The 141649-nt window shown below is 36.9% G+C and overlaps 15 protein-coding genes and 1 long non-coding RNA gene across 16 annotated transcripts; 5 read left to right on the top strand and 11 right to left on the bottom strand.

Moving 5' to 3' along the window:
- Window positions 1-9233: 9233 nt before the first annotated feature.
- LOC145225367 (uncharacterized) lies at window positions 9234-11674 on the bottom strand. The gene is made up of 3 exons (XR_013859874.1): window positions 11552-11674; window positions 11379-11453; window positions 9234-11202 (listed from the first exon to the last, which is right to left on the bottom strand). It is a non-coding gene; the product is annotated as an uncharacterized LOC145225367 (long non-coding RNA).
- Window positions 11675-16575: 4901 nt separating this feature from the next.
- LOC145224739 (excitatory amino acid transporter 3-like) lies at window positions 16576-27768 on the bottom strand. The gene is made up of 12 exons (XM_080091322.1): window positions 27511-27768; window positions 25397-25519; window positions 24941-25016; window positions 24199-24241; window positions 22847-23002; window positions 21975-22135; window positions 21308-21374; window positions 20848-20982; window positions 20028-20128; window positions 19677-19802; window positions 18738-18872; window positions 16576-17190 (listed from the first exon to the last, which is right to left on the bottom strand). The coding sequence occupies exons 1-12, from the start codon at window positions 27740-27742 to the stop codon at window positions 16992-16994; spliced, it is 1554 nt and encodes a 517-aa protein (XP_079947448.1). The 5' UTR covers window positions 27743-27768; the 3' UTR covers window positions 16576-16991.
- Window positions 27769-29917: 2149 nt separating this feature from the next.
- Window positions 29918-41857, bottom strand: LOC145223165 (choline transporter-like protein 1). Its single transcript, XM_080089522.1, has 14 exons — window positions 41720-41857; window positions 40972-41114; window positions 40781-40871; window positions 40291-40418; window positions 39032-39186; window positions 38882-38971; window positions 37041-37177; window positions 36642-36828; window positions 35817-35988; window positions 34576-34729; window positions 34128-34211; window positions 33354-33486; window positions 32424-32668; window positions 29918-31695 (listed from the first exon to the last, which is right to left on the bottom strand). Exons 1-14 carry the CDS (start codon window positions 41855-41857, stop codon window positions 31582-31584), a joined length of 1971 nt encoding a protein of 656 aa, XP_079945648.1. The 3' UTR covers window positions 29918-31581.
- Window positions 41858-41901: 44 nt separating this feature from the next.
- LOC145223166 (coiled-coil domain-containing protein 130 homolog) lies at window positions 41902-46410 on the bottom strand. Its single transcript, XM_080089523.1, has 7 exons — window positions 46322-46410; window positions 46003-46122; window positions 44880-44981; window positions 44323-44497; window positions 43796-43980; window positions 43082-43208; window positions 41902-42734 (listed from the first exon to the last, which is right to left on the bottom strand). The coding sequence occupies exons 1-7, from the start codon at window positions 46322-46324 to the stop codon at window positions 42268-42270; spliced, it is 1179 nt and encodes a 392-aa protein (XP_079945649.1). The 5' UTR covers window positions 46325-46410; the 3' UTR covers window positions 41902-42267.
- A 371-nt stretch (window positions 46411-46781) lies between these two features.
- Window positions 46782-57718, top strand: LOC145223164 (kelch-like protein 26). The gene is made up of 13 exons (XM_080089519.1): window positions 46782-47075; window positions 47817-47962; window positions 48361-48502; window positions 49148-49350; window positions 50642-50858; window positions 51423-51561; window positions 52127-52200; window positions 52263-52371; window positions 53266-53449; window positions 54470-54626; window positions 54965-55098; window positions 55473-56134; window positions 57274-57718. Exons 1-13 carry the CDS (start codon window positions 46788-46790, stop codon window positions 57402-57404), a joined length of 2586 nt encoding a protein of 861 aa, XP_079945645.1. The 5' UTR covers window positions 46782-46787; the 3' UTR covers window positions 57405-57718.
- LOC145223168 (vimentin-type intermediate filament-associated coiled-coil protein-like) lies at window positions 57364-59297 on the bottom strand. Its single transcript, XM_080089525.1, has 3 exons — window positions 58991-59297; window positions 58481-58650; window positions 57364-58265 (listed from the first exon to the last, which is right to left on the bottom strand). The coding sequence occupies exons 1-3, from the start codon at window positions 59120-59122 to the stop codon at window positions 57977-57979; spliced, it is 591 nt and encodes a 196-aa protein (XP_079945651.1). The 5' UTR covers window positions 59123-59297; the 3' UTR covers window positions 57364-57976.
- Window positions 59298-59505: 208 nt separating this feature from the next.
- LOC145223167 (E3 ubiquitin-protein ligase RNF170-like) lies at window positions 59506-61408 on the top strand. The gene is made up of 5 exons (XM_080089524.1): window positions 59506-59760; window positions 60075-60219; window positions 60285-60384; window positions 60737-60918; window positions 61008-61408. Exons 1-5 carry the CDS (start codon window positions 59627-59629, stop codon window positions 61269-61271), a joined length of 825 nt encoding a protein of 274 aa, XP_079945650.1. The 5' UTR covers window positions 59506-59626; the 3' UTR covers window positions 61272-61408.
- Window positions 61409-61585: 177 nt separating this feature from the next.
- On the bottom strand, window positions 61586-62754 carry LOC145223174 (guanine nucleotide-binding protein G(I)/G(S)/G(O) subunit gamma-7-like). Its single transcript, XM_080089530.1, has 2 exons — window positions 62557-62754; window positions 61586-62173 (listed from the first exon to the last, which is right to left on the bottom strand). Exons 1-2 carry the CDS (start codon window positions 62629-62631, stop codon window positions 62054-62056), a joined length of 195 nt encoding a protein of 64 aa, XP_079945656.1. The 5' UTR covers window positions 62632-62754; the 3' UTR covers window positions 61586-62053.
- Window positions 62755-63279: 525 nt separating this feature from the next.
- LOC145223171 (uncharacterized) lies at window positions 63280-66170 on the top strand. Its single transcript, XM_080089528.1, has 4 exons — window positions 63280-63415; window positions 63489-63554; window positions 63623-63797; window positions 64427-66170. Exons 1-4 carry the CDS (start codon window positions 63397-63399, stop codon window positions 64620-64622), a joined length of 456 nt encoding a protein of 151 aa, XP_079945654.1. The 5' UTR covers window positions 63280-63396; the 3' UTR covers window positions 64623-66170.
- LOC145223170 (SOSS complex subunit B1-A-like) lies at window positions 66161-67546 on the bottom strand. Its single transcript, XM_080089527.1, has 2 exons — window positions 67353-67546; window positions 66161-66941 (listed from the first exon to the last, which is right to left on the bottom strand). The coding sequence occupies exon 2, from the start codon at window positions 66817-66819 to the stop codon at window positions 66319-66321; it is 501 nt and encodes a 166-aa protein (XP_079945653.1). The 5' UTR covers window positions 66820-66941; window positions 67353-67546; the 3' UTR covers window positions 66161-66318.
- Window positions 67547-67939: 393 nt separating this feature from the next.
- Window positions 67940-96192, bottom strand: LOC145223163 (rho GTPase-activating protein 45-like). Its single transcript, XM_080089518.1, has 27 exons — window positions 96077-96192; window positions 92628-92763; window positions 91985-92101; window positions 90936-91091; window positions 90286-90432; window positions 89640-89724; window positions 89512-89563; window positions 88579-88687; window positions 86729-86872; window positions 85847-85956; window positions 85073-85222; window positions 83120-83353; window positions 82197-82274; window positions 82007-82123; window positions 80799-80952; window positions 78955-78999; window positions 78255-78434; window positions 78009-78106; window positions 77427-77561; window positions 75958-76152; window positions 74595-74779; window positions 74279-74365; window positions 73717-73850; window positions 72984-73231; window positions 71398-71437; window positions 70728-70805; window positions 67940-69998 (listed from the first exon to the last, which is right to left on the bottom strand). Exons 3-27 carry the CDS (start codon window positions 92097-92099, stop codon window positions 69292-69294), a joined length of 3783 nt encoding a protein of 1260 aa, XP_079945644.1. The 5' UTR covers window positions 92100-92101; window positions 92628-92763; window positions 96077-96192; the 3' UTR covers window positions 67940-69291.
- Window positions 96193-98071: 1879 nt separating this feature from the next.
- Window positions 98072-98891, bottom strand: LOC145223169 ((R)-specific enoyl-CoA hydratase-like). The gene has a single exon (XM_080089526.1). It carries the CDS (start codon window positions 98881-98883, stop codon window positions 98296-98298), a length of 588 nt encoding a protein of 195 aa, XP_079945652.1. The 5' UTR covers window positions 98884-98891; the 3' UTR covers window positions 98072-98295.
- On the bottom strand, window positions 98799-100044 carry LOC145223173 (SOSS complex subunit C-like). The gene is made up of 3 exons (XM_080089529.1): window positions 99713-100044; window positions 99533-99635; window positions 98799-99465 (listed from the first exon to the last, which is right to left on the bottom strand). Exons 1-3 carry the CDS (start codon window positions 99847-99849, stop codon window positions 99367-99369), a joined length of 339 nt encoding a protein of 112 aa, XP_079945655.1. The 5' UTR covers window positions 99850-100044; the 3' UTR covers window positions 98799-99366.
- Window positions 100045-100706: 662 nt separating this feature from the next.
- Window positions 100707-113691, bottom strand: LOC145224606 (dynein axonemal intermediate chain 3-like). Its single transcript, XM_080091141.1, has 20 exons — window positions 113494-113691; window positions 113298-113357; window positions 112603-112790; window positions 111527-111668; window positions 110535-110668; window positions 109982-110199; window positions 109419-109535; window positions 109023-109134; window positions 108564-108635; window positions 107897-108028; window positions 107206-107379; window positions 106133-106255; window positions 105589-105714; window positions 104852-105008; window positions 103998-104177; window positions 103279-103409; window positions 102522-102632; window positions 101381-101566; window positions 101117-101227; window positions 100707-100932 (listed from the first exon to the last, which is right to left on the bottom strand). Exons 1-20 carry the CDS (start codon window positions 113567-113569, stop codon window positions 100798-100800), a joined length of 2685 nt encoding a protein of 894 aa, XP_079947267.1. The 5' UTR covers window positions 113570-113691; the 3' UTR covers window positions 100707-100797.
- A 263-nt stretch (window positions 113692-113954) lies between these two features.
- Window positions 113955-118818, top strand: LOC145224800 (succinyl-CoA:3-ketoacid coenzyme A transferase 1, mitochondrial-like). The gene is made up of 10 exons (XM_080091379.1): window positions 113955-114210; window positions 114292-114485; window positions 114820-114937; window positions 115092-115259; window positions 115681-115824; window positions 115881-116012; window positions 116585-116794; window positions 117168-117365; window positions 117832-118002; window positions 118294-118818. Exons 1-10 carry the CDS (start codon window positions 114148-114150, stop codon window positions 118429-118431), a joined length of 1536 nt encoding a protein of 511 aa, XP_079947505.1. The 5' UTR covers window positions 113955-114147; the 3' UTR covers window positions 118432-118818.
- An 11263-nt stretch (window positions 118819-130081) lies between these two features.
- Window positions 130082-130828, top strand: LOC145223674 (lectin-like). Its single transcript, XM_080090072.1, has 2 exons — window positions 130082-130319; window positions 130566-130828. The coding sequence occupies exons 1-2, from the start codon at window positions 130082-130084 to the stop codon at window positions 130826-130828; spliced, it is 501 nt and encodes a 166-aa protein (XP_079946198.1).
- The last annotated feature ends 10821 nt before the right edge of the window (window positions 130829-141649 follow it).

Below are 141649 nucleotides of genomic sequence, written 5' to 3' on the forward strand. Positions count from 1 at the left end.
GGCAGGAGGCAGAAACCGGTCTAAACCAGTTTGAAACTGGAATATTCCGGTGAAAACCCACCTAAAACCGGATTTTTCTTGAATTTTTTGACCCCCGAAAGTCGAAAAAACGGAAAGGCTATAGCCTTAGGCTTTTCCAAAAATCGGGTCACAATTTTGTCTCTCCGATTCCGGTTTAAACCGGTTTGGAGGTTCGGCAGGAGGCAGAAACCGGTCTAAACCAGTTTGAAACTGGAATATTCCGGTGAAAACCCACCTAAAACCTGATTTTTCTTGAATTTTTTGACACAACGAAAGTCGAAAAAACGGAAAGGCTATAGCCTTAGGGTTTTTTCAAAATCGGGTCACAATTTTGTCTCTCCGATTCCGGTTTAAACCGGTTTGGAGGTTCGGTAGGAGGCAGAAACCGGTCTAAACCAGTTTGAAACTGGAATATTCCGGTGAAAACCCACCTAAAACCGGATTTTTCTTGAATTTTTTGACCCCCGAAAGTCGAAAAAACGGAAAGGCTATAGCCTTAGGTATTTCCAAAAATCGGGTCACAATTTTGTCTCTCCGATTCCAGTTTAAACCGGTTTGGAGGTTCGGTAGGAGGCAGAAACCGGTCTAAACCAGTTTGAAACTGGAATATTTCGGTGAAAACCCACCTAAAACCGGATTTTTCTTACATTTTTTGACCCCCGAAAGTCGAAAAAACGGAAAGGCTACAGCCTTAGGTATTTCCGAAAATCGGGTCACATTATTGTCTCTCCGATTCCAGTTTAAACCGGTTTGGAGGTTCGGCAGGAGGCAGAAACCGGTCTAAACCAGTTTGAAACTGGAATATTCCGGTGAAAACCCACCTAAAACCGGATTTTTCTTGAATTTTTTGACCCCCGAAAGTCGAAAAAACGGAAAGGCTATAGCCTTAGGCTTTTCCAAAAATCGGGTCACAATTTTGTCTCTCCGATTCCGGTTTAAGCCGGTTTGGAGGTTCGGTAGGAGGCAGAAACCGGTCTAAACCAGTTTGAAACTGGAATATTTCGGTGAAAACCCACCTTAAACCGGATTTTTCTTGAATTTTTTGACCCCCGAGAGTCGAAAAAACGGAAAGGCTATAGCCTTAGGTTTTTTTCAAAAATCGGGTCACAATTTTGTCTCTCCGATTCCTGTTTAAACCGGTTTGGAGGTTCGGTAGGAGGCAGAAACCGGTCTAAACCAGTTTGAAACTGGAATATTCCGGTGAAAACCCACCTAAAACCGGATTTTTCTTAAATTTTTTGACCCCCGAAAGTCGAAATAACGGAAAGGCTATAGCCTTAGGGGTTTTCCAAAAATCGCGTCACAATTTTGTCTCTCCGATTCCGGTTTAAACCGGTTTGGAGGTTCTGTAGGAGGCAGAAACCGGTCTAAACCAGTTTGAAACTGGAATATTCCGGTGAAAACCCACCTAAAACCGGATTTTTCCTAAATTTTTTGACCCCCGAAAGTCGAAAAAACGGCAAGGCTATAGCCTTAAGGTTTTTCCAAAAATCGGGTCACAATTTTGTCTCTCCGATTCCGGTTTAAACCGATTTGGAGGTTCGGTAGGAGGCAGAAACCGGTCTAAACCAGTTTGAAACTGGAATATTCCGGTGAAAACCCACCTTAAACCGGATTTTTCTTGAATTTTTTGACCCCCGAGAGTCGAAAAAACGGAAAGGCTATAGCCTTAGGGGTTTTCCAAAAATCGGGTCACAATTTTGTCTCTCCGATTCCGGTTTAAACCGGTTTGGAGGTTCGGTAGGAGGCAGAAACCGGTTTAAACCAGTTTGAAACTGGAATATTCCGGTGAAAACCCACCTAAAACCGGATTTTTCTTGAATTTTTTGACCCCCGAGAGTCGAAAAAACGGAAAGGCTGTAGCCTTAGGGGTTTTCCAAAAATCGCGTCACAATTTTGTCTCTCCGATTCCGGTTTAAACCGGTTTGGAGGTTCTGTAGGAGGCAGAAACCGGTCTAAACCAGTTTGAAACTGGAATATTCCGGTGAAAACCCACCTAAAACCGGATTTTTCCTAAATTTTTTGACCCCCGAAAGTCGAAAAAACGGCAAGGCTATAGCCTTAAGGTTTTTCTAAAAATCGGGTCACAATTTTGTCTCTCCGATTCCGGTTTAAACCGATTTGGAGGTTCGGTAGGAGGCAGAAACCGGTCTAAACCAGTTTGAAACTGGAATATTCCGGTGAAAACCCACCTTAAACCGGATTTTTCTTGAATTTTTTGACCCCCGAGAGTCGAAAAAACGGAAAGGCTATAGCCTTAGGGGTTTTCCAAAAATCGGGTCACAATTTTGTCTCTCCGATTCCGGTTTAAACCGGTTTGGAGGTTCGGTAGGAGGCAGAAACCGGTTTAAACCAGTTTGAAACTGGAATATTCCGGTGAAAACCCACCTAAAACCGGATTTTTCTTGAATTTTTTGACCCCCGAGAGTCGAAAAAACGGAAAGGCTGTAGCCTTAGGGGTTTTCCAAAAATCGGGTCAAAATTTTGTCTCTCCGATTCTGGTTTAAACCGGTTTGGAGGTTCTGTAGGCGGCAGAAACCGGTCTAAACTAGTTTGAAACTGGAATATTCCGGTGAAAACCCACCTAAAACCGGATTTTTCTTAAATTTTTTGACCCCCGAAAGTCGAAAAAACGGAAAGGCTATAGCCTTAGGGTTTTTCCAAAAATCGGGTGAAAATTTTGTCTCTCCGATTCCGGTTTAAACCGGTTTGGAGGTTCGGTAGGAGGCAGAAACCGGTCTAAACCAGTTTGAAACTGGAATATTCCGGTGAAAACCCACCTTAAACCGGATTTTTCTTGAATTTTTTGACCCCCGAAAGTCGAAAAAACGGAAAGGCTATAGCCTTATGGTTTTTCCAAAAATCGGGTCACAATTTTGTCTCTCCGATTCCGGTTTAAACCGGTTTGGAGGTTCGGTAGGAGTCAGAAACCGGTCTAAACCAGTTTGAAACTGGAATATTTCGGTGAAAACCCACCTAAAACCGGATTTTTCTTACATTTTTTGACCCCCGAAAGTCGAAAAAACGGAAAGGCTACAGCCTTAGGTATTTCCGAAAATCGGGTCACATTTTTGTCTCTCCGATTCCGGTTTAAACCGGTTTGGAGGTTCGGCAGGAGGCAGAAACCGGTCTAAACCAGTTTGAAACTGGAATATTCCGGTGAAAACCCACCTAAAACCGGATTTTTCTTGAATTTTTTGACCCCCGAAAGTCGAAAAAACGGAAAGGCTATAGCCTTAGGTTTTTTCCAAAAATCGGGTCACAATTTTGTCTCTCCGATTCCGGTTTAAACCGGTTTGGAGGTTCGGTAGGAGGCAGAAACCGGTCTAAACCAGTTTGAAACTGGAATATTCCGGTGAAAACCCACCTTAAACCGGATTTTTCTTGAATTTTTTGACCCCCGAAAGTCGAAAAAACGGAAAGGCTATAGCCTTATGGTTTTTCCAAAAATCGGGTGACAATTTTGTCTCTCCGATTCCGGTTTAAACCGGTTTGGAGGTTCGGTAGGAGGCAGAAACCGGTCTAAACCAGTTTGAAACTGGAATATTTCGGTGAAAACCCACCTAAAACCGGATTTTTCTTACATTTTTTGACCCCCGAAAGTCGAAAAAACGGAAAGGCTACAGCCTTAGGTATTTCCGAAAATCGGGTCACATTTTTGTCTCTCCGATTCCGGTTTAAACCGGTTTGGAGGTTCGGCAGGAGGCAGAAACCGGTCTAAACCAGTTTGAAACTGGAATATTCCGGTGAAAACCCACCTAAAACCGGATTTTTCTTGAATTTTTTGACCCCCGAAAGTCGAAAAAACGGAAAGGCTATAGCCTTAGGTATTTCCAAAAATCGGGTCACAATTTTGTCTCTCCGATTCCGGTTTAAGCCGGTTTGGAGGTTCGGTAGGAGGCACAAACCGGTCTAAACCAGTTTGAAACTGGAATATTTCGGTGAAAACCCACCTTAAACCGGATTTTTCTTGAATTTTTTGACCCCCGAGAGTCGAAAAAACGGAAAGGCTATAGCCTTAGGTTTTTTTCAAAAATCGGGTCACAATTTTGTCTCTCCGATTCCTGTTTAAACCGGTTTGGAGGTTCGGTAGGAGGCAGAAACCGGTCTAAACCAGTTTGAAACTGGAATATTCCGGTGAAAATCCACCTAAAACCGGATTTTTCTTAAATTTTTTGACCCCCGAAAGTCGAAAAAACGGAAAGGCTATAGCCTTAGGTATTTCCAAAAATCGGGTCACAATTTTGTCTCTCCGATTCCGGTTTAAGCCGGTTTGGAGGTTCGGTAGGAGGCACAAACCGGTCTAAACCAGTTTGAAACTGGAATATTTCGGTGAAAACCCACCTTAAACCGGATTTTTCTTGAATTTTTTGACCCCCGAGAGTCGAAAAAACGGAAAGGCTATAGCCTTAGGTTTTTTTCAAAAATCGGGTCACAATTTTGTCTCTCCGATTCCGGTTTAAACCGGTTTGGAGGTTCGGCAGGAGGCAGAAACCGGTCTAAACCAATTTGAAACTGGAATATTCCGGTGAAAACCCACCTAAAACCGGATTTTTCTTAAATTTTTTGACCCCCGAGAGTCGAAAAAACGGAAAGGCTATAGCCTTAGGTTTTTTTCAAAAATCGGGTCACAATTTTGTCTCTCCGATTCCTGTTTAAACCGGTTTGGAGGTTCGGTAGGAGGCAGAAACCGGTCTAAACCAGTTTGAAACTGGAATATTCCGGTGAAAATCCACCTAAAACCGGATTTTTCTTAAATTTTTTGACCCCCGAAAGTCGAAATAACGGAAAGGCTATAGCCTTAGGGTTTTTTCAAAATCGGGTCACAATTTTGTCTCTCCGATTCCGGTTTAAACCGGTTTGGAGGTTCGGCAGGAGGCAGAAACCGGTCTAAACCAGTTTGAAACTGGAATATTCCGGTGAAAACCCACCTAAAACCGGATTTTTCTTGAATTTTTTGACCCCCGAGAGTCGAAAAAACGGAAAGGCTATAGCCTTAGGGGTTTTCCAAAAATCGGGTCACAATTTTGTCTCTCCGATTCCGGTTTAAACCGGTTTGGAGGTTCTGTAGGAGGCAGAAACCGGTCTAAACCAGTTTGAAACTGGAATATTCCGGTGAAAACCCACCTAAAACCGGATTTTTCTTGAATTTTTTGACCCCCGAGAGTCGAAAAAACGGCAAGGCTATAGCCTTAAGGTTTTTCCAAAAATCGGGTCACAATTTTGTCTCTCCGATTCCGGTTTAAACCGATTTGGAGGTTCGGTAGGAGGCAGAAACCGGTCTAAACCAGTTTGAAACTGGAATATTCCGGTGAAAACCCACCTTAAACCGGATTTTTCTTGAATTTTTTGACCCCCGAGAGTCGAAAAAACGGAAAGGCTACAGCCTTAGGTTTTTTTCAAAAATCGGGTCACAATTTTGTCTCTCCGATTCTGGTTTAAACCGGTTTGGAGGTTCGGTAGGAGGCAGAAACCGGTCTAAACCAGTTTGAAACTGGAATATTCCGGTGAAAACCCACCTAAAACCTGATTTTTCTTGAATTTTTTGACCCCCGAGAGTCGAAAAAACGGAAAGGCTGTAGCCTTAGGGGTTTTCCAAAAATCGGGTCACAATTTTGTCTCTTCGATTCTGGTTTAAACCGGTTTGGAGGTTCTGTAGGCGGCAGAAACCGGTCTAAACCAGTTTGAAACTGGAATATTCCGGTGAAAACCCACCTAAAACCTGATTTTTCTTAAATTTTTTGACCCCCGAAAGTCGAAAAAACGGAAAGGCTATAGCCTTAGGGTTTTTCCAAAAATCGGGTGAAAATTTTGTCTCTCCGATTCCGGTTCAAACCGGTTTGGAGGTTCGGTAGGAGGCAGAAACCGGTCTAAACCAGTTTGAAACTGGAATATTCCGGTGAAAACCCACCTTAAACCGGATTTTTCTTGAATTTTTTGACCCCCGAAAGTCGAAAAAACGGAAAGGCCATAGCCTTAGGTTTTTTTCAATAATCGGGTCACAATTTTGTCTCTCCGATTCCGGTTTAAACCGGTTTGGAGGTTCGGTAGGAGGCAGAAACCGCTCTAAACCAGTTTGAAACTGGAATATTGCGGTGAAAACCCACCTAAAACCGGATTTTTCTTACATTTTTTGACCCCCGAAAGTCGAAAAAACGGAAAGGCTATAGCCTTAGGTATTTCCGAAAATCGGGTCACAATTTTGTCTCTCCGATTCCGGTTTAAACCGGTTTGGAGGTTCGGCAGGAGGCACAAACCGGTCTAAACCAGTTTGAAACTGGAATATTCCGGTGAAAACCCACCTAAAACCTGATTTTTCTTGAATTTTTTGACCCCCGAGAGTCGAAAAAACGGAAAGGCTGCAGCCTTAGGGTTTTTCCAAAAATCGGGTCACAATTTTGTCTCTCCGATTCCGGTTTAAACCGGTTTGGAGGTTCGGTAGGAGGCAGAAACCGGTCTAAACCAGTTTGAAACTGGAATATTCCGGTGAAAACCCACCTTAAACCGGATTTTTCTTGAATTTTTTGACCCCCGAAAGTCGAAAAAAAACGGAAAGGCTATAGCTTTAAGTTTTTCCAAAAATCGGGTCACAATTTTGTCTCTCCGATTCCGGTTTAAACCGGTTTGGAGGTTCTGTAGGAGGCAGAAACCGGTCTAAACCAGTTTGAAACTGGAATATTCCGGTGAAAACCCACCTAAAACCGGATTTTTCTTGAATTTTTTGACCCCCGAGAGTCGAAAAAACGGCAAGGCTATAGCCTTAAGGTTTTTCCAAAAATCGGGTCACAATTTTGTCTCTCCGATTCCGGTTTAAACCGATTTGGAGGTTCGGTAGGAGGCAGAAACCGGTCTAAACCAGTTTGAAACTGGAATATTCCGGTGAAAACCCACCTTAAACCGGATTTTTCTTGAATTTTTTGACCCCCGAGAGTCGAAAAAACGGAAAGGCTACAGCCTTATGGTTTTTCCAAAAATCGGGTCACAATTTTGTCTCTCCGATTCCGGTTTAAACCGGTTTGGAGGTTCGGTAGGAGGCAGAAACCGGTCTAAACCAGTTTGAAACTGGAATATTCCGGTGAAAACCCACCTAAAACCTGATTTTTCTTAAATTTTTTGACCCCCGAAAGTCGAAAAAACGGAAAGGCTATAGCCTTAGGGTTTTTCCAAAAATCGGGTGAAAATTTTGTCTCTCCGATTCCGGTTCAAACCGGTTTGGAGGTTCGGCAGGAGGCAGAAACCGGTCTAAACCAGTTTGAAACTGGAATATTCCGGTGAAAACCCACCTTAAACCGGATTTTTCTTGAATTTTTTGACCCCCGAAAGTCGAAAAAACGGAAAGGCCATAGCCTTAGGTTTTTTTCAAAAATCGGGTCACATTTTTGTCTCTCCGATTCCGGTTTAAACCGGTTTGGAGGTTCGGCAGGAGGCAGAAACCGGTCTAAACCAGTTTGAAACTGGAATATTCCGGTGAAAACCCACCTAAAACCGGATTTTTCTTGAATTTTTTGACCCCCGAAAGTCGAAAAAACGGAAAGGCTATAGCCTTAGGCTTTTCCAAAAATCGGGTCAAAATTTTGTCTCTCCGATTCCGGTTTAAACCGGTTTGGAGGTTCGGCAGGAGGCACAAACCGGTCTAAACCAGTTTGAAACTGGAATATTCCGGTGAAAACCCACCTAAAACCTGATTTTTCTTGAATTTTTTGACCCCCGAGAGTCGAAAAAACGGAAAGGCTGCAGCCTTAGGGTTTTTCCAAAAATCGGGTCACAATTTTGTCTCTCCGATTCCGGTTTAAACCGGTTTGGAGGTTCGGTAGGAGGCAGAAACCGGTCTAAACCAGTTTGAAACTGGAATATTCCGGTGAAAACCCACCTTAAACCGGATTTTTCTTGAATTTTTTGACCCCCGAAAGTCGAAAAAAAACGGAAAGGCTATAGCTTTAAGTTTTTCCAAAAATCGGGTCACAATTTTGTCTCTCCGATTCCGGTTTAAACCGGTTTGGAGGTTCGGTAGGAGGCAGAAACCGGTCTAAACCAGTTTGAAACTGGAATATTCCGGTGAAAACCCACCTAAAACCGGATTTTTCTTAATTTTTTTGACCCCCGAAAGTCGAAAAAAACGGAAAGGCTATAGCCTTAGGGTTTTTTCAAAATCGGGTCACAATTTTGTCTCTCCGATTCCGGTTTAAACCGGTTTGGAGGTTCGGTAGGAGGCAGAAACCGGTCTAAACCAGTTTGAAACTGGAATATTCCGGTGAAAACCCACCTAAAACCGGATTTTTCTTATATTTTTTGACCCCCGAAAGTCGAAAAAACGGAAAGGCTATAGCCTTAGGTATTTCCGAAAATCGGGTCACAATTTTGTCTCTCCGATTCCGGTTTAAACCGGTTTGGAGGTTCGGTAGGAGGCAGAAACCGGTCTAAACCAGTTTGAAACTGGAATATTCCTGTGAAAACCCACCTAAAACCGGATTTTTCTTGAATTTTTTGACCCCTCCTTAGGGTTTTCTGGTAAAATCCGGTGAAACATGTGAATTTTGCTTCAATCTTTTAAACTCCTTGCTACATTTCGCGGCTCGTGTATATACTCTCCATATCGATCTTATATATTGTCGTATCCAGATTTCATTATCTCACATTATTGTCTTGTATCTTTAATTGGTTTCCTTTTACTTAAACCAATCCTAAATTACAACCAAGGTTTTAAAATTTGTACTAATAAACCCAAAATAGTTAAAAAAAATAGAAAAAAGTGAATTTTTTGTATGCGTTTTTGTACGAAGGCGGGCCACACCTTCACAAAACCCAACGTAATTTTATTCTGTTGGTTATCAAATATACTTGTATTGAGTTAACAACTCCAAGTGAAATTCGCATTTGATTCTAGCCGCTATTGCCAGGATACTTATTTGAACAGTGAGTAAATACGATGCAATTATACGCCGTACAATAAATTATTTTAAAAACGCAATAAGGCATTAAGGCCGGCGACCCTATTTCAGATATGGTGCTTTGGAAAGTACAAACTTCAAAAATCCTTTCCTTGAATATTCGCAACACCTCAGTTAAGCATCAAAAGTATTTAGCCGGATTGTTGTTTGAATTAACCACACAATGAATTATTACAAATACGTGTTTTATTTAGTGGATGTAGAGTGGTAAAGTGGAAAATCACAGTTGGATACAACTACTCATAACATTGTACCATAAATTGCTTAAAAATGCGACAGGACGTCAAATTTTATTTGAATCAACCACACAATGAAATATAGCAAACAGATTTTGAGAAGTAGATTTTGATTATTGAGTGGTAGAGTGAAATAGTATAATGGTATAGAACGGAAAAACGACAACTTGTAAATAAGGCATATTGAAAATGTTTTCATACAAATCCGAAAAGCTGAATTTAAAGGCAGCTTCTGACAACAAGTTATTAATATTAGATGCTCTGAAGTAAAGCAAAACAAAGCAACCGTATGCTGAGTATTTTTTTAAAAAACTATCAAATTGACAGATTTTGCACAAGTAGAAGTTGCAAATGTAGTGGGACTGAAATAGTTTTTACATGAATGTAAAAAAAACGAAAGAAAATACATTTACGTTGACAAACGTTGTCATTAGATTCAGTTTAATATTGTTAATGAATTACGTTTTTAAAAATATGTCTTCGAATCTCTGCAGTCCTGTAGCACGACATTAAAACAAAAGCTAAACAAAGCAATCGCAGGCTATGCCGATTTTTTTTTTAAATTGCAAATTGGGAAATTTTTAAAAAGTTGCAAATGTAGTGAGACTGAAATTGTTTTCAGATGAATGTAAAAAACGGAAAATAAACCAAATTAAGTTGACAAACGTTGTCATTAGTTAGATATTGTCAATGCATCACTTTTTTAAAAATATGGTTAAGCAAAATAAAAAAGTTACATCATTTTTCGGATCAAAGTAACGCACAACTAAACGAAAAATAAGACTCAAGGTATACAGTGTCGTTTAAAGTTACAACTACTTTCTCATGTTTGTAATATTGATACTTTTTCTCCATTGTTACTGTAGCAACAAAATAGGATGCTAGCTTTCAGATTCATTAAGTTATGCTTAAGAGGGCTTCACACTGCCACAAGCGGAACTTAGTAACAATGCAAGCAGCGAGTGTAGTGTTTAAACGAAAAACACGCATGGCGTATAAAATGCTCACATAAGTACAAAACAAATCATTTTACACAAAAATTAGAAGGGCAATGTATAAACATGTCATAAAAGCAACATTGAACTCACAGCAAAGAAAAGTTTTGTCGGTACAATTATCCAGATCTACAATGTTATTAAAATTGTATCAACAATGTATAAGTTGATACTTTAAGCTTTGCTTCACTTAACCTGTGCATATCAAATAGAAGCTGTTTGTGAATATGTGAGCTCGTGCCAAATAAATATGTCCACGGCACCGATAAAAACACACATTTTGCATTTAGGTAAACAGGAACACATACACAACACCTTTACACGTTTTGCTGATTTTCAAATAAATTGTGTACGAAAGGCAACAACTGCCGCCGAATTATTACCTGTGCGTGCAAGCAGGCAAGAATTACTCGCTATAGTCTCGCAATCCAGTACAGTCCAATAGTTTTTGTAACAGTTGGTGTCCTTCAGAAATGTGACATCGCAATAGTCTCGGAACAGACGCACAGCCACATTTTATACCACATCATGCTATCACGTCATTGACATCAATGTGACGTGGAAGTTGTGATGGCGAGATTAAATGTTTTGTTGCATTAGCTTTGACGTCACGTTTTTAAGTCATTGTGGCGTAGAAAGCTGCGATGACGTAAAGAAAGCTCAGTTGGATTGTGAGTGCCGTCACATCATTAACTTCACTATGACGTAGGAAGTGGCGATGACCTCAAGAAAGCTCATTTGGACAGTCGGTGACGTCAAGAAAGCTCAGTTGGAATGTCCGTGCCGACGGCAGTAATTTCACTGTGACGTAGAAGTTGCGATGACGTAAAGAATGCATTGGTTGGATTTTTGATGACGTCACATCATTAACTTTACTATGACGCAGGAAGTTGCTATGGCGGCTTGAAATGCAAGTTTGGTGACGTCATTCGATGAAACGTTGCATTGTCGACGCTGATGACGTCAGGGGGGATTCCAGCGATGAGGGCAGATGTGTGGTGTCTAAAGAGGTGATAAATCAGTTGAAACACTAAATCATCAAACCAAAGCACAACACAGTTTAACGCAAAAATGTAAGCCCGAGCAATTACAAAAGAGGTTTTACATTTTAATTACCAGAAACGACGAATGTTAACACTACATTGTATTTTGAACAAACTTGATTGGTTATAATTTACCTTTTTCGTTTCTACAGAAATTCGCGGTTGTTTGTTGGCCTGGTCGGCGTATGACGTCATTGTCAACTTCAGCATCTGAAAAAATAAAATCAAGAACGAAATTAATCACAAAGAAAAATATTTTAGTGTATTAAAACAAAGAATGCTGACTATAAATTTCAACTGGGACGTACTTGCGTTTGATTGTAAGACTCTTGTTATTTCTTTTTATTCCAGCAGTAAACACTTTTGAGAAACCTTTGGAAACAGAAAACTTTCTTGAAACCTAATACTGTGAAAAGCTGAAACATTTTGTAAAACCTGCAAAAGAATAAAAAAAACGTTAATCTTTCAAAAACCGAAATTATTACTAAAGTTAAAAGATTAAAAAAGCGCTACTCTTTGAAAACACGTATTTTTCTAAACCAGAAAAACAACTGAAATTTTTTTTTAAACTATTTTTCCTAAATCCTGTTAAAAAAACGATAAAGTGCGAAGTTTTTATGTGAACAGTTAAATTGACAATCCTTATAAACCTGAAAACAAAAACACAAAGTGTTATCTGAAATAGGAAATTAATAACGAAATAAATATGTTTCCTAACAGCTAAAAAAGATAAGTTACATCATTCAAATTCCCTAAACCTGAAAAACAAAACAAGTTTTTAAAAATTCGTTTGTTAAAAAGATTTTATAACCTGAAAAACAAAAATACATGTAAAAATCGCCCTAAAACCTGAAAAACAAAAATACATGTAAAAATCGACCTAAAACCTGAAAAACAAAAATACATGTAAAAATCGCCCTAAAACCTGAAAAACATAATAAGAGTTAACCTGAAAAACAGAAAATTTGTTTAGTGCTGTGGAATAAAAAATAATATCTGAAAAACAAAAACATAAAGTTTAAACCTGCGAAAAAGGTTATTTGGTTTAAACGCACATGTCAAATTACCTGACAATCTTGTATTGTATTGTGTAGTTTGTGTGTTTTTTCCAATTTTTTACATTACATTTCAAATCAAACGCACAAACGGCTTTCAATTTTTCGACAAATGCCCTGAAAAACAAGAACAAGTGAAGTATTCTACAATTTAGGAGATAAACAATGGGTAACTTACAATTTAACAGAGGTTGACTTGAAAATGGACAACAGCAAAACTCGTACTCTGTCACAACTAAAATTCTGATTCTAACACTTGACGATGGCGGTTCGCATGGTTAGAGCGAGCGACGGGCGGTAAAAAATACACAATAATCAAAAGAACCTGTCGGCTGATGTAAAAGGCACAACACCCCCCAAGAACTGGTCTACATAAATATGAAACTATAGGATAGAAAAAGTGGACTCCGCACACAGTTTTGTTGATGAAAGAGGGAAAACGACAAAGAAATAAACGATAATTGGTTGGAAAAGATTATAAATTTAATGTCGTTCATCTCCGCACATAATCGGCAGTGCGTATGTTTCGTTACTTGTAGGTTAGTTTCTGAAAAAAATGTTGGAACCGCCATCGTCCCTGCGCGCCCGACGAAAAAATACACAATAGAAGCTTGCCTCAACTAACTGCCCTGCATACAACCGCCGCAAATTAGCCTAGTAAAGTAGAAGGTGAGTCTGTCGTGTTTTACAACCACCCAAATAGCCACTGCCCCCTAATGACTGGGTGACCGGGTCAAACAGGAATACGGAACTGAAGTAAGTATATCTACAAGTAAACCTCAAGTCCACAAATAAAAAATGGGCTTGACCAGCAAAGGGTATGAGGCATAGGAATAATCAAAATCGTAAATAATCATAAAAACTATGTTTCAAATATCAAAATGTGTTGCGAATAGTAGTTTTACATTACATGCTTCGAGTTTTTACATTACATGCTTGATATCCAGTTCGCGGCTTCTTCTTAGTGAAGAAAACTTTGAAACGAATGTACAAGCATGTAGTATACAAGCCGGTCAAAACCCGAAAAAACATCACGATTTCCTAATAATTACAGTTAGTATAGGCGCAGCACTTTTGTTTGAGAGACAGTGACGTTTAGGGCGTATAACTCAACAACAGCGTGTCACTGCCCCTTGCCCTTCGAGACCCACACAAGGACCCACTTTTTTACGCAAGCGCAGGGCTGGAAATTTTAACAACAGTTTGCGCCCTATCAGGGTGGCTCACAGGACTTTTCGGGCTATATGCAAAGCCGGTCCCCTCATGCCCACGGGCCTGGGCTTTCATTGAGAATAGCGGTGTCCGTACTGGGTCCTGCCTACACCGCGGCCAGTGCAATGCGGTGGAAGCCGTGCCCAAGCCGTGTTTCTATGCGCACCTTATTTTAGCTAAAGCCATTTAGCAACGCGCCACACCTAGCTAAAAATCGATCTAAGCTAAATCCCTACGTGGCGCGCGAATCCCAAACGTACCCCACCTATGTTACCTAACCTAACCTTAGTTAACGAGTGCAACTCTATTCTAGCCCTAGCGCCAACTTGCTGACAATAGTAGCACTCCTACAGACTTGGACCATTCTTTGAACGTGAAAGACTTCCTCTACGGGTCTTCCTCGGACAAAGAATAGGTCACTCAATCCTAGCGCCAGTTAACCTAAGTTAGGCCTAACAGTTTCGCAACCCGGTTGACCCACGACAGACTCCTACGTTTACATACAAATAAATATTTGAAGTTGAAGGTTGCGAATGAACGTAGGTTGATGAGATCGTGGAGTAGAAGAGTTCTGTAAATAAAATAAGGTTTTAATTGTTGTGTTAAAGTTAAAGGTTCTAACAATTGCGATAAGTAAGGCACTAAATCCTAAAAGAGAAGGCAAAAACGCGGGCGGCGCCGATTTCAAAGCGCACCCGCGTGTATGACGTCACAATGCCTTCCGCGCATTACATTGCAACTGCATCGTTTAGTGAAATGCTTTCCAGGTTTTTAAGTTGCTGGTTAAGTTAGGTTTGAATGCTAGCTTAAGTATAATATTGTAAGTATAATTGATGTCAGTTGTATGCGGTATCTTTAGTCCATAAACGTTATTTGAATTAGACGTTCAGCGCATACAGCGCGTAACTGTTTTTTTGTAATTTCGTAATGTACAAGCAAAATATTTACATCTTGGTTTAAACCCCATTCAAAGTTAGAGCGTCGACAGCACTTTATACTATGCCACATAGTTTATAACAACCAGTAAAAGCAAGTATCTACCTTGTTTATTTGCCATTCTGTCACCTCTGCACGCCGCAAACACCACGAACCAAATGAATTTGACACTAGGAATGACTTGGCACGCCAAGAACTTGAAGAGCTCTGATTGGTCGAGCCGATGCTAAATTTACTCAAGCGTGACGTGGCGCGGGAAATTAAAGTTTAACGGGCAAAATTAAATTCTTTTTTAGCTTCTTATTTTTCCCGCTTTATTTGCCTTAAAGGTAGTATAGATATAGATATTTTATGACAGAAAATTTTAATGTGTAAAATAAGCCAGTTGGTAATGATTATTAAGTTGCCTTTTTTGGTCGTGTTTTCTCCAGAAAAGCAACAATTTATTGTGATGTAACAGGTGATTAAACAATGAACATTCTACTGGACGTCAATTGCCCGCATACTACATGTGGCTAAATCAGATTGTACTGTAGGTTCTTGTTACGATTGTAGATTGTAAGGTCATGCTTAATACACTGTAATGTAAAGTCCAGTCGATGAATTTGAGTGGAATAAAGTATGTTCACTTGCTAAATGGCAGGCAATAAGCTAGCAAACCTTATGGAACTCTGTTGCCTTTTAAATTGCTGGTAAGCTTGATCGCAAGCCCAAATGTGTTGTGTTACTTTCTAAATCTAATATGGTAATAACTGTAACGAAATACAATAGCATATCATAAAAACTAAAATGTATCGTGCAACAAGGTTTTGTCACGAAAACACAAATGTACTAGTTTTAAGGTGGGTTATCATTTGCACCCCGTCAAACTCTCCGTAGGCTACTCCGTTTAAGTTTATCAATACGTATACCCTAGTTAAGATAAACTTATAGCAGGGGTGTCCAACACGTGGCACGCGTGCCAAAAGTGGCGCGCAGAGCATTTGGAAATGGCACACGAGCTTTTGTACATTCATATGGTAAACATTACGATTTGTCACGCAATTACATTTGTTTCTATTGATTCATCTTGGCCTTTATTCTAACTTCAGCAAAGATTATCAGCAGTAAAATTACACAACCCACTAATCAAATTGTTCGTTGTTTTTTTGACAAAACCCAAGCCCCGTTGCAAACCATTTATATCTAGCGTCGCATAAACAGAATAAAAGGTTTCTGGAGTAGCATAAACAAGTTTACTCGCATTGCACGACATATTTTTTTTTCAATAGAGTTCTCCATATTTAAAACAGTTTAATAGGGTTCTCCATATTGGCCAAATAATCGGATCGTTTAGACCAGGGGTCACCAAACTACGGCCCGCGGGCCGGATCCGGCCCGCGAGGTCATTTCATTCGGCCCGCGAACACATTTTTGGTTTGCCAAATCGTATTGATAACTTTGTAACATTCAAAAATTAATCTACTCCTTACGAAAGTTTTCCTGTCACGATATGTAGAATTGATATTACCTATAGTTTCATAGAATTACAACGCCCAAGATTGATCGAAACCGGTTTGTTACGTCACAAACAAGACTATAAGTGTTAATTGTGCGCAAATAATTGCCTTATTTTGTCGCATTACCAGATTTTCAGTCGCATTACCAGATTTTAAATAGGATTGTAGAAAGACCATCTCTTGGCCCCCTATAAAAATCCCCTCGGGGGATAAGTTTGGAAAGACGGCGCTGGGGCGTGCAAACTTTGCGGCCCGCGTGAATCATTATTAAACTTATCCGGCCCGCAGTGAAAAAAGTTTGGTGACCCCTGGTTTAGACGATTAGGACATGATTTGGAAAAATGTACCAAACCTTGGCACGCGAGTATATTTTGAAACCAATATTGGCACGGTGGTGTGTTCGTGTTGGACACCCCTGACTTATAGTAAATGTCGCTAGGACTAGGTGGTGCTTTAATCGACCACGTGGGCTCGAACCCAGTGAATCCTTTCCAGGCGAAAAACGTACAACTGTAAAGGAAGCATGGTGAAGTAATATTTGATGTCAGACAGGGATGGTCGTGTCCAGCTCCGGTAGGTTTTTCGCATACGGTGCTGGCTACAGCGGTTGGATAACAATGGTGATTCTTTATGAAACTTTTCCAGTGTATTGATTTGTGTTGCGTTTCATTTTGTACAATATAAAACATTAACAATAAACAGGCAATGTTTTATGTCTACAATGGGTGCTATGGCGATTAAATAGGCACTGTGAAAGTAAATGCTATCTGATGTTTCACTCAAAATTAAAATCTGACGATGATTATAGTTTGACGCCAGAACGTTTAAAAACATAATAATATCGATTGCTATTGTCATAAGGTAACCTCTTCAATAAAATTTGTTTAATTAGTCTTTTTTATAGTTTTCCCGTCTTATAGTTGCATATAATGTATAATTTCACATTTAATAATGACATATACTTGGTGTGTACGCATTATATAGGCGAGTCATAAGCTCAGTCATTGAGATGGAGATGTTAAGTATGTACAATGTGGATTTTTGGTTTAAACACTTGAAATCTCTTCAGGATCAGCATTGTCGGGTTGGAAGATGTGATTTGAGAGTCCTCCATCCTCTTCTTTATCCTCTCTCACACTGTTCTTCTCTTCATCCATCCTAACGAAGTCTTCTCGAAGAAGATGAGCTACCACTGCTGCACCCACTGAATCTCCCCAAACGTTAACTGATGTCCGAAAACGATCCCTTCAAAATTATTCTTTTTTTGTTAAAAGTTGAGTTGAGTTTATTTTGCCTGGTAACATATAGCGTCACAATGACACTGAACAAGCACTAAACCTGGAAAAGCTGCGCAACGTTGAAACGTTGTGGAGCGCAATATAGTGGCACAATTGGTGGATCGTGACTACCGTATTGCAAACGCGCTATAGCTACACCGTAAACGCGCTGCAGCTCAGAATTGCAAGTCAGGCCGGGTTTGGACTTGATTCGGGCCTGAGTTTACACTCTGTGTCTGTATTTTTTTGAGTAAACTTAACAGTTGCTGGACCTGGCCTAAGGTCAAACAGTCCTAAAACGCCTTGTTCAAGAACAATTGTCTTTTCAAAAAAGGTTCGGGCTATTTCGCACTTGAACTTTCGGGTTTGGGCTCCAATTTCGGTCCCGTTTACAACTCTACTGCAGCTACACCGTATTATGAAGTGTTATAAAGTTCGTTCATTTGGGTTTGAGCCGAAAATAAAAATAAAAACTAAACAAATCATTTTTGTATTGGTGATGATTATAATTTTACTCGGCTTTAGCAAGCTACCTTTCTATGTTTTTGAAAGGATTGCAAATTGTTTAGTTTTTAGTTTTAAATATTTTTGCTGTGGTTTAATAAAAAAAATCTGAAGTTGAATAACTGGGAGCCTCAAACACTATCGTGTTTTTTTCTGCTCAGGGGACGTTTGAAATCAACAGGTTGTCAGGGGCGGGTCATAAAAAAGTTTGAGAAACATTGCTTTAAATCAGCCGTTCTCAGCCTGTGGTACGAAAAAATAGGTTAACTTTGGTCTACCCATTCAAACAAGGTTAAGGTGATACGCAGCGATAGAAAAAGTAGTCAGGTGGTACACGAACCACTGCTTTAAATGATAATAATTTGTCACAAACCAGGGCTTTTCACAACGCGAAATATTCTACAACAGGGGCGGGCAACTTCTCCAGTCGGCGGGCCTAATATGGGAAAATGAAGTACTTGGCGGGCCGGATTCCTGAATCGATACACATTAATCGCGTATTTAACCAGTGATTTAAAACGGATTTTTGACCACCTAAATTAAAACAAATACATTCAAGAACATCACAAATACAATACAGTCCAAACAATCTAACTGATACAACATAAAATTATTCACCACAACAAATTTAATGCATACACCACAAACTTAGATACTGCTGAAACACTAACTAGGCTACACGTGTGGAAACAAAAGAAACCGTGAAAGCAGGCCACACACTTGGTTGGCAGTTATGTCGTAACAATGGACGTATGGTGCAATGGTAACAACGGCGGGAAAGTTTTTTGCTATTGGGGAGCGTTACTGTCCGTTACATTTATAACTATAATTTGACTCAGTAAGCAAGTAGTGGGGGATGGCGGCAGACTGTGGTCGCGGGCCACATTATCATGTAAGACCTGAAACTGTCTGCGGGCCGCTCAAAATCCCGTCGCGGGCCGGATCCGGCCAACGGGCCGTATGTTGCCCGCCCCTGTTCTACAAACTAATACCAAACTAGTTTTTACTTACAGAAGCCAGTCAATGGCCAGAATAAGTTGTATATCGTCAGCTGGGAGACCAATCGCCGATAAAACGATAATAAGAGTAACAAGTCCAGCTTGTGGGACCCCTGCTGCACCAATGCTCGCCGCTGTTGCTGTAATGCTGAAAATGTAACCACGATATACTTTAATGGCAATTTATTTGCTGTGTTTTGGACGATCACCGAGCACTTACAATCCTAACTTTTTCATAGAAATATTTAATGTCACGAATTAATATGAAGTGTGCGTGATAGTGTTCGTGAAATGTTCGATTTTTTTAACACCGTCACAATCGACACGGCTAGACTGTATGATGTCATGTTCCACCAAACGTTTGAAGGAAAATGATGGGCCAACGTATAACATTTTGGCTTTACAGAGAAGAATTAGTTTAACATCATTCATATGGGTTGATGCAAAACGAACGTTCATATAATATTTTGACACTTTTTTATTTAAGTTATTTGTTAAAGTTGGCATTAATTTTTTGTTGACTTGTTTTGAGACTCTGTGGTTTGGTAAGTGTGTTCTACATAGAAAGAACTTGTGTCAAATACAAACTCTGTTTTGACTAGCAGGAAAAGAAACATTTTTTGACCAATTAGTTCTGAAACAGCAGTGTTAAAAATGCCTAGAAAAAAGAAAAATGACTTTTAATCGCATTAAGATATGTTGCAGAACCACAACTATACATTCCTTGCCGAACTGCTAGATAGAATTATAACCCATTAGATAAATGTGGTAAATTTGGGAACTTGTGTTTTCACTAATGCAGCAAACAAATTTGCCACTGGTTGATATTTTGAGGATTTCAAGTCAAATCGTTTCAACCTTTTCCGGTTTTAAATGCAGACATTTTGTATGTAACCTATCACATTTTGTATGGAACCTATCACATATGTAACCTATAATGGACAAAATGTACCTCACGGCCAGAATCTGTCCGAAATTGAGAGAAATATTAACACTTTGTGCAATGAATATCGCAGCTACTGCTTCATATAATGCTGTGCCATCCATGTTGATAGTGGCTCCAATTGGTAAGACGAATCTTCAAGCAAACATAATTTCATTATTAATTTTTCTTACTGTATTGTTAATAATTTTTCTTACTAATACTGTATTAATGTTTTATTACTGTTTGTCCTAGGGTTACAACTTGCCACACCAGAGTGGAAACATTTTAAAAACATGGTTTAAATCGCTTGGAAAATTCGTCAAAACAAAGTTAAGTTTTATAGTTGTAATACTTTTCCAAACATTCCATGCTACTCACCTTGCTGCTCTTGAGTCAACTTTGTTGTTCTTTTCGGCACATGTTATGGTGATGGGAAGCGTTGCTGAACTCGACGAAGTAGCGAGGGCGGTTAACATCGCCTAAACCGAAATCCATAGTTGTTAGTTTGAAAGCTTTACTCTTTTCTAACATAGTATGTTTATCCCCGCTAATCCTTTTTTGGTTTGAACTTTTAGTAACAAGAAAACACAAAGTATATCTGATAGTTTTATAGAAAAAATAGTTTTAGGGCAGGCAAAGGTTTTAGCTATAATTCATAATTCATGATCTATGAGTTGCTGTGGTATAATTGTGCTTCCCTAACATGTGGATACGGATAAACCGAACACGAGTTATTCCATATCATAACCAAAACACAGAAAAATCTACAAACACAAAAACTCACACCAGACATTTTTCTAAATACCCTTAGGTGACGCAAAGAGTTTCTGCGTATATTTCAAATGCAATTTGAGTAAAAATGCTGACAGTTTGGGCTATTAGGGTTAGGGTGAGGTTTCATAATAATAACACAAGCTAAAAAAACAGTTCCTAACCCTAACCCAGTTTCATCGTTAACTTAAATAACTGCCCATCTATCGGTATTTAGCAAGTTTTGTCTGTTGTGAGTTCTTGTGTTAGTAGCTCTACCCCAAACATCACCATTTTCAAGACATGTTTTGTACTCAATCTTTAATGTATAGGCTGAGGCCATTTTTATGTAAAGTATATGTAATGGCTGAGGCCGACAGTCTATCCAAACTAATTAATTCAGAAATAAGTCAGGAATTCGAATGACCCTCCAGTTATTTGCACGTACCTGTAGTGCACCAAGCATGTAGCTGAACGGGTTAGATCGGATCACCACAAAGTATATGACCGGCAAAACTATAAAGGCGTGAATGATCAACCCCGCAATGACGGTCACCATGTAAAGACCGAACCTTGCCAATTCCTGTAACAAATGATTTTCGTGATTAAGTAAATGAATCCACTTGCCACCTGTAAGTTTTATTTTAAATCTACGACAGTCTGATGGCTAAAAGTTGATCTTTGTAGTGGCATTAAGCAGGAACGAAACGTATTTTTAGGAAAATGTAATAGATAAACGAAAGAGGTATGGCAAAAAATTCACATCTTTTAGCAGTCAAACCTATTAATTGAACAAAGTTTTTAATAACTTTCAAAGTCTTTAATAAATAAAAATTACGAATGAGTTAGTTTAACACAAAATAACTATGCACATATTATTGTCATTAAAGGAGGCATAAAACGTTTACCTCTTGCGGGTTATTCATGTCCATAATTTTCGACGCAATAAGAAACATGATTCCAATGGGACCATACCTGTGTACAAATACATGATGAAATTTATACACAGGCCCGTAATCCGGTTTGTAAGCAAAAAAAGTGTAGAAAAATTTTTGGGAGTTTATAAAATGGTTGATTGATTGATCTTAGCCATCTGTGGAGGTAAAAAATCCGGTTTGTAAGTAGGAAAAAATGCAATGATATTGGTTTGTTAGTTTGTAAAAAGTGTGATTTGTTGGTCTTGGTCATCATTTTCCTCTCTTAATGTCTGCATCAACAGAACTTACTTAAAGAGGCAATGTGAAAAAGGCATGCACTTATGAAACCTCGCACAGAAATACATATGTTAATAAAAGTGAGTTTTGTCCATATGTGCCCGCTGTGTTTTATTTGTGCAACAATAAACGTAACCAAATGAATCATAAATCCGTTCAAAAGGTATACCTAAATCAGTGGTTCTTATCCTGTTGGTAATGACTTTCTGGTCAATTAACATCATCAATTTTTAATTCAGTGACGTCTTGGTTGGTAATTTATTGTTGTTGATAAGGGTTGGATAAAATTCATGCGGTTGTTCTCGGGGGTAGCAATAATGAAAGTTAAGGAACCACTATTTCTCTACTTGCTACTACTTACCATATAATAATCCACACCATGCGCAAAATAGCCTCGTTGGCAGCTGCAAAGAACTTTACCAGCACTCTGCCGGGTTTTCCCATTTGGCCGATTATCAAACCGAAAGTCAAACAGAACACGATCAGGCCCAAAGCGTTGATGCCGGATTTAGACTGGAGAGCCTGAATTAAGGATTCAGAATCAATGCGAATTGCAATGTTGCATCAGTTTAAACGTTTTTCTCTTTCAAAAGCAATTAAGTAGGCTATATTTACTAAAAATTAATTTGTCGAGCATGAAATGGCAAAGCCTAAAAACCCAATCGTTATTGAGAATAGGACAGAAATTATACTAACATAAAAACTCACTTCGTATAAAGTTTGCTAAATACCGATGGATGGCGCTAAGGGCATTTGCTAATTTTTTAAAGCAAACTGTGTCAAAATTTTGACGGTTAATGCTATTAGGGCTGGGATAAGGTTTTGTAATAATAATAGCAACAACAAATAATCATAATCTTGGTTCCTAATGTAAAATGTAGTTCCTAACCCTAACCGGCCTCACGGTTTATTTAAATAACTATGCTCTTTACGCCATTCAGCGGTATTTACCAAACTTTGTCTGTTGTGAGTTCTTATGTTAGTAGCTCTACCGAATAGGACATGAGACAATAATATAAAGCGCGTTTCGGTGGATCATATCTTTAAAATAAACAAAGAGGTTATACCTACGATGTGACTTTAAAATTTTCAATGCCAACAGTTTGATTTTCATTGCAGTGGTCTACTTAAGGGCGAATTTAGATTTAAATAACAATCAATAACAATAAATTTTGAAGATGTACACAGTCAAGCCACTTTAAAACGCGATAAAAGCGGGAATGTATTGTTTACCACTTTGTAATCGACGGCCACATCTTCCTCAGTCCATTTTGTCACCTCTTCTGGAACTGCGGTTGAGTTGACACGGAAATTGCCTGCGGTGTCGGGATTTTCAACAACAGTGCTGACATTCATTTTACTTGTGATGGGAACCCGTGAAGAAAATTCCTGTCAAAATGTGAAAACAACTGTCATTACAACTTAATTTCCGACCAAAGGCTAACCAAACAAGGCCGGTTTGAAGTTGACGAGTTGACTAAAATGAATTGAGTTACGTTTGTTTCGCTTGGTGAAAGAACACTTAGCGGCACAATTGCAGGAATACAATCTCCGAGCTGGAAATAGCTGCGCAACGTTGCAACGTTATGTAGCTCAAAAGTATAGGGCACAATTGATGGATGATGGCTGAATCATGGGCGCCGGCAGAAAATTTTGCAAGAGGGGGCAAATTTTGGCTGATACTTTACCGCATCAAGAATTTGTTACATATGAAGCCATAAATCGTGTACTTCACTATTGAGTTGCCTAAGAGTTAAAGCATTTAACGATGTAACAAATCCCCACGCTGCCACTTTAATTAGGTTTGCTGCAAAATATGTGTGGGGGGGGGGCAAGTGCATGAAAAAAGCGCGCCAAGGAAAAGGAAACAGTTTTTCCACACTTTTTTAGGGTGATATTGACAAAATCTCGATTGAAAAGGATAATGAATTTGAAGATTAAATTTAAAATGGCTACCGTCATACAGTTTGGCACAACAGATGATGATTTAACAACCTAAGTACCAAACTGCTGGTTACATTCACAAACCATCTCGTTATATTCTAGTTAACACACCGCATAGGAAACATATGTTGTAAAATGTAGGCAAAAGGCAACTTGTCCTTTAGTTTTGACAAAATTTAGTTTCGTTGTGACCAACGCTTTACGCAAACCACTCTAAAAATCGTCATACACATAACGTATGGTAAAAAGAGTCGTGCAAATTTTTTTATTGTTTCGCCTATAGACGTGTCAAACACCTTACTCCGCCCCAATATCAATCATCTATTGAAATAATAAACCTATATTTGTTTAGCGATTCAGCCATTCAGCACGGACAACCACAAGTTAATACGTCAAGTAAACGTGCTTGCCCGAGGAAAAGCGTGTCATGTTTGGTTTATTTTTACCACCCGGTGGCAATTCACACTTTGCAGCATTGCAATACAACGTGATTTTGCAAAAAAAAAACACTGACGTGTTGAGAGATATATAGGGGTTATGCTATATTTCTTTTCAGGTTTAAAATTATTGTAGTTGGAAACTTTTTAAAGTAGAAATCTGGCGTTTTTTGGATTACAAGAAAAATCTGTGTATTTTCTTACCTGGCTAAAGGTTGCTGCCACAATGTTGGTTGGAAACAGGTTTCTAGTAAAACAACAAGATTGTGTCAAACAATTGTACACAAAGCAGGTTCACACAGACACTGATCACTAAATTTGCTTAGTGGTTTAAAGTTGTAAACGGTCGTGAACCCAAAAATGGTGAAAGATAAACACAAATATGACCTCAAGTGAAGTCAGGCCAGAATCAAACCCATTTTCAAACCTAAAACATTGTCAGTTAGATATATTCATTTTTTAGAAACAATGTTAATTCTAGATGTACAAGCATCAAGCCAATATTGGCTATATAGATGATAAGCTGCAGACAGTGCACACTGTTTCGACCCCCATCTCAGTTGCTTGGCCATTGTAAGCCAATTTATTCTTGTGATTTATGTCCAGTTTACAGAATAGGTGAGGCATGGCTTTTTAGCCTGTTACTCCCAACAAACTGGAGTGCCATTGAATGGCTACACTAGCCAATACAGTCTATCTCTGCACTGATAAGACCTTACAGGTCTGGCGCGCCTGACCCACATACAGACATAAAAAAAACCTTCCCCGGGAATGTCCTGGGTTCGAACCCCGTGGAAAAAAAGGTCGAAACAGTGTGTACTGTGTATACAATTCGTAAATAACATATGGACCCATTGCAACCATGTTTTGTAACATGTATGAATGCTTAAACATGTCAGCATATTAGGTTGTGAAGACTAAAAATTGATGGTAGTTTCGACTTTACCTAATAAGATCAAGCAGAGTGTCAACTGGTTCCGCTTTTCTCAAACTTCCACTTCGGTTTTGAGCGAATCGTCCGCCTAAAAGGAACAGAAACAAATTAATTGAAGTGGTTAGTTTCACTTCGTGACAAAAACAAAGCGATGTATGCAAAACGAATTAACATTTGCCAACACCAATGTAAAGCGTGGATACATAAAGAAAGATAATTGCTTGGCACCCGCGTATCAAACACAAAGATTCGAATCCAACCGCATTCTCGATTTTTCTAATCCTCTTGTCTTAATGTATACATATTTGTTTAAAAAACGACTTGATATTGATACCGTATGACGGTTTGGCATACTGTAACTATAATAATAGCGCACTGTAATAATAACAGTAACTTTGTAACCTGAGAATAGCCACAGTGTAAATTTTTTTTCTAACAACGTGAATATAAGCAACCAGTGTATCTTACCAGGGTTAATGGATACGACAAGAACGATCCCAATAATGACCGATATCAACGTAGTTGCGAAGTAATACACCACAGCTCTGCCACCCAACTTGGAAGCCGCGGTCTTAGGAATAGTGGAAACCGCTGCGAAAAGTAAAAAAAATCAAACGTTGTTAGGTACACAAGACACGAACTTAAATAGTAGCTTTACTAAAAAACAAATTGCCAGCGAAGTGGAATAAAGCGTATTCATTTTATTAATCAGACGTTTCGACAAAAAACATTGTCATCATCAGTGAATGTAAAATACAAGCCGACACAAGCGCGTTTATATACACAGAAAAGTAACGAGAAAAGGTACAATCAACTACGTCACACCGATAAAAGGTTGCAGACAAACGAGGAGATTGTATTGTTGATTATACTTTAGCAATAACGGACTTGGCTATTTGGTGCGTGTTTAAAAAGCATTGTAAAAATTTGAGTACCACATATTGAAATACACCCCAGATAGCTCAATAAATTAGTCTAGGGGTGTGCAATCTGTGGCCCGTTGATTACAGGTTGTGCGGCCCGCAGAGACGCTTCGATTTCTAATATACTGGCAAACGAGTCCAATTATTCTATATTTTTGAGCAGATTAATGCGCCTGGTGCTATTTCTCTGCGACCTGGCAATATGTGGCTAGAATCAAGTGTGAATTTTACTTGTAGTTAAGCATATTTGGTATGTAACAAAGTAAAACCACATGTGTTATAAAAGGTGCGGCCCGCGATCTAATCTTGGCAATCGTATTTAGCCCCACAGCGAAAAAGGTTGCACAACCCTAAATTAGTCTATAGTACGGTCATCGTTTACTTTGTCTTCTTTTCGGGCACACAAAGTTTTCAAATTAGTAGTTTTAAAATGTTTTTGACGTTACCGGGACATCTGTCAGTAACGTCATATGCTTTAACGAGAGATTGGGTAAAAAGAAGAATATGCGCAAACTGATATGTGTGTCAAAATTAAAGCCAAGTTTTCAGTTTATTATCGGTTTATTGTATGTACACTACAACTATTAAAGGCCCTGTGTTTACAATATCAAATGTATGATATTAAAAAGCCAAACTGCTTCATGGTTCTTGAACCGTCTTATATCGTTTTGTTTGTGTTAACGAAGATATCAGTTCCGTATTTCGCGTGAATGAGACAGATTTCCCAATAGCTTGTGTAATGTTTGTTGCTTAAACACGGGATATATCCATCACTTGGAAGGCATCATCAATCGCTGTTACGTCAATTTTTTTTGATTAAGTGATAGCAAATGCCACAATTCTCCCTACGAGTAAAACATGTCAATCATATTTCTTTGTTTTCAGCCCCGCCCTACTTTAACGCGTGGGCCACATCTTCATTAACCATCTGCCGTGCAATAGTTTTGACAGTCATGTTTCAGATCATAAACAGATTATTTTTATTCGCTTCAGAACAACCTGTGTGGTTATAACTGCTTACCCACGGCCGTAAAGGCAATGCGACATAGCCCTTAGCGCAAATTGACCGTAAACTTAACGCAATTATTGTTTTGTTTTATATGCGTGATAGTTTGACCCTAAATCGGTTTTGAAACAGAGATTAAAGAGATTTTGTACGTTTACGGTTATTTTGCGCTAGGGGCTATGTGATGTTGCCTATGCAGCCCTGGGAGTGCAAGTTAATAATTTGATTTTTAAAATGCCTAAAATTGATCACTATACTTAATTGAATACCCAGAATCTTTTGTAGTGAATGCAAATAAACAATAGCATTTCTGACTTGAATTTTCACACAGGTTGCTCTGAAGTTTATAATTTGAATTTTTAAATGTCTAAAATTGTTCCCTACACTTAAATGAATACCCAGAATCTTTTGTAGTGAATGCAAAGCACCTTATGGGCATAGAAACGATTGTGAAACGATTGTAACCGATTTAAACAGCTGTAACCGATGTTGCCCTTTATATCACTGATGATCGCAAGTGCATTTGCAAAAACGTTTGGACAATAAAGCATGTCGCTTTTTACGTCTATTTCGGCCGTTATTTTCATCATTAAACATGCACATAAACATACGAGTATATAAACGGATTAAAATACACTAGTATTACAACTAACCTGTAATCAGACTGCATATGATAATAGGAACTATTACCATCTTCAACATACGTACAAATAGAGTTCCAGGAAATGAAAAGTAGGTAATATCGAGTTTGGAAAGGTTTGCAAAACGCATCGCAACTCCAAGAACAATTCCCAGTACCACACTGGCTATCGTAGCAAGAAGCAAAGCCTGTTTCTTCAGAAATTTGAGAATTCCGGCCCTACTGCAGTTACAATTTAAAGCCATGATGGTCGGTTGTTGTGTGGTGTTGCAACTAGAGACAAAAAACATAAATAGGTTTGTATCGAAATTCATGAAAAATATTTAGCAATGTTGTTTATGAACTTGAATCAATAAGCGTAAGGTTTATTATAGTCTTCATTTAGTGAATAAGTTTAGTGTATACACCAGTGGTTCTCAAACTTTTTAAGCATGAGGGGCGCATTAAAGAACTAAAATTTCTTTCCGCGGTACACTTCGCAGGTAAACACAACAAAAGTTGTTCAAAGAATGTTGATTTACAAGTTTACTGTGGTGGGTGAGGATTCTTTTCATTACCAGTAACAAAAAATATGAACATTAAAACGTTGTCATGCACACAAATATTTCGTCATAAAGTCCTAAACACCAGGGAATGTTTGCCTATTAAAATATGGAATACTTAACTACACTTGAGGCACACTTGGAAATCTCTTACGGTACACTTGTGTGCCGCGCAGACAGTTGAAAATCACTGGTATAGACCCCCTTTTCCTTGTCCTGTCTATGTCTAGATTCCTAAATAAGTATTTTGCGGTGTCTTTACACATAATCCTTTCTAACTGCATACCTAACAAAATTAACTGATTTCAATTACCCTCAAAGCATTTCATTTAGCCTTTGGGGTAAAAATAGACCCGGTAGATAACCTTTGGGTTGGTTGATATACCTGGCGGTAATCGCCACACCGTTTTTTTTTCAAATCTATTCACATGGGCCAAGCCTAACTCAAACTAAGCCAGATTGCCTTTTACACAATTCGTTCTGAAGCTACTCTCGTCAAACTCTGTTGGGTAATTGATCACCTTTATACCATTATGACGGGTTTTATGGTCCTATCCTTACACACTGTTTTTTTTTATTTGTTTTATGTGCTGTAGTATTGCAGTAGGCCATGTTAATTAAATACGTTTCGTTCAAAACCGAATCAAACTGAAACAAAAACTGTCTTTTAAACGGGAGGTTTCTTTTTACAAATTAAATATTCAACCCCTAGAAAAGGTACCTATAGGCATTAAAGTCCACCTAAAACAGGGGTTCCCAAACTTTTTTGGTCTGTGGCCCAAATGTTTATTTAATAGCGATTCGTGGCCCACCATGTGCTGTAAATTTGGGCACAAACAAAAAAATAACTCAAAAACAGGCGAAAAGGTTTCTAGCAATTTATTTTTAATAAGATACATGCTCCTTGGCTACAAGATTCGGAATTCTTTGCAAAAATTACGTTTTTCAAAACAAAGCGCATAATATCTACAGTATAACAAAACAGTAGAATCTGTTCAAATGGCTCTGTGGCCCATTGAAAATGTCTTGGTGGCCTAGTACTGGGCCATGGCCCACAGTTTGGGAACAACTGACCTAAAACTTATTCTCTACAACTCAACAAGTATTATAGAAAGAGTCTGATAGTGTATGTAACTATTGCCATTAAATGAGTTCAGTTCAACTGGCGACACGCGTATACTCTTTCAGTTCCTACTATTACAGGTAAAGCTGTCACCAACCTCGGACTCTTGCGCACAAATGAGTTGAGCGAAATATGAACGCGGAACGTTTTCGGTGTGAAATGTCACTAAACTTTTTTTTTCCAGTCTAGCATTCAAACCAGCTCCAACGTGCCGCATTATTCGTGTGTTTTTCAGACACGATTTTTTTGTCTTCTCATGCAAATTGTTTGATTCGTGGAACACAGTAAGCTTTGAAATCTACTTTGCATGCCTTACACGCAAATTGTAGTAATCATATACAAGCTAAGAAACCAGGCCTTAACCCAGTGGTTCCCAATCGGGGAGGAATTTTATGAGTTCAGGGAAGGAATTTCATAAAAACTGCAAAAACAATTACATTGGAAATGTTACAGAATATTTTGGTCTATAGTATAGACTGTATACATTATTATGTCCATTATAACTTGGACCTGGTTCACATTTGGTAAAGGCTTCTGAATGGACATCCCTAATTAAAACGTCTATTTCAAATTGCTATAATTTGTTATGTTATATTTGTTTTTCCTCTTATGGGGAGGCATGAATAGAGCGAAAATGGGCGAAGGGAGGAATGTAGCAAAAAAGGTTGGGAACCACTGCCTTAACCTATTGAATGTACCTTGTATACCTTACACGCAAACCTCAGTAATCATATACAAGCTAATAAAACCAAATGTTTTTAAAAGTGGTGCTTTTATTTACACGGTTGGTGACGAAAAAGAAACACAAGAAAGTTCAACCTTTGAAAACAGGATTAGTGTGATTATTGGTAACTGATGTAATCTATTTGGAAAATGTTTTACTAGTAAATTTTATTCCGACTACATAGCTAATATTTTTTATTATTGTTAGCATAATTCTGGTCTGTGACCCCAGAAAAAGTTCCATATACAACTACTTGCGTTTAAATTGTACTCGAAATGCAAGAAAATAATAAAACAAATTTGCAGTTAGTGTGAGAAATCCCTTGGATAAATCATATGAATAAAATTAGGATTTATTTTCATGATCCAAATCATGGGATTTTTCATATGATTGTGGATCGGAATACCGTGATGAAGTTAGAATCACAATAAAACTAAGCGAAAAATGTTAAATTCAGCATTAAAATGAAACTAAAAACGTAGTACATCAACAGAAATACCACAACCCTACCACATACGGACAAAACACTGCATTTCAGAAACAATCAGCTTTCACAATGCAAAGAGTAAATAGGCCAAAAACGCAGGATTTAAACAAAAAATACAATCAGACCGACGTTGTAGAAAAACAAGCATGAAAGGGGAAGGTAAACTGAGGGGCCTTAGTTGCAAAAAAATACACAAACAATTTTTACGAGTTAAGGAATTGTTTAGAAAACTGACAAAAAATGTTGCAGTTGGGAATTATTTTATCTTTATAGAACACTTTTTTTCATCACAATTGAAGTTCAGTGTTTTCCGTAATTCCGTTTGATAAAAGATTTGCGAAACATTAGTGTCAAAATAAGGAATTTACAATAAGTATACTCTACAATTTACTTTTACCCAATATTTAAAAGAATAGAAGTTTACTTTGGCTACAAACGTAATCTAATTTATCATAAAACTAAGTTTGTACCATAGTTTTACAAACTTCCAGAGGTTGGTGCCCAGGTTATCATTATAGAAAATTGTTTCATCACAAGCGAAGTTTAATAAATTTCCGTTTGACAAAGAGCTTTGTGAAAATCAAGGGATTTTTACGGTTATGCTTTTACTTTTACCCAATATTAACAAATAATATAATTTATTATGCCTACAAACACAATCTGAAATATCACATAACTAAGCTCGAAACTAATTTTACAAACTTTCAAAGTTGGTGTTGAAAAAGCCAGGTTAAAAATCCCCAGTCTAAAATGTAGTTTGTTTTAGTCCATTTTTTCGAAAAAGCACAACAAAATGGCTTCTACACTCTACATCACAAGAAAACGAAAACAAAATTTCAAAATCAGATTGCTACAAAGAAAACAGTTTTGCTACAAAAACGTTAAGCAATTACAACAACAAGAAAAAGTTCATATCGACCGCAGGAAAAGCAAATAATTAATATTTTTTGAACAGTATACGAACGTGAACATTATATGATGTACCATGTTATTGATGTTAATGCTTGGCAAAATGTAAAAACATGGTTTGTACAGATGAAAGTTATAAAGCACCATAGAATTTTTTCTCTACCTGTTATACAGCAATGTTCATTTGTTCAAACAAAAAATTATCAACCATTTAACATATTTGTACCATATTAGCTTTAGTGTTGTCTATAAACTGAATATAAAAATCTTAAAAACACGCAATATTTTTGTGTATTTTTTTATACGACTGAAGTTTCGTTTTTCAGTCTCTCTTCTTCGGCTGTGCCTTTTTTCTTTTTCTCTTTTTTGCCTTCCAGTGTGTTTAACTGCTTGCTGCTGTTTTTCACGTAAACCTGTGAAACAGTGGTTTGTAAAAATCTAAACCGGTGCAGATCACAGCACACAATATACTTTTTTACATTGCATATTAAATAACAAAGAGACAATTTATTAAGGAGACTGTGGTGTCATTACCATTAAGTAAGGGGCACGTTATTAGGGCTAAACTATACAAAGCCAAATTAGACCCAAACGTGGGTGAAATTACAATATAAATGAGGCCGAGTGTTTAGTCGAGCCTGTTTGGTTCAAACTTAATCCCGAACCCGAATCAAAAAGTCCGGCCCGACTTACAACTCTGCTACTTAATGTATTACATAAACCCGATCAAATAAGAAATACACAGACTGATTTGGTGAACTCAAATTATTATGTCTATCTATTTAACTGGAATCTTGAAAGCAACCTACTCGGGATATACCGGGGCGAGCAACAACCCGAGTACTCGGTATAGGTACCGAGCATCGCTGTTTTTGATGCTCGGTGTTACAAAAGGTTACCCGAGTATTAAATTTGCATCATGCCTGCTGACATACGAAACTAGTGTCCGAAAGGGTATCCAAGAACAAAAATGTTTTTGTTTTAAATGCGTTATATAGTGGAAAACGTGTACTTCTGGAGCTTGTGCAGCTTAATACACCGCTGGTGACGTGATGGACCTTGAAAAGCTACCAAACTAGCACCGAGCATTAACGTGAGATGCTCGGTGTTCGACTAAACTTGGTTCATCCCTGCCACTTACCATAAGAGATTTGGGCATGAAGTACTCCTTTCCTGGTGAACCGTCATTTACTCGACTATCTTCACAAAAGCATAGCAGCAATGTATCCACAGCCATCTCGTAGATAGAGAGAAAGCAGTGAGCAGTCAAATATGAGAAAACCGCCACCACACCAACAGGAACGGCAACATAATGAACATTAGGGTGATATTTTAAAACCAACACCCCGCCTATCCCGGCCACTATGGCCACCACAACCAGTTTACCTGCGAAAATTGAAGTAAAATTTGACCTATGTAGCTAATACGAATACATTCATACTGGGATCAGTACTGAACCGTCGGTGTAGACCAGCGATCACGGTATACTCGTTCATTAATCATAGTACGCCAGACCCACTGAAGGCGCCATACCGAATCAGCCGGCCACCATGCATCCACCAGATGGCAAGGCGCATAGGTTAGAAAAATCTAGCTTGCGGTGGGATTCGAACCCACGACAGAAGGAGTTCCGGAACTCGCGCTGTACCAAGTGAGATACGCAGGCTCAGTGGTGAATTCGGTATTTCGCCTTCAATAGACCTGGCGTACTATGATTTGACCTGCATGTAGTGTATGGAAGAGTTCTGACTTTACGTATGCGACAAATGGAATAGTTTAAATCGTAGCAAATAACCGTTTGATGCAAATCCCGTTGACACAGTCCAAATCGTTCTTTTTTCGGCCGATGTTCATTTTTCAGTCGCACAGACACATACATAACATGTCATCTGATTTCACAAAACATCTCTTTAGAATTGCTTGCTATTTAACCACACGTTGTTATTTTACCATTGCTCGCCACATGGTTTGAATTGTGTAAAATTAATCGCTCGTAACGCGTCATTATAAATTCTTTGACCGAACACCAAACCAATCGATAGGTGGCGCAAAGAGCAACAAAATTCCTTACCTAGGAAAAGCACGAATGTTCCCACAGAATTGATGGCAATAACACGCAGTGCATTTGACAGGAGAGTGGCCACCGCATCACAAGCTGATTTACAGAAGTGCGTTCCATTGATTGCAACCAGTGAATAGGCGTTCTAATGTATTTGTACAGTTAGTACAATTGAGTAGTAGAGTGGAAAGTGGGCTCACACCAAGCACAAAACCGATTTTTTTGTAAAGTAAAGCCCTAATTAGGTCGCAAATTTAGATTTTCCAAGGTGAACAAGTGTGACCAGGTAAAAAGTTTGGTTTAAATTAAGGCTATTTCGTTTAAGCACAAGTCCGAAAACCCCAAACCGACTTACAATACTGATACAATAAAAGTTACAATGATTTATAGTAGTGGTGCACAACCTGCGGCCGCAGAGACGAGTTTATGTGGCCATGAACTTGTATGCTACAATATATGTTCTGGTGGCCGGACACAAGTTAAACTTTAGACATCATATGTTCGGATTTCAAAGCTGCTCTGAACAGGGTTGCCAGGTTAAAACTTTGAAAACAGGCCAAGTTGTGCACCCCTGATCTACAGGTTTAACAAACTCACAGTAGTTTGCTAACAAAAGTCTATGTTAACATTTTTGCAGCAGATTATTAAGTCAATGAGGCTGTGTAACGCTACAAAAGGCAATCCAAGTTGTTTCCCTGTCTATAGTTCATTTTAGGTGATGAATGCAACTAGTAACTTTTCCATTATTTATATTCTTAAACACAATCGTAATAAGATATGACTTACATAGTTTAAGTATCGCAGACATTTTTCCAAGATACACAGACAACAGATGCAGCATTTCACCAAAATTTTCGCCACAATGTTTTTCTGAAAATAACATAAAAAACTTTATGTTTATTTTAATTCATTTGCTAATGCTAAAAAGTTTTTAGTAGTTTTCTTACAGTAAATGGCAAAATGTATACTCTTAAAAACAATGTATTGATATTAATGAACTAATATTGTGAGATATAATAAACATAGTTAGTAAAGTATTTTTATTTGAACAATTTAGTAAAAAATGACAGGAGACTATAATCCATGTGCCTTTTTGCAAGCTTTAAAATCGGCAACTGTCTCAAAATATAAAACAATAGAAAGTATGATAGATAAAACTGCAAAGTAATTGATTACATATCAAAATATTTGTATGTGTATGGACTATAAAGAAATTCAAAATTGTAAAACTTACAGAATCTTTGATTTGTCTCTCAATGTACATGAGAATACATCTTGGTATCTTTACAAGAACAATAATAAAAGAACCAAGAGCACATGAACCGATGTGATTGGCTATTAGTCGTCCAATCGAAGACAAGATTGGATTTCCAAGTTTCTTTTTGTCCCTGACAAGCAAAAGTTTCACAATTAGAAAAATCTAAATAATACTTTAGTTTATCATAGAATGCCAGACCTAATGAAGGAGCCATACCAAATCAGCCAGTCACCTAGCATTCACAATATGGTAAGGCATAAGATAGAAAAATCTAGCCTGCGGTGTGAGTCGAACCCATGACAGGAGTCTTTCCAGAACTCATGCTCTACCAACTGAGCTACACAGGCTCTGTGGAGAATCCGTCGAAAGTTGAATCACAAGCACAGTTGCCTGCATCGTATGCTGCAAATGTCAGCTTCGTGGAAGGGGATCGTCAGATCAACCAGTAATCAGTTAAGATATGAATCCATAACTGGGATCAGAATTACCCCTAAAGTGTCGATGCAGACCAACGATCAATGCACACTCATATAGACTCATATTTTTAAAATTAAAAATGAAACCAAACTTTCACATTGGGGTCTAAAGGACTACCCAATGGGCCACAAGATCAATAGTTACAATGCACAATTACAGATATATCTGCCACATGTGCAAATTTGAATTGGTTAAACCAGTGGTTTCCAAACTTTTTTAATGCGACCCAAATATTTCCACAATTTAATTTTGTAATTTCCCGCAAAACATGGGTATGCATTTTTATCTGAAAAAACAACAAGTTTTAAAAATTTAGTTCAATGAAAACTACTGCGCTACTTCCAGCAGAAATTCTTCATCATTTTGACCTAAAATTCTGACTGCGGCAAATTTTGGGCTGCGAAGTTGAAAAGTATACATGACTTCGTTTTAAAACAGGTGACCCAAAAACATTTCAGACGATCCACACTTTGGGAAATGCTGATTCAAACCACTCTTTCCCAATAAATCGTTGAAACGTTGAAAAATTACAGTAAGTATGGAGGCATCTTTAGGCATTTTTGTAGATTCACTTTATACTAATGGAGTTTAATTTTGTAGTAATTATTTATCTCAAATCATATTAGTAAACATACCAAACAGCATATCTGGACACCAAGGACATGATTTGCTCAGTTCAATATAGCCTTAAGTCATAAGATTTATGCATTTATAAAGCAGTTAGCAGTAAGCCCACATACCTTGTAAAGTAGAATTTAGCCACAGCTCCTGCTATAGTCATCTGTTGACAGGCGAGAACAAATTCACTGATCCAAATCACACCGATGAGATGATACCACCACATGTAACGGACGACCATCGTCTCATTAAACCTCACCCACCCCTCATGTTCATTCACCATATATGGTTCTCCTGCAAATATTATTTAGTAATTTACCACACATGAAACAATGGTTTAATCATAAACATAACTGCCAAAGAACTGGTGTACATACTGACAATATATAAAGATTCTTGAAACGTCTGCATGATGTATTCTTTATACACCAGATCTTTGGCAGTTATGTTTATGATTAAATTACTCTTTTAAGTCGTGTATAGTGTTCCTAAAAAAACAATGGGAAAATAAAATTGATAATTTAAACACAAGCTTGTTTTTAAGTGTTATTAAACAGATTTAATGTGTTTGGGAAATTAATTAAAATCCGTTTTTCCGTTGTATTTAACAAGAATTTTTAACAAACAAAAAATATTTTAAAAATTTTTTAGTAATACTGCCAATTTCAAAAAATTATTTTATCTGTTGCAACAAAAATGGTAAATATGAAAATCATTGAACCTTTTTAAATTCATTTTGTTAATCTATTTTTCGAGCAATTTTGCAAATGCAACTGTATGGTAAAGGTAAGTCTGCTTTACACATACAAAATACAACAGATGCATGTAGCAGTGCTTTCACAGAAATTAACCTGAATCAATGTAACTTAAAAGGCTCAAAACAGATGCATAAGTGTTTAACATTAATTTCTACATCTTGAAGTTGCAGAAATGAACCCAAAGCATACCTGCTGTTGCAAGAAACCCAAACACAACAATCCAGCACATCCAGAATAAAACCAATACTATGAATGTCCACAAAGGTTGGAGCAACAAGAAAGGCATGTGAACCATACATCTGCCTGCTTCATAGAACAGATCAACAGTGAGTGCTACACGTTTTCTCATCACAAAGATAAGGAGTAGAAGTATCACCTAAGTAGAAAAGGATTTAAATGACAGAAAATAGTTTGGACGTGAACATAGTTACTGTAAGTATTCAATTGCAAGTCACATTTTGAAGTATTAAAAAAGTAGTCCCTCATTTGTAATCTGCAGGTTTTTTTTCAGTCACTTACCAAAGTTAGCATAAGTAGTGTTACTATTATATGCTAGCATGCATGGATATTATCACAACCCCAACTTACAGTAAATACTGTAGCAGCAATGGAATACCATAGAAACGTCTCAACATTTTCTTGTTCAGATATTAGAGTGATATTGAATGGCTTGTCGAGATTCAGTGTCGCTGATGCATAAGACCACCACAGCAAACCAGTACCAGCTAAAACACATGTTATAATTTAAATATACATATAAGGTACAGAAAACATGTAGACAATGGATTGGGAAATTTTTGATGGCTAACAAGCCAGGTGGGCACCTATGCAAAAGTAAAAATAAATCTTTATTGAAACAAGTCAAAATTGTGAATTTGGGAGTAAAAGTCAGCATACAATGAACAAGAAAATTGTGTGCACATTCTATTTTTCAGCCACTAAAAGTTCAAAATTACTAAATTTATGTTACAGAAATAATTTAAAATATGTTGCAGGAATATAACTATGTGTACTAATGTACCCTAAGCTAACATTAATATTGTTCAGTTCCTAGTAAGAATATATTGCATAGAAAAAATAATAATGGACCAATATAAGGTTATCTAGTTTTCAAAACGCATTGCTGGCTTTGAGTGTTATTGAATGGTAGGGGAGTCTTATTTTTCAAGATTAGGTCTGTGCAGACCAAGTGTACACAACTGATATAAGTGACATATTTTTGGATAGGTGGTCACTTAATCATACAAGTACGTTCAACAGAGCATAGTGTCAAAGTTAATCTGGATTTCAGCAAACCACTGAGTTTAAGCAGAAATAGTAAACAATAAAAATTGGATAGTTGGAAAAATAAAGAAAACAATTTTGCTTATGGGCAGTAGGGATGGGCCGAGCCGAGCCAGAACCCGAGTACTCGGTACCGAGCATCGCTGTTTTTGATGCTCGGTGCTCGGCCGAGCAGTCGCACAAACTGACCCGAGTGTTAAATTTGCATAGTCATGCCCTGCTAACATACGTAACTAGTGATCTAAGAAATCCTTTAGAATCTAAAGGGTATCCAAGATAAAAAAAAACGAATGATTTTTCAAATGTATTGGATGGTGGAAAAAGGCGAGCTCAATAAAACACCGCCGGTGACGTAAGATACCTTATAGACAGGGTTGCCATACCGTCCTTATTTCTAAGATTTGTCCTTATTTTGAAGGGCAATGTCTTAGAAAAGTTCATTGTCCTTATTTCTAAGAAATGTCCTTATTTTTGACTTAAGTCCTTTTTTCTTATTTTCAACAATTACAAGTCGAAACCCTGCTGCAAGTAGAAGTAAACCTATACCAGAGCTGTCGTGAGATGTACAAAGAATTTTATACAAACAAGAAGTTTTTGGAACAGATTGTTTTTGGCAAAAAATACGGCATTGGATATGTCATGTCTCGTATAAATGCAAGAATTTGTTCAAAAACATTTGTTTTGTTTCGTATGAAAATTTTATTTTTCGGTTGTCCTTAGTTTTAGTTTCAAGTCGATGGCAACCCTGCTTATAGAGCTAAAACGTAGAAAGGGGATTTTTTGTGACGTCATAATGTACCGAGCGTGCTCGGCCGAGCACCAAGCATTTAAGTGAGATGCTCGGTGCTCGACCAAACAGAACATTCGCAGTTTTGGCACATCCCTAATGGGCAGTGATGTGATTCAATTTTTTTGTCAGTCGATTCTATCAAAAAAGTCATATTTTTCAGCCACAAAAAAGTCCATTGACAGTAACAAGTAATGCTAACTAGTTCGCTGATCTCATAAAATTTTCTTGAAAAGTTCAATAGAACCTGTGCAAACCAGTTGAATCCCACCACTGCTTATGGGACAAAAAGATTTCAGTTTTTTTTTAAGTTAGCAACATTTGGGTTATACGATTTTAAGCAGCTTTTTCCACTTACCCAACGACGTAATGACTACTATTATGTTGATGATATAAACCACAATGCTTGCCAGGTATCGGATAAGCAAAACAATGATAAAGGACACCACTGAAAAGATGAAAGTAATAGTTATACATTGGTTTAAACATTAATGCAAAAAAAACTTACAGACAGCCAAAAAGCAAAGACCGATAATGGCATATCGGCACATGTAAATTTCACTCAGTATTCTTGTCAGGGGATCAAGATTATTGAGAAATTTTACCATGTCCACTAAGAACTCCAGGACATTGCTTGGAGCACATCGATATATTACCTCCGTACTGTAAACAATAAATAATTAAATATAAAAAATACAACTACTATATAGACAGCAAAATTAACGGATAAACTTTTAATATAAAAGAGCATTTGTATGTAATTAGGGAATTGAAAAACTAAAGAAATGTAATCTGAAAGTAAAAAAAATGCAACTAATATTTAAAAAAACAAATGTAAAAAAGTCAATTTAAATTTACCTAATGAGACAAAACAGTATTTATATATATATATCCTTCACTTATTTCGTAATGGGTCCCATCTCAGTCACTGTATTTTATATCCTTAGTTGTTTCTGCAAACAGAAACTCATGGGTCCCCCACACATGCAAAGTTGTAAATAATGGATTTCATGAAATATAGAACTATAATAAATTTTGGTGCTATGAGTTTAAACAGGGCCAAAAAAGTCTGCAAAAATAATCATGCTGTATGAGGCACAAGTTGCATTCAATTCGGCAATTGTTGCCAAATTTACCAATTTTAGGGGTTATTGGGGCTACATGATGGAACTCAATAATCAACACCCATAAATGGCAAAATGAACAAATTGTCCAGATTTCATCCAAGTCGGGCATTGTTTAAAAAAATTACCCATTTTAAGGGGCTAGTGGGGTAAATATTGGGGCTACAGGGTGAAACACAACTATCGACAGCTTATTATGGCAAAATGAACAAACTGTCCAAATTTCATCTAAGTCGGACATTATTTAAAAAATTCGCCCATTATAGGGGGCTAGTGGGGTAAATATTGGGGCTACAGGGTGAAACACAACTATCGACAACTTATTATGGCAAAATGAACAAACTGTCCAAATTTCATCTAATTTGGACATTATTTAAAAAAATAGCCCATTTTAGGGGGCTAACGGGGTAAATACTGGGGCTATCGAGTCAAACAAAACAAATGGCACATCTACATAACCATATCTACCATCTGTGAAAATTTCATCCAAATCCACCAAAGATTTCAGGACAAAAGTACATGAACAAACTTCACCGGAGAAAAAAAACAGAAAAAAAACAGAGTGAAATTAAGATGCGTCCCCTTCAGGAAAGGGGACCAATAATAACAAATCAAGATTTTTGAACAAAATTGAGTTTCATACCTTGGGTCTAATGGCAAAATAGGGCAGTTTCCAATTTTGCTACTGACACCTTGACTTACGTAATCCTTTGGATCAAGACTGTAATCACACAATTGTGAGCCAGTTTCTTCATAGAAATCATAAAGGTCCTGTAATCATAAAAGAAGTATTTTTAACCTTGAGGCAAAAGGCCCAACAACTGTACTGAATTTTAAACACAAAAACACGTAATTTTGGATGTTCTAATGCAGTGGTCTCCAACCAGCTGGGAATTTGAAAACTATGGGGAAAAATTTTTACTTGTAGACATATAGTTAAGTTCTGGGAGTATAATCTGTGAAGTTGATAAAAGACGCATTTTTAAACATTGTTTATTTGGTTCAGCATCTACTATGCACTCTATTAGGGAGGAATGAAAATGTTAAGAACTGTTAAGAGATGAATTAGTTGAAAAAGGCTGAAAACTACTGTTCTTATGCAAGCAAAGAACAGTGTAATGTCCTTTTTGTACCTGCAATGTTCGTAACTCTCTGTCTGGGCATTTCTTTACACAAATTTCAAGTGAAGAATAGGGATCCAAGACGTCCATGAAAAAGACAAACCTAAAACAATTAAATTTCAAATAGGGTTTGCGAGAAAATACAAGTGTCAGACAAATTGTATTCAAAAACATGTAATGTCAAGTTAAATTGAGCTGCATACTTTTTCCCAGTCAAGTCAAGACCAGAGTTTGGGTTTTCCGTAAGTTTTTTGTTGGTTCTGTCGCATGTGTTGCCATAGCTGTCGTAACCATTGATAAGTCTGCTAGCAGCCCCACTAGCGATCGAAAACGCCGCAATAATGAGCTAAAAAAAGGAAAAAACTGCTCAAAAAACAAGAGATTACATTGCACAACATGTAATGTTAATTAAACGTTTCTGTCACAAATCATTAGTATGGAAATGGCACTTACATGGGACATTTAAGTAAATAAAATTGACCTAAAAGCAAAGTTGTAATGGGTTTTCTGTATTGTGCGCTTTTATAGTTGAAGTTTTGCTGTGAAATACTATGTGTGTAAAACATTTTGAGAGTTATATAATTTTGAGATAGAATATTATATTTATTCACCACCATTTGATTAACGAAATATAGCAAAATACAACTGTGGGATCTACAATTAAGTTAAAAGATTGTTGCAGCTACCCAATCATTTTTTTCCTAAACATAAGCAAGTACAGTAATACTTTAAATTAGATCAAAAAGGACACCAAATAAAACAGTGTGTGTAAAAAAATATTTAAAGCAACTAGATCTGCAAATATAGTAAAAATACACAATTAAAACAGTGAGTGTCATTTAAGAATCTTTTTTAAAAGAAACAAACCTGCAAAAAAGTAAAATACTCCATTTACCCACTGTCAGTCATATGAACATGAACAATATGCAATAAAAGCTAAACATTAGTTACCATTCCAATAAAGAAAAGCACAAAGACACAGAGTGGTATGATGTCTGTACATGATCGTTTTTGCAGTGGCTTCCAGAATTGTGGTTTTGGTGGTTCTTCACCGGATGGACGTCGAATAGCACTATAACAGCAACCCATTGCAAAACATCAATGCATGACAAAACCTATGTTTTAATCCAAACCTGTGGCAGAAAATAAAAGATTTATAAAAATGCGACCAAATAACGAGTGTTTCCAAAAAAAATTTTTTAAACACAAATTAAAATTTACACAACTTTTGTGTTTTGTGACAAAAAAGTTTTTATCCATAATTAAGTAATAGAACCAGTCCATTTGAAAAAAATAGTGTTTCAAGTTTGAAGTAAAACACAATAACAGTATGTTAGATTGCTCTAAGTATAGCAATTCAAAAATTGAAAGTTACATTTCTTTCCAATATATATCATTTAAATACATTCCAGTGAATTCAATTTATAACTTTTGAAACACAGCATTTTCCACACACATGGGACAAACAAACAACAACAAATCGAAACTTTTAAATGGTGTCATGAAGCATCACCATCAGATAACTGATTGTCACTATTTTCGGAACTAGCGTCCGAGGAATAAGCAACCAAAGACGTTAACCTCTTCAATTTAGGATCACTTTTTACTGTCGACACAATGTTCGTTTTTTGTGGCAACTTTCCTAAACCGACTTTTTCCATTTGCGGATTTTGTTTCACAATATGCGGCTGTTTCTTGATGTGATTTTTTAACTGAGATGTCACATTTTTTGTCTTTTTTCTGATCTTGACACCAAGAAAGTTGTTTCCAGTTTTTTGTTTCGACTTCTGACTTGAGTTTGACCAAAGTGAGCTGGACATTTTTGCTTGTAATGACTTTGTAAGAGATTTAGGCAGTTTGGCAGATAAATGTTGAATTGACGATTCTACTTTTCCACTCACAGATCCCTCAAATACTGGTTTAGTTTCAATGTCTTTGCGCAGTTCATCTTGTTTTGCATCAAACGCTGTAAGAAGCATTTGTTAGAAATAGCATTTTGAGAATAAGTTTCAAAAATTTAATGGTGAAAATAACAGCCCAAATAGACATAAAAAGCAACATGCTTTAAATATGTCAAATGTTTCGCCCCTTTTTGTCGTGAAGCAAGTGTATACAAACGGATGATGGCATGAGCATTTGCTAAAAGGTTTGAAATATATAAAAGCATGTCGCTTTTTACATCTATTTGGGCCGTTATTTTCACCATTAAACTTATAAACAGATCCGTATATAGTGCTCCAAAGTTTCCAAAAGAATTTTACGTTGGCATAAAAATTGAATCTATTTACATTGATGTTTGCAGAAGTCACTTACATTTGATGCTTTGAAATTGCATTAGTTGTGCAACCTTCATGTCTTCATTTGATTCAGGGAGCAGTGGAATGTCTAATGAGGATTTTTGTAACAATGATGCATCATGGTTTGCAACTTCCTCTAATCTCTGTACAATTTTTTATAAATTAAGAAAAAATGAATCTTGAACAGTGTGTTGCTAAAAATCGTTGTGAAAAAAAGCAACTTGTAATAGGAAGGTCTTGATGTCAAAATGCAGATGTACATGACAACTATACACCCACATTGGCTCAAAAAAATAACAGTTTTCACAATAACAACCAACCAAGTGGCAAATAAATTTATTTTGTTTCAATACGGCAATGGCACAACAAAACCTAGTTTGTTGATAAGCTTTCAGGTTTACGATCAATGTGTAAGAAAAAAAAAAAATTTAAATGTTAGTTTTTGTTCACTAGTTACAATACATTTACCTGCAAACCAAAAAACAACATCATGTTGTGATATTTAGAATTAGTATGAAAGTTTTGGCTCTATGCTAAAGTGGTACAATACAAACATGTTTCATTCATACTATCAAACAAACATTTTTTTTCAAAAACAGACTGAAACAAACATGCATTAAAGACAGATACGTCGAAAAACTACCAAAACGTTTATCAATAGCCTGGTTTTTCAGCAGTCAATGTCAAGTAAAACACAAACAAACAAATGAATAAATGTTTGAAAGGTAACCTTTTTCTCCTCGCGAAAAGATTTTCTTAATGCTTTGTTGAGTAAATAATCATCACGCTTTTCCTCTTGTATGTCCTGAATTTCCTCCAGTGTGGGAACAATGTGTTCGAGCTTCTTTTTGTCTTGCGCTTGATGCTCGAGTTTATACATCGGATCACTACTTAACTTCTTTTTCACTTCATGATCTAAAAAAATTCCATTTATAATGAGTGCAAAAAATATTTTTTTAAAACAGTTAGGGCAAAAAGTTGAAATCACACAACACCATACAATCTATAATCTGCCTTTGTTTTAAAAAAACCTTCTTAAAAATGGAAAATTTTGTTAATTTTTAAAAATTGAAAAATTTGTGAAAATTGTTTTGGGTGACAACACATAGGGATAGGCAACACAGAACACTAAAATAGCATACTATTTGGAATAGCGCCCTTATGTATACATACATGCAACATGCATGCATTTATACATAAAACACATCACATTTTATTCATACAAACACTATGTTAGATAGTAGTTTTTGTGATCACCTGTCATTTCAATTTGTTCATTATTTTTCGCATCCCATCTTTCCTCCTTTCTCCTAGCACCGCTCAATATCACATATTCACAATTGGCAGGATCAGTTTGTATTTCAAAATGTTGCTCGCAAAGATGACATTTCATCCGAAATTTGTAGATTATGGTTGAATAGTAGTTGCCCATCTAAATACATAACCACAGAAATGTGTAGTGACTAGGGATGGGCCAAAACTGAAAATGTTCTGTTTGGTCGAAACTGAGCACCTCAAAGTAATGCTCAGTGCTCGCTTCGTTATGTCAACTGTGTTGTACTAAGTTGTACATGCCCCAGAAGTAGGCGCTTTTGCACCATCTAACACATTTAAAAAACACTATTTTTTGTTCATTGATACCCTTTCGAACACTAGTTTTGTATGTTAGCAGAGTGATTTTAATGCTTGGGTCAGTTTGTGCAATGCAGATGCTTGGTACTGAGTACTCAGGTTCTGGCTCGACTCGACCCAACCCTAATAGTTACAGACAGCTTATAAAAACACTTCACAAAATGTACACAATCTTTACAAACCTTTTTCTTTTCAGCATTATATCGAACACCCATTCCAATATGGCTATTACATCCATTGCACCAAATATTGTATGGCATTTCAAACCTGATGATAAGAATTCCCTGCAAAATATGTTTCGTTTAGTTTTCCCAGAGTAAAAAAAACAGTATCTAAATACAAATTTAGCCTAATTAGTAGTGGTAATCATAATAGGTATAGTTGTAAACTAAGCAGTCAGTATTTATCACTGAATGACATTTCAATTTCTAAATGGCAAACATTGCTTGTATTTTAAAAGATTTGTTAATGCCTCTCAGTTTTGTTTGTTTGGGCAATCAACATTTTTGAGCAATGACTTGGAAGGGGACCTATAAACCACTTTGGTGCAGTGCTAGCAAGCAATTTAATTTTTTTTTTGTTCAAAGTAGATCAACCCACATTTTTTGTAACCCTAAATGCTAGATCAGTTGCCAATTTTACCTGTAGTAGTTACTTCAAAATAAGCATAAACTTAACTTGTGTTATAAAGGTTTCGCATGTGGTCTTATCATGCATCTGTATTCACACATGGTTTCATTTTTAATCTCTATCTCAAATGACTCAACTTTTCATTAGAATGTGCCTTTTATATTTTAAAGATAAATGCCAAGAAAACTCTTTCATATTGCAACAAATAGAATATAATAAGGTTGTTGAAAGCCCATGTAGCCGTACATAGTGTTAATCTTATAATCTCTAGTCTTAGGACTGCTGAGTTGAATTCATTTAACTCCGTGAAACAACCATAGCAACAATATTGCACTAAAATATTCACACTGTTGGTAATATTCACACAAGGTGAGATGTAACATAGCGCAACAAACGAGGGGGCACAATTGGTGGTGTGATGGTAAACCCACCGCAGCTAGGCCTCATAATGAAGATTTTTTCGAATACCCTTATATTCCAGTGTGCAGAACATAGCAGTCTGCAACAAGATTTCAGACGAGCAGGACCAACATGTCCTGAGTGCGCAGTAGGCGCAAACCAAGGGATACAAAGCAGGACAGTCAAATGCTTTGATGCAAAAATTGTCATGTAAACAATTGTTTTTAAATCGTGCATACAGTTGCTAAACTCTGCAGAATCATAAAGAACTCTTACCTCCCCAAGTTTTCTTGCTCTTTCTCTGAGCGGATGGGAATTGTGATATCGGTCGAGTGAGCCATGTTTCTTGTAATCAAAGTCAGGTGGATAATACTTGTTTACTCCTTTTCGTTCTCCCTGTTAAACAATAAAAAAACGTATTTAACCAACTTTTCACACCGTGACATACAATATTACAGCAAATGTACAATGTCATGTCGAGTAATAATGTATTGTCAACTAAAATTCGATTAATCATATATTACAGTCCTACTATAAACTATACAGTGCACAAATTAGAAAATTGGTAATCAACAGTAAAAAACGTATTATTTACCATGTTGCTCTAATCCAGATGCACTTGTCTGTAGCACACTAACTTCAATGCAACAAGTATTCCCTGTTTGCCAAATTTATAAAGTAAAAAAAGTGTTTGAGTCAGCTTTAATATTTTCTGTTTTATAACAAACTGTATGTACACTATTGCTCGCTCCATATTTAACTGCATTCTGGATAAAAAGGCGTTTTGCCTAAATAAAACCCTGGAGCCACGCCTAAGCCTCTTCCATATAAACCCAAATTCCGACTTTAAAAAAATCACAACCCTCTACAAACAAAACTTTTGTGTTTTGTTGCTCGTTTCACGCATCAGTGAGCACATGTTTTTACGATTGTGTCGTCACATTTGCAGTTATTTCGTCACAGAGCAAGGTTGCCATAAAGATGACAATATTGCGGAAAGGAACCAAAAACGATATGTGTTTTCGAAACATACATTTTCTAAAGGTAACTTTACACATCAAATGCAGACTGGCAAAAAGCAGGTGCATCGAGTAGGTAGTTATATCACTCCAAATGAAGTTTCGTCGCAAATCAAAGCCACTGGGTCATTTGCAGTAAACTATGGCCACATTTCTGCAAACAAGAAGTCAAAAGCATCGGAAACTCCGTCAGTATCCGAATTAGAAGAAATTTATCAACTTGCCAAGCATGAAAATTCGCTGGTGTCAGGTATCGCTGCCTTGTACAAGACGAGAGACCTTTGTGACGTCATACTAAGCGTAGAAAAGGCAACTTTCAAGGCCCATAAGGTACATTTCTTAACTTAGGGTTTCAGTTGTTAAACCGCTGGGTAAAACTTATTCGAGGAAATTATAAAATCTCCACCTTTGAAAACTCCCATTTTATACATTAACCAAAAGCTACCTTTTGACAAACATTACTGATCATCTAAATCAGGGAGTCGAACCGGAACAGAACCCGAACCCGCGAACCGGTTTGAGCGGTTTATTTCATTAGACCCGAACTCGAACCGCTAATTACGAATTCCTAGAAACCCGAACCGGAGTTGAACCGTATGTTTTGTTCGGCGTTGGACCCGAACCAGTAACAAAATGCAACCTGTATTATTTTTTTGTGATTTCTTTTAAAACAACGCACTGAAGATAAAGATACGCAAAATAACAGCTATATAGGGCGTATCAAAAATAAAAAAAATAAAAGTGTCTGCAATGCACGGTCAAAATTCTTTCGGAGTTTAACAACGTCATGCAGATGAAGGACAAAAACAAAATTAATCGAAAAGGGAATGAACCGGTTTAAAAACCGCAAACCGGTTCGGACAGGGTAATTTGCCGAAAAGAGTCGAACCGAAACTGAACCCGAACCCGGAATCAAACATTTCTAAAAACCTGAAAAGAACCCGAACCCTTAAAAACAAAACAAAGTGAACCCGAACCGAACCTGAACCCATATAACAAGCGGTTCGACTCCCTGAAGTGACTGATAATTAATGTGTTTTTTTAGTTTCATTTCTGTGTTGCATTTTGCAGGTCGTGTTGGCGGCCTCCAGCGAATATCTTCGGGAAATGTTTGTGATGCGTCGAAAAGTCGAGTTCAACGAGAATGAAATGATGAAAGTTCCACTTCTCGGTATACAAGCAAACACTGTAGCCAGTATTCTTGAGGGCATGTACAGGTATAACAACCCAGCACGACCAGACCTACAAACATTTTTCCCAGGGCACATTGAAATGATGGTTATATAATCGATCGCTGAGATAGACCTCTAGTGGTCGCAACCGCAGTGTGTTCAGATGCTTGTGAGTTCTTATTCTGTCTTGACCAGGTATTGAGGTTAAAAATTAAACATACTTTATCAAAATTTTCGGCGTGTTCTAACTATGAAAGGAAGTACATAAAACATATTATTTTTAGTCCTTAAGCAACTGTAATCAGATTAAAACCATGCAACAGCTTATCCAAACAAGATACGTTTACCATTAAAGGTCATTACAGTTTATAGTATCACTTGACCTGTATATTTTTCGTGGCGTTTAGCTCGTTTAGCTGAAGTTTTTGATGTTGTTTTTTTAGCGGTTCTATTACGCTATCGAGAAAAACCGTCGATGACATGCTATCAGCGGCATCGTTCCTCAAAATACCTTGCATTGTAGATGCATGTGCGAATTTTCTGTCAAAACATTTGACAATTACCAACTGTTTACGGACTTTACAGGTAAGTTATATTAAGTTATAATTAGAGATATGTTTAATCCAAAGCAAAACTCAACTTAAATAAATGTTGTGCACTAAACTGAGTCCATATACGTGTTCTACGTGATGTAAATATAATTACGGCTGCATTAAAGCGTTCTGACCTACTGAAATTTCTTTGAAAGTCAGACCACTGCCCAAACTCCAGCCCGAATTGCTACTCTGATTTGTGTGTTAAGATTTCGGGTCTTAATATCAATAAACTGTTTTCCAGTCATATTGACGTTTTTAAATATATTTTTTTTTTTTGGGGGGGGGGGTTGTTCCCAAAACACAGTACCCAATGACATCCCTACGCTATTTTGTGTACATACACCCAGTATCCGCCAATTGTGCCCTTCACTGTTTTGCGCTCCATAAAGTTTTCACGTTGCGCAGCTATTTTAGGCTTGGTGATTGTTTTAGTGCAATTGTGTCCCTATAATTTCTTTCACTGAGCAAAATATCCTTAACTGAACACATTTTAATTTAAACTACCGTTTTTTCGGCTCTATATTGTGGCTTTAAAAATATTTTCGGGTTTTGGCCCAAAAATACAGGGCCCAATAACGTCCCCATAGTACACTATTTTTTGGACTCAAACTTATTGTACAGTCCAATTTCTTAGGTCGCAAACCTATATGACCTGAAATCTCTACTGGAAGAAAGCTACAGCCTGGCCAGCACCAACTTCGGGGCAGTTTGTCAGCAGAAAGAACTTCTCAAACTTCGCTACTGCGAATTGCGTGGGATTCTTCCCCGGCAAGATCTTAATGTTCCATCAGAGATTTCTGTGTTTCAGGCCCTGGTCCGATGGATTGATGCTGACAGGTGAATATGTGTTCGCAAGGTTGTGAGTTCTAATCCTATCCGGGTCACTTATTTTTGGGTTTTTTTCCACGGGGTTCGAACACAAGACTTTCAATGTTTTTTTATGTCTGTAAATGAGTCAGGCGCGCCAAAAAATTCGGCCACTTGTATTTCCCTGAGCAAGAAACTTGAGCGGCACCCAGTGGAATCTGATGGGTGGAACTAAATTGAAGTTACCGACTTCTTAGGCCAAAAAAATCAAATAACAAATAGTTGAACAGACTTTGACGGCGGACTCTTTGTAAGCACAAATCACGCTTTGTCTGCCCACCGACGATAAAATAAAACCAAACAACAAACACATAAAAGTGTTTTTCAATCGTTTTACTCCAGAGCGATCCTACAAAACGTATCAATAACCGAAAATTAAGGGTACACGATTAATAATAATGTGAAAAAAAACAGTCATTAACTTCAAAGATCATATCATATAATAAAGAGAAATATGAAAATACATATCGATCGACAAAATGTATACGACTGGACAGCATCTATTTTCGCCTTTGAAACCAAACCTTACTATGATTTGTGCGGAAGTTGACGCAAAAAATCAAAAAAATACAACAAAATGTTACCAAAGCAACGTTTGGCCTTGTGTGTGTTTTCTTTACCTGCATGTTTTTGTCGCTTAAGCGGTGACACGACTTAAAAAAATCATAAAACTGAATCCGAATTATTCAACAAAATGCCAATTCAAACACACCGTACCAACATGTTTTTTCGTCCCCAACTTAACAATCTAATACAGTGGTTCTCAACTAGTGGTCCATGATGACTTTTTTGGTGGTCCACAGGACATCCACTAAATTTGGTGATGAACTAGAGATGAGGGCGTATTGCATGTTGAAAGAGTATCAAAATGTTAGCTGTTAATAATTGTATCTCACTTCTTGAAAATCGCTTTTGAAGAATTATGTTTCGAGCCCAAATTGTAGTTTGGTATGCGTACTTCGATCTTGCTCAAAAATAAAATGGTCCACGATATTATTTTTACTGGGGCGGTGGTCCATGGCCTGAAACGAGTTGAGAACCACTGATCTAATATATAAGCTATATCGCTGCCAGACATAATATCAAATTTATAAAGCTCTTCGGAAAATTGTATTTTTGTTCAGTGTTACGTGCATTCAGTGTCATTTACCCTGATAAAGACGACCCTGTATAGGACGTCTAAACGTCGGTATAAAAATACAATTGCCAGAAGAACTCTATAAACTTAACAATCCAATAATGTTTAAATTAAAATCCACAGAACCACCAGAGTGGTGTACGCCGGTCGTCTGATGTGCCATGTAAGATTTCCTCTGATCCCCGAAAGTGAGCTTGTAGACACGGTGGAATCGTCGCCTTATGTGTGTCAAGTCCCCGAAGTGGGCGAGTTGGCCAGGGAGGCTGTAAGGTATCACTTGCTTCCACACCGCCGCAGCATCATGCAGAATACGAGGACCATGCCACGGACCACTACTAACGTATGTATGGCGTGTGTATGTATGTGATGTTTTGGGAAATAAAGGAAATATATGAAAGTCACAAATCAGTTTTTAAAAGCATGTAAATTGTGAAAACATCAAGCCAATATATGATATAAGCTGCCTAAAGTTATGAGAGATACGCCGTATTGGCTAGCGTAGCCATCCACTAGCACTCCAGTTTGTTGGGATCGAGTAACAGGCTATAAAGCCATGTCTATCCTATAATTGTGTTCGATGCCACAACAAAAACAATTGTATGAAACGAATTGGTTGTCCCTACAAAACACAAAATATTTCACCTTTTGGCACATTACTTATAATCCTTTGATAGCAAAATGATTAAAATCACCAATGGTAATTTATGACTATATTAAACAAAGCCCCAAGTATTTCAGCATGATAGATGCGACCTTTTTGCCTCCATGTGCAACCGATTTGTCAACAAAACTTCTCAGCAATATTTAAGACGGTTACCTAACCACTAAAACGTTAAAAGTGTCAGTTACCTACCAATTATCGTAACCACCAATTGAAATACTTAACATTCTTGGCAATTCACAGATCGACGTTATAATTGCCTGTGGTGGTTTAGCATTAAAGCGTGAAGGATCACTCACCGATAAAATGTTCTACTGTGACGTCACAAAGGGTTCATGGAAACCTTTTGCGCGACTGCCAGAGCCAAGGCATCACCACGCAGGTAACAATATTACCTAAAATATTGATTGAATTAGACACTACTACAAGAAACATTTATATGTGTGATTCTTGATGCGCTTTTAACAAATCATTTAAAAAATTATCTCCTCAATATCGTCAAGCTAGGTTTCTTCGAAAAAACAGACTCGATTCGGGCCTGACTTTGCACTCTGTGTCATTTGTTTTTGGATAAATTTAACTAGCTATAAGTAGCTAGTTGCTGGACCTGACCTAATGTCAAACAGCCCTAAAACGCCTTGCTTTAAGACCAATTGTCTATTGTGTTTGTTGTCTTGGTCTTTCCTGAGGCTTTAATGTATAGGCCTGACCCCATATACAACCTGATTTCGTCCCCGGGAGTGTCCTGGGTTCGAACCCCGTGAACGACAAAGGGCAATTTTCAGTTCTCGGACTGTTGGGCCTAAACGGGCTCCTCAAAAACGATTCGGGTTCTGGCTGGGTTTCGGGCTTGTACTTTCGGGTTGGGAACGAGTTCAGGCTCGAATTTCTAGGCCCGTTTCCAACTCTGATGTAGATGTGAACTTAAATCAAATATTTAAATGCAGCCACCACACTTGGACGTTTTCTGTACATCGCCGGTGGAGATTCAACTGAAGGTTGCCGATCGCCCAGCAAAAAGGTAAACAGCACGATGACGTTAGCGATTTGATTGACAGGTGAAGTAGTGAGTGACGTTGATAGGTTTGGAGATACGACACTTGGATGGAAGAATGGCTTCAAATTACCAGCATGGAAACAGCAAGAGAAAGCTTCCAGCTGGTAGCGCTCGAGACGAAAATCTACGCTATAGGTGAACTGCTGGTATTTTAACACTACATTTTTGAAGCGAAACTCAAACTTTACTCAAAAAATCAGCCAGTATTTGTGTGTAATACATCACAATGGTTTCGATTTCGACAACAGAAGGGATGCGTACCTGAACGTTACTCAATTTTTACTTTCAGCACTCACTGCTGCAAAAACTCTTATTTTGCAGGAGTGACTATTTTCCACTTCATTTTTTCTTTTACCAATCTATTTGTGTTTTTTGCTCCATTCATTTGACCCTAATCATGATAAGTGGTAACAATGCAGATTGGATAAAAAGTCATCATAATTATAGAATTCAAGCCTTCTTGCTCATTTTGCCTTACAGTCTCTTGACTGGCAGAATAAGAATCGGTTTCAGATGCACTTTATTAATTGATCAGTGTTTTCAAACGATTTTCGACCACCTAAAAAGCTAAAAGATCAAAGAAAGCAATAACTACAAAACCATTCTAATTAATGATCTAACTTACAGCACATAAAATTATTCCCCATAACACAACTTAATGCACTCACAACTTGTTCAGATATTGCTGCAACACTAACTAGACTGAATATGTAGAAAGCAAGTAAACCGGGAAAGTGGGACACTTACGAAGATTGGCAGTTATGTCGTAACAATGGATGTAAGGCGCAATGGTTGCAAAGGCGGGAAAAGTTTTTGTTAATGGGGAGCATGGCTGTTACTGTCCGTTCCGTAACCTTCACGACAAATCTACTAAAAATGTTTTAGATTTTTTTCTACATTTACTTTGAAATGTATGCATTGACAAGTGTTTTAGTTTATAGACTAGATAACCAAAGGCTTTGTTTAAATATACGCAGTTTCCGATACAAAAACTTCATTTTATGGTTTTAAAACTACTTTACACTACAGGTGGCCGAACAACGCAGGGTGTAACGGTTGACGAAGTGGAAGCTTACAGCCCCGCCAATAACACGTGGGAGAGATGCCAGCCAATCAGCAGCCGGCGTCGTCACACGGCAGCCACAGCGTTTGAAGGTCGACTTTATGTAGCAGGCGGATCAAGTGACGATTTAGTTTCTAGACGCGTTGAAAGGTAAAGTATTAATATTAAGTTAACCAAATTACTCAAAAAAAAACGACATACATTTTTTATATTTGAAAAGTGAGGACAAATCCGTCGGCGTCACCCATTAGTAGCCTGCAGGCTGATTCCTGTGATCTGCTATGACATTTTAACTATCAAAGTACCCAGCAAATTTATATTCAAGTGTCTCTTCAGGGTAACGTGCAAATCGTCAGCCTTGCGGGTGAATTGGCAGAAAAAGTGTTAAAAACCTCTGGAATTGGCTGAAGTATAGTTTTTCGTGTTGTTTAGGATTTTTCATTTTTTTCGGACTTTTTTCCCATTTTAAATCTAATTCGACTGATTTTTAAACAAAATTGGCGACCTAAAACTGATTCCAATTAACGGTACACAAAAAGCTAGGAGTTACTTTGCAACATCACGACTACTTTACTCACTTTTAAATTTATCTTAAGCCAGTCGCTCATCAGTACTGCATCACTAATGGAACGTGTTGCAAATGATAAGATTATTGGCCGATTTATGCGGTTTTATGCAACGTAGATTAAAGAAGGAAATGCGCGATCTGACTCCAAAATTAAAGAACTCTAAAGACTCCTGACTAATAACAACTAGAGCGTTAAACAAGGTTTATTAAACAATGTATATAAAACTACAGCAAACGTGAGGTATAACTTTAGCAATAACTTCGTCTAGTTTTTAGTAAGTAAGTGAGTGTCTGTTTTATTGGATTAGCAAACGCAAATATATAGTCAAGCGACAATTACGTGGTATTATAACAAAGGTAGTGTCGCTCCGAAACAAAGGAAATAATTATAGTACACGGAAGGCGGCTACAAGAAACGTTTTTACGATTGCGTAAGTGGGCGTGTAGTTTTAGAAAACGCGACATCTAAGGCCGCTAGACTTTAAAGTAAATACAAAATTGCCTTGACGTGTCAGATGTGCCGCTAAAATAAAAATACACAAAAACATAAAATACACATTGCTACAAACGTAATTCTTCTATGTTTCTCTAATTGTTTACAGCTATCTTCCAGTCAACGGAAAATGGGAACGACGCCAGCCTTTGGTTAAGCCGCGGTTTTCAGCAAGTCTACATGCAGTCGACCATCATTTGTGGCTTATTGGAGGCGCCACAGTAGACGCCACAGACCCTGGGCTCGGTATCTATGGCGCCAGCGAAGTGAGCCATGCTTTATTGTTTTGTTTACACTTATCTACGCTGTTGGAGGGAATATAGGAACTAGACAGCTGGCTTTCCATACACTGCTAAATTTAAAAAAAACGAATATTTGGGGGTAAAATCTGGGTGAACCCAACTAAAAGTCACAGAATGCTTGAAAACACTGCACTCCAACAACCAACAAGGCATGAAACATTATTTCTAGACCAAACAGGTGCAATCAGCCGGGTGGTGAACAACAAAAAACTACATTTCAGCAGAAATACAAGTTTAAATTCTTAGTTGATGCTAAATTCTTAGTTGATGCTTGAAATTTCTTAGTTGATGCTTTGCGACAGATAGAATTGTACACACCAGCTCATGATCAATGGACGATCGTCAAAACCCGATTGAATTGGGACGAATCCGCTTCCCCTAGTTTATTAAATAGAAGTCTGGCTGCTTGGGACACCACGTCACGACATGCACGAAGGTTTGAAATTTTTCTGTTTCGTGAGTATTTTATCATTTTAATACATGTCCAGTCATAATTTTGTCTTACGGAGACGCAGATTTAACAGTTTGACCTCTTTCGCTACCTTGTTTTCATTTTGATTTTTACACTAAGCAACCAATGATAGTTGACACTTTTGAACCTGTTTGCATGCGCAACGGGTTTCAAAAAGGCCTTATATGACAACCTTTAACAACAAGTTTCTTGATGTTTAAACGACCAATTTATAAAACATTGGATGAAAAACATGTTGAAGCAATTTTAAGCTTTTTGGATTAGTCCTAACAAAAGCAGTCTCACTTGCAGCTTAACGCTTTGGTTTGTAATCTAACTTATTTGTGATGTGTATTTAGCCCCACAGACAAACACGACGAAGATCTAATTAACCTCAGCGTTTCAACAACAAGATCAGAAGCCGGTTCCTGTGCGTTACACGGCAAGATGTACTTGGTGGCTGGCTACAGCTGGTTGAACCGGGGTCGTATTGATAACGTAGAATGCATAGACACCAACACACAGACAAATCAGAGTAAAAACCCAACCACCTCAAGAGACGATGTCTGTAATGCTGAAAAGTGCCTTGTTTTGGATGCAGTTTGCCCCCAAATTGAAAGTTACCCAATGCGTTGCACTGGGATGGCCTGTGCAAGTGTAGTATTATACAAAGAACCCAATTTCACGCCAACCACTCCCTCAAATACAGCTTCTCCGTTAGAAAGCAACTCCACAGATTTGGCTACCAAGTCTACAACTAGTCCTCGAATGCTTCGACCAGCACCCAAGTCAGCCTCCCCTCTTGTACAGCAAGTACACACTTTAACAATGGACAGGTCATCTTGCGACAGTACAGACAGCAACTGCAGGCCCACATCTGGGGTTAACTTACATAATCAGGCTCATGTTATCACTGGGGCGGTTCTAAAGCGAGGGTCATCTGCAGTCCCGCGCCCAAGGGCAGGATACGACACTTTAGCGTCGCCGGACAGGGTGCTGCAGTGGCTTTCGACAAGTAAAGGTAATTTGACCAGTAATAATAGCGTGTGTTGCATAGCGGGGTGTACAACCTTTATCACTGAATTACAATCAGGATGATTAGACCAAGGGCCACACCTTTAGAACTTATAACTAGGGCAAATATTTTTTGACTTGTCAATAAAAGTCAAAATTTTGTTAAAATTTTTAGAATAGGTCAAAAATTGTCAAAATTGTTTACAAAGTCAAATTTTTTTACAAAGTTAAAATTGTTTACAAACTGCATTGTCGTGTTGTAGAGGTTGCACTGCCAGCAAACTATTCGTTTTACACCTTGTAGCCTACTTTATACTGTTGTAATTGGCCCATTGCCCCAATTATTGCGAATCATAAATCATCAAGTGAGTGAAACAATTAGGTTGATATGGCGTGATGCTCAACACACCTCAAAACGTGCAAAATTTTGGTAGGTCCCAAGTCATTTTAATTTTCGCTCCCCCTTCTGTAATTGCTTAAATAGAATAGACCTAACCAACCTTAATGATTCAGCATCCCCGCACCCCCTAGGAGCAGTTCTCGCACCCCTTGGGGGTGCGTGCACCCCAGGTTAAGAACCCCTACTCTAGTTAGATTAGCCTAGCCATATTTTAACTTTTTGAACGACAATGCGTAATTTAACTACTTGAATTCTTCATAGGTCAAAATTTGTTTCTTATGTATACCAACACGCTTACGTTGAGTGAACAGCTACCAGTACAATGTGAAAATAATTTTATGCGCGTTAATGGGACTTAAAAAACGTGCCGGAGACGCAACAAAAATATCGTTGCATTCGCTCGCTGACACTGGATTGAAATTATTTACCGGGCCATACTTCATTTAAATCCAAACGTCCCGCGGACTGCACAATCCTGCATTTGGCCGGGGATCCCAAGGTTGCAGACCTTGCAAAGTATTATAAATAAAACCGTAATTTTCTGATAAACCACAAAAATAATTATACAGGTAATACGGTAGTTACCAAGAAACCGTTTTACCGGCGAGTAGGCACAATTTTTCCTTAACAACTGTACAGTCCTAGAAAAGACTTTCGTTTTCAGAGATTAAAAAAAACAAATCCACAAACAGTTTTCATTAGTTTCATTGTTGTCTCACAAACCAATACCTTTTCTGACGTTGTAGATGGAATTGGTGCAGAGGAGGAACCTGATTTTGACAATTCAAACTCAACTTGGATTCCCTGTGAAAACTGCAGAAATGATGACAACGAAATTGCATTTACTGAACCACAATCAGTATTTTTAACAGAATAAAAGGCACAAGTAAAACGATATGTGGGCAACGAGGCATAAAATAAACACACAACATTTTTTTTCTCCAGTTTTTTAAACAATGTGCAGCATGCAAAGGTTACATTTGGTAAAAAAATACAAGCAAGCTGTTTTGACCACTCCTGAGGTGTATTTTGGTTTAAAGTGGTATTTTTTAGTGGGAAGGGTTTGTAAATTAAGGATGAAAATATATTAAACTGTCAACAAAATTCCCAATTATCAAGCATGTATTTAAAATCAAATTGAAAAAAAAACTCCTGTATATAAATTTACTTATTGCTTGTTATTGCTTGAATCAGTAAGTTTTTATTTATTCCTTAAACATTATTTGAATTACATGAAAAAAAATGTACTGCATACAATTTTACAACCTTGCTACTGTGGTCTGAAATAAAATTAACAATAATGTTTGCAATGAAAAAAATTGCCTCAGAATAAAATACTTAAAAGCCAAGCCACCGTACATGTCACTGAAAATACAAATTCAGTATTGCACATAAATCCACTGAGAACATAATCTTGTGGAAGACTTATTACTTAACATGGTATAAAAATTATGTATCCGAATCCTCAGTGATAGAAAACCTTCCACCATTAGCAAATTTCTTCGCATTTTCAAAGCTTGAACATTCTCCCAATGATGGATTTGTAAAACAACTGTCATTATCAGTTGGATTGTGGTTTCCATGTGTGACAGTGGCATGTCGATCATGGTGGCCATCACCCACTCCATATTGTGACACATCCGACATCTGTCGTTTGACCAGGTCTTCGTAATTTACACTACAAAGTTTTTCTGCTTCCATCAAACATGTTAGCAAACCCTCAAGATTCGAAGTATATCTGAAAATGCACACATTACATTTGCAGACAACTTTTCAATTTGTTGCTTTCAAAATATAAAATAAGTATATAAAGTAAAACAGTGTAAAAGGCATTGGCAAACTGACAAAAGAATATTATATTTTAAAAAATATTACAGTACATTTCATTGCAGCTTGTTAATTGCGATTGAAAATAAATTTAAACATACTGTAAGACAAAAACACTGGACATACTTTGAGGCATTTTCAAGAATTGAGCATCTGTGTTTTAAGTGTGACATTATCATATTTTGCTGTCTTTCATGAATCTGCATTCTCCTTATTTCTGCCTGTGTGCTTTCCAGCCACACATTCAACTTTGCAATTTCAGCATCCTTCTTCTGACACAAGGCGTCCATTGTTTCCTACAAATACAGCAGATTAATATAAGCTTTAGGCATATCACTACATACAGTTGGGGGTTTATCTATTTTACTCGGAATGTTTAAATTTCATTTTTTGTAAGATGCACCCAGAATGCATTTTACCTTCCACATTTCCCATTACTTTTTTACATGCCATGATGGTCTAGTATTGATTATCTTGTTATTGCTCCATAACAATTGTCACTAAAACAATTTTGGCAAGAAATTATTTTCATGTGACTTGTCTGCCAAATTATCTGTGAGAAATTTTGCAACAGGGCAAATGAAAAACAACAACAAGTTAATTGGAACATTGCGCAAATGCACACCATTCCTGTACCTGATGTATTTTGTCTTTTAGCATTAATTGCTTTGCTTGCTCCTGCACAGTGCTTTCCAGTTTTTCCACTCGGTCACTTAATGCGGCCAAGTGTCGGTTTGCCTCGTCAATCACCGTTTTTTCAAACGACATAATATATGTTATATGTTGCACAAAAGCAAACAGTAACAATGCTATGGTTTTCAAAGTGTGATAAACGATAACAAAGAGAAAAAGTTATGCCTCCATAGATGCAGTTTTATGTTATTTATTTCCCTTGTGATAAGGCATTCTTTTCTTAAAATTGTGAAAACTTTTTTAGGTTTAAAACCTTTTAAAAACGTAATTAGCTAAAAAGCAATTTCCTCTCAAAAGCAAATGTCCTGTAAACAGGGAAATCACCCAACTCGTTACAACACAATTCGTGTTTATTTCGTTAGGTTGGGGACCTCGAGTTGCAACATTAGTTTATTTAAGCTTTTCTTATCAAAGTTTTGTGCAGTTTTGTCATGGTTTTTGACTCAAATGTCTTTGAAGTAATTAACAGTCTGTATTTTCTGTCAAAAGTGTATTTTCTGGTAATTGACAACAACAACAAATTAATCCACAAAAACATAAAATGTGTAACTACTAAACTGTCAACGCGTTCCCAATAAAATGGATTCTGCAACAGAACCAGAGTTTGAAATCAGTTCCAGTGGAACATACGTTGAGGGAATTGGAGATGAAGTTGTTTTTGCTTTTCTTACCCTTTTGGCAATTGCTGCCAGCACAACATTTTTTATATTCAAGTAAGTTACTGACAATTTTTGATCTCTTGCAAAACTACTTCAATTACGACTACAATTTAGGTTTTGCTATACCTTTAACCTTTCTTGGTTTGTCTCTTTTTTTTGTTAATGGAGAAAAAAGGGTATAAAATGAATAAATCACTCATTTTGAATTGCCTCCTACATCTATTTGTTTACTACTTAAGGATTATTACCACATATACAATGCAAAACAAACATATAATTCTTTTATTTTGATAAAGGTGTATTTTTTTGCAATCAAACATGAAACAAGAAAATTTTCAATTTTCAATTTTACACAATATTTGTCACAGATGGATCAACTACACAAACCTCCATGCAATTCACCCAGACAGCCAGGAAAATGTAGCAGCCACTCGTAGCCAACTTGGCATCAATCCAGATGAAACACAGGCTGATGGTTTAGCAAATAATAACACCAATGCATCTGAGAACTTGGTTCTTTTAGTCACATGTTGCTGAAATCTACTTGGTGGTATTCAACATAAACATTTTTATTGCAGAATGAAAACAGACAACGATATTACAGTGACAGAAGGTGTCCAATCTGTCTACTGGAAGCAAGGCTGGCGGTGGAAACTAACTGTGGACATTTATTTTGTGGTAAAATATGGTATTGTAACTTAACACCCCATCATCTAGACCAGTGGTTCTCAACCAGGGCCCATGGCCCCCCAGGAGGGCCCCGAGCTGAGTTCCGGGGGGCCACAGGTGTACATTCACCAGAAACACCCACTAAAAGCCATTTTCATTATAACATTTTTCCCTAATTAAATCGACTATTTCACATTCTTTTTGTCTATATTGAGGTTTTGTTTAATTTTTTCGACCTGGCCACGGATCCTACAGGCTTACTTAAAGTGGGCCATGAGGCCCAAAAATTACTTTTAGGGGGCCACGGTCCACGAAAGGTTGAGAACCACGGATCTAGACCATGAGGTTCCTTTTTCTTTAGGACAATGTATTATTACTTACTGGAGGTATGGTGATTGGCTTGGTGCTGTTCAGTGTCCAGTCTGTCGTCAACTTGTAAGTCTCCTCATGAAAGATTTTACTGGAAGTGAGGATGAAGGAGCTCGTGAAATTGGGAGAAGTATTAATGATTACAACCGACGATTTTCCGGGCAGCCCAGACCAGTAAGTGCATATGTTAATGATACTTTTGCTTATTGGCTATTTTTATTCTGTTTAACGCTGAAAAGTGTAACAACTGAACCTTTTCTTAGATTTTTGACTACATTTGGGATTTACCTGCCATACTGAGACATTTATGGAGGGAATTGTTTTCAGTTGGAGGACTTGTGTTTATGTTTAGGGCACGGATATTTCTTTGTATTGCAGCTATTATTGTTTATCTAATTTCACCTCTGGATATAATTCCTGAGGCAATGTTTGGTTTTATTGGTCTACTGGATGATCTTTTTATACTTTTGCTGGTGCTAGTGTACATGACTATCATATACAGACAGATTGTAGCTGAACGGGCTTAAGGCAACTTGCTGCTGTATGTTTTACACAATGGCCTTGAAAAATGCCCTATGATTCCATGTGTTTTTTTTTACTCTGAAAGGTTGCTTGAGGCCTTTTTGTTACTTCATGTGCAATAAACATGACTAAGTATGGGCAATTTCTTGTTTTTGGTCGTCTTAGTGGATACCAAACTTTGGATGGAAATGTATTGCTTGAAATCCAAAGCTTAGCAATTTTTTTTTTCTTTTAATTTTACGTGAGTTTATTGAATAGCCACAAAAACACATGTTACACAAAATGATCCGCTTTCAATCATAAACTTCATTCAGTAAAGCTGGGTTCATCATGCATGAATAGTATTTTATTTTCACTTTGTGTCAGCCAATACTGAAATGTATCATCAACAAAATAAAACCATTCCGTCTTTGGTACATCAGGTCCAGAAACAAGGAAGTTTTAACCAAAAAAAGTTACATTTAAGTGTTCAATACAATACACCACAAAAACAGAAAAAATAGGTTTGCTACAACAAACAGGAAAAGGCATTTTCAGTGTTAGTGCACAAAACAGTTCAAGTTGTATCATATAAGTTGCCAATTAGGTATTTTTACAAGTTTTGCCCAAAAAATTGAATAGTTCTGTGATGGCACTTGTAGCATGTGGCATAATGGTAGCTCACAGAAACATATGCATATGAATAAAACTGCATTGAAATAATGAATACCGTACTTTCAGAAAAGATAACAACATGCTTTCAGAAATGAATTGCTAAACCATTAAAATGCATCAGTAGGAAAATGAATCATAAAAACATGCAGGAGCTTTTGGGCTTAAAGGGGTTGTCTGGAGGTTTCACCAGAAGAAAATCACGCCCTTGGTTATCCAGCACATAGTTCCTTAGGTCAGTGGCCGCCTTGGACACCTTAAATAGGAAACAAAATTGTTATTCGTTTTATGGTTGACAGTGACACAATATTTTACCATAGATAGTAATGTAATAAATACAAATAAGACACTTTTGGGGCCAAAAAAATTACCAACCAATGACACATCATAGTATTCCGTGCATTTTAAACAAAAAATAGACTTCTGTTTACTTGTTTTGGCCGAAATCTGAGACTGTTGTTCAATGTAAAATAAATGTCAAAAAAATGTTAAATGTTGCAGAAGAATTTTTAATCCTTAATGTTCCTTATGCCAATTATTACTGATAGTTTTTTTGAAATCTTTCAAAATGCAAGGACATTTGATTTGGGAGAAAAAAAACGTATGCAATATTTGTTAACATTTTACAATTTTCCTCACCGGAACTCGTTCAATAGTTAGATGATATCGAAGCTCATCCAACAGCTTCTGTGCGTTTTGAACTGCGTGGTTCATGATTATTCGCAGTCCTTCCCCTCCCTGTCGTTTTCTTTTACTCTTTTCTGAACTGAATCGAAAGCGATTGCCAAATTTTCGACGCTGTGGTAAGTTGTCTTCTAAAAATGGCCACACCCGACCTTCTGGAGGCGCTAGAGACAATCGATCTCTTTTTGTTGGTATTTTGTGTCAAGATTGTTCGAAGTTCCAACTGAAGAATAATGATAACTGTGCCAGGTTCTAATTTAATGGAAAATACATCTATGACGTTTTCAACCAACCAATATTTCCATGTTGACAGTTTCGTTACAATGCGCGAGAAACGGCCGAATTTTCTCGAAACTAGCAACTGTTTTCGACGTTCCAATGCATTTGCAAATAAAATGGTAGTTTCATGTCGATAAATAGGAATACAAGTAGACTTAAAAAGAAGTGATAAGTACTTGCAAATGAAAAATAAGACTGAAGAGCAGATGGAAAAACATTTTATGACATCACACAACAGTTGTTTTGTGTCACAACTGCCTTTGTTCTTTTATGTGTTTTGGCGACAAAATCATTTGTGTTTGTGAAGTGTGAACTTTATTAATAATAATGCCAAAAAAGCACACAGCAAAATGTCTTGCCGAACCTAATAATTTTTCGAACGGATATCCTGTAATTGCAGCGTTTGCCGTTCTATTACTCTGTGTCATTTTGTACAGAAGAAAACAACTGCTGTGCAAAAAAATTTCAACGGTGTTTTAACTTTTTTATGACTTAACGTCAGTTTGATTATTTGCAATGGCAAGCAACGAGGAAGGTAAGGTTTCATTATGTTATAACATTTTAGGCTATTGCGGTAATATATCCTATTTTATGAACTTTTATTTTAGCCATTGTTGCAAGACTTACGAATCAAAACAAGGCGTTTCGACCAGGATGTAAGAAATGCGGCTACCGTAAGTAGGTCATTATAATAATAAGAATGTGTTTGGCCATGTTACTTATTTTGTTATTGTATTTATAGCTGGACATTTAACATTTGAATGTCGCAACATCATAAGGCTGGATGCTTCGAAAGATGTTGTACTTGATGTGAGCAGCACAAGTTCTGATGAAGACAGTGACATAGAGATCACTCCAAAGCAAAGTATTGAGCCGAAAAAGAAATCCAGCAAGAAGAAACATAGCTCGAAAAAGAAGTGAACTTTTGTTTTTAATTTTATTTGCTTCACGTCCTTGTCCTGTGGTTCTGTCCATATTTTGTATTTGAAAGGGGTGTTTGTAATTAACACTCGCTGCTGTGGCCAACCTGTAATTGCAGTATAACTGTTGTGCCCAACCTGGTAGGAAAATGAGACCTGATTGAAGTGTTATTTCCATTACAAACCCTCACTCGCCCTAACCTGAATAGTTCTAACCATCAGTGCTTACAAAATTCTTTTTGCCACCTAAAGAATTGGTCCAGTTCATAAAATCATGTTTTGGGACCGATTTCTGGGCTTGTGGCAATTAAGCGAAATTACTCTACTGCATTTGTAAAACCACTGGATATTGTGCAAATCAAAGTGAGACGAAAGACCTGACATCAAATTCAAATCCATCCTTTCGTATTTAAAGAAAGCTGTCTCCATTTGAAACCTCAGACTGTACAAACGTCAAAATTCAGTTGTGAACTGTCACTTAGAGCCTGTGGTTTTCATTAAAAAAAATCTGGTTGGATACCATTTGCCTGACAAGTCCAGAAAAAGTTGTTAAATTTTTGTACCATGGATAAAAAGGCATCTTATACACCACTTGCTGTAAATGTGTTTTTTGCTTATTTTTTTAGGACATACAGCAGCACTGAAGAAAGTTCTGATGAGTCTTCAAGTGACTCTGAGAAGAAACATAAAAAACACAAAAAAAGTTCAAAGAAAAGAAAAAAATCAAAAAAGCACAAGGAAAGAAAAAGATATGCGTCTGATAGTGATTCTGATGAGAGACCTATAAAGTCTTCGAAAAAGAAAAAGCGACGAAAAGATTGATTATCATGGAAGAGTTTTAAGTAAAATGTTTAAAAACTTATCAAGGAAAACTTCTTGTGCGAACTTGTCACTGGGATAACCATTGCGCTGAGACTAATATTGACTTTTTCAATTTTTTTTATGATTTACAGGTTTTTAGCAAGTGAAAAAAGATTTTAAATTGGTCTGTAGGGATGTTCAAAGTAGAATAACGAATCCTTTGGATTCGAATCCAGTTAGATTCGAATCCATTTTTGCCGTTTATATCGGGTAATTGGAACCGATATAAATGTGTGCTCTCGTCGTTGGCAAAAATGTAATGTAAAGGTAAACACATGTGTTACACTTTTACGTCGACGCCCGGTCATTGCACCTGTTGCAAAGACGGCAAGTGCCAAGTGCATCGTCGCCGTCAAATCAGTGAGCGCTATACAACGTTATAACGCCTAGTCGTTGCTATAACAACGGCACAACGACGGATGTGCGTTGGAGGCATAATTAACGATTAGCGCACTTGTTACGCATCTGATCACGTGATTATGCTTACGTCATTAAATGACATACTGGCGACTTTTTGCAACGTCTTATCAGCATCTAATTGTTTCAGACTTTTTTTGACACAACAAAAATTTAAAGGCCATGGCCTTGGGCAGCGATTGGAAGCATGGGATTGTCTGTTAATATCGCAAAAACAGTAATGGAATCTCATAATATATGACGTTAGCATCATTTTTTAACCCCATACAAACATAAAAATGCTGTACACGCTGCAAAGTTCACATTTTGTGTTGCAAAATCGCTGGTAGTGTAATTTAAATTTAAAATCACCGAATGTCCCAGCTTTACATCACCCAATGTTTTATCTTCGCTAGGGTACCTGTTTTTGCAGTCGTTTTCGGTTAACAAACGTTATATATTAGTACACAAATATGTTTTATAATGTATTAAAATGCTCTACTGTAGTTGTTGTCAAGATTAATGATTGCTCAGTCAAAATTAATATAAGAATTGGATTCGATATTCTAGATTCGCATCAATTATTCTAGAATACCCAATTATTCTACTTTGAACATCCCTATTGGTCTGGAATGGCAACTACAATATTGTATCAAGTCAAAAACAGTAGACTACTGATGTCCTCTTTCTGTAACATTAAAACTACGGTTTTTGGAATGGTCTGTTGCAGGCATGGGGAACAATTTTGAATGGTTATGTTGGATAAAAAACAAAGGTGTATAAAAATGGAAAAAAATTCATTCCGTATGTAGAAGCCAGGCGTTAAAAATATTTTCACATTTAGCTTTTAGAGGCCAAACTCTGTTCGTTACATGTGACCTTTGTGATGCAGGCTTTCAAAACAAAAAGTTAAATAAACTTGTTGCCAGTAGCTTTCCATTTATATGGTTCATTTGTGACATTATACCCAAAGCATGCCCATTGTTGCTCCCAACGTTTTCATTTACTGCTGCTGTACCCATTTTTATACGAGTTATGTTTGCTATTCATCATGGAGTGTTGCACTGACATTGTAATCATCTACTTTTGCAATACAACATGAGTAAAATCATACACTATGTTCTACAACTTTATAACTGATGTAGCATTATTTTTTAAATGAGGGTTGCACAAAAATAACAAAAAGAATGAAAATGAAATTGTTGACAAAATACACAATTTCTGAAAAAAAATTCCATAACTTCAGAATACTGCCAACATATTATGACTTTGGTCTAAAGTTATTGGGTTTGTTGTTTGTCTGCTTAGCAGGATGTGCCGTTGACTGTGTATTAGCACCCTGGTTGCCTGGTGTGTTCTTGCCTTCTTGATTCTGCTGTTGAATCCATTCAGCATTGGGTTCACTAATATCAGGCACTTCATTGAATACCATGCAAAAGTCTCCAACTTTTGTTAGGCTTCCCAATTTGCCCACATACAAAGTGAGACAGTTTTTAAACAGCACTGCATAGCAGCGACTGAGGGCTAAGATATCGCCAGGTTGAATAAACGAACCGTGTTCCCCCCAAATAGACAAGTTTATTGAACCAGTTTTGTCTGCAACTTTGCAGGAACGGACCTCTAAACCATCTTTTGTTTTGTATGAGTTTCCAATATGAAGCACTATTACTTTCATCTGCAGGTTTTTGGCTTGTGGATAAACATCTTTGATATAGTTTAAGGTTCCATTCTTGTTTTCCTCATTTGACTGCTTAGCATACATTTCTATACTGGAATTTCGTATCAAGCTGTAACTCCAAATCGATCATTCAAGTAACGCAATCCTGTGAATCTTGTTGTGTAGAGTGTGTAACCCCAGGACAAAACGACAACAGCAACCAACAACTGTTGAAAAGTCACAAACAAAAAACATAATAAAACGAAAGGGTTTTTTCAGATCTTTATAGAGAGTTATATGGGGTTCAAAACTTCAGACCTACATAACATTCAGTTCTTCCCCGGCTGAAAATTGTTCATTTACCGTTATTGCCCTGTTGTAAGTGCTTTTTGTGTCCAGGCAGGTCCATATAGGCCACTTATTGTGTATCGTTGTGTTTTTATTTGAATTTTGTGGTAAGCAGTAACGGTCATATTAACTCTTTTAATTTACTGTAAAGTAGTACTTTGCCAAACATAGTTTAATTTGTTAGCAACAACCAACAAGACGCCAGACGGTAACTTTTATTTTTCTATAGCCCAGATTTTCAGAGGATCAAATCAAAGCAGCAACTTTTGGCAACTACGTGTTATTCTTACCAAGCACAGGATATAATCCACCCAACGTCGGTTGATAAACATTTTCACAAACACATTTCCAAGAAACAAACCGGAGAAAGCTGAAAATAAAAAATATCCAAATTCCAAACCAACGTGTGTTGATTTTGTTTGTTGTGGATCAACGGCTTGAAGTTTATCCTACAGCACAGAACCAGAATTTTATCAATACGTTTGACTTCAACTCAAAAGCAATAAAAAAAATACTTAACTTTCAGCCACCACGAAACTGAATAGGACTATGCAGCCTTATAATTGTGAAACTCGAAAACCAGGCAGTTTCACAATGCGACATCAGCTCTGGTTTTGAGTAGTTTCCCCTTTTCCGAATTGGAACATTCCTTTGTTGAATTCAGCCGAAAAATTATTTAAAGGACTGGAAATAGACAATAAAGCATCATAGCTATTACCTACCAACATCATAGCCTACCTCACGGCAGACCTACATTTAGAAAAATGTTTTAAAAATTAAATAGGTGCTAGTGCTCTTTGCGTCACCTGTCGGAATTTGGCTAAATCTGGGTCTGCTATGAGGTTTGGTGCCAGTAGTTTTTCAACGAAACACTGCCTTCTTTAAATGAACAAAAATTTAAAATTTATTAATGTTACGACCGACATCATGTTAACGATCGCGCGAAAAAAGTGGGTTACATCAGTAAACGAATCAGGTGGTGATAGGCGAAGTGAGAGAAAGGGCTAAAAACAGCAAAGCGACGATAATTCTCGTGCGCAGGATAAATTAGGAGGCGTCGCTAACGCCGAGCACCGGATAAGGCAAAAAATCCCCCATCGATACAAGAATCAGGTGAATGTTTGTGAGCAATCGCATTGCTACAACGCTTGTTTACATCTTAAAAACCATTCGCCCCCAAAAAACAAATTAAATCTAGGTCATTGATTTACACCGCTTTGCACGAAAAAATGCAAACGCAGAATGGGAAAAAGGGTTCCTGTCCCAAAAAGAGTGGTAAGCGGGTCTCAAAAGTGGCCCAATCCCGAAATTTATGCAAAAATAACAAATTAGACTCGAAAGTTAGATTTGCCAGGGTTAAATTACGCCACAATTAACCCAAAGTGAAAAGTCATGGCTAAACCAATTCTATTTCTTTTACATTAAACCCAAACTCGACCCAAAAAGCCCCGACAACTCTGGTTCCGATATTTAAACAAAGTTACGACTGTTCAGTGAACAATGCTCGTTCGGAGGTGCGCAAAAGATCGTGAATATTAAAAAACCTTTCATGGTACAAAGCATGATAAAAAATAGTCGCGCTGGTCAAAAGATAAAAGATCAATGCGTAAAGAAACGACGATATCACAATATAAAGAGAAGTAAGGCGACGTTATGAAAGACAGAAAAAATACGATACAGTAAATATATCAAGATCAGAATTGGTCAACGGCTCTATGAGAGCGAATTCGAATGTAACCACACAAAAAAGATTTTTCAAGGATCTATATTGCATGTGTAACCTTCTGCAAGCCTGCAAAATGCAATAAATTGGTAAAAGTAGAGATTGCAAAATTTCGGCGCACTGCAAAAATCATTAAGTCGATTTTGATAAGAATACTGCCATACAGGTATAAACAAGAGATGATCATATGTGAAATGTAAGGAATAGAGCGGGTTATTGCACCGTGCACAAGCGTAGGAAGTTTGTCGCGGCGTTGAAAAACGTTCCTTTTTATATTTACACCCAAGTGCAAGCCGTCTAAAACTGCTACTAACAATCAAACTGGACACTAGCTTGGTCACTACTGCGGCTACTGGCTACTAAAAAGCGACATACGGCGGTGAGACATTAATCAACAAGGATATGAAGTAAAAGATAATGTTAGGAATACGCTATGACAACGATACAAAAAGGAGAGATCGTTATGTTTTAAAGCAGTGGTAAAATGTTAAGATTATGTTAAGGGCTTAGCAAAATGAGATCTCCTTGCCATCAGCTGAAAGCTCGCCAATTAGAATCTCTCGCTTTGCTGCAGGTTGGGGAACTTGTTCGTCGTATTTCAGTGACAAGGGGAGAGTGCTACTCTTGCGGGCTCCGTTGCTACCCAGTGACACTTGCGGTGGCGTGCGCCCGGCTAATGTAGTAGACTGCCCGTGCGCCACATGCGGAGGCAGAGTGGGTAACTTGCGCCCTTGGTGGCTTTCAGTCGGGGTCTGCGGCGGCTCGGAAGGCTTTTTAGGCGATTCTTCGTCGATGCTGGTAGCTTTCGTCAGCGATGCGCGCTTGGCGGGAAATTTGAAACTTGTTGCGCTGAGGCGGCGGCCAACGAAACTCGCCAGCTTTGAGCTTGAAGCTGAACGTGAATGCTCATCCTCGTCCTCAACACTCCTACGTTGTTTCCGGATCTTGGAAGTACGTCTTGGGGCAATAGGACCCGGCACTGATTCCATTTCACGAGGTTTCGGGCCTTGTTTTGGGGTAAGAGGTGGAGGGGCGTCCACTTCCCAGCTAGCAGCCTCGGGGTGCATGTTTTCGAACGGAGAAAAATCCACCAAGAGATTGGATTTGTCTACTGGGCGCCGTGCAGAATGTGTGGCGCCAAATTCGAGGCTGTCGGGCCGGCCTTGGGAGCTTGGCGCGGCGTCATTGCCTCGGTAATTGTTTACAAAAGGATCTGGTTAAAAATGTAAATTTGGTTACGAGTAACCGGCAAGGGAATCATAATTTGAGAGTAGTAACTTCAATCATTATTAACAGTACAAATTACTCGATAAACTACAATTTCTTTCGGTGTCCTTGCTGTTTTACAAAACCGTTTAACACAGGCAATTTATTGAGGCGACAATGCACATCAAAATTGGACAAAACTTTATTCCCTTTTATTTTACAAAATACCTTATTATCTGCACCTCTGTGTATTGCGTTAATAAAACATTTCATGACAGAACTGTGGGAAAAACTATTTGCGACAAGAGATAAATTTCGTGTTGAATTCCATATTCTAAAACGAAAACGGATCTAGAGCAGAGATTCTTAACTTCTTTGTGCCCGTACCAATATAGTTCATTCAATTCTTCGTGGCCCTTCTCTATAACTGATTTAAGTATATGTGAAAAACTATTACTTTATATTTAAGCATTCAATGGCACACTTTAAAATATATTTTTGTGGAATTTTCAAAACCTTACTAAAGCATATTTTTTATACATTGGCCTATAGGATTTTTACACCTATTTTCGCACCCCGTAATTTAAATATCCGTACCTCCAGACCAGGGCAAAAACGTTCCCTTGTTAAGAAACCACGATCTAGATACAAATACAACTATTCTAGAATCTTTGTTTTGCGCCTAAAGCGAGATACAAACACAGCAAGCGCTGCAAAGCGGAAGGCTAAAGCTTACTTGTAGAGGAAAGTTGAAAATCCTGCGTGTAGCCAGTATCAATCAGACTAGAGCAATTTGAAAGGACCGTTCCTGATTCTGCATACACAAGCATACAGTGATGATTAGGCATAAAAGCGGATAGGCAAACTAAAGTCACATGCTTAATATAGATATCAGTGCAGGTTAAGAGGAAATTAAAAGCACCCGAAAAACATGCACACAAACAAATGCACTTCAAGTTATTTTGTGGGTATGAAACGTTTCAGATCACTTGACTTCTGGAAGATTGCAATATCGTTGAAGTATTACGTATCCCTATCTTAACACTTTAAATCATATTTCAGTACGTCGTGCTTGCATGGCTTAAAGTGGAATAAAGGACTTTTTAGGCAGTTGTAATAAAACAGTGGCTAGAAACATGTGTTTGGGCTTCTTTAAACCAGACTGACATTAATACCACCTCGGTTAATCCGGGCCCTTTTGGACCAAAAAGTGTCCAGATTAGGCGAAGATCCGGATCACCCGAGGTTTAATGCAAACCGCCAAAAATGCATTAAAAATACCATAAGATTAAAAAACCTACGCGTTGCCTTTCAATTTTTCAAAAGCCCCCCACCAACTACGTCAAACCATGCAGAAAAACACAACACCAACGCGATGACGTCACAATGACCATTACGTCACTCACCGTTTGACCGTGCTGCGTCGGAAATCGGAAAACTGTCGATCTGTGTTGTGTCAGTAGGCAAGCCATGCGAGAGAAAAAAGAAAAAGGGGATGACGATGTTATGATGATGACGCGTCGCCGTGACGACAGCGGCAGGCAGGAGGCAAAAATTAATTCAATGGAATTAATTGGGCCTTGGGTGTGTAGGCAATGCTACCAATTGCAATTGTTTTCATACAGTATATGTAGTAGTGTTTTTTATTCCAAGTGTTTCATATAACTGGCGTATTAACTAACGTAACACAGTAAATCTCGGTTAAACCGGATTATGTTAATCCTGATCTTCTCCCAATTCAGACAAAACTTGAGGTACAAATAATATGTAATGTGGTAATACTTGAATTAATTGACATCGGTTAATCCGGGCCCGTTCGGACCAAATAAATTGCGTCAATTAGTTCAAGTCTTACCACATAACAAATCATTTGTACCTCAAGTTTTGTCAGATTTAGGCGAAGATCCAGATTAACCGAGATTTAATGTATATTCCAAAACACTTTCTACATGTCTTATAATGGCGCTTAATGTTATAGTATGCGCATTTTTCACATAAAGTTGTTATGTATGTTTATTTTTATTACAGTTAGACTTGAATCGTTCGAAAATGTAGCAATTGCATTGTAACATTGCCCCTGCCCACAGACAGTGGTTAATAACAAAAAATCCACAATTAAATTTAATTAATTCGTGAATAGGGGTTAGGTAATAAAGGGTGGCAAGCCTCTTGTGTGCACCAGCCAAATAAGGTCCTCGTATAATGCATGGAAACATAAAACAACAAAATAATGGAATGAACTGCTGCACCGGTTATGGCAAACAAATAGGTATCACATTATGTCATGCATTTATCACATTAGAAATAGTTGTATCATGCGAGCAAAGGCTCTACGCCACCAATATACTAAGCACACCCCACGCAAATTATAGGAAAGTTACAAGCAAGAAGCTATCGTCGAAATTAGGCGGTTTTTAATGTAAACCGCTTGGCACAGTGGCTCCCAAAAATATTTTTAAAACTTGTCATAATTTGATGCCACAAACCGACACACATTAAATATTCTGGAATAGCGGAATAAAACAGTTTGGGAACCACTGGCAAGGCAGGAAAATCTACGCAGCTTATACCTATTGTGTACCTTCTATAAATATACCTTACTTAATACGGTTCGTTAATTCACATATTTTAAAATTGTTACATAACTTGAAGTATTAGATTAAAACAAGACGACTAAACCCAAATGTTCTATGCTTTGAGGATAAATGTAAGTAAAAACTGTTTTTTGTTTTGCTTCAGGAATAAGAGCGTTAAATAAACTCGGAATTAAACCATTGTATTTCTACTTTTCTAAAGGTCCCTATAGATCAGAGCAAAATCACCTAGTAGCTTGCGAACAGCCACCAAGTAGAAATATAGGCCTGACCTAGATAACCAAGATTAAAGCCGTATGTAGGTATTTCCCATTTAGAAATAACCCAGTATCGTACGGCGCATGCATCACCACGACGATTTTCATGGTTTACTGCAAAGACGACATTTCCGGTCTTACCGTATTTGACGCATAATTGTCATCGGTTGAAGTCGCCCCACCAGCTCCTTCTGGCGGCTGACTAAATCCCGAGGAATCGTCGAAGTTGAGAAGAATATCCGATGAGCGCGCCGCGGTGGGATCGGGAACAAAGGACATGTCGCTGACGGATGTGGCGAGGTCCTCCGTCTCTGAGATCGCGGAGTCAGGAGTAAGAGCATTTTCGTCCACGTTTTCAGGAGCAAAGGATGCAGGAGCTTGCTGGAAGCCTGGAAGTGGACAAAATTGTTTAGTATATTTTTCTTTTTCCGGTTGGTTCGCGAAATTGAGACAGGGGTGTGCAACCTTTCTTACTGTGGGGCCAAATACAAATGCTAAAATTAGATCGCGGGCCGCACCTTTATACAACACAAGATGGTTTTATTTTTTTGCACACCAAATATGTTTAACTACAAGTAAAATTCACACTTATTCTAGCCACATATTCGCATAAAAATAGCACCGGGCGCATTAATCTGCTTAAAAAAAATATAATAGTTGGACTCGTTTGCCAGTAGATTTGAAATCAAAGCGTACCTGTGGGCTGCACAACCTTTAATCAAGGGCCGCAGGTTGCACACCCTTGCTTTAAGACATACAATTGTGCTGTTTTCTTGCTTTTTTTATGTAGATCGCCTAACTAGTAACTTTTACATTCGTTTCATTTGTAAGGTTTGGAAATAAAATGTGGAAATAAAGAACCAACACCACAAACCTGGAAAGGGGAAGATATTTCCTGCCTGGTGTGAGTGAGTTCCAAACAAGAAATCCTTGTGTTCAATCAACAGCTCAACAATGCGAGATTGGAAAGGCATGTCAATCAACATAATCAGTGATTCGTTGCCATCTCTGCATAACAAAGTGTCAAATGTAAAGGAAAACAATGTAATAACCAAAAAGCATGAAACTGCTGGGCCATGCTTATCAGCAAATATAGCCGTTTTTTGAACTTAACGTTTGGGGCTAGTGGGTGAACCAGAGTTGCAAGTCGGGCTGGATTCGGGTTTAGGCTTTGGTTGCTTCAAAAAACAGGCTTGATTCGGGCCTGACTTTACACTCTGTGTCAGTATTTTTTTGTGTGCCCGGCCGAGCAGTTGCACAAACAAACTCCAGCATTAAATTTGCATATTCGTGACCTGCTAACTCATCGGCTCGTCCCAACCAAATTTGCCTTTCTAAGTATTGATTAAGCTACTAACATAAGAACTTACAATAGACAAAGTTTGCTAAATACCGATAGGTGGCGTAAAGAGCACAGCAAACTAGTCCGAACTTACGTAAGCACTTGTCGCATCAGGGTAGGTCCGAAAACGATGGCGAGGTTACTAGCGGTCATCTTGTTGTCCTTGCTGTGTGCTGCCACCCTGCGGGAAAAACAGAACGAGGTCAGAATTCAGTGTCTGCAATTTAAACTACGGAGCTTGGACAATGTACATATTTGACGTTGGCGAACCTGTGCTTTGAGATAAAATTCACAAAAAGGTGGCGTAAGGTTGGCGTGTTGGTCAATATTTGAACAGATGATTAGTACCAATCAGCTAAATGAAACTTCAACTTGCAAAAAAATAATAAAAACACACACAAAGTGGTTACCTTGTAAGATGTGAGATGATATATTGCAGGGTGTTGTGGTTTGGCATAGGAAGGCGATCCACAGTTTGTCTGATCCGGTTCACCAAGGAATCTAGAACCTCAGTGGGACGGGGAGGTAGGGGGTTTCCCTCTTCGTTGGCGCGTCTCGTCGCTTCATTCGTTTCGGCGATTAGTTGCTGGTAATCCTGACCAAATTGTTTAATTTTAAGATTTATGGTTAGCATAATTCGCGTTGGTCCACAACCGGAACGAGACCAGCAAAAAATGTAGCCTGTATTACATATTCTGTTTTTTTTTTAAAAAAAACAGCGCACTGAGGATATACGAGATATCACAGCTATAGGGCGTGTCAAAAACAACGAATTTCAAATTGTCCCGCAGTGCGCGGTTAAAATTCTTCTTTTTTCGGATAAAATTACACGAAAGGCGATTTGAACCGGTTGAAAAACCGCAAACCGGTTTAGACAGAATAGTTTGCCCAAACCGCAGCTTAATCCGAACCCGAAAACGAGCAATTCTTAAAAACCTGAACCGGACCCGAACCCATATGACATGCGGTTCGACTCCGTGGTTACACCACTCATAAACCATAAACAGAATCATTGAGGCATTGATCTAACCAGGGGGGAATGGGTTGTTTAAGTAACTTTTTTAAAGTACATATGTGGTGCTGTGAGGCTTTTTCTTAAAAACCTACTGCTTTAGAGCCAAATAATTTTCATACTACAAACTATTTCGAGTGAAACACGCTATTGGTAAGCTAAGGTGAGCATACACATATACCAGCCCTAAAGCGTTGATGCAGACCAGTGAGCACGGCACACTCATGTATAAATCATAGTACGCCACACCCATAGAAGGCGTTATACCGAACCAAGCCTTTCTCCCAAGCACTTTTCTTGCCTGTGCCTTGCCACATGGACATTGGGAGACCGACTTGGTTCGCTATAACGCATTCAATGGGCCTGGCGTACTTTGATTTATATTTGGGTGGGCCGTGATCGCTGGTCTTCATCAACGCATGAACGCTTCAGGGCTGATCCCACTACGAGTGTATGTTGACCTTAGCTGATCAATGGTCGAACAGCTGATACTCTACTATACGAAGATGACATGTGCTGCATACAAGGCAGGCAGCGGTGGTTGTGATTTGAATTTCGACGGGTTCTCCATGGTGCATGTGCACCTCAGTTGGACGAGCGCGAGTCCCGGAAAGACTCCTGTTGTGGGTTCGAATCCTACCACTGGCTGTATTCTGTTTCAGCCCGTGCCATGCCATATGAGAATGCTTGGAAAACCGACTTGATTCGGTGCAACGCCTTCAATGGGCCTGGCGTAGTATTATTCCAATCCTAACACTTACCTTAGCGATTTGCAGAAACTGCTTGTAGAGGTTGAAACGCAGTAGGGGTTCCGGCAGATTGCGTAAGAAACACTTGAGCACGCTACTGACATCGTGTGGCGAGTGTTGGGACAAGTCAATGCTAGTTGGCGAGCTTTCAAACTGGGCGCAAATCTTTTCTACCCGGTTCTTGACTCCGTTGATGCGGTAAATGCCCTGCGGCAAAAGAACATTAATAGGAGATGGAAGTAGTAGTTTGTATGTGCTTTGTATGCTACGCTAGAGTTGTAAACGGGCCTGAAATTGGAGCCCGAACCCAAATTGATTTTGAGAAGCCCGTTTAGGCCCGAAAGTTTGATTGACAGGTCTGTAAATCAAAGCCTCAGGAAAGACCAAGACAACAAACACAATACACAATTGGTCTTGAACAAGGCGTATTAGGGCTGTTTGACATTAAGTCAGGTCCAGCAATTCGCTACTTAGCTAGTTAAATTTATTAAAAAAATATAGACACAGAGTGCAAAGTCAGGCTCGAATTCAGCTCGTTTTTTTGAAGAAACCTAAGCACGAACCCGGCTCGACTTATTATGCTGTTTTGTGTTGTAACTGTTTGATATGTTCTGTTGTGATTTTAAGGCAAGAGATTTGTCCATTCTACAGTTACAAAGCTTAAGGGCCAAATTATAGCGTTGACAAAGCCTATAACACAGGCTTTTCCCCAAGCTTGTGCTGTGGAGTCAATAAAATTTCGATATCTGTTAAAACTTTTTAACTCCTACTACTATTAACGCAGACGGCGCACACTAGTGGTTCGACCTATAAAGTCTCACCAGTGCAGCTGGTGACAAGATATAACTCTGTGGTTTATGCCCAATAGGTGCGATATGGCTTTTCAGCCTGTTACTCCCAACAAACTGTAGTGTTGTTAGATGGCTACACTAGCCAATACGGCCTATCTCTCGTCACCAGCTGCACTGATGAGACCCCTTAGGTCGAAACAGTGTGCATTGTCTGCAGCTTATCATTTAAACATAATTGGATTATTTTACTACACATTGTAATGGTTTTATAACTGTAGGTTTGAGCCCAAAGACACTTTTTCACTTTTAATGAACAAAGTTTTTCTTTTTGCAACAATAGAATAATTGCAACTTATAACAAAATCTTTATAACATTGTGCTAAAAATGTTAAACACAATATTCTGATCTATTCACTACATTTCAGAATCGCAAGTGTCCTCGGTGGGATTTGAACCCACAGTGGAAAACTTTCAAATACGGTTAAAAAACACACGCCTAGCCGTTTAAGCTACATAAATTAATTTTGCTACAAGCTGCATTCGCTAAGTAATGTACTGTTTTTCAGCTTTTTACTATATACTGCAAAATGAGGCCTCGTAAGAGTCAGGCCGGGCTTGCAGGCCCAAATTCGACATTGGAGATTTTTCGAAAAAAAATTGAGGGTTTGTACTTGCTAGTTAATTATTTACCTTTATTGTGAGCGCACGGTTGTCAATTTCAGCAATGCATCGTTTCACTACATACGGGATCCCGTCTGGAGCATCTTGAGCACATATCGAGAAGTCCACACCGAATACGGTCGCTTTTGGCTGTTTCTTTGGGATCTGAGTGAAAATGAAAATATATATTACCGACCCCAGCCTTCAGAGCAAGTTGTTCTTCAGCACTAACCCTATTTGGTACTAAATTAAATTTGCAAACAGAATCAATACAGTCACTGGACAGCGGATTTTGTTGTGCAAGCTAAGCAAATATATTGAATTAGGAAAAAAGACAAACCATGCAAAAGTTTAAAAGAGTTGGCAATTTGACTTGAACAGCTAGAGGTAAACATATGACAAATTTATTGTTTTAAACCAGCGCCTCTTAATCGGGACATCGGTGCCCACGTGTTTTGTAAAATTACGTAAACACTACATCTTTAGTCATAAAATATATCTTGTTATGTTGGTGGCCAAAAAAGGTTCATATAATTCGCTTGTATAACTGGCCAGTGAAAAAATGTCACTGTAGGCCAATAAATAGTTGAAATAAGAGATTTTAATACTGACCTTAAACGCTCCCCTGACATTGGACACAACTTTCGCTGCTTGTTTCGACATTTGGTTTCGCTTCGGTAATGGAGAAGAGTTGGGTGTCGGTTCATGATCTGTTGAAAAAGACACATATAATATGTAGTGTACAAAAATGGATAGCTGCCTTGGTTAGGCATTAAGCCCATCTATAAAAAAATCCTATAATCATAAAATTAGTATACAGAACGAACAGGACGAAAAAAACGTCCATAAAAATCTTACTGCGGTCGGTGGGTGGCGCCAGACTGTTTCCGTCTTTGTCGTCAAGAACTCCTTCTGACGACAGCGAGCCCTCGGACGGACGTCGAAGTTGAGTGGATAGACGGGTAATGTCGCCTGGACTTGCTGAAGGTGAAATGTCGTCCAATGATCGACTGCTACTGCTTTCCGTGTCACTGATGCCTGGAAAAGAAATTCAAATGTATCATGTGTCAAAAAAATATAGTTAAGTCTAATGGAGGCGTGATACTGAATCAAGTCTACTAAGCATTACCATGCGACAAGACAACTTATGTTTTTTTACGAAAAAGCGTTTTGTTTGAAGTTATATTTTAACTTTAATACAGTGAGTACTAAATAAACTCTGTCGGAAAAACTATAGTACGCCAGGCCCATTGAAGGCGCCATACCAAATCAGCCGGTCACCAAGCATTCACCACCATAAGGCAAGGCGCGGGCTAGAAAAATCTAGCCTGCGGTGGGATTCGAACCCACGACAGAAGTCTTTCCGGGAGTTTTACTTTTGGGAAAAATTTAAATCACAAGCACCTCATATTCCTTACATGTCAACTTCGTAGTAGGGGAAAAAGTAAACAGTTTTGTGAATGCACTAAGCAAAGAGCTACGTCACGTATTAGCGTGGGAAAATGCCCGTGCATAAAACAGCGTTTTACATTTTATTTATGAAACTAGGTATTCTTACCTTTAGACCGTCTTCCCCGAGACTGATAGGGAGATTCTTCTGAAGCTGAAAGAAACAAAACTGTTGTAAAACACTGAGCCTCTATGTTGTTGTTGTTGTTGTTGTTGTTGTCTTACTATATTAAATCGCAAGCACGGTTGCAAAGCCGGAGTCGTAGTTTTAAGAGTACCAAGGTCTAATATTCAGTTTTCGCAGTTTTGTTAAACAAATATTTTTCCTCAAAATTAGGGGTATTCGAATCAACAAAGTAGAGATTACGAAATAAGGTGTCTGAATGAGAATGTTTGTGTTTACATGTAAGAGTAAGGTTCTCGCTGGACTGTAAACAATGATGCTAAATTTATTGGGACCGAAAATGCCCACATTTTAACATACATTTATAAGTTACACACTATTTGATTCACTTTCATCCGTCTTGCAAACAATGGGTACAAACAAATTCCACAAAATCTTAAGGGTAGGAACGCAAACAGCACTGGTCTTAGTGATGCAGCTTAGTTTCGGTAGGCCTAACTATTTTGCATTTTGTCGATTTTTCAGTTTCGGCTGGCACAATTATTTTATTTTTGAAAATTTGGCCAAAACCCTAAAAGCAATCGACCATTCAAAAAAATCATGTAATAACCAAACGCTGCAATACACGGGCCATGCTGTCTGCAAAGTTGTTTAGGTGTGTTACAAATGAGTTCACCTACACATTATTCAGAATTTTTTTCGATTCGGCCTGATAGCCTGAATTTTTTCAACCGGTTTCGGTGTATCAATACTTTAAATCAGGGGTCACCAAACTACGGCCCGCGAGGTCATTTCATCCGGCCCGCGACCACATTTTTTAGGTTGTCAAATCGCATTGATGACTTTGTAACATTTAAAAAATAATCTACTTCTTACGAAAGTTTTCCTGTCGCGATATGTAGAATTGATATTACCTTGTTTTATGGGATTACAACGCCCAGGATTGACCCAAAGCCAATTTGTTACGTCACAAACAAGACTACAAGTGTCAATTGTGCGCAAACAATTGCTTTCTTGGGTCATTTGTGACGTAATATACAAGCATTGCTTGTAAGATGAGACTAACTATACAATTTAATAGTCGCATCACCAGATTTTTAATGGGATTATAGAAAGACCATATCCTGGCGCCTCTATCAAAATCGCCTTGCGGGCTAAGTTGGGAAAGACGGCGCTGGGGCATGTAAACTATCCGGCCCGCGCGAATTATTATTAAACTTATCCGGCCCGCAGTGAAAAAAGTTTAGTGACCCCTGCTTTAAACCATAATGGCAACTTAAGGAAGTAGAAGAGCCTAGCCTTTTCACTCAATCCTAAATGCGGCCCAAAGTATATATTGCGTAGAGAAATATTGATACACGATTTCAAGTTGTAAGTCGGGTCCGACTTTAATTCTGTGTCCGTTTTTTTTCCAGATAAAATTACCCAACTAAGTAGCTAGTTGCTGGAGTTCACCTAATGTCCAACAGCCCTAAAACGCCGTATTTAATTATATTCTATACAGTAGTACGCTTCGTAGGCTTTTAATTGGAGGCCTGTCAATCCAACTTTCGGGTCTAAACGGGCTTCTGAAAATTGATTCGGGTTCGGGCCCGTTTATAACTCTGATACGAATGTAACCAGTGGTGGGATTCAATTTTTTTGTCAGCAGGTCCTATTACAAAAGTCATATTTTTGAGTCGGTTCTGTTACAAAAAGTCCATTGACAGTAACCAGTGATGCTAACCGGTTCGCTGATCTTATAAAATTTGGTGCGAACCGGCTAAATTCCACCACCAAATGCAAATTAATGTTAATTTTACTTGAGTTCATACAAACATGTCACCAACCTGTTTGGACCAGATATGACGATCCTTCCAAAGCAAACTTTTCAAATTCGAAATCTGAGCGATCATTGTAAGGCTGGGCTGGCAGATTTCTGATGTAGTCAGAATATTGGAAGCCTGGGTCGTATCTACGTGCGTCTTCATACATTGCTTGGAACTTGAAAGGCAAAATTTAAGATTTAGAAACAGGAGTAGTCGACAAAGACAGCAGTGGTTCATAAACTTAATAGCATAGGACCCTTAATTTGAACTTATTAATTCTATGGACGTACTTTGTAAGCTTTATTTTGAAACCGGAAAATTTGCCGTGTGCACAGTACATGTCAAATGCACGTTTGCTAAATGCCAAAAACGTCAACATTTTAGTGTTATCGAATCAAAGACACGGGGAATAACAATTTACACCATAATTACATTTTCTAGCCTACGCCTTGCCATATGACGGTGAATGCTTGGTGACCGGCTGATTCGGTATGACGCCTTCAAAGGCCTGGCGTACTGTGATTTACTAATGTATTCAACACATTAAATTAACAGATCTATTTGTGGAAAAAACTGATTGAAACGTTATTGTACGACCTTCCAATTTACACTTGCTATAAAGTGATAACATGTTTAGCAGTTTGTGGTCGAACAGCTAGCACCGAAATTGTAATGCTTAAAACGAACTGGCTTGGGTGACAAACTACCAGTAAACAAATCAACTTACGAAATTCTAGAAGCCCTTCAAAGTCAACCACAAGGGTTAGGTCGTAAAGTTGATACTGCAAACTTGTAGCGCAGGACGTAGCAGAAATTCTAACATATTTAGCAAGCCACTCAAAACAACCTGTTGCTATTAGGAGCTCAGGCTTTTGTGACGTAACACAAACAGGTGTGACGTAATAATGTATTTATACTCGCACAGCATCAGTCAGCGCAGAAACATGTTGTTTTGTGCACAGCTAACACACACCTTATTACGTCTATTTGGGCCGTTATTTTTGCCATTAAACTTATGAACAGATTCGTATATACACTGGTGGGATTCAATTTTTTTGTCAGCCAGTTCTTTCACAAAAGTCATATTTTTCAGCCGGTTCTGTTACAAAAAAATCCATTGACAGTAACCAGAAATGCTAATCTCATAAAATTTCGTGAAACGGTTCTATAGAACTGGTGCGAACCGGCTGAATTCCGCCACTGCGTATATAGTGTTCCAAAATACATACCTGTACTGGGAGAGGGGAATAAAGTTGGTAATGGTGCTGAAAGTAGGCTACAGTTACCGACTTGGCCGTTTGGTCACACTGGATAATCAAGTCTCTTAATTGCTGGAGGTATACAACCTGTGGAAGGCAAGTTATAAGGTGAACCAAAGTGGGGAATGCAAGGGAGGAGGTTTCGACGTGAAACACGGACCTTGTTTTTTTCGAGGTCGTGCTGTCTTCTGTTTGCTTCGTTCACGAACGCCCTGTAGTTGTGTTCAGCTTGTGTGGCCTGAAATTGGGATTGTAAAAGTTAGGAAATTGCTTTGTTGTTTGTTTGTTCTGTTTTTATTGACAATGTAGCCTGAAAAGCTACATTTTGGAATAACCTATCTGAAAGCTTTACAAGTTTTCCACTAGCTTTAAGAACAAAAAAAACAATTTTAAAATTTAAGTTGTGTTTGTTGTGCGAAATTGATCACTTGGCTGACAAAAAAATTGAACCTTTTCTTAGTTTAATATAGTAAAGCTAATCAAGCTTACATCGAAACTTTTTTTAACCAATGTTATTAATTAACAGGCTTTACCAAACCCAAGCGTAGCAATGTAAAATTTAAACCAAAAAACTGGCACTTGTATTGCATAACCACAACTCCATCCTTGTCAACAAACTTGTTAACTGGCTTTTTAGGTTGACATCAACTACAGTTTAGGTTGACATCAGGTACAGTTTATTTGCACAGTGATGGCATGCAACTGAATGTGCTATGCTGTATTGGATGAACTGAGTCGTATGTTTGAAAATTACCTTTAGTCAAAAACCCTGCATTGCTCATTTGGCAAATGATTTGGTTAGGTGATTGGAAAATGTAAGTCAATTTTTTTCTATATTATAAGTTTAAGCGAATTGTAGAATTTTATTTGAAAACTTACAGTGCTAAAAATTATAATGTCACCACATATATTTTCAATCATATCTCCTATAGGAAAAGAACAGCCCAAAGAGAAAGAGATATGAAAAGACTTTTTTACAAATACGTTATATATTATTTTTGCGGTTTTAAGTGGTACGCATAACTTTAATAAAGATCTTTATGAATCGCAAACATTGGAAAGTACAATAGTAAAACAAAAAACCTTAATATTGGTGTCTTCTTCCAATTTTTTCTTCTTTTCCATTTTGGATGTGGAGGCAGCGGAATGGAGTACAGATGAAATACTGGATGATCCAATATTTCCACCGTGTTTTGGTAAAGTCTGCTGGCTCTGTTCGCCTTCTGCACGTATCGCAGCATCCTTCGCTTTTTGATATTCCTGCACTTTGTTCTGGTATGATTGCTTGGCTTTTTTCATGTTGGAAATTGCCTCCTCCTAAAATCAAACATTGTAAAATCATATAAAATTAGAAAGACAACCTTTTTAAAGCAGTTGTTATTGAATTATATGTACTACATGTTTTTTTTGTGTCAACATACAACATTTGCCATACAAAAAATGGAAGTATTTTGGTTACAAAAATTTAGTTGTCTGTACTTTTCCGATTTATTTAACAACAAATAGCCTGTTTTCCACAAGAAAATGTAGATTAATAATTTGTCATAAGTTTTTTATTTTTGGATTAAATCACCCAGCAGTTAAGAAATACGAGAAAAAGATGCTTTATTACTATTTTAAACCTTGCTTGCAGATTAGGGGGACAAATGCATGTTGGCCCATCAGCAACACATAATCCGATTTTGTTTGTATCATGTTCAAAATATATTTATGACAACGAAAAACTGTGTTTGTTTACGTCAATCTATAGAACCTTATTTGCATGCAAAATGGCTTGTTTTCCCCCCTTTTAATTTGCTAACAAAAATCCCTGTTCCAATTGCATTACTATGGATCCACTGATTATATTGATGAAATGCCCTGCTCTGATCAGCACTTGATTTTATTAGATTAGCAAAAGGTTAAAAATGGCGTAGAATTAAATTTAGACAAACAAAGCACCTGCTGACAATGTCATATTCATTTGTTCAGTATAAACCATATTTTTCTGCTGCATATTGACAATATAGTTTTCAACACATATTTAAATTTTTTAATCTGAATTTTCTTATCTAGGACTTTCCAAACTTGGGGTCACGACCCTTATGGAGTTGACACCAGAAGTTTTCGGGGCCACATGTACTTGGTTTTTATGAGTGTCGTTACACATTTGTTAAATCTTATGCAGTTAGGCGAAGTATTGGCTAGATCAGTGGTTCTCAACCTTTCGTGGACCGTGGCCCTCTAAAACTAACTTTTGGGCACCGTGGCCCCCTTCAAGAAATCCTGTAGGACCTGTGGCCCCTCAAAAATGTAAATGGCAATCTCGTGTTGGAATTCGGTACTAATTTTGGCTTCAAACAGGCCGAATAGATTAAACAAGAATCTGTAATCGTGAAAAACCTCAATGTAGACATTTAGTATGTGAAATAGTTGATTAAATTAGGTGGCTTTTAGTGAGTGTTGCTGGTGAATCTACACCCGTGGCCCCCCCCCGGGGGGCCCAGGGCCCTGGTTGAGAACCACTGGGCTAGATATTGAACATCAAGAAGGTTAAAGTAAACCAACAACTTAATGTATGTTTTAAAACAAACAGCTTGCCAAATGTAAGACAATTCTTGTTGTATTACATTAACAAAAGCTTGATTTTTTTTATTAAACTAAAAAGGGTATCAAGGAAAAAGTGGCAAAAATCATGATTTATGTCACCCCTACTGCGCGACATGTGCCGAGCCGAGCCAGAACCCAAGTACTCTGTACAGAGTATCGCTGTTTCTGATACGCGGTGCTCGGCCGAGCAGTTGCACAAACTGACCCGAGCATTAAATTTTCACATCCCTGCTAACAACAAAGCTAGTTTGAAAAGGGCTAGAACAAAAATGAACATTTTTCGCGTTAGATGGTGGAAAAATGTGTATTTTGGGGACCTGTACAGCTTGATCCACCAATAGTGATGAATTGGGAAGTTTGTGATGTTACAATTAGTGATGCACCGAATCCGCCTAAAAAGGTTCGGGCCGAAACCGAATATTCGGTTAACCCCTTTTAAATACTCACCAGTCTTCGTTTTTCTCTGGACCAAGAATCCCGTATTAATTTTCTCTGCTTGTCATGTTCGTTTTTCTTTGCCTGCAAAGGTTCGACGAACTTTTGCTGTAGTAGCGTTGTCATGTACATTGTCTGGCAGTTGCTTGCAAACTCACGATCCTGTATGAAATAAGACAATTGTCACAGACAAAAAAACGTTTAAACAGTAAGATAACTTAGGAACACTATACACAGACTTGAAGAGTAATTTAATCATAAACAAAACTGCCAAAATAAGAGTGTCATTCCTGAAAGTCACAATTCACAAAATTTAAACTATTTAGACATTTGTCAAAAAAAAAACATTTAAACAATAAGATGACTTAGGACCACTATACATGGACTTGAAGAGTAATTTAATCAAAAACATAACTGCCAAAATAAGATGACTGTGTTATAAATTGATTCAATGACAATTTAGGATATGTTTTGCTGCAAGATGAATGAAGACACAAAGAAAAACACATTTTACCCCAATACTTCAAATAGTGTGCAAATTAATATCTAAAAGCTTAACAATGCATAAAAACATTTTCAACAAAGCTTATGACTTACATTCAATTACACAATTAATTCCTTTTTGCTTTAAACCTTATTTAAAAATGTACTGAAAACATACCACATGTTTGATTCATGGTAAAAAAAATTGAAAAAAGACTGTTTCAGTACATCTAATTTTTTGTTTTTACTAAAAATTTGTGAATTAAATGCCCGTATTTATGAAACACATTTGTAATAGCTTACATGGTCCAGTGAAGTGCAGTAGAGAGATTGGAATGGAAGGAAACTTTGTTCAGATAAAGCGTGCTTTGTTGCTTGGGAAAGCTTCAGCAATGCTTTGGCATGCTCATTTTCTATTCAAATACAGTGATGTAACAAGTTAAAACTATTAATACAGTTTGCAGCAAGAGTTTAATTTCGAAATTTTCTATCTTACACAACTGTTATTATATTTCTGTAGTGTCAATCTACAGCAAACATTTTTTCTGTTGCTTAGGACAGGGCTTCTCAAACTTTCTTGCACTGCAACCCCATTTTATAGGAGGAAATTCTATGTGGCCCCTTGATGGGTATAGCCCATACACGTGAATGATGTTGAGACAATAAATTTACGCATGTATACCATTTATTGTGACAATGACATAATAATGCATGATGTTTCGTGACCCCAAAATTATTTCACAGTTTGAAAAGCTTCCCATATTTAATCACTGAATATTCTTTGATTGCTTGATAGCTAGGTAGTTTACCATTGTCACATTTGGTCTGTTTGCATTTTTTGTCCATTTTTTATGCAGAAACTTAGAATGCAAAAATGCACTGAAGAACCAGACATAAAATAGTTTTTTCACAAACCTTTTCAATCCTGACCTAATTAATGTAGATTTGGGTTTACTTGCATAGTGGCAAAGTAAGAATTAAATTTCAGACTGCTGAGAAATGAATTTAAAAAACACATGTGCAACATAATGCAAGCAAAATATATGGCAGTATACTTCTAATTACACCAAGACCTTGAAACATTATGCATGAATCTTTTCAAAGCCTTTTTGTATGTTTTTTTAGTTAAGCAACTAACCAAAGAAAAGAAAACAATGACCAAATGTACGTTATTTGTAGACTTACCCAAAGCTGCTTTCTTTTTAACATAAGTTATCAACTCATTGAGGTATTTTGAAAGGATTTTTGCTCGATCGAATGCCATTTCCAGTCCCCCGTCCATGTTTTGAAGAGTGTGGTCGACATTTTCCAAGGCCGGTGACAAAACACCTGCACCCACACAAACAACAATAATTAGATTGTGACATAAAAATCCAAAGGAGCAACGATGGGAACCCAATTGCTAATTATGGAGTAGATGAGAATTCAAGTATTCAGTAGGTGAAAATTAGCTCATGAATGAAAAGTCAAATTATCAAGCTTTTATTTGGACTTAAGATAGCCAACACAGATTGGAGCACTGTTGCTTACTGTAAAGTAGAGAGTTTGAATGTATTTTTAGTAATATTTGTACATTTTTAGGACAAAAAATTCACTTAAGCATACAAAAAGACAAAAAAGTTTTTTTTATATTAATCTTTAACAACTGCAAGTATAGATATAAAAACAACACAATTTTGGTCATTCCAGTTCAACAAAAAGTATATGATTGTTTGTTTATAACCAAGACACTGTTTAACCTTTTGCCTTATACCCACAATAATTTCCAAAAAATTCAAAAAATGTTTTACCCGAAAGACACAACTCACAAAATTCAAACTAACTACAGTTTTATTTTACTGCACCAAAACTGTAATCTTGGTCTAAAAGTGTGTTTCACAAATTGGGGTCACAATGATTTTTACAGATACAGCACATGATATTGTAAAATATTTTCAATTTTCATGAAAAAGATTAAAACTGTTATATGACCTGTAAACAGCCAAAAATTGACATTTATCTGCTAAATTATACATGCACAATTAGATTGACACGGCAAATTTTAAAGCAAAGCTGCATTACGTAAATTCTGATCAGCAATCAATTTTGTAGTTGTCAATATGCATTACATGTACAAGACTAAAACTAAACCGATATGTGGTGTAAGCACTATGCAAAGGTGATATAATTTATTTAACATATCATCCAAAAACATTCACACCAATGGAAAAATTAAAGAGATAAAATTTGTTTGACATTAATTTTCAGTGTGTATTTTGTCACCATACTACATCCTACTCTACTTTTAAATAAGGTTATCTCAATATTGTTTGTACTACAAATATTGAAAAGTATGATGTTGTGTTTTAATAATACAGAAAAACCACACCCTTAACTATCTAAGATATGTTATCACTGTGTATTTGTAGAAGATTTCATCTACACTTATTTTTACCACAAGCCAGAAAAACTTTTATCAACAGAGCTGTTACTGTTACAGCTGTAATCATTGTAACAAATCATGCAAGTTATAACCATGTTATAAAACCTTTACAACCAGTGTCTGCGAAAAGCTGGTAGACCAAATAAAACTTTGTACCGTTCCTGATTAACATGTTAGTTCAAAACAGCCCTCTTGCCACCTAAACTCTCTACAATGACCAACAAACCATGCATAACAAATATATACAGCCATTAATACAAAAGCCTACTTGTTTTTTTCACATAAGTATAAATCACTATTGTAGGCCGAAATACTTTTCCTGATTAATACAACAGACCAAATCAGTTACCTTGCAACCCACACCGATAACAAAGACTAAATCGAGACAAATACAAACAGCAATTGACACAAAATCACTTTGAACGTCCTTAATCACGTAAATATAAATCACTCCTAGAGAGCAAAACATCTTTCCTGATAAACACAAGAGACCAAATAATTTACCTTGCAACCCAAACCAATTACTAAATCGAGACATTTACATACAGCAGTTGACACAAAATCACTTAGAACCTGTTTTGATCACATAAATAGAAAGCAAAAACTTGCTTACCACCGTCAGTTGGTGTAATGGTTGCTGACCCGCTGGTATCCGGCAGTACATCGTTGCTGATATAGGGTTGGTTTGACCCTTCAAGGTTGTCAAAAGATTGCGAAGAGCTCTGCTTGCACATAATAAAAGACAGTGTGAAGTTATTGACATCACACTGAAGTGGTAGGATAACATACAGTACTGTGACTTTACTGTGGGCGATAACATCCGTTACATGTAGCCAAGATGAGATAATCATAAATATGTTGATTGCTCAGTAACTTGTTGGATTGAAATAGGTTTTACACTTTATATAGCATTCAGGGCTTTTTGCTATTAAACCACACACCATAACAGTTAAAATATTAACCATGTTGAACAATATATAAGTTTTCTATACTAATAGTTTTCAACCAAATCCTATCTTGTATCTTAGTTCCCAACTCTTTACTTGGAGACCACAGTTAAGAAACCAATGGAAAAAAATCAGAGGTCAGCAACTGGTGGCACCTGTCACAAGTCATAGTTGGCATGAGAGGCCAGTTTAGCATGCCAAATGATTTTTGAGTTCATATTTCAATACTTTTTTTATACAATTTGAAACTTTCACAATTATTGTTTTCAGTTTGTTATGATTTAACAGTCTCAAAAACCATGCCTGGCACACAAATAAATCTGCTTACTGATTACTGTATAAATGAACTGGCACTAACTACAATAATACATAGGAAGTAAATTGGCATGTGGCGTTTGAATGGATGCCACCCCCTGGTATAAACCAAGCACTACAATTCAGAACACTTTTCGAACCTCAGTCAAACTGTTTTTACTAGCTACCAATCACGATTTGACAAAAAAAAATATATCTTAACGAAACGAAACTGCCAAAATGACCTTATGCTGTATTCTTACATTTAAAATTTAAAACATTGCATTTTAATAAAATGCACTCACCAGTGACAGAGGAGGGCTGATTTTGATGTCTCCCATCAGACTTTCAGATGCACTAAACACACAAAACAGGCACTTTTTGAAAGATACGCTTCATGTAGATTTAAAACAGCTCCAAAAATGTCACCCACCTCGTACAGAATGCCATTGCCAGGTTGTTGATAGAGCGGAAAATATCCGTAGACACATCTGTCCTTTCGTCCTCATAGTTGAACTCTGAGTATAAATAAAGTACCATGGTAATGTTCTGTCAATTTGACCCTATCATGATTTAGGCTCTGAGACGTGATTTTAAGACATATCTAATATGTTACTTTTTTTGAGTACAATCCAGCATACACTATAACAGTGGTTATCAACTGGTGGTCCATGCTGACTTTTTGGGTGGTCCACAGGACGTTAATTATACTTGTGATAAACTGGAAATACTTGCATATAATTTATTGAATGTATAGTACGAAAAAAGCTTGTGTTAGCCATTTAAGTTAGTTGTCAGTTGTTTGATATCACTCCTTGAAATTCCAAATTCAAGGATATGTATTTCAAGCCAATGTGTTTGTTGTGTATGCTTTCTTTATCTTTACTTAACAATCGACAGGTCCATGATATTAATTTAATTGAACTAGTAGTCCATGGCCTATGAGTTGAGAACCACAGTATGCATTATTATGAACAAAACATTATATTTTATGGCCTGACAAAGCACAGGACTACCAAATGTTGTTATATGTGTTGTTAAGAGCATGTGGTATAAATTGCAATTCAATGTTGTCTCACCTTTTACATGCTTTATCAAAATTCGAGCCTTTTCAAGAAATTCCTCTGATTTCAGTTCAGCATATTTGTCAACAACTGACTTGAGAACATTGAGCAGCTCGCCCAGTCTTTCATGAGCCATAACGCGCATGCTCTTGTCTGATAAGTCTGTTGAATGAATAACAAGTTCCTTTATCATTGATGACTAAAAGACTGACTGGGTAGTATGGTAAAAACACCGTGCTTGGGTATACTGGTGTATTAGTGTTTTGCTATTAGACAAGGCCCTTGGCCCATTCATTGTAGGCTGCATTGTTTACAGTGCGACGCGTTGCAAAGTATGTGAAGCGTAAAATACCAGACTAAAATAGTTTCTCACAAACGTTTTGAGTGCAAAAAAACATAAAACAGAGACTGGTAATGGGTGGTGTAAAAAAAGGTAAATGCATTAGTCAAGTCAACAAGAGCACCAATACATTTTTGAGATTTTTTTCTGAACACATTACCAGGTTTGACTGTGCAGTTTATACATTACAACAGAACTATATCTAAAGTTGCAGTTTTTATAATTTAGCATAGAAACACCACTAAACAAAAACTAAAATACCCATTTTAGAAAACAGTTTACTTGCCGGCTTTTCAATGTGTATTATTAAGAAATATCTACATACCTATTTCCTCAAGAAAAACACTTTTCAAAGCCATCAGGGCTTCAGAAAAGTGTCGAAGATCTTTAGTGAGCTGAAAAACTCCTTCCTGACTGAGAGATTTTGTGTCATCGTGGTTTTTGTCATCCCAACTCTGCTCAAAGGATGATGAACTTCCAACTAGAAATATACCTAATGTTAAAATTGGTTTTCAGTTCAATATGCTACATGCAAGGCATTAAGTATAGTTCTGTACTGATAAAAGTTTTATGTGATAGCTATAAACTGAAAATAGTTTTCGAATTACAGAATCAGTCAATGAATATCGGGGATTAAATATATTTTATCTAACTGGCATCTGCAATACCACAGGATAACCACAAGTCAAAACATCAGAAAAAATTGAACAAAAGTAATTGAAACACAATGAAGTGATGAAATAAATGATATAGACTTGGTACATTACGTTTTCCAGAAAAAACAAACATTATCTTACTTTCATTATTTAGATGTATTTTTCGTAATAGACTCGATTTAGCTTATATACTAAATTCAACTGTGGTATTTTATTGAAAACATATGGTATACACCCAGGGTACACAATTAAGCCTATTCAAACTGATAGAAAATGGATAAAGAATAAACTTCATTCTGATGAAACAATATGAGTTTTAATGCTGTTGCAACAAGTGAATACAAATCAAATAGACATTTGCCCAGCAATTTTCCATTTGTAGAGAATATATCAAATAATAAATATAACACAGTGTTAGCAGTAAACAAATCCACATAAAACACTAAAATTGTGACGCACTGTTGCAGTTTTGTAAAGTGGTTTGAAACAAACATACGTTACAATACAAGTGTAAAAGGCCATAAAGTAATCCTCATCTAAGCCGAACAACCTAAACAGAGCTCAGGACATTTATTGCAGCGCAGAACTAAAAAGGTCATGACCAATTATGATGTATGTGCTTTAGAGTGCAAAACTCGGCAGCTAATTATCGCAGATTATCTTACTTTCAAATGCAACGGTGTGTTAAGTAAGCCTTGTTATAACAAAAAGCCCTTACCACTGTTAATTGACATTGAATAGGCATCATGTCCTAGGTGGTTAGTGGCGTTTGCGAGGCTGCTTCCACCGTTGCTACTGTCAAGACTGTCACTTATACGGAAATTGGAATTCATACCTAAACAAAACAAAAGGGTTATTATTCGTCCTTAGGTGTGGTTATGCAATGACCATTTCAAACCTGGTTAGGATACAAACTGACATTTAAACATCCATGTTGATGCCATTAAAAACAACTTAGTTCCTAACACTCAAGGTTAATTTTTGTATCAGTACATTTTTTTTACTTGGCAAATTTTTAAGGCATATTTTAGCTTTTTTCATCTAACTTATAAAAACAAATAACCATTTTTAATCTATGTAGCATGCAATAACTGTTCATACTATTTACCACATTCGCATATGTATTAGTAGTGATGTGAAATTGGGGCTACAAGGTTAAACACAACAATCAGTTCCTATGCATAGTAAATTCTACAAGCTGTCCAAATTTCAGGGGGGCTACAATTAAAGATTGCGTTTCCTTTATTTTTACAACCTTTTTTGGACAACATGCTGCAAAAATCAATGTTTAAAATGTACTGCTTTCATGTGGTTTAACCGATGGGGTGGAGCAGAACAAGTCACCAAAAACACAAACTCACCAGGAATGTTGCAGTAACCCAATACTGTGATGTCATCAAATGCTTTTTGGTCTCACGGAGCTCAATCCAACTCTACACATAACTTACACCAACTTGTGCAGTGATAAAGCACCCCAGCAAAGCCTATGTCAACTCTCTGAAACAAAAAGTCCTTGGTTATGATAATATAGTGCTACATGGTGGTATATATATTGTAGGTTATTTGGGCTGTTTTTTGTTAAGTTAAGAATTAAACAGAATGTTTTTACAAAAATACAGCCACATAAAAAGCAACTTTATTAAAGTTATTTACATGTTTGCAAAGATATACCAAACTGGTTATGCATTATCACTACAACATTACAATAAAAAGGACGTAGATTTTAGTTTTCACTATTATAACTTGGTATAACGCATATAAAAACTAGAAGGGTGGCTTAGCACATATTGCTCTTCCATATACACTATAACCTATTTTAAAACATAAATATATTTCCTATGCTTATTTTGCATTGGGTCCCATATTAGTCACCGTCTTTTATAACTTTAGTCGTTTCTGCAGGCAAAAACTCATGGGTCCCCACACATGCAAAGTTGTAGATAATGCATTTCAAGAGATAACCATGCGAAAGTTGGGTGTTGTAAGGTAAAACACAATGATCGGCACTGGGCTTAAATAATAATACTATGTAGAATACAAACTATAAAATTAGATTCACCCCAGATATTGTTTGAAGTATATATGTCCTATTTAACGTTTTAAAAAACTGACCCATTTAAGGGGGCTAGTAGGGTAACTAATTGGGTTCGACACACAAACTAAAAAATATATAAAAACCACAATGACTCAATCAATAGTACTGCAAAATTTCAGCCCAATCCGCCAATGTTTAAAATTGCGACCACTAGAGGTGTTTTGAGCAACAAGCCATAATGTTTCTGCGGTCATAGGGTTGTTAACAAGCCCCTAACTGCCATGGCGCAAAAACGACCACCAAGAAACCCACCAACGAGCAACAAACAACTGGTTGCCCTTGTAACACTATTGTGCCAAAGAAATCTTTCATTTGTGGTGCCCAGTAACATACAAATACGTTTTACACTTTAGGGGCTTGTGGGGTAAATGTTAGGACTACAGGGTTGAACACAACAATCAACACATATAAATGGCATACTATACAAGAAATCCAAATTTCAGCCAATTCTGACACTGTTTAAAAACTCACCCATTTTAGGGGGCTAGCGGGGTAAATACTGGGGTTATCAACAAAAACAAAGTGGGATGCACATCTACATAAATATATCTACCCTCTGTGTAAATTTCAGCCAAATCCATCAAACATTTGATGGAAAAACGGGTCGGACAAACTTTGGGTAAAAACACCCATTTTAGGGGGCGAGCGGGGTAAATACTGGGGTTATCAACAAAAACAAAGTGGGATGCACATCTACATAACTATATCTACCATCTGTGTAAATTTCAGCCAAATCCATCAAACATTTGATGGAAAAATGAGTCGGACAAACTTCGGGGGAAAATACCCATTTTAGGGGGGCTAGCGGGGTAAATACTGGGGTTATCAACAAAAACAAAATGGGATGCACATCTACATAACTATATCTACCATCTGTGTAAATTTCAGCCAAATCCATCAAACATTTGATGGAAAAACGAGTCGGACAAACTTTGGGAAGAAAAAAAAAGGAAGAAAACAAAAGAAAACAAAACAATTTGAGTAAAATCAATATGTGTCCCTTTCAGGGAAGGGGACCCATAATTAAAGCATTGAGTGGGGTTCAAAGTTTAACTGATTTAAAGTACAAATAATACATTAATTGGTGTGATAATACTGTTGAAGAGTTCAACAACCTGGTTTTTACTGCTCATATGAGGCACATTACGAAATGCACCGGGTAAAATAAAATGGAACACATAAAAAGTCGGACAAAGAAATTGCTCAATTGTGTAAAGATTTATGCACGTATTCACTTCCAGTAAGGGAACAGGTATACTTAATGCATGTGAATAGTTAATGTTTGACAGCAGTGATCAAACACATGCAATGTTAAGTTGCAATTGACTAGGTAAACACAGTGAATTGCTGTACTGCACAAAGTGCATGTTGCTTTTGCACACAAACCTGTTTTGGACTTGGTAATTTGGGATCTGTATGCCAAAAAAAACCATTGAATTAAAGACAAAAATTGCATTTAATTTTACAGTTTGATTTTGGAATATGGGGAATGGGAAGTGGTTAATATTTACAAGAAATCATAGACCACTACCAGAGCCATAAAAGTATGACATAACAGGATATATAGACAGCAAACATTACCAATTTCCTATCATAAAAATGACATCATTTTTTGCCCACACTGGTACCTATAGTCAGCACGTTATTATTAACAAAACACAAACTATTTATACAACAACAAAAACTGTGCAGTTTTTTTAAACATTTGCAATCTAACAGAATTATAAAACAAGTTGCATTAAAATAGGCTTGTAAGGGCCATTTTTATATATTTATAATAATGAACAATACAATGTAGTCAGTTTGTTAAAATAAACCACAATTTATCACCTAAAAAAACAATGCAGTAAACAATGTTGCATCAGATCTTAAAGTGTATGGTGTTGTACAAATGTACAGGTATGAGTACGAATATAAAACACTCAAACAAAAGTCAAAACAATAACTTGGTTTTATCTTGTGCACATTACAAGATTTTCAGCCTGTACTGTACAAAACTCAGCAATCAAAAGGGCTATGTTGATTTTAGAGCACAAAACTGAACTAGGTCTTTAAGCCAAACTCAATAAAATGTTTGCATGTTTCTTATTTAAATCGTACTGCTTGATAATGCCTTCAACCAGTGGTGGGATTCAGCCAGTTCGCACCGGTTCTATAGAAATAGAACCATCTCACGAAATTTTATGCAATCAGCGAACCGGTTAACATTACTGGTTACTGTCAATGGATTTTTTGTAACAGAACAGACTGAAAAATATGACTTTTTTGCATAACATTAACTTTGGCCAAGAATTGTTTCGTTTCATAAAGTAACACTGTATTGAACAGTTTTTTTACATCAAAACAGTGCATTCAAAATTGAGCATTGAAACAACCTGTTTTTGTTAAACTGGTAGCATAAAGATTGCCGAACAGTAGAAGACTTATATTATAGTCGTATCAATTCATTAGCAATAATTGTCAAATAAATGTTCAGAAAAATACAATACAACAACATTCTGCCAAAACTGAAACCTGTTACTTTTACTTACGCTGCAACAAACAAACAACAGTATAAACCGACCAGTGACCATGTTTATAACTAAAGTAAAAAGTTTAGTGATCATTTTAACAAAAGGTAAATAGTCGGTTAACAAACAGTGGCAATTAAACTAAATTTACTGTACCCAACCTAATAAAAAGTAAATGCATACAACTTATATTACTACAACGCACCCGTATTACTGTGAACAGATACACAGATAAGGCACAGCTATAGGCGCCACAGAAGTTATCTTGTTTGTTTATTTGATGCAATCTCTTTTAACACTCAACAGAACAATGACGTAATTCTTTACCAAATGAAACAAATTCCATTCCGGACGAAAAAGGTTACAACTGATCCGCGGCGACACCGTGTGTTCTAAAAAATATTTTAATTAAGGGTAATTTTGTGTGTGTAAATGTTTGTCCACTTGTTTTCTACAATGCACAGAGTCTACAATTGAAACAAAATGTTTACGGATGCCACGAACAGAAATTGCACGTTACTGGAGAAATCAAAACAATCAAATACTAGAAAACGCCAGAACTTTCACAAGCCTGCAAATAATGTTTCTATGGTTTTTTTACCCTGTCATTTTCCAAATCAGATAATTATGGTAGCAAAAACGGTTTGTGTAGTCTTTTCTCGTCGTTGAAGTAGGAAACAAAGCAGTCGCAACTGTGCTCGATCTCTACATGAACCATACTATATAGGCCTACGGCCCTACGCTTCCGTGTGACGGTTAAGCAGCGACCCGAAAAACTGTAGACATGCCTACGTGGGCCAGAGTTGTAAGTCGGGCTTTTCGGCCGGGTTCGAGCTTATGTTTCTTTTAAAAATCGGGCTTGACTTTACACTTTGTGTCAGCATTTTTTTTAATAAATAAGTAGGCTAGCTCAATTTATTAAATTTTAGTGGGTCATGTCTAGCCAGTTGCTTGACATGACCCAATGTTTTTGAGAAGCCCTAAACCGCCTTTTTCAAGACCAAATGTTTATTTTGTTTGTTCTCTTGGTCTTTCCTGACACTTTTTTTAACAGGCCTGCCAATCAAACTGAAAGGCCTGAACGGGCTTCTCAAAAACGATTCGGGTTCGGTCTCCGATTTCAGGCCCTTTTACAACTCTAACGCGGGCTACGTCCAATTCTGAAATAGGGCGATAACCCCTACAAATTGTTGGAGTACTGCTGCAATATTTACATTTATAATTGACGCGCCAAAGTGTCACATAACTAGAAAAATGATGTAATTTTTTTTAGTTTTCCTTCGCGGTTTAACGTTTGGATGCCGTTGGTAAAATTGGCAAAATAAAATACAGTGAAATCTCCAGTCTTATATATTGATGTACTTACATAAATGTTTTGTTGGTCTTGTTGTCGAAAATAGCGCAATATTGTCAAAGCCAATGAATCGAGCTTCAAGATTTCCCAGAAAATTGGCAAAAACACTAAAATTGTACAGTTGTGGCACACTTCAGAACAAGTGCGCGCATTTGTGCTCCAAGCAATTTTAAGTCAATTTTTTTGAACCGGAATAGACTATAGCTGATACGTCTACACCTGTAGGCTTTACATAAAAAAACATGTATTTCATGATCGTTTTTTGTACTAATTTTTCATGTTATATTAACGGTATAACCCGCAGGTTTATTTACTTATTTTATCAGTGCACCCTATGGTAAACAAAGTTTACGCAAAACACGGCTCCAGTTAATCAAACTTTGACTTGGCCGCCTTTAACAGCCCACCAGATCGCTTCTTATAATTGTTTGCAGCTGGCAAAACAACGATGCTTTGAAAATTATAATAGTTGACGCGATTTTAGTTACTGCGCAGTTTCAAAGATTGTGTGGTAGCTGTAAATTAGGTCAGTGGTTCTCAACTGGTGGTCCATGATGACTTTTTGGTCAGTCCACAGGCCGTTAATTGTATTTGGTGATAAACTGGAAATAACTGCATATAATTAATTAAATATTCGGAGGAAAAAAAGCTTATCCGAGTCATTGGCCATTTATTGTTAGCTGTCAGTTGTTTCATACCACTCCTCCAATTTTTGTGTTGATTAAGTCAATATTCTTGTTGTGGACGTTTTCTTTATCCTTACTTAACATGGACTGGTCCACGCTAAGTATTTAATTGAAAAGATGGTCCATGGGCTAAAACGAGGACCAATGGTTTAGATAGAAAATACACCTTTCACGCTTCAAAGTTGTGATCGTAAAAGACAAATCTTTGTGAAAATAGACAAATCGGCCAAATAAATTCGATACATCACTTATCTTTACACGTTTGTTTGAAGAAAAACAATTGTGCTGATGGTCAATCCACGCAATCTCACATCGGTTTAGCGGCTTCAATAAACAATACACAGCATCGAAATGTGAAAAATGTTCTCAATTTCTTCACTAGGCCTATACTTTTATTACCGTCGCCGTTCCAGACATTACAACTTTGCTGCTTAGTTTTACAAAACACGATATGTTACACTCGAGAAATTTACGTTTTATGGCCGCTATTGTTACCTCTGCTGTCATTTCTTCATCGATATAAAGAGGCTTTGGAAATCGCATTTCTTGCGAAAAAGCAATGGTCCCTGGGCCTGGAAGTTTCGTGCCAAGAATACCGGAAATAAACCCATTGATAAGAGCTCCGTGGACCACACGGCCAACAAAAATGCCAGTTGATAATGCAACTTTGTCGTCGAGGTGAATTGGATTATAGTCACCAGTCAGTTTTGCGAAATCCTTGAGGTCTTCTTCGCTAAACCGCCGGGTGAGGGTTACTTTTTTGCCGACTTCAAATGTACTGCATTGGCGGAATGTAGCAGTTACAGTGTTTGTAATACGATTTCCCCAGTGCAACCGCTGCATTGTACAGGAAAAATTACCAAAACTAATTTGATTTCCTTTGCTAGGTTGTCTGCAATAAAAGTGACACAGCCTAGAAAAGGGGTTTAACTGGGCTTTATAAATGCAGTGTATGTAACAGGTGTGAAGCATTCTCAATTACAATGCAATCTTAGTGTACTGAAGATACTTAAACAAATAAAACTTTTACTGGAGAAAAAAGATTTCAAGTTTTTGTTTTGAAGAAAATTGTTCCCATTTAGAATTTATGATTTGGTGATGTGTTTTTTCCAATGCAACCAAGTAGGCACATCCCAAGATGTTGAGAACCCATGGCCAAGAGAAGTTAAGATAGGAAAGTAAAATAAAGTCAGGAGTACTACCATGTGGTTTTGCTACATTGACAGAAATATGAATCACATAAAAAGAAGGAAAAAGGGCAGTTTTTGTGGATGGCAGTACTGCTCAGGTCCTAGTTGCAGAGACCCTGCCAGTGTACATACTGCATTAAATTAAAAACTGCCAAAAACTTTTAAATGAGATTCTGGCTGTCCATAAGTGTTATGTTGTGTAGCTGTGGTGCAAAAAGGTATTGCTTTTTAGGGACCCAAAGTCCTTTAACTGTTTTTGCTTGTGTTATTCATTGGGTCCTACCCGAGGAATAACTGGCAATATTATATTACCAAAGGCAGATGACTGTGGAATAAAGTATCCAAAACAGGAAGAATGTGCCATCTAAAACACAAAGTGGCAAATAAGTCAGTGTTTTTAATGTTAGTAAATACACAAGCATTTGATAAACCTGTAGGGCATTCCTTTGGTTCACCATCACCTGTTGATTTGAGTCATTGTTTGCTGGCACATTGATGGGTTGATGTTTAGGAGGAAGAGCAGTAACATTTGTGCTGCAAAAAATGTACAATAAAAACACAATAGTCTTAAGTTATGAAGTATTAAGATTTTTAGAAGGCAATTCTCCAACCTGCCCTGTTGTAACATTCTTAATCTCTTCTTTTCTTGTTGCAAGTCCATCATGATCTTTTTAGTTTGCGATTCTTGTGGTGAAGGACTAGCAGTAGAAGTTGCAGACATTTCGCGAAGATTAACTGTTCTTTTCATCTTGATATTTTTTTTGTGTTTTTTTTCCAGACAAATCACATGCACTTTATTGTTTGTATGTTGTGCACAATAAATAAGTAATTGCAAACAAAACAATAAAAAAGTAGAAACACACAGCTCTAATGTGATTCACTGTTAGTAAAATTAAACTTAAAAGTCATTTAGTTGAATTTTCAGATCCTAAAAACATTGAAAGTTTTTTTTAAGATGTACCACATATGTACCTTACCTCATAATAATACAGTTTCTCTGTTTGTTGCTTGCTTTCTTTTAGGGGCTATAATTTTTTCAACCAAAATAATACTTGATTATTGGTTTTATTTTGTAAAATAATTGTGTTGACTTGACGTAGAATAAATTGTTATTACTTTCAATTCAACAGTTGCTGACTTGCTGTTGCTGGTTTGGAAAACCTGAAAACGGTGTTTCTGAAATTATTAAAACTCCTGAACAATGTTGTTTGCCTTTATGTTTGGTAAGAAGTAAGAATCAACAACGGGCCACCAACCTAATCGATTTCCAAAAACAAGGCAGAGAAAAAACAATTCCATCACGGTTCCTTGGTCGTGGGCATTTTTGTAAACGGTTGACTGAGCACAACGATTTAATTATTTTAGGGAGATATACTACATAATTATTGATGTAGCCTACTATGGAACACTATATAAAATATACGGATCTGTTCACAAGTTTAATGATGAAAATAACGTCCCAAATAGACGTAAAAAGTGACGTGGCATTTCATTTTACTGATGATGGCATGAACATTTGCCGAAACGTTTGAACAATAAAACATGTCGCTTTTTTACGTCTATTTTGGCCGTTATTTTCATCAATAAATGATGTACTAGTTCTCAAACGTAGCAAAAATATTTATTTGGAACACATTTTAAGCGCGACAATAACAAAACAACAGAAGTATGTCACAGAAACAAACGAAAAACGACTTCAAATTTCCGGTTTGTCTTCTTCCACTATCCCTAATTCCTGAAGCAACTTTTTCTCCAACGTTAAGAAAGCCTCGTATTCTGCCTTGTGTTCTTCAGCCAAATTCTCGTCCGAATTCTGATCAGTGGGCTTGGCCTAACGAAAATAAAATAGTTGTATTTTATCCAAGAACAACTTTAAAGTTTTGGATCAATTTGGAAAACATGTGCCACAGTTTTATTTTTAGGGCACATTTCATTTAAGTCAGTCGAATTAAGATGTGTTAAAAAGTGTTTAGTCAGGTAATAATAATTAACTTGTGCAATGAATTGAAACTTACAGCGGCTTTCTTGTTATCGTCAGTTCTCTGGTTGGCGCGCATGGTAGCTCTTCTGTCAAAATACTCAATTCTCTTTGTTTCACGATCAAAGTACGCTTGTACTCCACTTTTCTGTGGTTTTCAAACAAAAGTATAAGTGTTTCTTACTACTTAGGAATTTAGTGACTTCAGCTTAGTTCAACCTATCTGTTGCTTTGGATTAAGGGTAACGCCATATCATGAAAAACATTAAAAAACAAAACAGCAACATGGGAAAGCCTTTACCTCGCTGGACGACGGGTGACGAAGATTCCACGGAATTTCAAGAATATGAAGCGTTCCAACATTGTCAGAAACAGCGATAAGATGTTGTTTCTTGGATACGACCCAGGGAACGATTTGTGTCACTTGTGCAGCGGTTACGTTTTGCACAAGAAGTGGTTCGTGCGTTCGGTCCAGAAGATCCCAGACCTGTTAACCAATATTGTATGTTGTATAAGCAGATTTATCACTTTGTGCAATCCACGTGAGTCCAGCGGTTCTCAAACTGGGGTCTGCGGTCCCTTAGGGCCACAAAAAGGTTGAAGTACATATCTAATCTTATTCGGCGTCAGTTTGTGCCACTAAATAAGTTTAAATCAAGGTAGAATTGAGAATCGACTGCTTCCATTGCTAAACAATAGCCTTTATTGCATAACAACTAACAAAAATGCACTTGTTCGCGCACAATCGTAATGTTTTTGTCTTGTCTGTGATGTCACACGCTGTCTTTGGATCAATGCTGCGTGCAATTCATAACTAGCTAAAATCCTGTAATCAACTTTTTCTGAAACACACATTCAGGCTTGAGGACCACAAGCTATTAAAATAATGGCAAAGAGACCGTTTTCAAAAAATAATAAAAAAGTTTGCGATCGGTTGCCAGAATTGTTTGCAATTCGAAAGAATAAAAGTGTTGGAACGGAATTGCAGGATTGCGCTTTTCCAAACAAATATTGGTAGTGGAGTCTGGCCTTAATCAACAGCAACATTTTTCATCTTCAAAGAAAAGAAGAAATTTATTCTCAAGTGCCCATTTTGATTTTAAAATCGCGATGTTTTAAAGGAAAGTCTGCATTAGGCCGGGCAGACTGCGGCAATTCCGAATGTCAAGGCAAACCCAAATCCAGCCCGGATTTTATTTAAACTTAAGCCTGCAAACCCAGACGAATTTCTGGACTTCACCTATTTGTATATGGTGGTAATTCCCACATTTGGGAAAAGGGTTTGGGATTAAAAACGAATGACACTAAAAAATGGAATAAAACCAAAACTACTAACCAGTGTCAACAACAACTTACACCTACGACGGTGTCCTTTTGCATAACCATTAACAGTTGAACACGATAACAAATAGTTAAACTTAGATGATGTAACTAATCTGTACCTCCACATTTCCATCATTTGTTCCAAGAAAGAACACGGCTGGGCGAGTTGTGCTCCAATGTCCTGCAGTGTATAACTTCGCTGCACATGCAGATTGTAAAATCGCACCGTTCTGAAAAGGCATCAAAGTTCAAAGGGTGATTCAAGTTTGAAACAATTTTTAAGAACGTAAAACAACCAAATTATGATTTCAGAAGAGAGGAAATTCAAAACGGCGGGCCTTTTATTTACTGCGCATCCAAAAACTACAACAAAAGAAACTTGCATAATAATTTGAAACTAGGCATCAACTTAAAGACCCATGTTTACGAAGGACAGGCCGAAACCGTAAATGTTCTGTTTGGTCGAACACCAAGCACCTAACGTTATTGCTCGGTGCATTGTGATGTAACAAACATTCCCAATTCCACGCTAGTTTTATAGCTATCCAAAGTCCCTTACACCACCAGAGGTTTATTAAGCTGTACAAGTCCCAGAAGTACGCGTTTTTTTACCATCCAACGCAATTAAAAAAACATTCATTTTTGTTCTTGGATACCTTTTCGAACACTAGTTTCGTATGTTAGCAGGTCATGAATATGTAAATTTAATGCTCGGGTCAGTTTGTGCAACTGCTCGGCCCAACCCTAATGTTTACGAATATTTCGAAATTATTTGTAAGTAGACCAGATAAAACAATTAAAATTAGGCCAATGTTGAGAATAAACTAATCCAATTTTGTGGACAACCAAGTTAATATTTTTATTTTAATATTTTACCGTTACTCCGTCCCTCCACAGACCAAACGTCCAACCTCCAACGCTGAGGATAACGTCATTAAAGAATGGATTTCGCTGTAGCGTGCACACAGGGCCGTCGTGTGGTGTCACGACCCATGAGGGCTTGGGTACTAAAATAAAAATCAGTTTTCTTCCAGTTGAATGAAATTTTTTACAGCTGATTTTTTTTCAAAACGATTACAAAGAAGTCTGAGAGAGCACTGACATAGTATGCACTGTTATATATATTTATTGGGCGCTGCTATACTTCTATTTTTACCTTTGGTATGGCAAAACTAATTTTTTTTTTTTCATCGCAGCTTTCTGACTGACTTCTTTGTTTCCAAGTCACGCAAGTTTGTAAAATGCCTTATTTCAGTGTTTGCAGAAGACCTATCCTATACTGGTCCTTAATTAATATGTTCTTGTTTCATAAGGGAGTGATGATGTCGAATAAAATATCGAAATATATATTCCTTTGCTAGCTAAAACTTGCTGGTTATGTTTTATCCAACTGTTTTACCACAAACAAATTTCGCTATATCCAACAAAGCAACGGTACAACTCTTTTAATTCGGTACAGCGCCTTTAATAGGCCTGGCGTACTAACTTATGATTTATCCTACAAACCGTATTTTTATTAGTTTGTAAAGAAATTTTGAGCAGACAAAGTGTTTTGAAAATAACAAAACTAGAGACTAGTGGATGACGAAACTGACCGTTCGGTTTTCCAGTTTCATTATCTTTTTCCATCTTGAGATCAGTGCAAACTACTTCGCCGTCTTCAGTGCCGAGAAAATACCGCGTGCTGATGCAGTCTAACGGTTTTTGATTTTTCGCTGATGGGATTTTAGCCATCCCCGCACCAGCCTCTGGTTTTCCTCCACTCGGGAGAGGAACTAAACATAAAAAAGGAAAAATGATTTTTTTTTATTTATACCCTTTTTAAGCTGCAGACAGTTTAAGCTGTATACCCTTTTTGTTAGTGATTTTCTTGTACTGGCAAACTTAAGATTCATCATTAAGTGGATTTGGTTGCACCAGATTAATTTATATGAATCTTCTGACTTTATTAAGTCACCGTAAAAGCGAATAAAATTTTTATCTTTCTTTATGCCTCCTAATTCTGGCTGTAGTGGCAATGATACTAATAAACATATATTTATAAATTTCTAATCAGAAACAAGTTGCTGTCGAAACGTCATGTTGTATACAAAAATATAACTTGCTTGTAAAAGAGGTGTACCTAAGTTTACTACATTTTTTTAATCATCTAGGATCGGAAAGCATAGGTTCAAGTCTCATTGTGGCGTTTTTGCTTACGAATGCCAAAATACCTAGCGACTATTGGGTTCAGCCTTTTCCAAATTTTATACAATCTAAATTTGCTTCACCAACCATGCCCCCAAAAATTGAAAAAAAACACACACATTACAGTTGAACAAACGTTGTGCAAATGCAATCCCGTGGTGTAAAATGTAAACACATTTTTTTTTTCAATTAAAAACAAAACTATCAAGCTTTTGCAAATGTTATGCCTTAGTATACAAATTTGATAATCATAATAGCGTACCATGATCACGGACTCCTTGTCTCTCCGCCATGCTGAACTTAATAGGGCTGTAATCACCACTGCTGTCTGTTTTCGGCATTGCGAGTTTGATCATCGGTTTCCATGACAAGTCGAGGTGCTTGAAAGCTTGAGAAACACCGAGAACTTCTGGTGCGGGCTGAAAAGTAGAAAGATTTTACCAACTTGGTATGTGGTAAGTAGTTTGTATACTGCAGGCAGTGAACACTTTTTCGACTTAATAACGTCCCATCAGTGCAGCTGGTGGCATGAAATTGGCCGTATTTGCAAGTGTAGCCAGTCGTTATTGCAGGGTCACCAAACTTTTTTCAAAGCGGACCGGATAACAATAAAAACGACACGCGAGATTCACACAGCATGGTCCTAACGCAGTTGTTCCAAAAAACATGTGTTCCACGAAACTATGATTTCTGGATCAGTAAGACTATCTTATTTAGACTCAGATTATGACACTGTTAAGTTGTAAAATTGTGTGGAATTTTAAAACATGCTCACTACTGAGCAATAAGTTACTTATTTATTCCATGATAATTAACAAAGATGAACTCGTTCACACATAATTACATGTAAGTTTTGCATTTCTGTGGTTGAACTTAATTCCACATGTTGTTTCGTAATACTTTTTCAAGTAAATTACCTTTCAACGTTATCAAGATTTATTTTTATTTTTTCGAAGTTAGAAAATTAGACTAAATGTCCTGGCGGGCAGGATATCACACCTGTTCACGTCCTGTGGCCTTCGGTGGACGAGTATCCCAAATCATCACGTGACCGTCAGTGCCGCACGTCATCAATTGACAAATCTCACACATCCGGTTTTCTACGGCTTGTCCCAATCTGTTTAGCTGTCAAAAATAACATGACAATTGAGGGGCTTTTAGGCCGATTTCCAAATACATGTCATAAAACGTTAAGATATAGAAATAGAAAAACGCATTTATTTAAAAAAAAGAACGGGTTGAAGTGTTGCTATACGTGCGTTATTATACACACACTATAAATTACTATTACTTATACAAGTTTTTAGTAAATCCCTATTCGTACTCATGTAACTTAGCACTGTTGTAGTGTATAACTTGCTGGGGTTACCACACACCCAGGTTAAAAAGCGCTGAATTATATTGGTTATACGCCACTGCAAATCGCAATATTGTTCTAAGGAACGTACAAATCAGGGAAAAACACAAAATTAAGACCAAATTGTTTCAAAAAAGCATGATCTCTGAGATTCGAACCCGCGATTTCATTTTATATAACAGGCACCTCATAGTGATCAGGAATCCAGTCTAAGGACGTGATAACATTTCTGTGACTGTGTTCGATCGCTGAGACACAACAATATCGAACAGTGGGAGTTTCAGGAGCCAGTTCTTCACCGAACATTGCCTGTAAGAAAAAATATAGTTAAGCTCGCACCGTTGCGTTAAGCGGACTTCTTTGAATACAAAATAATGAAAAGTGTAAAACGTTTTAAAAATATATTTGTGTCATGTAGCATTTAACGACTCCATGCATTCGGGGTTTGGAATAAACTATGCAGAATCGGATTACATCACGAAATTTCTGTGCGGTTAAGGTTCATGCAGTTTGGCAAAGTGTTCAAAACAGACGTGTCCAACTCTTATTATGAGTCAAATGAAATTAAAATGTAGATAGGGAACACCAAAACACATGCTGTATTGGCTTTGTTGCGTACTAATCGCGATTGTATCAAATTAATAGCTAGCAGTAAAATTCGGAAGCGATTCTAACTGCGTTGTTTGATCGCAGAAGCATAACACAGGGGTGCATTAACTTGATCAGAAACGAAGTAAGAATTGAATCGCTCGCTAGAACTGCATTAAAATTTTAGTGGGCCAAACTTCAAAAACCCGCGGGCCGCACAACTTATATTCAATGAGCCGCGTTTGGCCCGTGGACCACAGATTGAACAGCCGCTACCGCTACTTATTTATAGGTTACAAGGTCAAAACAATAAAATAACACAAAACGCGGGTGCTTTTAACTTTTCTGTAACAGTGCTTACTTATACCCAGTTTGAAACGAGGATATCCGGTATTTGTCAAAATTGTCCCGGAATTTCAACGGTAAATGTAACAAAGCCATAAAAGTATAATACAGAAAGGCTAAACAACATAAAAACACCACCGAAAAAAATATAAAAACCGATACTTGTGACACCATTGCTCGACGTTTAGGCAAAAATCATTTATTGGAACATCTATTTTCGCCACTGCTTATATCAAGAATTTCAGTTTTGATTGAAATATAATAATATAGTGATAGGCTATCCATATTGGGTCATTTTTCCAGGTATTTATGAATTTGAAACTTACAGCTTTCTTTTGGTTCGCCTTCGATGCGCTGCCCCTGCTACTGGTCAGTTTATCGGCATATTCGGTGATATCCCACAACACAAGTTGACCGTTGATGCAACCGCCTGCCACAATGTTCGGGTTGGTTGGGCAAAACTTGAAACATGTTATGTCGTCTGGACCTTCGAGAAGAAGCTGCAACAAAGGGAGAATCAAGATACCATTTGATGTGAATGTAAAAATAGGAACAGTGGGAAAATACAGTAAACTTCGGTTAATCCGGACCCGTTTGGACCCAAAAAAATTTCCGGATTAAACAAAGTTGTGCCTCAAGTTTTGTCCGAATCAGGCGGAAATTCGGATTAACCGCGGTGTACTGAACTATATGATTTTCCACCAAAACTGAATTTTGATTATTTTTAATGTACAATATAACGGCCCAAATAGAGGGTCCGTGCGACTATTTTATTTCCGATTTTTACTTTCGCCGATTGTTTAGCAAAAAAATATTCTCATAAACTAATCTAACAATTACTGTGCTGAAATATTGCTAGCACGGCCATTTTCTTTGATGTATTTTTTAAAATTAAGTATTTCGTTACAAACCAAAATGGCAAACATGTGTGGTAAAACGAAATACCGAACTTTGTTAAAACTATCAGGACAAAATATAGAGTCAAAAATAAAGGTAACAGCTGTTGTCTTAATATACCTGGGGGTGAATAGGATCTGCAAAGCTCCAGATAAGAACTAAGGAAGGGGTCATAAGTAGACGGTTTGCTTGATCAATCCTTTCGTCAAAACTGAGTCGTTGACAACAGGATACGGCCATAACGCCTTTGATCTGCAAGTAAACAAGTCTTCAGTAATATATTTTTTGTCAGGTATTTGTTGAGTTCATGACTAACTAACAGTATAACTCGCAAGCGATTCTAGTTGCAATATTATTATAGGCAGTGGTGAGATTCAAATTTTTTTGTCAGCCGGTTCTATCACAAAAGTCATATATTTCAGTCGATTTATTGACAGTAAATCCATTGACAGTAACCAGTAATGCTAACCGGTTCGCCGATCTCATAATTTTTTTTTTCACGGGGTTCGAACCCAGGACTCTCCTGGGGACGAATCCCGATCAGGGTTTTTCATGTCTGTATATGGGTCAGGCGCGCCAGACCGTTCGGCCAAGTATAAAATTTTGTGAGGGGGTTCTATACAACCAGTGCGAACCGGCTGAATCCCACCACTGTATATAGGTCGTGTTGGTCAATGTAGCCATTTAACGTCACTCCAGTTTGTTGGGAGTCACAGGCTGTAACAGCATGCCTCACAAAATCTGTTCAATGCCATTGGTGGTTGAACAAAACGTAAGCCTCACTTACCATGGGATGCCAATCAACGCAAGTCACTGTCTTGTCCTTGCTGTATTGGAGATCGGTAAAAGATTGATATTCCTGAAAAAAAAAACAGCAAAAAATTGCACATGATTCATAATGCATGCGGCTAAATCCTAAACAAAAATTAACTTAAGACTTAGAATAAAATAAAGTTATGATTTTTATCTTCTCAATGTCAATGGGGCAGCGTGCATTTATTTCTGTGCAATTTTCATAGTTTTATTTCAGTGAAAAAAATAAAATATTTGTGGTAAAAAATATTTTTTACGTGCCCATGTATTTCTTTATTGCTGAGACTTAATGCTGTAACATAAGAAAAACGACAAGGCTAGCGACAATTTTGAACAGTACAAATATATATGAGTTGTTGTTATGTGTTGTAATTCAAAAAATAACATTTCAAACATTAGATGTCTATATTGGAGGTAAAAAGGTTGTGTTTACCTTTAGATGACTGTCAGATTTGCTTCCAAAGTTAGTGTCTTCGTCACCCAGAACTCCCCAGTCATCAAAAAACACATCCATGATAATGTTTTGCTGCAAAGCTAACTCAAATCTGCACAAAATTACATAAACCATTTTTCAATAAGCTGCAGACAGTGCATATTGTCTAAAATGATTAAGTCTTTTTAGTGTATGTGGTCACAACACATTGATAGCATGAACTAATGTAGACACCAGTTTATTGGAAGTAACAGGCTAAAATGCAATGTCTCACAAATACTGTTCGATCACTGATGAGACCCGTATCATGCTTTTTCAAATAATTTAAAACAAAATGATTTTATTTTTTGCCACATATCCTATTTGTTACATAAGAAATGTCAAGTTGTTGTCTACCTGGGAAGAGCATCTTTCACAAACTCCTCAAATTCTGGTGTATCTTGGGCAGCCTTTGCTTCTTCAGCACTGATAGACCTTGGCTCATACTGGACTGAAGCGTTAACTGGATGTTTCCTAAACAATAAAATATCCAACACAAAAATAATTAGAACGACATTCAAGGGGTTATTTTAATGCACAAAACAACCCGTTTTACATTACAGGAAGTTAGATAAAGCTCTAATCTGTGAGAACCATTTGAACCCTACAAAATAATGGGGATGGGCCAAGCCAAACAAGAACCTGAGTCTTGGTACCCTGCATCGCCATTTTTGATGCTTGATGCTCGGCCGGGCAGTTGCACAAACTGACCAGAGTGGTAACTTTGCATATTCATGTCTTGCTGGTGACGTTAGGGTCTTTTGCCAGAACTAGCATGGAATTGGGAATGCTTGTGGCATCACAATACACAGAGCTTGATTGACCAAGCACCAAGCATTAATGTGAGATGCTCAGTGTTCGACAAAACAGAACATTTGTATTTAAGGCCCATTCCCAAGAAATAACAAGCAAATCCCTACCAATCGGTTTGAGAGCTTCCATCAACAAGTTCAGGCACAGCTTGTACAGCATTGTCCAGTTCAGCTTTCTTTAAGGTATAGTTTTTGTCGGAGTACGAATTGCAGGAAAGGTAGGAGGCAGATAAGCCCTGATCAGTGGACGCTGGGTCGGCATCTCGATCTTTAAACTTGAATGGTGCTCCAAATTCCCTGCGCACCCTTGATGCTCTTACTTTGATCTGAAAAAAATATTAGGGTTATTTATCAGATATTGGCAGATCAATGCTGCTCAAGCACTTTCAAGCAGTTAACCAGAATATAGGGTTTTATAAATAATTTTGTAAACTGTTGGTTAGTTGCTGTTAAGGATTTATAAAGTAAGTAAACAAAACATTCCTGGCAGGTATCTTAAAAATGTAGATTAACTGACATATGAAAAAGTTTTTTAACAAACTATTTTTTTTTTGAAATTTTAACAGAAACTTTGACAGTAGCACATTCGTTTGTTTTCAATTAATTTTGCTGTCATTTACTGTTGATATCTACAAAATATGGAGTGCGTCTGTATTCTGACCTTTGGTCTTGTGTCCATCACCATTTCATCCTCAACCTCCACTTGACTTCCTTGTGGAATCCAGTCCTTGGCTTCAGGTGGTTTGTAAACATAAACTTCATCCTCACCAGGTGCTTTCCCAACAACTGCACCTTCTACAAAACATATTTTCTTGTCGGTTGACTGTGAATAACTTATATATATATATGTAAATGTTTTAGCTTATTAGCATCCATCCGTTCTAGTGATACTGTATTTAATTTTCAAAATACTAAATTCTCCACAAAGGGAATTAATTTTAAAGGCAACTAATTGGCAGCCAAGATGGCGAGTGCTTAGTGCAGTGGTTCCTAACCTGGGAGAAATTCCGTGATGGAAGAAATTTGCTTTAATTTGTTCATGTGGTTTGTAAATAGACACTTAATGTCTTAAAATATAAGTTGATAAAAGACCTAATTTGAAATGATCTTTGAGTGGTTTAGCATGTACTATAGTATATTGGGATGGAATGAAAATGTTTTGAATTGTTGAGGGGGAAAAAGGTTGGGAACCACTGGATTAGCACAATGCCTTGTGTCCCTTAGGTTGTGGGTTCTATTCCTGAAATCAAACATAAAAAATTAACAGACTTGCAATAAAAACAGGCAACTCGACGGCAGACTCATTGTGAGCATAACGCATTTAGACCTTAGCGGACAAGTGTTTTGTCCACCAGGTTGCATATTTAACAAATTTGTAATTCAACTGGTGTAATGCTAAACAAAATACTAGTTGTTTTTCAAGAACTTGTATTTTTGCTGATGTTTCGCCAACTAGAACTACAACAACTAGAACGGCTTCTTCAAAGCAATATATGTTATACATTTTCATCATATCCCACTGCTATTGTGCATTTTCGCTTATGTGCTCACAATATATCATTCATTGCTCTGAAGGAGTCCTACCGTTCTGGTGGGTGACCTTGCCTACCCAGTAAAGTTAAAAGTGAAACAAACAAACAAGTTTGAAATAACCTGCTGCTGTAACTTCCTCATCTTCTGGGGTTTCAGGTTGGATAATTTTATTTTTTGACTCTTCAGTGATGCAAAGAAAAAAGTTTTGCCCATACTTGAAATCTGGATCATATGAAATGAGAAGTGTTTCCCCTGGGTAATCCTGCAACATGGGTAAAGGTTATATAATGCAGACTGCTACTACTTTCTTATAGGTAGATAGTTTAAGACAGTGGTTCTCAAAGTATGGGTCGCGACCCAAACATGGGTCGCGCAGGGTCAAAAAATGGGTCGCGCTATGGTGACTCAATTCTGCCCAAACTAACTTTTTGTATTTTATTTTTAAGTATTTTTAATTCTCCATCATGACTGAATTGTGGCTTCATCTCAGTAACCTGGAGTATTGCAGCATAAGTAGTTTTCTGAGAGTTTTAAAGGCAGCCAGCTGCAGTACAGCCATAGCCAACTACAGCCTCAATCGACCACGTTGTACAGTAAAATGAACCAATTATTACAACATACAGACAATAGCCTTCCAATTTTACTGTTATGCATATGGCGATTGTGACGTCATAGCACGGGAAACAAGAGACAAGTTAATCTTGTGAAACTGAACTTGGAGATGTAGCAGTTAGCGTTCAAGGACGTGTGTATTCAGACAAGGAAAAAAATACATATTTTGTTGTTTAAAGCTTGGGTCGTGAGATGTTTTAAAACTCAGATTTGGGTCGCGCTCAAAAAAGTTTGAGAACCACTGGTTTGAGAAGATTGTGTTCAATAACAGCAAGACATTTTTGTGTTACTACCGGCTTATTAAATGGTAACAACTATTTCAATTCAAATTGGTTGCAAGTCAAAGCAATCAGTGTATATGCAAACTTGCAGTTACTGCTTAGCATTGTGTGGGGTTGCATGAGCGTCATTGGCAATTGCACAAAAATGCAGGAAAAGTCAACGAATAGATAAGGACACTTCTGTGAGCTTCATATTTGCATGTAATAATACATTTCACATATATATATATATACGGTCAGAAACAGTTTATTGTGCCATGCAATACCAAAACCTATGTTTGTCCGAATTAATAATAAACCTACCAGCACTATTTGTTTTACAGGATGAAAATCTGATATGGCTGCTCTCATTTTCATATCTGTGATAATATCTTCTTTCTTTATTAATTTGAATGGTTCATCTTCAGTGACATGCTCATCGCATATGCAGGAAAAGATTTCCTGTGTTTTAGTGGCCATAAAAAGAGGCACAATGTCCTTGGGTGGAATTCCTGTAATACATATATTTTAAAAAGAGCATCCAATTCAAATTGCAATGCACAAACAGAAAATATGTTGAATCTAATTAGTGCTAATACAGTACATTTAAACTTCAAACTAGAATCTCCCAGCTCATTGCTTGGTGGATGAAGACGACAATGAACGTTATGTATATGTAGGTGAGATATATTTATGTTGAATTGATAAGGATAAATGGCTTGATGATTTAGTAAATGAATTAATCAGTGATGGTCCAATCTGCAGAACATGGCAGTTCCCGACAAGATCTCGCGCGTGCAGGACCTACATGTCCCGCATGCGCACATGCACGACCCGTAAGTTTGTGTGCAAGGCCAATTTCAGCAGGCCCAAAGCAAGTAAAAGAGGTCAAGACAGACCAAACAAATGCCTTTGGTGCAACAATTTGCATGTGCAACCCCCAAAAAATCGCATGCAAAATTTTTTTCTATTACTGATACGACAAAATGTGCATAACACTAGGAGAATATCATTCTTACCTTCCATATTGTGAGCAGGAATAGTAAGATGTGATTGTTTCGATTTTGTTGCAGGCAAATCTAAACATTTTTTTCATCATGACGATTTGTTTGCAAAACTACTGTTAATATGTCCGAGTCTATTTTCTAACATTTTTTTTCAAAATTTTTATTGCAAATCCATAAAAATTACAAGATCAAACGTTCTGCAATTTACCTGGTTTGGGGCTCTTTTTTCCGCTTCCCTTTCGACTTTCTGATGGAGTTGGCGAACGCTTTTCGGCATCAGCCATTTTTTTTCGCTTTGTCGTTCACTGTTCTTTCGGAAGTTGTTATTTGCTATAGTTTCAGACTTTCAGTATAAAACCAAAACAAACAGAAAAAAGTTGAATCAATTTTCGTTACTAAGGCACTGGCTTATGTTACTGTGCAGCGCTTGGTGGCAGTATTTTCACTTTTTTCAAAAATGGGGACTCTGGGAAAATAATATTGCACAATTTACCCAATTTTTACCACAAAATAACTCTTCCATATTGTTACAGAAACTCCCAAATTTCCTATTTTAAAGCATTCAATAACGTTTTGCTAATCTAAATTGATATTTTTTAGACTTACACCATAGTGCTCTATGCTCGCACATTACAAATAATATTATGCAAACAGGTATTCAAACTTAATGAGGCAATAGGATATGATGTAAAAATAAATGTCGTGTCAAAAGTTACAATAATGTCGAAGTGCAGGACACACCCACCAACTGTATCCAATAGTTTTGGGACGCCTTGTTGGAGTTTATTGAACCAGAACGATTCCAGCAATACAGCATATGGAACGGAAAACTTCATAGCTTTGCATCAAACTTTGGCATAACATGAATATAACGTTTTGCAAGACTTTTCGAATTGCAGCCATACGTGCAGGTGCATGTAACAAGGTTAGTAAAAGCTTATCGAAAATTTGTGGTCATAACTTGGACACATAAAATATATTATTTACTATTTTGATCCTTGTTTAGCTTTGTAAATTTTCCACAACTGCTGTTCGCAATGCTACATTCTATGACGATTTTGATGCAGCTGTGGCAGATGTAAACAACGGATCGAAACTGTTGGTTGGGGGCTTTGGACTTTGCGGGATACCAGAAAATTTGATTGGGGCACTGCTGAAGAAAAAGTCGAACAACTTGACAGTTGTAAGCAACAATGCTGGGTATGTTAATCTGACTTCATTATTCCAGTATCAATAAAAGTTGTCTATTTTTCATTTCAATCTGATTTTGTGATAAAAACATTTAATTGTGTCCATATTAAACAACTATAATATTACCTGCCAAACTTGCAATAAGATTTTAAAGTTTGAATTGGTTTAATTTGTGTCAGCCTAATTAACATTATTTGCAAATTCGAGCAATTGCAAGGTGGAGATATTCACCATTTTACAAAAACTGAGTTCGTTTTTTAGCAGTAACTTGCAAACAGTTTGGCATCAAAACATTAAAGTAATTTCCCCATCAAAATTTTAAACATAATGCTCCATGTTGCAGAGTTGATGATTTTGGGCTTGGGTTGCTCTTAAAACAAAAACAAATAAAGCGCATGATTTCATCTTATGTTGGGGAGAATGCTGAATTCGAAAGACAATACCTTGCTGGAGAACTAGAGGTACAAATAAAAATTTGTTTCTTTAACCAGCTGATACTAGACCAAATAGTTAATTGGTATTCTAAACATACCTGCAAGCTTTGAAATTATATGTATAAAGGGCACAATATATAAACTAATAGGATTGTGAATGTAATGTTGCTGATTTTTTCAGGTAGAGCTTACACCTCAAGGAACTTTAGCTGAGAGGATTCGGGCAGGTGGTGCTGGGGTCCCAGCGTTTTTTACCCCAACCGGATACGGAACATTAATACATCTGGGAGGTGCCCCCATAAAATATGACAATCAGGGCAAAATTATAGAGCAAAGCCAAGAGAGAGAGGTATAGTTTCTAATATTTTATGTTTATTGCTTTTGGTAATCCCTGAAATAGTCAATAGATATGCTCAACACAATTTAGGTAACACCTCTTTTTTGGCATTTTAGGATTTAAATATTTTTGCATTGTGGCATTTCGTAGATAAAATGGTGCATTATTCTTAATTGGACGTAACTATAAAACATATTGTTTTTGCCAGACATATAAACCAAATAAAAATCTTTTGTGGTTGTATTTTATCACCAATACTTGAACGTCTTATTCTGGTTGCCTTTGTCTGGGTAGAAAATGCTGTGTTTATTATGTTTTGCCATTTTTTTTTACTTTTATCTGATCTTCACTGCCTGTTTTGTAGTAGGCAACTTAAGTGCCATTAGAGTAGAGGTTTTTACATTTTTGTTGTCATTTTCGTTTATGGTTTTAGGCAAGAAATTTTGATGGACAAAACTATGTGATGGAACGAGCTATTACAGGAGATTTCGGTCTTATTAAAGCGTGGAAAGCTGATAAGTCTGGAAACCTTGTGTTTCGAATGACAGCACAGAACTTTAATGCACCAATGTGTAAGGTATGAAAGTTGACCCAAAGATATGATCAGATTTATAACTTTACCCTTACACAAAGGCTGCCAGAACCACCATAGTAGAAGTGGAGGAGATTGTAGAGAATGGTGAAATTCCTGCTGAACATGTTCATGTTCCTGGAGTTTATGTGCAAAGAGTTATTAAAGGATCAAAATATGAAAAACGTATTGAGGTAAGCACGGTTTCAATTCCTCACCCCCAGTATACATATACTGTATGTAAATGTAATTTTGTTTTCACTACCTGCTAAAGCAGTGGTTCTCAACCTATTTTGCTTTGCGGCCCACTTTAGAGGTTTTCTAACACAACGCGGCCCATTTGCAAACACCTGCTATCATAATATGTTCATTGTGCACTTACTATCAAACATCACTGTAACAGTTCGGATTTTTGCTGGAAAACTCTTAAAATTATGGTTATGGCTTATGTCACCAAAAACAGTTTTTTATATTAAAAAAGCCAAAAACACCATCATAGAAGTATATATTTGCAAATGCTATGGCGCCTATTCCAAATCCAACTTTTGTGTGAGTTACTGTGCTAAAAAGAAGTCACAGGGAAAGTTTGTGTAAAATCTTTCTGAGTTGGCTTGCGTCGACGCCTGCTTGGCAACCTCTTTGGGGGTTGCGTCCCCGAGGTTGAGAAACACTGAGTTAAAACTGTTAATTAAAAAAACTTTAGGACATATTTAGTATATTTATTGACTGTAGTATTTAACACTGCAAACAAAATTTCTTATTACAGCGCTTAACTAACTATAAAGAACCTGACAGCCAATCACAATCGACAAATCCCGCAGCTCAAATGCGAGAACGAATAGTTAGACGAGCTGCAATGGAATTCAAAGATGGCATGTACGCTAATTTGGGAATTGGAATGCCTATGTTGGCCAGCAACTTTATCCCAGAAGGAATGAATGTGACTTTGCAGAGTGAAAATGGAGTTATGGGACTGGTGGGTCAAGTTGTTATACTTTTCACTTTTAAACATGAATTATTATCAACATTTGCAAACAGTGCTTTGTGCTCTACTAAACTTGATGAAAATTTTAGGTATAAAATGTAGGTACTTTAGAAACTAAAAAAAATATGTTTTTTACCCTCACTTAGCACATAAATATAGTTGAATTTGTTTATGTAAGAGAAAACTTAATGTTGTGCCTTAATTGTTTAATTTTTTTCTTTCTTACACAATTTGCTCTAAGCTTAAACCTACAGTATCTTGTTTGAAATCCCTAAGCTTTAGAAATATCAGTTGAAATGCTCTGTCCTAGTAAGTTTTGCACAGTAAATTTAAAAAATACATTTAAAAATCAAATTTTTTTCAGGGTCCATTTCCGAAAGTTGGGGAAGAGGACCCTGATTTGATCAACGCTGGAAAGGAGACAGTCACAGTTGTACCTGGCGCATCATATTTCTCAAGCGACAACAGTTTTGCAATGATTAGGGGTGGACATATTGATCTGACTGTACTTGGTGCAATGCAAGTGTCGCAATTTGGTGACCTCGCAAATTGGATGATACCAGTAAGTAATCTTACTTTCGCTAACCTTTTTGCAGTAGGTGGGGTTTGTACAGCATAACTTTCAGCAATATTATATTAGCCACAGTTTTTACTTGCTTTACTTTTGACTATGGGATGAGTGAGTAGTGCTGCCATGCTGTAAATATTTCGGTTATGCTTGTAAAATGCTAAAAACATTAGCTACTGTTATTTAAAGTTTGACGAGCTTCAGCCACAGAAAGGCACAGGTCATGAGTTCAAATCCCACCGCATGCTACATTTTTCTACCTACGCCTTTCCATACGTGGCAATGCTTTGTGACCAGCTGCGCCCTGGCATATTATGATTTGTTTTTTAATTGTGAAAATCTGGCCCTATTTTATTGCTTCAGTTAATAAATGTACAGCCATTTAGGAAACAGAATGCACAGTCACTATTTTAAGCTGTTTCAAATTAATTTGACTTCAGGTTTTGTTGTTTCTTCGCAGGGAAAGATTGTTAAAGGAATGGGTGGCGCAATGGACCTGGTTGGCAGTGCCAGGACAAAAGTTGTAGTTACTATGGAACATGTAGCCAAAGGTGGAAAACACAAGATCTTGCAGGAATGCAATCTACCATTGACTGGAACGAAATGCGTCGACACAATTATAACAGACAAGGTCAGAATTACAATAAATGCTGGTGATATGTATAGTTTTGTGTATTTTGACAAATCTAAAAACCCAACTATGGTATTTGCATCAAAACACATAAGTTTTTTTTTGAAAGCATTAAGCCAATAAACAATAGACTGCAGACAGTGCTCACTGTTTGACCTACCAGCTTTACTGATGAGACCTTATTAGGTCGAAACAGTGTGCACTGCCTGCAGCTTATCACATATGCATTTCATTTTAACTTGTCTGCTTTGCAGGAATCAAATGTTGTTGAAATGACTTTTTGTGTTGCAGTGTGTATTTGATGTTGACAAAGAAAAGGGACTGATTTTAAAAGAAATCGCTGAAGGACTAACTGTTGACGACATCAAAGAAGCTACAGGCTGCACTTTTCATATTTCACCAGACATTAAAACGATGAGCCAAATTTAAATTAACCTTTTTATAATAAAATCGGCATATTACACTATAATAAACTAACAGACCTATGTGCCTTGTGTTTGCACAGTATAAAAACAGTTCATATTGGAACATTATTGCTGTAAAATTCATTTCAATAGAGGTTATACAGGCCAGTTTTCGTGTCTAATATTTTTCGCTACACAATCAGTGTTCAACTATTGCCATTGCCTCTTTGGAACCAAAGTCTGTAAATAATAATTCGTTTTATTTTACCTGTTAGCAATGAAAAAATGATCTGCTTTGTAGTTTGAATTTCAACTTCATCGGTCTGTACTCATCTTTTACATATGTTGCATTATTTTTAACTGTATTTAATGCAAAAGATCATGTTGGTAAATAAAGACGTCTTTCACTTTATTACTGTGTGTTTTTATTAAAAAGGTAGAATAAAAGATAAATAATAAAAATTATATTATCGATGACATCATGTAACAGGGGTAGGCAAACATGCATACTACGATTTGTACACAAGGTGATTAGCGCCAAGTGATTTACAAATTGAGGACATTTTAATTTGGGAATTTCCCTAACGACGCTATATGAAGTCTTTTATTCTGCTTTAGGGGAATTTCCTTATATATGTACTTGACCTCACGCAAATACTAATTTACACGTATAGTTATTCGTTGCCTATTTCATTACCAATGCGAAACGTCGCGTTAAGCGGCAAAGTGCTTTGTCCAGAATTGCAAGCAGGCCAAAACCCGAAAGTAAAAGGCAGAAACCCAGTCCAACTGGCAACTTGGGCACTTTCTACAGCCCAAGTCGCCAAGGTGAGCGCCATAAGCTTCTATCATTACCCTTTATTTTTTATTTATTTTTTTTTTTTTTTTTTTTATCATTACCCTTTATCCAATTCACAAAAGGCGTAATTGATTTTAGCGAAACCTTGTAATTTCTAGATATTGGCGCTGCTATCTAGCTTACTCAGCAAATCTGTAGCTGTAAGACAAACTTAACCTTCACATGATCAAAATAGGATCGCTGCTTCAAAAACACGAACCGGCAACAACTATTAACTATGAGGATTGTTAAACGCCTTTCTGAAACGGCGACCCACCCGTTAAAGTGCAATAAAGTTGTTTACTATAGAAGGAATATATATACCAGGCATTGGCAAATTACAAATTACGTGTACCTTAACATCATAATTTGATTAACATCGATCGAAAATTTGTAACAAACAATTACGTTTTTGGCAGCTTCTAAACAATATAAGTTAACATTAAAAGTTTTTATATCATTTATTGTCATATTTGACATTGTTTAAAAGCAAAAACAGTTTGGTTCATTAAAGTTAGTGCAGTATGCATTTGGAAAGAAATTGCAATCAGTGTACTAGGGAACATTACTTATGCATTAAACTCTTCATTTAAATTTTTAAAACAGGGATGAAATGCACACTGCTTTAATGAAACAAATCCGTGTTATCTCACAGGAATAACCCAAATGTTAGGCCTATTCCTGATTCGATGACAAATAAAGTTCCCACCCACATTCCTTGTAAAGCATAAACATCCCTATACAAGGAAGAAGTCAGTGCTAAACACAAGGCTATTGGTGTGACTTGAGAGACCGTACTACAGGTGTAGTTGGAATTAGTTGCATTTTACAGTTCAGCAAAGTTAGCTTGTTTAACTTTTGGATAATTAAGGCATAATTCAAAGCTGAAACATTATTAGGCCTACGTTATTTGTCCAATATAGGCTACTGGTACAAACAAACTTGTTTGCCTTTAGATGTAAACATACACACGTACGATAGAGGAACATAAAGAAATAACCAACAGGTTTTAATTATTTTTTTGTATTTTTGCCGATTTGGTTTGTTATCTGGAAAGAATGGAGCCACAGTTTTAAGTTATGCTAGAAAAATCGACTATGTTTACATTCGTTTTAAATGCAGCCAATTGGGGTATAGTGATAATTCACCTGTTTTAACAAGTTAGGATAATTTTACTGCTTTAAGATAAAAATATTGCCACACAACTTCACGTAAACAATCGCTGAGACCTAAAAAGTTAGAACTTTAGAGTTGGCAAGATGTATGAAGCGCAGTTGTAGGGCGAATTAACAATATCAGACTAGATTCGTCTTCATTAAACGTATTCAAGAAGAATGAATTACCTATTGCACCTTTAAATCACAGTAATTTATTTATTGGGGTAACACGTGATGTTAACCCTACATCACCTGGCAATCCACAAATTTGATGTTTACTTAAAACACATGAAAATATATTTTAAAAAAGTTGTTTTGTATGCAGATGGAAATTAAACTCATAGACATAACGTTTATTTTTCTTCTCGGCCTTGCAAATGCACAAGGCTGGTATTTATTTAACGGATTTGAATATCTCGTTGTGTACAGACCATATGTCAATTCGTATGCTGAAGCTGAAGATGGATGTGCTGCGAGAAGTGCCACAGTAGCAAATGTCAAAACAAATGAAATTCAATGTAAAAGCATAGAGCCAATAAATGATAAGCTACAGACAATGCGGCCGATCTCTCGTCACCAGCTTCACTGATGAGACCTAATAGGTCGAAACAGTGTGCACTGTCTGCAGCTTAATGAAATTCAAAACTTCTTAGTAAGCGTGATAAAATCTTTGGCAGATATTGTTTAGATAAATTTTGTTTCAAAATAGTGTTTTTATTACCGTCATTCCTTTCCTCGAACTTTTGGCTCGGGGTGACAATTGCTCACTTTTTCAGTCAAGAGGCGTAATTTTAACATTTTTTGACACTAACTTATGTCCATTAATTTGAACTTTCGCTACTTCAAATTTGTTTTGTCAGATCAACCATGTATGTGTGATTTTGTTGTTCTGGTTGTTTTCTCTATTTCTGTGTAATAGCATGTATAAAAAGCTTTACAAAGCTAATAGTTGTAGGGGAGACTGGGGGTGGTTCGGACGTTTTTTTGAAAATTGCTAATAATTTTTTTTACATGCGTCACATGAATTTAAATGTTAGTTTGTTGTAAAGGGTGATCCTTTGCCGAAAATCCTGTTGCCCCGGCACCGGGGTAACATCAGACATGGCCGGGGTCACCTCGGACAGATTACGTTTTTTTGTTTTATTCGACACATTTGGTAAAAACGACAAACGAAATAATAACGAATCATCTGATATACAAGTCGACTAGGCTAAGCTGGTTCTTTAGCGCATATACTTTTTTTAAGTTTAGTTTTGGCAAAGTACAAAAAAGCCGTTGAATTGAAAGTAGAACTATAAGGTGCCTTTTCAGATAATTCATACTTAATGGGTTTTTTGTTGGGGAATCAAGAGAGCAGTGTTTTTTTAAAAGTGTTTTGGGGGACCGAAACGGTCCCCCAAATTTCTCCAGCGGTTTCCCAAAATTTGAAATGTGGCTATTTTTTGGTATTTAAATGAAACACTTGCGGTCTCTTAAAACTACTTGGCGGTCACCCAAACCAAACCTTGGCCGAACGGTCTGGCGCGCCTGACCCATATACAGACATAAAAAACCCTGATCGGGATTCGTCCCCGGGAGAGTCCTGGGTTCGAACCCCGTGAAAAAAAAAAAAAAAAAAAAAAAAAACCTTAAAAAAAAACCTCCAAGAGAGGAAATATTTTAACAAGCAGTAATGTACCCTATGTTTGGATATGCGCAAAAATTGTAAAATGAGACAAAAAAGGAACGAAATAATAACATTCTTTAACAACAATAACAGGCATGTATCAAATAACCTAATCGCCACAGACGACACGCACAGAAATATTAAAAATTTACCCGTATTGTATTTTCGTTACCTTTTCTTTCATAAAGCTGCAGTAAATTGTTTCACTCCATGCCTCCAAACTTGTTCTGGTCCACACCTAACTATCAGGTCTTGATTTGGCACATTCGCATAACTTTTTGAACACGAACACTGAAGATAAAGTTGTTTCCTGACGTTTGATGTCGCTGTTGAGTTTAACAACACTCGATGACAAATATAGTTCCCACACACAGGGCAGGAACTTGACCGAATGGTCTGGCGAGCTTGACCCATATACAGACAAAAAAAAACCTGATCGGGATTCGTCCCCGGGAGGTTCCTGGGTTCGAACCCCGTAAAAAAAAAAAAATAAAAAAAAATAGTTCCCACACAAATTCCGTGTAAAGCACAAACACCTCTAATGCAAGGAAGAGGTCAGTGGTAAGCACCAGAATATGTGACTTGCCTGATTAAACCGTACTGCAGATGCAGTGGGAGTTAATTGTATTTTCAGTTCAGCAAAGTTAGCTTGTTTTATTTTTTGTTAAATAACTCATAATTAAAAGTTGCAGGATTTATTTAGTTACTTCAAGTATACTGGTACAAATTAACTCATTTGCTTTTAGGTGTAAACATACATTTATAAAGCAAGGTTGTAGGTAGGTTACATGAGCCGCAGCAACGAAGATTACCGTTCCGAGAATAAACAAATATATATTGTTACAAAGACTTCAACATAACTGCTAACAACATACAATTTCCTTAGTGGTGTTGACGTAATATGTGCCTTGCATCAACTAGTTAATAAACTTTAGTTGGCATGTTAGCAACTAATGTTCGCTAAGTAAACTAGCAATTTCAAACGAGATACGACTTTAACTTATTTAAGTGGGTCGTAATACCTATTGCGCCAGTAAATTTATATTGGGGTAACATATAATGTATTCGCCTTGCTTCACCTGCTGGCAATGCACAAATTTGATGTTTTTCAAAACGCATGAAAATACATTATTTTAAAAGTTGTTTTGTTTGCAGATGGAAATTAAACTCATAGACATAACTTTTATTTTTCTTCTCCAACTTGCAAATGCACAAACCTGGTATTCGTTGAACGGGTATCAATATCTCGTTGTTTACACACCGAATGTTCGTTCATATGCTGAAGCCGAATCTGGATGTGCTGCGAGAAATGCCACAGTAGCAAATGTTAAAACAAATGAAATCCAGAACTTCCTCGTGAGCAAAATTGACTCAAACTTTTTGACAGGTGTATTTTTGATGTTGGCTCGTACTAAAGCGATTTGTTAGTTAACCACAGCAATAACGTATTAGTACCACTGGATATTGTATTTCAAATTTACACTTGTATTTAAGTGTACACTTGTAATAAAATTTTAATTAAACACGCAAAAGACCGAGGTTTTTGCGTAAAATTTTTTTTGGGGAACGGGCATAACGAATTAGCCCATTTAGTGCAATAAATTGATATCTTGATATTTTATTGTTATAACGCAGGTCAACCATACTCAATTTTTATCGGTGCAACGAGAAATTTAACCACACTCGAGTTTCAGTGGACAGATGGAACAAGTGTTGATGTGACACAATGGAATGCTGGAGAACCAAACCGTCCAGATACGGAGCATTGTGTGACAATGAACTGGGCGGGTGCAATCGTGGCTTACACGTGGTTTGACGTTCCTTGCAACTACAACGCAAGATACATTTGCCAACGAAAAATTCCAAGTAAATATTTTGTTTACTGATATGCTGATAATTTAAACTGTAATAAATTATTTTGTTTAATTTTTTTTTCAGCAACAACAATCTTTCAAACTACAACTGAACAAACTTCAACGCACCCTACTACAACATTCTCAATAACCACGAGAACAACTACAAGAACAAGTTTTAAACCAAACACGACAAGAACAGCTACCACCTTATCAAGTAGTACCATGCCACTATTGGGTAAATATCAAACTTAAACTAAGTAGTGTTTCTAACAAGGTGAATTATTTGTTTGATATTTTCAGCAACAACAATTTTGCAAACTACAACTAAACAAACTTTAACGCACCCTACTACGACATTATCCACGACTAGAATAGCAAGAACAACTAGTTTAAAACCAAGCACGACAACAGCGTCGACCACCTTATCCAGTAGAGTAGTAAAAACAACCACCATACCATCATTGGGTAAATATCAAACTGAAACTAAGTAGTGTTTCTAACAACGTGAATTATTTGTTTGATATTTTCAGAAACTACTATCGTGCAAAGTACAAGTGAAGAAACTTTAACACACCATGCTACGACAAGTTCTAGTTCTACACACGGTATAAAGTAGCCTAACAGCATCATTTGGTTATAGCAATAAAAAAACCTCAATATTCGCTTTTAAAATAATAAAATACAAATTGTAGGCTACCCGAAACAATGATATTTCTCAATCTTAAAGGTAAATATAATGTTTAGATGAACAAGACAAGATGACACTTCAAGCATCATCTAACTACACAACAACTTTGCAAACAAATCCAGGTGGTTTAGATAAGTAAAATAAGCACTGCGATTAAATACAATGCCACACCACCACGATTTGTCAATTTTGGTTTTCAGTATATCTGAAGTCATATTCACCCAGCCTATAACACTATAAAAGCAGCAACAAAAGAGAGATCAGTAAAAGAAATTTCATGTTTTGTAACTGAACACATTTTTACAGATAACTCATTACTGATTGCAGTGGTCACATCTGTCACTGGAAGTGTTATTGTTGCCATAGGAATTGCAACATTTTGTATTTGCTGGAGACGAAAAAGGTAAAGACAACAGTTTTTCAAACACTTATTTTTGTGTGGTAATATTTTTTGTGTTCGCAGATCCGAAGCGCAAAATAACAAAAGGAAAAATGAATATGCAGAAATAGGTATGACAATATACTTAACCAATTATATAGTTTACGGACCGATAATTCCGTATCTAAAGTCACAAAAGACTTTTTTTAACGCGTCACCAGAGAAATTTTAAAACTTTAAAGAAGGAGGTGTTATAAAAATTAAGTTATAAGTTACTTGCTGTTTGCAAATAGATACTTAAGCTCTGGGAAAAAGACCTGTACAATAAGATTGTGCAATTGATATAGAAATCATTAAAACAATTTTTGTTTTGTTTCAAAGGTGAACTTTGTCATTCCAACAAAGCTCCAACGTACGAAAACATTGCAAACAGAAAACCTGCTAATGAAGAGATCAAGTTGGAGAAAGTTTCCGACAAAACTGAATGTCGAAAAGAGGATGGTTATGTCGAAATTAACATTTCAATACCAAATCCAGCCAGTCACACCTACAACAATGTTGTGAATACAAACAAACCAAGTCACGCATATAACAACATTGGAGATCTCACTGAAGAAGATCATGCCTACGATAACATTGAAAACCGAAACAAAGCGGAAAAGTATGCAAATGCATATGAAAACTAAGATGCAGGAATTTACTCATCGAACAAAATTGGAAAAAATGCTTATGGCAAAACACATTGCATTATCTGCGGGGATTTAAACAAATTAAAAATGTATAATTTCTATGTTTTTAGCCATTTCGAGTCATCTCACACATTTATTTTGAAAAAAACAACAACATTTGAAGTATGGATGTTTATAATGTCAGTTGTCTGTAACCTCGTCATAACACATATATTTGAAAAACGACGTTAAGTTTTGTGGTTATTTGATGTATGTGTGTCGTTGTGTTGTTCTGGTTGTTTTTCTCGAAGTTTGTTACGTTGTATAAAATACTGTACAAAATGTAATCATTTCTGTCATTGGTTTTTAACCGAATATATGTAAAGATATATGTCGCTTTTTAGCCAAGATGCCGTTACCCAAAAGTGCGTAGAGTTTCCTGAAGCAATACAACAAATGCATTAACTACACTAATTTTCGAGATGATTCAAGGTTTTAAACCTTGGACAACTGGGACATTATACTCAGTAGGTGGTAGCTTTTGAAAAATCAACATTGTCCCAAACACACCACACAGTAAAACAAACACAAAGTTTCCTCTACGACATTTAAGTCTGACACACAATATGATCAGGCTTTAAATAATATTATTTTAGATGACAGACAGTGTAATAACGCTACGAGTGAAGTTAATGCAACAACAGCTATAAATAGATGAAGTCAGTAGCAAGACAATTCTGATTCAGTCATTAAGTTAATATTCTGTTTAAAGTTTAGTTTTGGCAAGGTACAAAAAAGCGGTTGGATTGAACGTAGAATTACAATGTGTCCTTTTACCGATCAATTTATAGTTGATGGGTTTTTGTTGGTGAGTCGATAGAGGAGATTAATTTTTAACCAGCAGTAATGTACACTATGTGTAAGTATGCACAAAAATCCTGAAAGCAGACAAAATGGAACGAAATAATAACATTCTTTAACGACAATAACCTTTTGGGACAAGTAGGTATCAAACACCCTGATTCGCCACAGACGTCATGTACAGAAATATCAGAAATTAAGCCGTATTGTATTTACGTTACATTTCTTTTATAAAGCTGCAGTAAAACTTCATTACGTCTAATTAATGTTCGAAAACTGGCAAAGTCACTATTGGTTGCAGATGGAGATAAAAGTTTTAGGAATCGTTTTTATTTTTGCTGTGCAACTTGCAAATAAACAAATCTGGCGTTCTTACATCGGATTAAACATCTCGTTGTTTAAACGCCATATGTCAAATTATATTGTAAAGTTGAAACGAAACATATTGCCATAGGAATTGCTACCATTTGTTTTTGCTGGAGACGAAAAAGGTAATATAACTATACAGTTTTCAAACATTTATTTGTGTTTGGTAAATTTTTTCAGTTTTTTTGTGTGTATTCGCAGATCCGAAGCGCAAAACAACAAAAGAAAACACGAATATACAGAAATCGGTATGACATAATACTCGACCAACCATATAACTTTTATGCGTTAATCAACACAACCCTTCTCTATAGCCGCAAAAGTTCTTTAGTGCCACGCAGTAGTTTCCATAAGTTACATATTGTACCTTCAGAATAGCATGGTGAACGTTATAGTTTCATTGCGCTGCTATCTACAAAATCTCGTGTTAATAAACCTAAACTGCGAATACCAATTAAATCGCCCTACAAATTAATAACGCCATGTCAATTGTGCATGTTACTTCAAGTGATGGTGTCAACTTGTGCAGTTTTTAGATGTAATTAATACAATTTTAGCTCACATTGTTGCACTTTTTGAAAGGTGAAGTTGGTCATTCCAACAAGGCTCCAACGTACATAAACATCGTAAACGGAAAACCTGCAAATGAAGAGATCAAGTTGAAGAAAGTTTCTGACAAAATTGAATGTCGAAAAGAAGATGGTTATGCCGAAATTAACTCTGCAATACCAAATCCAGCATGTCATACCTACAACAACGTTGTGAATACAAACGAACCAAGTCACGCATATAACAAAATTGGAGATCTCACTGAAGAAGATCGTGCCTACAATAACGTTGAACAACGAGACAAAGCAGTTAAGTTAACAACAAATGCATATGAAAACTAAGATGCATACATTTACTCAACGAACAAAATTGGAAAAACAGCTGATCGAATCAAAACACGCTACATTATCTGCGAGAGATTTTAACAAATTTAAAGTGTAATAACTTGGTTTTAGTCTTTTAAATTCGAGTCGTCTCACACATCTATAACTTTGTATAGCATTCAAATAGACCGCTACAACACAACCAATAATTATGTTACCAGTGAAGTGGATAAAAAACTTTCTAATTAACAACATATATTTGAAAAACGACGTTGTATTTTATATCTATTTGATGTATGTGTGTCATTTTATTGTTCCGGTTGTTTTTCTCTAGTTTTGTTATATATGTTGTATAAACAGTAAAATTTGTATCTGGTTTATATTCGAATAAATATGAGAATACATGTCGATTTATGAAATAATAACGTTCTTTAACAACAATAACATGCATGTATCAAATACACTAATTCGCCACCGACGACACGCACAGAAATATCAGAAATTATTGTATTTACGTTACCTTTTCTTTCATAAAGCTGCAGTAAATTGTTTCACTCCATGCCTCCAAACTTGTTTTGATTCACACGTTACTATCAGGTCTTAGGAAATTCAGGCCATTTCAAATTGTTTTATTCTTTGTCACACATTATTTGTGTATATTTAAATTACCACGAGATAATCTCATAAAACGGGTAAGATTTTCAAAAATTTTTGGTGCATAAATCTGTGTTCAAATAATATCCAAAGGTTACACGTTAATAAATGCCAAAGTCTACATTTAGATTTTGTCCAACAACTTTACACATCTATACAGACCAGTCAGAAGTACAGTGTAAAACTGTAAAGCGCTATCGAACTGCCAACAGAAAAAAGGCGCTGATTACGCGCACGCTTTTTGCACGAGGCGAAATACGCTAGGGGCAATAAACTAAATGTTTGTAAACACATGCAACACTGTCCGTAACATTTATTGTGTCTAATTTATATTCGAAAACGGGCGAAGTCCATATTGGTTGCAGATGGAGATAAAACTTTTAGGAATCGTTTTTATTTTTGCTGTGCAACTTGCAAATAAACAAACCTGGCGTTCTTACATCGGATTTGAATATCTCGTTGTTTACTCGCCGGTAATCAATTCATATGCTGAAGCTTAATTTCGATAGGCTGCAAGAATTTACATGACGGTAATAAGGCCCACCACTGCTCATATTTTTTTTCATATTCTGCTCATATACTTCTTGTTATCACATTGCGATAAACGGAACGTTTGGGGGCCTATTCCGGATTTGGCATGTTTGCATAGCTTTTATCAACACGAACACTAATGATATTTTTGTTTGAAATTCGTGACGTTTGATGTCACTGTTGAGCTTAAAAACACTGGAAAAAAACACTGGATGACAAATACAGTTCCCACACACATTCAGTGTAAAGTACGAACATCTCTTAGTGCTAAACACAAGACTATCGATGTGACTTGCGTGACCGTACCACAGGTTTTGGAATTAATTGCGTTTTTCAGTTCAGCAAAGTTAGCTTGTTTTCGTTTAACAATTAACGCAAAACTAAAAGTTGCAGCAATTTTGTAGGTCGACGTTATATATGTCCACTGCTGGTACAAATCAATAGATTTGCTTTTGAGTGTAAATATAAAAAGCGCTACAGTTTAAGTTGTACAAAAAAATCGAAGATAATCACATTCGTTTTAAATGCAGCCAGTTGGGGAATACTGCTAATTCACCTGTTTTATTAAGTTTAAATGAATTTAACGGCTTGGGGATAAAAACATGTTGCCAGACAATTTTATTAAGACCTAAAAAGTTAAAACTTCAGAGTTAGCAAGATGTATACAGCACAGTCGTAGGTAGGTTACATGAGCTATAGTCACTAAAGATTACGGCTTCGAGGATATGCAAACATATTGTTACAATGACTTTAACTTAACTGCTACCAATATGGCACAGAAGTATCAAAGGACTGTAATGATTTAAAACATATGCAGCGTCTACGAATGGAAAAACATACTGACATAGACGTCATGCACTAAAACAACACACAATTTCCTTATTGTTGTTGACGTAATAAGTACCAACTAGCCTTGTATCAACTAGTTAATAAACTCCAGTTTGACATCTTAGCAACTAATGTTCGCCCAGTCTAGATACGATTTCATTAAACGTATTTAAGTAGAATGAAACAGTAATTGTACCTTTAACTCTATATTGGGGCAACATGTGATGTTTCACCTTGCTTCACCAGGCAATAGGGTAAATTTGATGTGTAAACCACACATGAAAAGACACTTTTTAAAAAAATTGTATTAAATGCAAATGGAAATGAAACTCATATACATTACTTTTATTTTCTGTCTCCACCTTGCAAATGCACAAGGCTGGCTTTCGTTCAACGGATATAATTATACCGTTGTTTACACACCTATTGTCAATTCATATGCCGATGCTGAATTTGGATGTGCTGCAAGAAATGCCACATTAGCAAATGTTAAAACAACTGAAATTCAAAACTTTCTAGTGAGCACTATGGACCGGAACTCTTTGAAAGGTGTATTTTTGATTTTGGAATGTACCAAAGCGATTTGTTATTTAAATGAAGCAAACATGACATATTAGCACCACTGAATATTGTGTTTTGAAATGAACTTGTATTTTAAGTTTACGCTTGTGATAAAATTTTGATCAAACACGCATGACATCAAAGTGTTTGGTAACAACATTTTTTTGGAACGGCATAATTAACTTATTTGCCCATGTAGTGCAGTGATTTGATATCCTGATATTTTGTTGCTGTATAACGCAGAACAACCATACTCCATTTACATCGGTGCAAGACGAAACCTAACCACACTCGAGTTTCAATGGACAGATGGAACAAGTGCTGACGTGACACAGTGGTATGGTGGAGAACCAACCAACAGCAAGGGAAATGAGCATTGTGTAACAATGAACTGGAATGGTGCAATCACAGGATTCAAGTGGTTTGATGTTTCTTGCAATTATAATGCAAGATACATTTGCCAAAGAAAAATTTCAAGTAAACATTTGGTTTACTGATACACTGATAATTCAAACTGTAGAAAATTATTTGTTTGATTCTTTCAGCAACAACAATCTTGCAAACTACAACTGAACAAACATCAACGCACCCTACTACGACTTTATCCATAACCTCTACACACGGTAAAATGTAACAGCATTTGGTAAAATCAAAGCAAACTTTATATGTTTCTAAAAACAAAATGAAAAATATACATATGCTTCTCGAAACAATTTTATCTCAAATTTTAAAGCAAACATAATGTTTAGATGAACAAGACAAGATCAAGATGACGTATCAAACATCATCTAACTACACAACAACTTTGAAAACAAATCCAGGTAGTATTAGATAAATAAAAGATATTGCAATAAAACACAGGGTCGCACTTCCTAACATCTAAAAATTTTAAAAGTGTAAAAGCGTTTGTCAGTATTATCTGAAGTCCTATTCATCAAACCTAACATTATAAAAGCATCAAAGAAAGAGAGATCAATTAAAGAAATTTCATGTTGATGCAAAGAGAATTAAAAAAAAACTGTCAATATTTTGTTTTGCAGATCAAGGAAATAACTCATTACTGATTGCGATGGTCACATCTGTCACTGGATGTGTTATTGTTGCCATAGGAATTGCTACCTTTGGTTTTTGCTGGAGACGAAAAAGGTAATATAAATACAGTTTTCAAACACTTGTTTATGTTTGGAAGATTTCTTTTGTGTTCGCAGAGTCGAAGTACAAAACAACAAACGGAAACACGAATATGCAGAAATCGGTATGACATAATATTCAAACGACATATTCTGATTATCCGTTAATCAACACAACCCTTTTCGATAGCCTTTTTTATTGCCATGCAATGGTTCCCACTAGTAACACGCATTACCTACTTGGTGAGCGTTATAGTGCAATGGTGCTGCTACACAACAGACAAGTTATCTACAAAAAATCTAGTGTTAAAAATCAAAGTTGCAATAAAAATCAAATCACCCTAAAACTTAACAACGTCATGTCAATTGTGTGTGTTACTTGTGGTGATGGTATCAGCTTATGCAGTTTTTAGATCTTATTAAAACTATTTTTGCTTACATTGTTGTACTTTTTAAAAGGTGAAGTTCGTCATTCCAACAAAGCTCCAACGTATGGAAACATCGTAAACGAAAAACCTGCAAATGAAGAGATCAAGTTGGAAAACGCTTCTGACAAAACTAAAAGCCGAAAAGAAGATGCTTATGTCGAAATAAATACTTTAATACCAAATCCAGCAAGTCACACTTACAACAATGTTGTGAATACAAACGAACCAAGTCACGCATATAACAACATTGGAGATCTCACTGAAGAAGATCATGCGTACAATAACACTGAACAACGAAACAAAGCAGAAAAGTCCACAACAAATGCATATGAAAACTAAGATGTAGAAATTTACCCAACGAACAAAATTGGAAATAAGCTAATGTCAAAACAGGTTACAACATCTGCGAAGATGTTAAAGTGTGATTGCGTGTTTAAGCTTTTTTGGGTTGTCTTACACATCTATAATTTTGCATTGAAAAACAGCCAATATTTAAAATAGGGACGTTTACGATGTCAGTTGGCGGTAACCGCGTCATTTAGCATCTCAATGAACCGCGATAACACAACTTAAAAACTAGTGAAATAGAGAAAGAACTCTTTTTACCCAACAACATAGATTTAAAAACCGACGTTCTATGGCTAGTTGATGTTTGTGTGTCATTTTATTGTTGTGGTTGTTTTTCTCCATTTTGTTGCGTGTAAAAAATGCTGTACAAAATGTAATCAGAGATGTAAGAATATGTCGCTTTTTAGCCAAGATGACGCCACCAAAAGTTGGGTGTCGCAACCAGCAGCAATAAAATGCTTTGGACCTTCCATATTAAACCACTGCAAATGTTCCTTTTGCACTGAAAATGTGAGCACGGCTCGAAATTCACGTGTTATTTTACTTTCGTTAACTACTTTTAGTGTTGATTCAAGGTTTGGACCCTTGTACAACTGTGAGTTTATACACTGTAGTTGGTTGCTTATTACATGAAAAAAACATTGTCCCAGACACATCATACACTAAACCAAACACAAAGTTTCCTCTACGACATTAAAGTCCGACACACAATATGATCATGCTTTAAATCAGGGGTGGGCAAACTACGGCCCGCGGGCCGCATGCGGCCCGCCAAAGGAGTTTATGCGGCCCGCCAAATGTTTCCCAGTAACGCTGAATAGTACTATGAGCACAGGCGCAGAGTTTTAAAAATACCGGGGGTGCGACTTGCCGATACCAATGCCATATGCAGTATCCGCACCCGTTCGATACTTTGGAACTAAACACAGATACTTTTCACGTGCCTGTTGTTTCTGCCACGTTATTATGCAAATCGTCACTTGACACAATTTCTTCGTTCGATAAAAGCAAAAACGATTCACGTTTTCAAAAACAGCCCACTTTGCACTGTTGACGCCCAAACTTTGGTCACTTTGGATCATGTTTAGGTCGTTGCAGTACTTTTTGTTTAATGTTGGCACTCGGACTTTATTAACAAAAAACGTGGTTCAGCCTTTGTTGCAACAAACGCTTGTTTTTTTTGAAACAATTACAGTTGTAGCGTTTCAACCAATGTTGGTACAGTCATGAACAAACGTATTTGCACAAAGCTGAAAATATACTATGTAATAATTTTGCGCAGGGGTGCACAACCTGCGGCCGCAATCTATTTTGCTAAATATTTTGATTTTTAAACTGCTAAAACAGATTTCGTGGGAGTGGAAAAAAGATTAGCAGTCTAGTAACCATATGTGCCAGGCTTTTTATACGCTTATTATGTGCAAACAATGCGAAAAAACAGGCACTGCAATCGTCACAATACAGTTTATGACGTCATAAACAGTTAGCTCCGTTAAGCTAAATTTATGCACAAGTTAGAAATTGTTAATCAGAGCAATTTAGGCGACTTTAAATGGTATATATATGATACAAACCTTTTTCTTTGCATCAGTTGTTTTAAAACAAAACAACAAGCAAGCAATTGGCGGTCGTTGGTGAAATACTATGCGGCCCGGTAAGATTATAAACTTTTGAATGCGGCCCTTGCACTGAAAAGTTTGCCCACCCCTGCTTTAAATAATATCATTTTAGATGACATAGAGTATAACAACGCTACGAGTGAAGTTAATACAAGAGCAGCTACAAAGAGATGAAATCAGTAGCAAGACGATCCTGATTCAGTCATTAAGTTAATACTTTGTTTAAAGTTTAGTTTTGGCAAGGTACAAAAAAGCGGTTGAATTGAAAGTAAAACTAACTTATAAGGTGACCTTTAACCGAATAATTCATAGTTGTTGGGTTGTGTTGTTGGGAAATAAAGAGAGAATTTTTTGACAAGCAGTATGTACATTGTACACTATGTATGGATATGCGCAAAAATCTAAAAATGAAACAAAATAATAACATTTTTAACAACAATAACAGGCATGTATCAAATACTCTAATTCGCCACAGACGACACGCAAAGAAATATTAGAAATTTACCTGTATCGTATTTACGTTACCTTTTCTTTCATAAAGCTGCAGTAAATTGTTTCACTCCATGCCTCCAAACTTGTTTTGGTCAACACGTAACTATCAGGTCTTAGGAAATTCAGACCTCTTTGAGTTGTTTTATTCTTCGTCACACATTATGTATGTAAATTTAAATCACGGACAGATTGTCAGACTTCCATACAATGTGACCTTTGGAGCACAAATCTGTGTTCAAATAATATCCAAATGTTACACGTTAATAAATGCCGTTAATAAAAGTCTACATTTAGATTTCGTCCACGACTTTACACAACTATACAGACCAGTCAGAAGTACAGTGTAAAGCGCTACCGAACTGCCAACAAAAAAAAGACGCTGATTACGCGCCCATTTGGCAAAAGGTGAAGCATGCTAGGGGCAAGAAACCAAATGTTTGTAATCACATGCAACACTGTCCATAACATTAATCATGTCTAATCTATATTCGAAAATAAGCGAAGAAACACTAATGGTTGCAGATGGAGATAAAACTTGTAGGAATCGTTTTATGTTTACTGTCCAACTTTCAAATACACAAACCTGACATTCTTACATCGGATATGAATAACTCGTTGTTTACACACCAGTTGCCAATCCATATACTGCTGAATTTCGATGTGCTGCAAGATTGTACCTGAAAGTGTGTAGGCCCGGAAAGTAAAACGGCCAACTGCTCATATTTTTTGATATAAGGCGCGCGGTTTTGAGATAAAGACTCCCTGTAATCACATCGCGATAAATGGAACGTTTCGGGCCCATTCCAGATTTGGCACTCTCGCATAACTTTCATAAACACGAACACTAACGATAAAAATGAATGAAACTGGTGACGATTGATGTCGCTGTTGAGTTTAATAACTCGATGACAAATATAGTTCCCACACACATTCAGTATAAATCACAAACATATCTAATACAAGGAAGAGGTTAGTGCTAAACACAAGACTATCGATAAGGCTACTTGAGTGATCAAACCATATTGCAGGTGGAATTAGTTGCATTTTACAGCTCAGCAAAGTTAGCTTGTTTAACTTTTGGATAATTTACGCACAATTTAAAGTTGCAGCATTATTTTAAAGCCTACGTTATTTGTCCACTGCTGATACAAATAAACTTGTTTGCATTAAAGTGTAAACATACACACTTACGATAAAGAAACATAATATTATAACAGTCGAGTTTTAATTACTTTTTTATTTTTTGCCGTTCTGGTTTGTTATCTGAACTGCATCACTGTTTTGAGTGGTACACAAAAATCGAAGATAATTATATTGGTTTTATTTGCCTACAATTAGGGATTAAGTAATAATTAAACTGCTTCAATAATTTAAGTTGAATTTAAGTGCTTTGCCAAAAAATTGCCACACAATTTTGTTAAGACCAAAAAAGTTAAAAGTTTACAGTTGGCAAGATGTATACAGCACAGTTGCAGGAAGGTTGCTTGAGCTGCAGTTACTGAATAATACCGTTTCAAAAATACGCAAATATATTGTTATATTGACTTTAACATAACTACTACCAATATGGCACAGAAGTATCAAAAGTCTGATTGATAATTTAACACATAATAGGCCTATAGCGTCCAAGACCAATAGAAAAACGCACTGACATAGACGTCACGCACTAAAACAACACACAATTTCCTTAGTAGTGTTGACGTAATATGTGCCTTGCATCAACAATAGTTAATAAACTTTAGTTCGGTTAGTGACTTAACAATATCAGACTAGTTATACGACTTAATTAAACGTATTTAAGTAGGAAAACAATGAAATTAAAACACATAGACATAGTTTTTAGTTTTATTGTTTACAAACGCAGCACGTAAAAATAACATATCAAGGGTGTTAGAGCATTTACTTTAAAAAACAAGTCAGAAACTTAGTTTGTGTGGAGATGAAAATGACACTGTTAGGAATTGTTTTCAATATTCTTGTCCAACTTGCAAATACACAAACCTGGCATTCGTTCAACGGATTCGAATATCTCATTGTTTACACACCGTATGTCAATTTGTATGCTGAAGCTAAAGCTGGATGTGCCACAAGAAATGCTACATTAGCAAATGTGAAAACAACTGGAATTCAAAACTTCCTAGTGAGCAGGATTGACTCAAACCCTTTGACAGGTGTACTTTTGATTTTGGCTTGTACTAAAGCGATTTGTTATTCAAATAAAGCAAATATAATATATTAGCACAACTGGATATTGTATTACGAAATTGGACTTGTATTTCGAGTTTACACTTGTGTTAAAATAGTGATTAGACACGCATAAAATTTTTGGTCTTACATTTTCTGGGGACGGGCATAATGTGTTTGGCCATTTAATGCAACGATTTGATATCTTCATATTTTCTGTTGTTGCCTCATTGAAGAAGATCATACCTACAATAACATTAAAAACCGAAACAAAGCAGGTATGTCCACAAAAAATGCATATGAATACTAAGATGCAGGAATTCACTCAAGGAACAGAAATGGAAGTACGATTATAGCAAAACATGTTACATCATCTGCGGGATATTTAATCAAATTTAAAGTGTAATTACTTTTTTGGCTTTTTCGAGTCATCTCACGCAACTATTGTTTTGTATTGAAAGTGTTCTCTAATCAAATAGGGACATTTACAATGTGAGTTGGCTGTAACCTAATTATTTAGCATCTCAATGCACAGGGATAACATACCAAACAAATATGTATATATATATAAAAATAACTTTTTAACCAACAAGATATATTTGATAAACGACTTTAAGTTCTGGGCGAATTAGTTTATTTTTGTAATGTAGAATGTATATACAATGCTGTATAAAATGTAATCATATCTATAGCCAGTTGTTTTGCAAAAAAAACAGAACCGAATATGTTGCGTTTCCGCCAAGATGACGCCACCCAAATATGCGATAAGTAAAATGCAATGGTTTTGAACCGGACAAATGCGACATTTTGAGCTGCACTGCCTACTTCCTTAAGCCTAACAATTCCCCAACTTCTAACGACATCTATCACCAACTGTGTTTTCATTTGCATTACAATTTGTCTGCTTGAAGAGACTAAAGGGTAGTTTATTTTGATCAATCAACGCACATGCAGCGTTCAGCTTTAAAGTTAATTTGTATTCAATCTTTTTTGCTTGTCTTGTTCTAACGACCAATCACATGCTGCAGCTTGTTAAGAATCTGTCGTTTGGTGTCGGTATAGCGCCATTTACAATGATTTCTGTTCATGACGTTTAACGCCATTGTTGGTTAGTGATCAGTTTATTTTGATCAATGTAGTGTCAACGCTCATACAGCATTCGGCGTTCAGCTTATAAAATAAACTTGGTGTGATGACGTATAATTAGTTGTGATTGGGACAAACACATGTGGTCAAAGTAATATTAGCACCCAGCAAATATATTTTGCAGATTATATTGTCAGGAAAGTTAGGTTCAGAACAGATTTTTTTTGCAAGTTACATATGGTGGAACTGTTGATTGTTTCTATACCTCTTTTCTTTGTTATATCAGTGGAACAGCTGTTGTATGTTTCATCAGCGCAGTTTTTGTAAAATGCTTTACTTACAAAGATAAATTATTTTTCATACTGTTTAAGTTCGGATTTGAAATGTTATTTGTGTATTACGCTTGTATCGATCACAAAGTTAAATAACAACGTTGCCGCTTCAGGCTTTATTTGGCGAAAACGAAGTTATCTAATGACAGTTTTGCCACCAAGAGGCAAAATAACTGAGAAGATCTAAACCTGTGACTTGTGTGTAAAGATTTGATGGCAAAATGTTTTGAGTTGTTTTGTGTCGCGAAGTGAAGTTATTTATCTTGAACAGGGTGATCTCATTTGTCACAAACATTTATCGCTAGGTTAGGAATGTGAGTGAAGTGTTTCAGTGAACTTTCAACAAAAAATGTAATAGCGTTGTTTTTTAATGGTTTGACTTGTCTCCTTTTGCGTAGAACAATAAAACAGTTGCAGCGCCACTGCAAGCTAAGGTTCAGAAACTTACATATAAGGACTAATTGAAACTTTTTGGCAATAAAAACAAAATTTTCGGCTAGTCTCTTTTCCCTACTTCTTTCCAGAATGTCCTTATTTATAAGTAAAACGGACCGCTTTGTAAATTTACTTTGTTGGTCGACAAGGTTTGGAAACTATTCGTGTAATTGTACAGCAGAAGCCAGAAAACTTGATATAAAACGCGAACAAAAACTTACACTGATTATGTGAGACTAGGTTTGACTTGTGGCGAACTTTTGACAAAAATGATCTCTATGGCTAGAAATAGCACGAAACAATCAATCTACGTTGTTGTACGATGAGGTTCTTCGCTTTTGTTAACAAAACACCGTCGCTTTGTTACTATTTGCATTGCTGGGCGACGAGCGGTGGCGATATTTAACGAGGGTCGAAAACCTGATAACGCAAGCTGAAATCAAACAAGGGATCGATAGTCTGACAAAAAGCTTTTATTGCTTTCTGTATGCTAACAGCGTAAGATACAAGACATCTCTTGCGATTATTTTATGCGAAGTTTCAGCCTATGGGTTTACGTGACAAATTATTCTCATTGGCATTTCTTTTACTGATGAGTGATGAGACCTTATAGGTCGAATTCAGTGTGCACTGTCTGCAGCTTATCATTTATTGTCTCGATGCTTTTACATTTTTCCAAAAAAAATGTAAAAAATAATCTTAAATTACTTTCATTATATGTGTTGACAACTTTTTTTCGTCTTAACATAAGTCTACACCAAAGGTGGGAACCTTTTTGTATGCGCGGGCCAAAAAGTAGTAATAATGCGAAGGCGGGCCGCAATGATGGGCATGCAATAACATAAGAATGTAGGCTCAACGTCAAGTCATATTTGTTTGATGTGGATACAATTGCCAAGTGAACTATACAGTGCTTGCTTGCCCCAACTTTAGCCTCGAACAGGTTTGCTGGGAATACTAACAATCATGCTCACTTACACAATAAACTTCGAATTGTTTTCGAATTTTTAATGCAAACGTGAGCCGCTCTGAAGTTGCTCGGTGGCGGTATGCGAACCGTGGGCCGTCGGTTGCCCACCCTTGGTCTACACTGTGGTTCTGTTTATGTACTTTAATTTTGAAACAAGGTCATTTTTTTAAATTGCTTATTTTCGCATTTATTTTGAACACCAAGCAGTAATAAGGGTATTTTTATTTGAGTACCGTAAAATTTCTCTCCTCGTACGAAAAACAAGAAAACGGTTGCGACAGCATCGCAAACCAGGATTTGGAAACTTTGAAAGGACAGACTTAAGTCAAACTTGTAGGCAATAAAACGAAAGGTACGGGCTTGTTTTATTGCCAGGCCTTGAAAAGGCTAAGATTTGCCACTAAACCGTCGTCAAGTAGCTCACATCTGTGTAAACTTACGTACTTACACGAGGAGCAATCTCAACGTTTGAAATTGAGGCGTTGTAAACCAGGACTTAGAGAACAAGAAAGCGTGCGAGTCATTAAATATGAGATTAAAACCAGGCGTTGGCTTATAAATTTTGCCAAAATTGCTCTTCTTGTTGAAAAACGTTTTTAACAATTCCTCGCTTAAGATCAAAAGCTCCGTTGCTTTATAACTGTTTGTTTTGTGGAGCGACGATCGGTGGCGATATTTGGAAAAGGGTCGCTAACCTTTTAAACCCAAGATAAAACCAAACCTGTGCGCAGTAAAATGTTAGTAAAATTCTGGCTTTTTGTTGCGAATCGTGTCTAACGGCGAAAACGACCAGGCATACACTTTGCTATCTAAATAGTATTCGCGCAATTTGAAACTCGTAGGTTTGCAAATTATTTCTATTTGACCATTTTTTTTTGAAAAAAAAACAGCTTACATGCAATTGATCTGTGCAAAGTTTGACACGTTTTCTTTATGTCAGTACAAGGTTATGCCATGGTTTTGTTCATAACTGCAAATTTACGAAAGTGCATGTTTTGATATTGTTTATTACAGCGGTTCCCAAACTTTTTCATATTTTTTAAAAAACGGTCCCATTTCGAGGGCTCGCGGTCCTTAAGCCTAAATGTGTATTTCATAAAAACGAAAGTTGATTGCAGGATATTAGCTATAGCTATAGTTATTTAAAATTGCGCATAATAATCATCCGAAGACAGCATGTGACATCACAAACAGGACAAAAACATTACGATTGTGCGCGAACAATTGCATTTTTGATAGTTGTCATTCAATAAAGGCCCTTGTTTCGCAATGGAGACAGTCGATTCTTAATTCTACTTTTATTTAAACTGATTTAGTGGCACAAACTGACGCCAAATAAGATTATAGAATCACTTCAACCGCTTCGCGGTCCCCAAAATTGCCTTACGGCCCCCTAAAGGAGCGCGGACCCCACTTTGAGAACCGCTGGTTTATTACATTGCAAAATTACGCTTGTTGATTTGTATCGCTATAAGAGCAGACATTTTTAAACTATTTTTTGGAAAACGTTTTATAGTTGTGTAACCGTGTATTGTTTAAACTCAAAGTCATTTTTTGTGATTCCGATTTTTGAAATTTATTATTTTCTGTTATGAGTGGAAATAACGTTAACATTTTGAATCAGAAATGTCGTGTGCCGCAAGTGACATAAAAACGGAAAACTAGATGTGATGTGTGAATAAATGCGTGATATAATAAACTTATACCAGTAAAGTCGAGAATTAGCCACTGTCATGTGGCAATCCTTTGACGTTGTTTTACGAGGGCTTGATTTGTTCTTGCCAAATAACTTGAGCATCAGGCGGTTTACCACTGTACAGTCGCTGTCTAAAATTGGTTTGCTAGTCAACAAGTGCAAGATGGCAATAGATCATACTGGCGTCTGTGGTTTTAATATAGCGTAAGGAAAATTTCTGTTTGATACCGAAGACTTTAAAAGAACTGGAATCAAAACTTCTACAGCCGAAGCCTTCCTCACCACATCAATAACAAAGCAAGTAAATCTTAAGCTGAAGATATTAGAAGGACACAAAGTAAGATACTTTTCTCACCTCACCTGGCAAGAGTTTTTTGCCGCCTTCTACCTGATGATGGTCATGTCCTATAACGAGTTTGTGGATGTTTACATGCAAATGCTTGACGAGAGATTGGAAGTTGTTTCCAAATTTGCCTTCGGATTTTGCAACTCTTCGGTTTTTGAGGGACTCAAACCGCTTGTTCCAATCAGATTTAGCACGAATTGGTCGCTCAAAATATTTTTGATGACCGAGCTTATTACGTCGAACAGAAACCAT

This window comes from Phallusia mammillata, chromosome 4 (assembly GCF_965637545.1).
Source record: "Phallusia mammillata chromosome 4, kaPhaMamm4.hap1.1, whole genome shotgun sequence".
Classification (NCBI taxonomy): Eukaryota; Metazoa; Chordata; class Ascidiacea; order Phlebobranchia; family Ascidiidae; genus Phallusia; species Phallusia mammillata.

Bases quoted from the DNA above. Each gene is read 5' to 3' on its own strand.
- LOC145223168 (XM_080089525.1), bottom strand. From the start codon at position 59,122: ATGTCGTTTGAAAAAACGGTGATTGACGAGGCAAACCGACACTTGGCC. The intron at 58,651-58,990 runs GTACAGGAATGG...CTGTATTTGTAG, and splicing joins TAAAAGACAAAATACATCAG to GAAACAATGGACGCCTTGTG. The intron at 58,266-58,480 runs GTATGTCCAGTG...GTGCATTTTCAG, and splicing joins ATTCTTGAAAATGCCTCAAA to ATATACTTCGAATCTTGAGG.
- LOC145223169 (XM_080089526.1), bottom strand. From the start codon at position 98,883: ATGCTTCACACCTGTTACATACACTGCATTTATAAAGCCCAGTTAAAC.
- LOC145223674 (XM_080090072.1), top strand. From the start codon at position 130,082: ATGCAAATGGAAATGAAACTCATATACATTACTTTTATTTTCTGTCTC. The intron at 130,320-130,565 runs GTGTATTTTTGA...TTTTGTTGCTGT, and splicing joins GGACCGGAACTCTTTGAAAG to ATAACGCAGAACAACCATAC.
- LOC145223173 (XM_080089529.1), bottom strand. From the start codon at position 99,849: ATGAAAAGAACAGTTAATCTTCGCGAAATGTCTGCAACTTCTACTGCT. The intron at 99,636-99,712 runs GTTGGAGAATTG...CATTTTTTGCAG, and splicing joins AGAATGTTACAACAGGGCAG to CACAAATGTTACTGCTCTTC. The intron at 99,466-99,532 runs GTTTATCAAATG...TTTGTGTTTTAG, and splicing joins ACCAAAGGAATGCCCTACAG to ATGGCACATTCTTCCTGTTT.
- LOC145223174 (XM_080089530.1), bottom strand. From the start codon at position 62,631: ATGAACCACGCAGTTCAAAACGCACAGAAGCTGTTGGATGAGCTTCGA. The intron at 62,174-62,556 runs GTGAGGAAAATT...TTCCTATTTAAG, and splicing joins TAACTATTGAACGAGTTCCG to GTGTCCAAGGCGGCCACTGA.
- LOC145223171 (XM_080089528.1), top strand. The intron at 63,555-63,622 runs GTAAGTAGGTCA...TTGTATTTATAG, and splicing joins ATGTAAGAAATGCGGCTACC to CTGGACATTTAACATTTGAA. The intron at 63,798-64,426 runs GTGAACTTTTGT...TTATTTTTTTAG, and splicing joins AAACATAGCTCGAAAAAGAA to GACATACAGCAGCACTGAAG.
- LOC145223165 (XM_080089522.1), bottom strand. From the start codon at position 41,857: ATGGGTTGCTGTTATAGTGCTATTCGACGTCCATCCGGTGAAGAACCA. The intron at 40,872-40,971 runs GTATGCAGCTCA...TAATTGTTTTAG, and splicing joins CTTGACTTGACTGGGAAAAA to GTTTGTCTTTTTCATGGACG. The intron at 34,212-34,575 runs GTAAGTTTTACA...TGTTATTTTCAG, and splicing joins AGAGACAAATCAAAGATTCT to AAAAACATTGTGGCGAAAAT.
- LOC145223163 (XM_080089518.1), bottom strand. From the start codon at position 92,099: ATGAATTCCAATTTCCGTATAAGTGACAGTCTTGACAGTAGCAACGGT. The intron at 85,957-86,728 runs GTAAGTCTACAA...GTATTTGAATAG, and splicing joins TAAAAAGAAAGCAGCTTTGG to AAAATGAGCATGCCAAAGCA. The intron at 73,851-74,278 runs GTAAGTTCGGAC...TTTGTTATGCAG, and splicing joins CTGATGCGACAAGTGCTTAC to AGATGGCAACGAATCACTGA.
- LOC145224606 (XM_080091141.1), bottom strand. From the start codon at position 113,569: ATGGCTGATGCCGAAAAGCGTTCGCCAACTCCATCAGAAAGTCGAAAG. The intron at 113,358-113,493 runs GTAAATTGCAGA...AAAAATGTTTAG, and splicing joins AAAAAAGAGCCCCAAACCAG to ATTTGCCTGCAACAAAATCG. The intron at 108,029-108,563 runs GTAAGTGAGGCT...GTTTACTTGCAG, and splicing joins GCGTTGATTGGCATCCCATG to ATCAAAGGCGTTATGGCCGT.
- LOC145224800 (XM_080091379.1), top strand. From the start codon at position 114,148: ATGAATATAACGTTTTGCAAGACTTTTCGAATTGCAGCCATACGTGCA. The intron at 115,260-115,680 runs GTATAGTTTCTA...TTATGGTTTTAG, and splicing joins AGCAAAGCCAAGAGAGAGAG to GCAAGAAATTTTGATGGACA. The intron at 115,825-115,880 runs GTATGAAAGTTG...CCTTACACAAAG, and splicing joins TTAATGCACCAATGTGTAAG to GCTGCCAGAACCACCATAGT.
- LOC145224739 (XM_080091322.1), bottom strand. From the start codon at position 27,742: ATGGCTTTAAATTGTAACTGCAGTAGGGCCGGAATTCTCAAATTTCTG. The intron at 24,242-24,940 runs GTAAAGTCGAAA...TTGTTTTACTAG, and splicing joins ACTCTGCTTGATCTTATTAG to AAACCTGTTTCCAACCAACA. The intron at 20,129-20,847 runs GTACGTGCAAAT...ATTTCGGTTTAG, and splicing joins ACATGCTTGGTGCACTACAG to GCGATGTTAACCGCCCTCGC.
- LOC145223164 (XM_080089519.1), top strand. From the start codon at position 46,788: ATGCAGACTGGCAAAAAGCAGGTGCATCGAGTAGGTAGTTATATCACT. The intron at 51,562-52,126 runs GTAACAATATTA...ATTTAAATGCAG, and splicing joins GCCAAGGCATCACCACGCAG to CCACCACACTTGGACGTTTT. The intron at 56,135-57,273 runs GTAATTTGACCA...CTGACGTTGTAG, and splicing joins GTGGCTTTCGACAAGTAAAG to ATGGAATTGGTGCAGAGGAG.
- LOC145223167 (XM_080089524.1), top strand. From the start codon at position 59,627: ATGGATTCTGCAACAGAACCAGAGTTTGAAATCAGTTCCAGTGGAACA. The intron at 60,220-60,284 runs GTTCTTTTAGTC...TTTTTATTGCAG, and splicing joins CCAATGCATCTGAGAACTTG to AATGAAAACAGACAACGATA. The intron at 60,919-61,007 runs GTAAGTGCATAT...ACCTTTTCTTAG, and splicing joins TTTCCGGGCAGCCCAGACCA to ATTTTTGACTACATTTGGGA.
- LOC145223170 (XM_080089527.1), bottom strand. From the start codon at position 66,819: ATGTATGCTAAGCAGTCAAATGAGGAAAACAAGAATGGAACCTTAAAC.
- LOC145223166 (XM_080089523.1), bottom strand. The intron at 44,982-46,002 runs GTAAGAGTTCTT...CATATTTTGCAG, and splicing joins GAGCAAGAAAACTTGGGGAG to GGAATTCTTATCATCAGGTT. The intron at 44,498-44,879 runs GTTTGTAAAGAT...TTATGTATTTAG, and splicing joins ATAATGCTGAAAAGAAAAAG to ATGGGCAACTACTATTCAAC.